This window comes from Tetrao urogallus (assembly GCF_951394365.1).
Source record: "Tetrao urogallus genome assembly, chromosome: 15".
Taxonomy (NCBI): Eukaryota; Metazoa; Chordata; class Aves; order Galliformes; family Phasianidae; genus Tetrao; species Tetrao urogallus.
Genome location: NC_136828.1, coordinates 1,235,417 through 1,374,894, shown reverse-complemented (window position 1 = coordinate 1,374,894; position 139,478 = coordinate 1,235,417). Strand labels below are relative to the sequence as shown.

Here is a 139,478-nt window from a genome sequence, read left to right as displayed (position 1 = left end):
GTCCTGTGACATAGCACGCACGCTAAATGGCATTGAAACAGGTGCTAAGTACCACTTCAAGATTTATTTCCAAAAGGCAAGTGGGTATAAAGATAAGATAAAATACCTGTATAATGGAGAAGTGGCAGTTGCTCATAGGCACAGCTCTGCCAGCTGTCACGAAGGCTGCTCTGAAAGTAATGCCTCCTATTCCATTCCATTGGCCCCCAGTGTCAGAGGCAGATGGTGGTGGGATGGCAGTAGGGGCTGAACGTTCCCACCAACATCCTGTCACATTTTGTTGCTATGTGACAGACAGCAGCAATGGGGCACTCTGACAGAGCGACGTCTGACATGAAGCAAAGGTGTAGGATTGAATTCTTTCATGCAGAAAACGTGGCACTTATTGGCATTCATCAGTGCTTCTGAATGCTGATGGAGGCTGAGCAGTGGCTGTCAGCACAGCGAGGCTGTTGGTGGTGCATCTCAGTGGTGACAGTGATGTGAAAGACATCAGTGTTCCACAAGGCCATGCAGATCTGTATTCTTGGTTCACGGCTGGTGAAAAAGCACAGCTAATGGCAGTGACTGTGTTGGAAAATAGTGTTTGGTAGCTGAGGATTGCCTCTGTCAAATGGTGTCACTGTGCTCTGTTTATCAGCCATAGTTTCCATGAAAATAAATAGGAGGCGTTACTTTTGGAGCAACCGATGTATTTTCAGGACCTGCGATGATGATGTATTTTGCAGGTGAAATGTGGAGCTACAGTGTCAGCATTCGTTGCTTATGGTTGACAGGTGCCCGGTGATGTCCTGTGATCTGTCTTCCCTCATTACTGACAGCCCGGCTGTCAGACGCCCAGCAGCTCATCAGTAGAGCTGTCCCGAGCCTCGGGTCTCCTGCTGAGTGCCTGAAGCTCTTTGAAAACCCAACCCAGAGCCCATCATGGTCAGATTCCTTAGGGCAGAATTCAAGCAGGCACCACGCTTGGATGAACGGGGGGAAGGGGGAGAAAGTAGGAGACAGAAGCAGAGCAGAGTCCCTCAAAGCAAACTGATTCTTCACCCAGTGCTGGGAAGCCTTAATCCTGGTAGACAGAATGATGGTGCAATTCGTCACCATTAAACCTACCCAGTCTTTATTGTGTGACACCAGCTGTGCTCCTCCTGTGTGCTGCCCATAGAGATCACAGCTGTCTGTTGAGCTGACACAGGAAAATCCTCCCTGTGTGTAGGAGGGTAATGTCCTGGATAAACCCATCAGCCAGTGGGGAGATGCCTGAAGGACTGAGGTAACCCAGAGGCACTCTTCTCTGGGTCCCAAACCATTCTTAAGTTTGCTTAGGGAAGGAGAAATCCTCAAAGCAATTCCAGCATAAGCCTGTGGATGTTGCTGTGTGGCTGCAGAAATGCATAGCCATCCAGAGATCCTGTTCAGCCCTCGTCATCTCTTTGGAGCAAATACTCCAGGAAATTGATTCCCAGAGCCTGCACTTTGCTGCAGCCAAAATCCCTGCGGAATTCTCCTGGCTATCAGCAAGAGGCGGTGGGAAGGGGATGCAAAATGTCCTGGGAAGGCACTGTCTGCAGCTGGAGGGGGAGGACGGCTGCATGCAGCGGGCTCACGGCTCTCTCTCTGCTGTGCATTCCTGTGCAGTTTGGCTCTGGCTCTCAGAAGAGCTGCTTGGCCCTGTGGGTGGAAGGAAGCGAGGCACGGCCTTGTGTTGTGCTGCTGACAGGTTTTGTGGTGCGCTGCAGCATCGTTCCTCTGTCTGGTAGGCACACTTAGTGCTAGCAGTCCCATCAAACCAGGCAGGTAACGGCTGTACCTGTGGGAAGCGGAGGATCGATCCCCTGCCTGGGGAGCAGATGTGGTAAGGACAATCACATTAGCATGTATTCAAAATCCTGGAGCTGAGCTGAGCTCCTGGCTCACACTGAGCAGTCACAGCATCCCTCACAGCTGTTGGAATGTGGAGGCTTCTGGTCCCGTTGTGCACTGAGGGACCTGCATACTAAGGGATCTGTGGGGCCGTTTTACCCTTAAGGCTTCTTGCTTGCTGGTTTACAGCCTGGGAAAGCACAGCCAAATGGAAAACTAAGGGCTGCTTCCTTTTGGTCCTCCTGCACGGGGGAATATGGGGCTGTGGGGCAGGGAGCACCAGCCCGTGGGCCTGAGCTTCTGACACTGAGATGGTAGTGAGCTGCATGGGTCTGAGCCCCATGGGGGATGGAGGGCAGCAAGGGCCATGGAAAATCTTCTCTTGTTTCTCTCAGACCCACTGGTAAAGCGTAAAACAAATTTATGTTCTCATCTACTGCTGTAGCACTGGTGGGTAAAGGCTAAAACCTTGCTGGCTCTCTGCTTATTAGAAGAAGTTCAAACATGGGATCTATGTACCTTGGGGGTGAGGCTTGCAGGCAAACACATTTGTTCCCAAATGTTTTCCTTCCAGTTAGAGGAACACCAAGCCTTTCACTTTGGTGAGGTCTGTCTTTTCTCACCTGCAGGTATTTCTGCTGGGATGTGAGTGATGTTCTGCTGTTGTGCTGTGCAGTGCGATGGGGGAACCACAGCTGGGCTCAGCCTGCATGCCCCACAGCCCTAAACAGGGGTACAGAGAAGGAAGAACCCCCAGGCACCCTTACAGCACAACTAACAGAGGCCAATCCAGCAGTGTTTGTGCTGTTCTAGTAGCAAATCCAAGACAACGAAGCGAGGGTGTTATAAAATGCTTTTCCTAACTGCTCTTTTATTGTTCTCCCTCTTTAGCTAATCTGGACTTAGAGGAGAAGGGAAATGTTGGCTCTGAGCACTTCCCCTGTCTGTTCTGCACTGTATTGACTGACAGTAGAAGGGGCTGCAGTAATATATTTAGGTTTTAATGAAGCATTCGACATTGTTTCACAATGCAAAGCTGATGAAGACAGGCTATACGTGAAAGCTAATGACAGAGAAGGTCATCTCAGGTGGGGGGAAGGCATCTTCAGTTTCTCCAAACACTACTGTCAGATTCAGATGTGATTAATCAGATCAGATTAACATCATCTTTGCTGCCAGTCTCAGACAGGAGCGATCAGCTGCAGGCCATCAGCTGCATAGGTGAGAGCGTTTGATGAGCTGCATCCTGCTCCCCTGGGCTGCAATCACGCTCAAACCGAGCTCTCATTGATTTGCTTTATTCAGTCTCATCTTCCTCATCTGGCATTCAGAAACTACCACCAGTGGAGACTGGAAATCTTCTTTTCATTACTCCCAAACTTGGTTTAGTACACAGGACAGAGCTTTTCAGCTAGGAAGATGTCCGAGTTCAACTGCCCGTGTTTCATCCCTGGTGCATTCAGCCCAGACTTTCCCATCAGTTGATTTTGAGCTGCTCCAGACACGCAGGCACACACACATCATCCTAGGAGAGATCTCTGCTCGTTCCTCACACTCGGGTTCTCACTCCATCTGCCAGAATGCATCCTTGCATTCACTGACAGCTCCTCACCCTGTTGGCGAGGCCAGGGTTATCAGGCAGCTCCAGCTCTCACATTCCCCCTCAAAAGCTCCATCTGCTCTTTCTGAATGGCAAAAGAATGTACATCATTTCCTGAAGAATCTCTGGAAGAAAATACCATTGGTGAGGCCTTGGGTCGTCCTGGGAGGGCCAATGCTTCCATCTCATGCCATCCTCCCATTCTCCACCATTCTCAACCATTGTCACACTCCTTTCACATCCATCCCCGCACGCCCCGAGACACAAAGGCTCCAATCACCAGTGGAAGCAGTTCTTAGTTCTTAACAGGAGGTCGTATCAGCCTGCAGGTGAAGTTGCTTCAATTTCCCTTTGTACTTGGAAGCAAGCACTGATTAAGAGCCACTAGAGGTGCTGCCTCCCAATCAATGGCTATAGCTTTTGCCAGTAAGCTATTGAAAGTTGGGCCAGCCACCCTTTTGGTCAGCCTTCTGATTTCCTCAGGTAATTTGATTGTGCCCAACTCTCTGTGAGACCACAGCAACTTTGAACTGCCGTAGTTTTGATCACATCTAACGAGACGCGCCGCTCCAGCAGGCGCTGCCAGCTCAGCATGGCACCTGGCTCACAACACACAAACAGGGGCTCCTGGAGCAGAGGGGGCCCTGCATTCAGGTGCAGAAGGCTCAGGGAAAGGCCTTCTGCCTGTCGGGCAGGTGGGGTGCCAGCACAGCATTCCCTTTGCTTGGCCTTTGGTGAAAGGCTCTCCTGAGTTTGTGACCCTGGGTGGCGTTAAACAGCTCTGCTCCGTGTTTGAGATAAGGACCAAAGCTGAGCAGCTGCACAGCGATGGCCCCACCAGCCCTGAGCCCATATGCCAGGCTTGGCTGGGCTGTAGGGATGGGAGAGCTACTGTTGGGCTCTGTGCTGGGTTTAAGCCATGTTTGTACTGCAGTCCCTGAGACAGCTTAACACTCATAAGCTGTCAGACCTTGCGTTTTTCATCAAACCTGAAACTGGTTATTTTAGAAATTACTGTTAATTGCTCTCCCTGACCAAGAAGCACAGCTCTTAGATCAGCTCTTCATGAAGCGGGTGCCATCCATCACTGCATCTTATGTCTGCTCATTAGGAGCTGCCTTCGTTACTGACCCTGCATGTCAGCTGTGCCTGAAGGCCTGGAGCTGGAGCCTCAGCAGCGAGAGGAGGTATGAGACCAGGGTTTTGTAGCAGGGTGTAAAACCCTACGCTGCCAGTTTGTGCAAAGGATGCTTTGTAATGAAGGTGCAGTCTGGTGAGCAGAAGGTACAGCCCAGAAGTGAAGTGAGCGCATCAAATGGGCTGAGCCTCTGTCAGCATCTCACCTGCAGACCCCGATGGGGGCTGATGTTAGCTGTGGTTCTGGATGGTCTGCCCTGGAGGTGCTGTCCCCTCAGAGCCCATGTCCATGCAAGGGAAGCTGCTTCCCATCCCCAGCTCAGCTGTACAGGCAGGGCAGGGCTTGGCTTCACACATGTCAGAATTTCCACCAGCGTTGTTATCCTCGCTCCCACATTAGGCAATGATTTATGGCACAGAGAGTGTGTAGACTCTAAGAAAGCAATGTGCTCTGCAGGACTGGTGGCCACAACGCTGCTTTTCTGTTGCAGGGCAATTGCTCTTTATGAGGACCGGGAAACGAGAGACTTTGAGCATTAATACAGATCATTAATTACAGCCTACTGTTTCACAGCTGATTTGGAGCTGCCCGAACAGAGGTCGAGTCGTTTTGTCCTGCTGTGCACAGAAGTGATGTAAAGCAGTAGGAGCGGAATGGGGGGCGCGGGTTCTCAGATGCCAGGAACGGCGCGCTGATGGTCCGTCCCTGCTCAGCTCTGCAGCGGTGTGGAGCTGAACTGTGGATAAAAGCACAGGCAGTGACCCCAGCTGTGCAGCTGTCCTCATGGGAAGCGCGGTGTGAGGAGCAGGTGCCCTGTGGGCTGCAGGCAGTGCAGTGCCAGCCTTGGCACGCTGTGACTGTAGCTCTGCAGGCACCGCAGGGTTGGGATGCACGCTCTGTGCTGTGTTTGCAGGCTCAGCCCTCCGCTGGCTTGCATACTTTGTGTCAAGAGTAGAAAATGCTTTCCTTCCTTATTCAGTGCGAGCCTCAGGCGTTTTGGCCTGGGAGCTCAGCTCGTCCCACAGCTTCTCTGCCAGATGTGGGCCTGTCGGGACTTTTTTCTATTTAATCATACGAAGAAAAATGTTATTTGTGTTTCCCAGCAAATGTTTTCACTGTGCTATATCTCCTTAGTCCTAGAATGTATCGTTTTTCCCCTTGCTGAATGATATGGCTTGCTATTTTCCAGCCTCTTTTTCCAGCTCTTTTCCAAGTGAATGCTAACACAGCTCCTGGGGCTGCACATGAGTGCGCTTACCTCTGCCTGCTTGTGCAGATCACCAGGCAGAGCCTGTGCAGGGGCATCGCTGCTGAAATGCAGCTGCAGGGCTGGCAATACAGGCTGTTCGCTCAAATCATCACTGTTGGAACGTTCTCAGGATTTTTTAACTCAGTGGAAGTGTTCTGCAGCCGCACAGCGCGGCAGGTGGATGTGCACAAACCAACTGCAGGGCCATGGTGCTCCCCATCGCCTGCCTGCACGTAACACTATTGCATGCAGCACATTCTGGACTGCCTTGAGCACAGAGGTGTGGTGCACGTATCCTCCCACAGCTGTCACCCCTTTCACTTTAAAATACATTTAAACAATAATTTGGAACCATTCAAACATATCCAAAGCATTTTGCAAGGCCCAGTGCCCTGCTGCCTGCTGGGGACCCTACACAAGGTTTGGGGGCAGGCTGCAGGTGAGGGTGGCAGCTTGGATGCGCTATCAACTGCAGCTTCGCAGCAGTGAAATGGATAGGGAGGGCAAGGGAAGGGGCCGGCACGGGCTGGGGAGTGGAAAACGCGGGGAAAAGCAAGAGCCCTCAGCCAGGAGTTTGCTCTGCAGCTTCTCCTAGAGTGGCAAGTTTTGCTATCCCACCGGGACCTTGGGGCCGGCACGTTGCTGCAATGCACGCAAGACCTCAAAATTGCAAAACAACTGCGCGTCCTACACGGAGCCCGCAGCGTACATCGGCACAGCGGTTCTGCAAATCTTAAAAAGAAAACGTCTGCCTGGGGACTTTGTTTCGTTCTTTGCAGACGTCTCACCGCAGAGGACTTGGGGGTGAGCGCTCAGAGCAGCCTGCAGCCGGGACCGCCTGCAGCTCGGGCCGCACCTGCCCGCTGCCACCGGCACTGCACGGCGGCTGCCGCATTGTGAGCTCTGCTCGGGGCTGCGCGCTCCGCTCGTCCGCCGGCACCTCCAACGCTGGGATGGAAGGAGGGCTTCCAAACGGCTTTCATTGAGCCGAGCCGGGGAGGAAGGGGGGGGAGCTGAGAAAAGGAGGGGCAGCGGAGCAGCGCAATCCCGAAGCACGGTAAGCGCGGCCGCTCCGGCCCCATCCCGTGCCGTCCTCCGGCCGAGCATCCCGGGGCGGGGCTACGGGGTGACTCCGGAGCTGCCCCCGCCCCGCTTCCTGCCCCGCGCCCACCGGGGCTCCGGCAGCAGCGGCGGCGTGCGGGGTCGGCCGAGCCGCGGGAGGGCGGAGGGACGGCGGAGCAAAGTGAGCGGGGTGGGCGCTGCGGGTCCTGCTGCTCCCGGCCGGCTGTTGCTGCTCCGCCGCTTCTGCTGCTCCCCCGCTCCTTACGCCGTCCCGCCGCCCCCGGCTCCGCCGCTTCTGCACCCCGCCATGGCTTTGGCTGCTCAGGCCCTGCGCTCCAGCGGTCCGCGGTTGCAAAACATCTCCTGGCTTTCCATCACGCTTTTCTCTTCACTCCCTCCCCCCTCCGCCTTTTTTTTTTTTCCCCGGTCGTCCTACACTTGGAGCGGCTAATTGGATGGCAGAGCAGTGAGTGCAGGATCACGATTACTTCATGCTCTTGCAATGCGGCGTTGCTGCCGTCCCTCGTGGAAGGGCTGAGCCGTGTGCCGCCCGCTCCGAGCCTGCAAGAAAGGTTTCGTTCTTTGTGCGGCTTCGGAGGGGATCTGTGCTTCTGAATGGGGCTCAGCGGATCCTGCGGTGCTTTAGGTTGTGCTCGGGGGCCTCCCTGCCCGGCAGGTTCATTTCACTGCCGGGGCTTTCTGGTTTGGTTTTCAGCAGACTTCCGTAGAAAATGCAAAGTCTGGGGACAGAGTGGGGATGGAGCCCTGGCTCTGCCTCGTCCCAGTGGAGGTTCTGCTCCTGTCTCTTTTTTTCCTGCTGGGATTTGGGGTGCTCTGCTTTGCTCTGCTCTGCGTGCCCGGAGTTAATCGCACCACGGCGCCCGGAGCTGCAATACGGCCCCTGAAGCCATTCTGCACCTGAAAGGCTGAAGCCCAGGGCTTTGGAGCTGCCAGGGAGCTTCATTCTGCCCTGCACGGATAGTGCTGTGCAGTGGGAGCTTCCTTTCACTCCATATCAACCCAAACTACCTTTGATGTTGTGTGTGTATGTGCACATATGTGTGTGTGTATGTATATATAGTTTAAGTTGCGTGTCTCATTTAAAATTACAAGGGCATCTGTCCCCTAATAGTTGCACAACTTTGCTTACATCCCTCCTCCTCCCTCTCTGCAAAGTGATGATCCAGATGTATTTTGTTACTAGCAGAACCCATTCAGTTGCTTCCCAGGGTCAGGGCACCTGCAGTCGTCCTTTACAGCACCAGAGCTGTGACCATCTCAGGTGGAACCTCAGCAAGGAAAGTGCTGCATTCTGTGTCTCCTGGGGCTGGCTCCTGGAGCATGGCTTCTTTGGGGGGGATGGGGGGAGCATTGCACAGCACAGAGGGGTCGTGTGCTTCTCACTTGCTGTGATGTCAGCAGGGAGCGAGTTTTGCTTCTGGCATCTGAACTCGCAGGGCAACGTTGTGCGTGTTCCTACGGGATAACGAAATGGGGATAATTAAATTAAGAGTCAGAAAAATGTGGCAGCCGTTATGCCAGTGGGTCTTTTAATTATCAGCCCTTTACCTCCAGCTCGAGAGCAAACACTCTTCTCGTTAGCTCAGAGGATTTAATTTTCTAAGAGGGCAACCCGTTGCCATTTGCACAGTGCTCAGCTGCTGTAATTCTTGTTTCCAGCCCTCTGCTTGGCAGCAGTGCTCTGCTGGGAGCAGAGCTGGGGCTGGCAGTGTGCTCTGTGCAGTGCATGGGGGAATCTGGACCCTTCCCCGCCTCCTCAGCCCTCCTCTGGGTGCTCTCTGATAGCTGTATGTCCTGCTATCATAGAAGCACAGGATGGCCTGGGTTGCAAAGGAGCACAATGCTCATCCAGTTCCAACCCCTGCTGTGTGCAGGTCACCAACCAGCAGCCCAGGCTGCCCAGAGCCACATCCAGCCTGGCCTCGAATGCCTGCAGGGCTGGGGCATCCACAGCCTCCTTGGGCAACCTGTTCCAGTGCCTCACCACCCTCTGGGGGAAAAACTTCCTCCCTCCTCATATCCAACCTAAACCTCCCCTGTTTCAGTTTAAAATTCCCCTTGTCCTAATACTATCAACCCATGCAAACAGTCATTTTCCCTGCTGTTTGTGTGCTCCCTTCAAGTCCTGGAAGGCACTCAGACCAGCACTCGGTGCTTGAGGTGCTGCATCAGTGTGTGGATGCAGCAGTGCCCTCATGAGAGCCAGAGTGCTGCTTTTGGGGGGTGCCCAGAGATAAGCAGAAGGGCCGTGAGTTTGGGGAAGAGAGATTGGTGCAGTGTTGTTTTTGGATGTGTGGCAGAACTCGTGGTGTGAGATGAGCTTTGGGTCCCACTTCAGAGTATCTGTGTGTGGGGCTGCAGAGCTGAGAAGGGGAACTGGGAGAGCTCTGCAGCACCCGTGGGTGGGTTTGGGGTCTGGGGAGCTTATGGAGAGCCAGCAAAGCACTGAGGCTTCCAGACATGGAGGAGGGTTTTCCCTGTAGAAGAAGCAGTAGCCTGAGGGGACCAATGAAATGGCAGAGGGCTGAGGACTGCTTGGTCCTGGGGTGGGGTGAAACTTGTGCACAGCCTGAAATGTTTCCCTGGTCCTGCTGGGTTCCTCTGGCACCATCCTGCCAGCTGCTGGGTCCTGCTGTGCAGAGCAGTGTGCTGGCAGACATGGTGTTGCTCTGTGTGCATTGCTTGAGCTGCTGCCAAGCTGTCATCTCTTCCTTTAGCTTCCTGGGACTTCAGTGTCTGTGCTGTCCCTGTTCTGAGCGCCTGATGTTTGTAAGCCCTCTCCCCAAATGAAAGGCAGCAATCTTGCTCTCCTCCCAGGGCCTTGTTTTACCTGCAGCTAAAATGCTTCAGAGCCCCCAGATTAACACCCTGTGAGCCTGCAGGTTGCTGCCATGCTGGGATCTGATCTGGGGCACGTGTGTGATGGATGTACGTGGTATAAAACCTTGCTCTCTTATTTGCAGACTGCACCCAGTGCCAGCAGCACCGCCCAGTACCTGTGCTGAGAGAGCCTCCCGTGTGCAGGTAGGTGTAGGGCAGCTCTCTGTCCTCATCTCGTTCTTTGCTGTGTGTAAATATGGGTCAGAGTCCATGAATCCCTCTGAGATCTTTGTTCTGCTGCTTCCCCTTGTGAGCTCTCCTTGCTGTGTTTCGGAGTGTCATGAAAATGGGAAGTCCTTTGGCTGTGCTCAGCTGCCTTGGATGCTCTTCTCTCCTATTTCTTGCTGCAAAAAGCATCCCTTCAGCTCAGTATGGTTAGGGAAACTGGAGTTAGGTCTTCCTTAAATGCTTTTTTGGGGTAGTAAGCTGAGCCTGTGAGATGGGGAAAACCATTGTTCCCAGGAGCACAGTGGTAAGACCTTTGTCTTTAGCAACCAGCGAGTGCTGGGAGTGCAAGTGAGCGGTGGGGGCAGGGTGCAGGTGATCTGAGGACAGCTGTGGCTTTATTTTGTGACTGATGGCCATGAGAAGAGGAGAGGGGTCTGAGAGCTCTGGGTTGGTGGCTCGGTGGGATGTTTCGTGGGGTTGGGAAACATCACAGGGCTCTGAGTGGCAAAGTCTGTGTAACTGCTGTGGGGTTTTACTGTGAGTCTGGATGTCCAAAGTTGTTCTCTTCATTCAAGAAGAGGTGGTGCTTGGATTTGTGGAGAGGGAGGAGATGATGGGCAGCACTGGTCTGGGTGCTCTGAGTGCCAGTGCTGTGGTTGCTGCTCTGGCTGGGCCAGAAGGGGCTTCCCAGCTCAGTGCTGTGCTCTGTGATTCCCAGGGAGCAGTGCTGTGGGTGTATGGGTGCCCACATGGGTTCCCTCCTGGGCAAAATAGGTTTGTGGGAATGTGCTGGGCTCCTTTATAAAGCATCTTGGGATCTAGAGAAAGGCACCACTGCGTAAGAGCAAAACGTTGTCAGCAAGCTGCACACGTCCTTAACAAGGTCAGATCATTACCCTGCAACCAAATTAGTTTGTTTTGCTCTAATCAGGTTTAGTAGCTAGAGTGCTCCATAATTACTTGTGTCCTTAGGAAAGAGCTGGGGCAGCGTGAGCATCGCTGCAGGCTGGCTGCTGCAGCACTGCGGGAGGAGGGCTTCCTTCCAGGTGTGCGATGCACCCAGAGCCAACTGCCAGCCTAGGTGTATTTTCCCTTTGCTTTGGGGGGATGAGATGTTGTACCTGGTTTTGGTTGTACAGCTTGCAATTGCTGCTGTGAGAGATGAAGGGTGATGGTGGAGGGGTGGTTGCGAGCCGAGCAGGAGCTAGCAGGGCAGCGATTGCTCGTGGGCACCTCTTTGGCTTGGCACAGGAACCAATGCATCGCTGCACCATGCAGGCCTTAGTGACGTTGCATCTGTGATGTAAACCCGAAGCAGAGTTGAACCCACGTGTGGGTGCTCTCGATGAGGTGCCCCGTGACTGCAGGACGGCTCTTGCTCATGTAGTAAGGTGATGTTCCTGGGAGGCTGGGAGGTCTCAGCTGCTCCTTCCTGACCAGAAGGTCTGCGGCTGCCCCAAGGCTGAGCTGCTCTTGGGGGCCCCTCCTGAAGTGTCTTTTGAATTTCCCTCATTTTAATGCTGGTGTGGTGGAACGAGGAGAGCTGTGTGTGGCACGGCCCCGCTTGTTGGAGATGTGCATTTGGGCAATTCTAAAAATACCTCCTGCTCGCTGAGGCTTGTGTAGGTAACCATGGCAATGCAGCTCCGGCAGCAGGGTTAAAAACAGTGGCGCCAATTAAGGAGGAAAACGGAGCAGCAAAAGCTCGTAAAACCTCCAAGTTTAATAATAATAAAAAAGAGAGCAGCAAACACTACGAGCGGTGCTGCGGGCTGTGTGGTTTAAACAATTCCCTTCTGCTCTGAGAGCAGCACAAGTGCATGCACGGCCCTGCTGAGCGCTGCCTGCTCCTCGGGCACAGCAGGTTGTGCACACGTGGGGTCCTAATGCTGGGGGGATTGGCAATGGCACTGCTTGTCCTGGAGCTCCTGGTTCCAGGTTAAGCTTTCAGAGCTGCTTCATGTGTGCATGCAGGCAGCAAGAAGGCAGCTCCTGCTCTGGGCAGCGTGCACATGGGAGGGGTGCAGCGTTTCCAGGTGCGGTGCTGCCAGGCAGCTTTGTTTAGGGCGCAGGGAAGGAGGTGTTTAAGGAGGCAGGATGAAATGAAAGCTTTTTTCTTCCTTTTTAATTTCAGGAAATGCAACCTTGCTTCTGTGCTACTGTCACTCTGAAGCGATGCTGTGCATTTTGTCCCAACGTGTTTGGAAGGATGCTGCTGCTCTTTGGTGGGTGCCTGCTGCTCGGGTTGGAGCGAAGCAAAAGGTGGCTGTGTGTGACATCGCCTTATGTCAGCAGCTCCTCCTGGCACGCCGGTTATTTATCTCCTAGAGCAGTATTTCCTCCCAAACTGTACCATCCCCACATGCCTTACTGGTCTGGGGGGTGCAGGCTGCTGCTTGCTGCCTTTGCTCGTCCCCACGGGGCAGCACGGGAGGGAAAGGAGGAGGAGAGGCTGAGGTCAAATGGCGTTGGGCGCGAGTTCTGGGCCTGCGGGGAGGAAGGAAGCGGGGGCTGTGCAGCTGTGTGCGGAGGATGCTGAGTGCTGGAAAGCAGCAGCGGGGTCTCCCAGGGCGAGTTAGGTGAAGGAAGCAGCGATGAAGTCACTGATTTGTTTGGCTTGGTGCTGGCGGGATGGGGCTACAGGGTCGGAGTGAAGGCAGTGAGAAGGTAAACACGCAGTTCTGTCCTTTGTGTGTAGGTCGCTGCCGCTGTCCCCAGGCTGGCAGCATGCAGGGTGGTCAGTGCTCAGTGCTGCGGTCCCTGCAGAGGGCTCTCTCTGTCCCCAAGAACGGCCCCAATCCCCATCCCTGGCTGTGAGCAGCATCTTGACTGTGCCCTGCAGAGCAGGCTGAGCTGGCTGTTGGGCACCAGGGGTAGGTGTTCCCACTGATGTGTTCCTGGCTTTGGGATCCAGGGGTTGCAGAGGGTGGCAGTGGGCGTGCAGCCCACCCCAAGCTGCAGCAAAGCCTTGCGCTCGCAGGGGACCCCAGCCAAGTTGGGGGTTTGGGATTTTAAACTGGGTTAGGCACATTTTTAAAAGATTCCAGCGTGGATGTCTTTAATTCCCTTTGAATTCTGCTTTGCATCAATTTGGGTTAATCAGGCTGGAGGCCTCTCCCCGCAGTGCTTCTGTGCATGGCTCAAACAGAAGCGTGAATGAAGCCAGGCTGGGGGGTGCAGAGCTGAGGGTGGGAAGGGCTGTGGGGGGGCTCAGCCTGGCCTGGGACACAGCTGCCAGGAGCCTTCCCAGGCTGCCACTTGGGTCCTAGGTTCTGGTGAGGCCAGTTTGCCAGGTGAGAGCAGCAGGGAGCAGGAGCTCCCCTCACTCAGGTGTAACATCAAGGGGATTTCTTACAAGGTGTGCCTGCCCTGTTCCTGCAGAATTAAAATTAGCTCTAATTAAGTGGAGGTTAACCTTTGTGCATGCCGCAAATTAATGGGATGTGTGATTAACTTATCTTGCAGCGCTGCAGGTTCTTGAAAATGACTTGGAAATGAACGAAGCTGCACATGTGGCTTGAATTTTTAATTTACGTTAATAGTTTAGGTTTGAGTTAATTAATTTCAAATGACAGACCTTTGATCTATTCTTTTTCAACAGCTGCTCTTCCTGCAGCTCAAAGCGTACCTTTCCGATCCCTCTCCCTTTTGTAGCAAAATGAGTTGGGCAGAAATACGCGACGTGATGAAAGCACACTGAGCGCTGCCCTCACTGCAGCTTGTCTTGTCCCTGTGGTGTGGCTGTGTGCTGCTGGGCGCCCTTCTGCTCTGCAGTCTCAGGTCTGTGCTGGTGTCCCTGCTGCTGCTGCCCCCCATGCCTGAGCTGTGCTGCTCCCACTGCTCCTTACTGCAGCGTGGGAGCTGCCTGGGGCTTGGCTGATGGAGCCAGCTCAGGCATTTCCCATCCCAGCCTGGGCCCTGCTGCATGGGTTTGCTGCTCCTGGAGATGCTGTGGCATCTCCAGTGTGGGCAGGAGACTGTTCCTCCTGCAGCTCAGCATGTCCCAATGCGCTCTGCAACTCCTGACTCTGAACACGAGCCCTGTGCTGTTGTGTTTGCTGGGGCTGTTTGCTTTGGCTTGAGGTCTTTGCTGTGTTTCTCTCTCAGTTGGGTTACCCAGAGCAGTGTGGGAAGAACTAATTCCAAGCACAGAGGGCGAGCTCGTAGCTCTCTCAGACAGGATTTGGTGGAGGAAGCAGCAGGGACAGAGGCAGCGAGCTTGGTTAGTTGGTGCTACTGAGCTGAGGCTGCCCATGTGGTGGGGGGAGCACAGGGAGATCGTGCAGCAAGAGAGGAGGTGCTGGCGGAGCTGCTGTGACCGTGCATCCGAGGTGGGTTGGAGTGTTGTCTCCTGGGGCTGGCTGTGATGCTCTTGGACAGTCTGAGAGGCTCTGGTGTGCCCAGGGAGCAGTAGGAGGTGGGACCCAGCATGTGTGGCTTAGGACAGAGCTATGGGGGGTGGCACGTGGCTCCCAGCTGGCACTGACCCTGCCTGCCCCATGCAGGAGATGAAGCTGTGGCAGTGCTGCCCAGAGCTGTGGGAGGATGCTCATGGCCACAGATGGACCCTGGGCAGTCTGAGCCGGGGGGGGGGCAGCCAGCCCACAGGCATGGAACCAGATGGGCTGTAGGGTCCTTTCCCACCCAGGCCGTGCTCTGCTGACTCTTTGGCTGCATGAAGCCCTGGGTGGCAGCCCTGGATGGGCACAGCAGTGTGCCCGGAGCCGCAGGATGGCCGCCCTGTGCTGAGCTCTGCCAGCAGCCAGCAGGGCCTTCCTTCCGCTGCGTGGGGTGGGGAAGCTCCCCGACCTTTAGTGCGGGTTTGTTTCTGTTGCCCTTTTAACACATGATTGAAAACAGGCTGTGGGAACAGAGCCAGAGCCCGGCCGTCCAACTGCCGGCATCGGTCAGGAGCTTCTTGAGGAAACAGAGCAGAGAGGATGGTTTGGAAGGGCTGCTTTGGGTGTTGCTGATGGATTCCCCCCCGCCTGCAGGTAAAGCCCGGCTGTGCGGTGCTGCTGTGCTGGTGTAACGTGGGCTGTGCCACCATGCTGCAGGGATGGAGGTCATCAATGCAGAGGAAAGGCAAAAACTAAAGAAATCTTTATATCCGAGGTGCACGTGACCCCTTCATCCATCTTTAGACGTTGGGCAAATATGGAGGAATATTGGATAAAGCTCTGCAAATATTTGTAGTTCCCAGAGAGAAGAGAGCTGAGAAACTTGAGATTTTCCTTTTCGTGTCACGTGTGGTCCCTTTTTTTTTTTTAATTTTTTTGCTCTGCTTTTCAGGTACAGAAGCGCCCTGCAGAGGGGGTGAGCTGTTTCGTATGGGGCTCTTCCACTGCCTGCAGCTCACAGCCTGGTGATACTGCTGTCCCATGCAGGTGGCTGCTGAGCCCCTCATCCATGTGCTGATGCTACAGCCCCGTGCACAGAGCATCATAAAGCTGCCGAGCAGCTCGTCCAGGTGCTGTAGGAGCTGGTGGAGGGATGTTTGTGCTCCAGCAGCACCCCTCGGCAGGATGCTTGGTGGCAGTGGTGCATTAATGGGGGTTGGGATGCCTGGGAGCTGGCTGTGCTCGGTGCACACTGTGTGTGCTGAAGTGTGTGGCCAGGGCTCAGTGGGATCATCTCCTGCTGGATGCTTCAGAGCAGGGAAATGTGCAGCTGAAGGACACCGTAAATCTTAGCTCTGCCTGCGCCACAAACACAACGAGTGTGTCTTGTACACACGGTGCAGGGAAGATTACAGCTTTAAGGGACCATCAATTCCCTCTTTTATTGGGGCATTTTCTGTTTCTCTTGAAACAACAGCCACGTTTCCAAAGGCGCAGGGAGCGGTGGTGAACCTCTGGGTTCTGTTCTGCCCATTAATACGTCTCATAATCCAAACGGAGGAAGGACGCTTCAGGAGAAGCAACGTCAGAGTCTGCAGGTGGGTTTGGGAAAGAAGCAGGTTGGCTTCGCACATCTCCCAGGGTCTGCTTATCCTGTCTGGTCTCTGCTTTTCAAACGTCTGTCAGCAGGCTTATGGTAAGCTCAGACCTTTGGTCCTTATGGTGTATATCTGCCCACAGCTCCCTGCAGGTGCTGACCGTTGTGATGCTATTGATGTGCAGATCTCAGATCTAAGCTCGGTCTCAGCCACGTGTTTAAAAAGCACCGTGTGCTTCATGTGGAGGCCTCTGTAAAAGTGCAAGGTCTCAGGAGCTCTCAGCAATCATCTCTGAAAAACGCGCGTCTCCTTTTTTTCGCTTTGGGCTCCTTCCAAGCTGAGTGCTTTGGGGTTTTGTAAATGTCAGGAAGCAAAGCTGTAGCTTACACTGGGATCACAGTGTTTAAGCAAAGCTCTCTGGCGCAGCGCTGCCATTGCTCCCGTGGCAGAAGTGTGGTTGGTTTTCCTGCACTGGTTGGACGTTGGGGTGGTTGACAGCAATTTAAGCCATTCATGTGCTGTCGGTCAGAGCAGAGGGGACCCACAGAGAGGTGCTGGTGCTGGATGAGTCCATGGGAACTGATGACAGAGCACCCAGGCAGCTGGAATCCACACGCTTGTCCTCCAGTTCTGCCCAAGCAGACGGTGTCTGTGTTCCAGGAATAGGGTTTGGGTTTGGTTGACCACGTGTGGGGTTGTGCTCTGATCCTTGGAGGTCTTTTGTGACTCGGGTTCAAGTTCCTCTACTCAGACTGGGTTTTGCCTCCTGCAGGAGCCCTCAGCTGGAGGCTGGGTGTGCTCTGTGCTCCTTAAATAAACTGGTGTCACCAACCAGGTGGCCTCACAGAGGAGCTCACCGAGATGTTCTTCCTCCCTTCAACCTGAAAGTGAAATGATCTGTGAGAAGGAGAAGTCATCCCTGCTCATTTCAATGGTTTCTCCCTGGGATAACACCTGCTCTGTTGTCCCTGTCACTTTTGCACGGCTTGAGGTCCATTGCTGTTTGTGCTGTATTGTGCAGCAGGGCAGTACGTTTGTAAACAGCAGTGTGAAAAGGAAGGAATGCAACACGCTTGGCTCAAGTGACCAGATCATGTTTCTTGCAGTGGGAAGAAATCCAAGAACATGGACTCGTTCCTGTTGTTTGTTTCTGTGTGACAGTGGGGCAAGCAACAGAGCGGGCTGCAGCAGAGGGGCATTGTGGTGTTGCACATGGAGAAGTGTTTTCCCTTCCCGTGGGGAAGCAGCATTCTTCTCGTATCCATCCCTGATCCCAGCAGCTGCCTGTCCAGCCCCAGCTTCCCTTAAGGTGAACAGAGGCACTTGGAGAGCCCCTATGCTGTGGGACACGCTGCCTCTCTTCCCCTGGTTGAGGAGAGCTGGGCAGAGGCTGTTGGGGACAGGGTTGGCCAAGCATCTGTGAAGGAGATCTGGCCTGGAGAACTGCTGCTGTTTATGCTGTTTTTGTTGCAAGTCAATGATTTGTTACTGGCTGTAATAGCAGAAAAAAGCGTATTTACTCGACTTGTTTGGGCAGATGGTAATTACTGGGTAAGAAACTGTCGGATGGGAATCAATTAGAGGCTTCCACTCTGGAGTGAGGGATCGTAGCTGACATCTGATGTCCTGCGATACCAAGGACAATGCTGCTATTTATACAGCTTCCCTCTGGCTCCTTCCCTACTTCCCCGTCATCTCCTTGGCTCTGATAGCAGGGCTGTGACCCTCTGTCTGTTGCTCCCAAAGCAAAGTGCTCCTGTGCTCCTTCCTGTGCAGAGCTCTTTGTTTGCATGGCGTGTGTGTGGGTGGGATGGGAAGGGTCCTCTCCCTTTCCTCCCCAGGATGTGCAGCACTCACAGAGGGCTGGGTTTGTGCCAGGGCAGCTTGGAGCAGGTACAACTGCATGCCTTGCAGATGGGGCTCGGTGTGTGGCTGGGGACACTGGCGCTGCCCGTGCTCTGGGTTTGCTCCTTTTTTGGTGGCATCGTCACCTCCTGCTGCTCTCCGTTTTGATCCCGGCATGCTGGGCGGCGGCGGCACTGCTCTGCTTGGTTCTGCTGGGAGCAGAGGAGGCTCAGCAAGGTGGGGGTGACGGCTGTGACCAACAGCCCTTGCTGTGCTGGAGGCTCCTGTTGGGGCAGTCACGCTCAGCCGGTGTCACCATGGCATCTCCTTGCCTACAGCCCAGCTCAGTGAGTCAGCGGGCGGCGACTGAATGCAGCCACCATCCTTCAGGTGCCCTATGGCAGAGGGGCTGGAGCTGTGCCACGCAGTGTGCTCGGCAGCCTCCTGGTGAAGGGTGATGCTCTCACCCCACCTGCGGCTTCTCCCTGTGGGATCGGCGGGGCTGCAGGCACTGCTGCAAGGACTGCAGCACTCTGGAGCACTGGTGGCTGTCTGTCCTGAGGCACAATTCATCCTGGCCTGAGAGCAGCCATACAGAACCGCAGTGCTGTGCAGGAGGGGTTTGAACTGGGCTTGCTTCTTTATTTTTATGGTGCCACGTTAACTGCTCTGAAGAGCTTGGACACAGTGAGTCCTGAACACGAACGCTCTTGTGGAGGAAGCTTTTTAGCAAGGTAGCAATTCATTTGGTATTCTTACCTAGGGACCTAATTTTGAGAGTGGCTTGAGGCTCTGAGGATGTGCACTTGATCTTATCTTGGCTGCTTTCTCTCGTGTTGTTTCTTTTCCTCCCTTTTAATGATGCATAAAATAATTTCAACCCCTTCTGACTGATGACTTTCCAAGTACTCTCCGCTGGAGGTGCACAATCCTGCCGCAGCCTCAGCTGTGTGGCACGTTCTGTGCCGTGTGTGGTGGGGCTGGACTTTGCCATATGGGGCATTGAGGGTGGCATGTTCCTGCTGGGCTGGGTTGTCCCATCACCCTCTGTGCCCGCAGCAAGGCTCTGCCCTCGCATGGGGATGTGTGGGCTCTCTGGGTATGGCAGTGTGCACTGCTTCCAACACTGCTCCTGCTCCAACGCTTGCATCCTGGAGTCAGGTCCTGTCAGGGAGAAGGCTGCAGGGTGTGACCTGTCCTGCTGTGCCCATCTCTGCCCGGAGCCACAGTGCTGATGGCTTTGGCAAGTGTTCTGCTGTTGGTTTTGCATGTGATGCCAGTGTTAGGAGGCGCACTGGTGTAAAGTAAGGTGAAGATTGGAGAGAAGCCAAAGCTTTCCCATGCCTCTGCCTGGAGAGGAGAACGAGCAAAGCGCCTCTCTGCCTCGGCTGTTCTGGGCTGCCAGGTGGGCCAAGGAGCAGCCAATGTGCCGTGGGTGCACAGCAGTAAATGGTAGCTGCACAGCCTGAGAATAAATTGTGGCTTATCCCAGTAGGACTGGGAGATAAGGGCATCATAAATTTTACAGCCACGATAAATGAGCCCTCCTGTATGGATGGCACTGTTCTTTCATGCTGATGCTGAGGTGCTGCTTGGGGGAAACCAGGCAGCTGAGCTCATCTCACGTGGCAGCACTCCCAGCAGCGTGGGCACGGCCACATCCCCGTGTCCGTGCCTTGTGCCATGGCTGCTGTTGGGCTCCATGCATTGCATCCCAGGTTCTAGGATTTTTGTTCTGATTGTGTCCTGTAGGTGAACTGCAGGCCTGCCTTGGTGCCCCCAGCATGGGGGTTGGTGCATGCGTGGAGCTCTCAGTACTTCTGGGCCTCTATCCTTGCTCCTGGGAGGGGGACTACAGAACAAATGTGTATTTCTCATGCTTAGTAGCTAGGAGGGGGCTGTTTAGGAGTTAATGGTGGTTTTTCTTGTTTTTTTTTTTTTTTTTTTTGTTGTTGTTGTTGGGTTTTGCTCTGTGCATTTGCGGGCTGCTGTGTGGATTTGTTGCCTGCTGCCAGGAGAGGGAGATGATGGGGGTCCACCCCATCATCTATCCCAAATTAGTGCCCTGCTGTCCCTGCAAGCTGTCTTTGGTAGGATGGATGGCTGCTCTCAGCTCCTGCTCCTCACACCTGTCCTTCCCAAGGCTGGGATCTCCTTCCCAGGCCAAAGGCATGTCCCACGGTGCAAGCAGCCAGAGCAGTGAGATGGGCAGAATACACACCTCCTCTGTATTTTAGTTCTTATGGGCTGGTTCTTGGCGCTGGTGGATTTAAGTGGCGTTAATGAGGGTGTGGGGGAAGCGCTTTGCTGTGGGTAGCCAGGCTCATTGCTGCGGGGTTTTGCTTAGACAAGCAACTTTGTGAAATCTGGGAGGACAGCTGAAGCTCTGGGCTGTAATTGATGCTGGGATTACTCTGTATGCAGGTCAACAAAAAGGAAATAATTGTGTTTGTGTCTCGTTGCCCTGCAGTTCTGCACGGCAGCTCAGTGGTGAAGGAAGAGCCTGAACAAACAAGTGGTGGAGCAGTGAGGTGCTCTGATCTCAGCAGCTGCCTGCTGAGGAAGTTTGTGCTCGTGGGTCAGCAGTGATGTTGGCTGCATGGGGCCGTCAGGCTCAGCCTGGCACTGTCAGCCAGCACAGCCTGCCGTGGGCTATGTGATATGTGTGGGGAAGAGGGAAAGGAAAGAAAAGCTGCTTTGCTGGCTATCCTTACACTCTAAGGCATGTTATGGGGAGCATAGAGGCTCAGACTGAGCTCTCCCACACTGTGGGCGAGGAGAGGAGGTGAGCATGGTGCAGGTGGGAGGCCCTATCCCAGCACCCCGCAACTGCTGCTGTTGCAGGGGCTGCTCTGCGCTCTCGGGCCTTGAGGAAGGGCCGCTCCAAGGACCCCTTCCTACCAGCAAACCGACACAGCAGAACTAGAAAACCAAAAGGGCTCTTCTTCAGTGTTTACTTTTATTTTTAGAAGCCAAAGAATGAGAGGAGCTGCGGGAGGAAACAATGCCTGAAGTTCAGTCCTTCCTCCCCCCCACCCCCCGCAGCCCCGGTCAGGAAGCGCGCGCTGCACGTGCAGCAGCCGGGATGCTCTCAGACAAAGCCCTTCTTGATGCTCGTGGCTTCCCTGCCCATGGGCGGAGGAGTTGTGGCTGACACTGCTGGGGGGAGCACAGCTGTGCCGGGCTGCTTTGGTGGCGGCCCTTTGTCCTGGAGAGGGGAGAGCTGCTGATCTGTGGCTCTGCCAGATCACAGAAGGAGATCGTGGCTGATGTGGTGCCGCTGAGCGTAGGGCTGCCGTCCTTCTTCCATGCGCCCTCATCACAGCGCGGTGCAGAGCAGCTTTGCCATTGCTCCTCTGCCCCAGGGGCCGCAGTGCGCTGCGGGGCTCTGCTGCAGCCCCAGGCCTCGTGCTGGAAGGGATGAGAGCAGCTCTGATTGCTGGTGCAGGAGCAGAGAGCGTGCGTTTCCAACGAAGGTGCTTGATTGGTGAGCAGTGGGCACAAACCTCTTTTAGTGACTGCGGATTGAAAACGAGAACAAACAACCCGAGTCCCCAGGAGTTCTCAAATAGGACTGTATTTCTTCGTGGCAAAAGGGAATTTTCCTTCCTTTTCTTCTCCTGAAGTGGTTCATTTCTGTGCTGCCATTGGCTGTGACCACTCCATGAAAGAAGTGAAGTCAAGTCATCAAGGCACAAACCAGCACCCCTCACTGTGAGCGGCACACGAGATTGAGCCATAAAGGCAACAGGCTGATGGACGACCCGAAGGTGTATGAGCCCAGCGCTGCAGAAGGCAAGCGTGACCATTTCCATAGGGGTCCTGCATGGGCTGCTGGGGGGTGTGTTGGTCCTAATGCCCTGGGATGGGGGTGGATCCCCTCTGGGAAGCAGAGCGTTGAGGCTGTGGGACCAGACTTGCCCCAGACTCCTCTTTTGGCTGCTGAGCTTGTATACCTGCTCCAGTCGAAGCGTTCCCTGGGCTGCAGGGAGCAGCTGTGTCGTGAGGTCCTCAAACTCCTTTCTTGTTCTGGATGTTAATAATAGTGCTGTGGTGAGGATGGCTGGTAAAGGTGTGCACCACGTGGTGTCTCCTTCCTTTTGTAGGTCGTTTTAAGGTAAATGAAAGGACTGTTCTGCTGATACGACTTTCCAATCCCTAATTTGTCTGAGGGATGCCTGCGCTGGCTAATGAGCTGGAAGCCTTTCCCAATGCTTAAGGGCATTGGCTGCATCATAAATAACATTTCCCTGGCACCTTCCTGCATGCCAGACACACTGATTAGCTCTCTAACCACTTCCTTGGCTGCAGTCTCCAATTCACAACCAGGAAAGCTTCCACCTGACAGTCGTTGTGGATTTTTCTGCATGACTTTGAGGAAGGCGATTTCTGACCAGATGCTTTCTGCTCCTTCAGCGCCGCAGCAACCACGGGAGCAAAGGAGAGCGGTTCCCTTGGTTGCGTGCATTCATACAAATGCAGCGGTGCAGGCCTGGCTCAGTGGCTGCAGATTGCTTTATCAGCAGGTGTGGCTTTGTCGTGGGGTGAATCCACGGCAGGCAGCTCAGTGATACACACACTGAGGGTTGGAGGCTGAAAGCAAAGGAGCTTTGAGCAGAAAGACATGCACATGGTGTTGTCATATGCAGGAAAAGCCCCAAAAGGCCTCTTTTTAGTGGTTTTTTTTTTTCCCCTTTATGATCTGTCATGGAGGAAGGCTTTATGCTGAGCTCCCCTTGCTCTGGCGTTGTGTATTTCCCTGCCCTGCCTGTTTGCTTTGCTGTAGGTGGCTGCTGCTCCTGCCTGCTGCGCCTGGCGTCTCATCTCTCGCCGTTCCGGGTTTCAGGCTAATGAGAATACGTCCCTGTAATAATAAATGAATGTCAGCATGCAGTAAGTAAACGTGTGGGGTGTTCTTGCCAAGCCATGCATATTTATTGAGGTCAGCAGGAAGCCCTAATATATCTGTCTGCGAGTGCCAGGGAAGGAAGATGTATGGAAGTACGAGCATGTAGCTGTTGCTCACGCATCTTGTTCTTGTTAAGTAAAGAACTGATATAATCATTTAATGAATATAATCCATTATCAATCCAGTGACTGGTAGTCACCCAGAAGGAGGGCAGCACGCACCAGTTGTTTCTCAGCTGGATGTTGGAAGCACCCAGCAAGCTTGGGGGGAGAGGGGTTGTGTCCTCACTGTAGTGCACCTGTATGGGGGGAGCAAGCTTGGGGCTGGGCAGCCCATAGACCTTGGGCACTGCTGAATGTTTCCCCTGGTAAAAGTCTGTGCTGGGATCCCCTGGGAGCAGCGCATGGGTGAAGGCACGCAGATGGGCTGTGCTTGTCCTGGTGGCTCCAGCAACAACAGGGAGAGGGGAAATGGGAGGAAGCTTGTTGTCCTTAGGGGGGGGTGGTTGTGGTTTTGCATCTGGAAGCCATTGCTGGAGTGGATGTGAAGTCCAAGTGCTAGAAGAGGTAGGGCGGGTTGGGTCTGAGAGCGGAGCGTGGGGCTCTGCTGAGCTTGTTCCCAAGGAGCTGCTGCTCCCAGCTTGGGGTGAGCGTGGGTGATGAATGGCATAGGGTGAGGTGTGCCTAACCCCGTGCCTCTGTGCTGAAGGACCTCATGTTTGTGTCAGAGCTGGCGGGACCCCTGGCTCTTCCCATGCATGGGCAGAGTGAGGAAGGCAGTGCTGGTGACTTCTGCTGTCATCCGCACGTGAACTGCTGCCCTCCACGTGGGAAGCAGCCCCGAGCGCAGGTTCCAGTGCCTGAGCGATCCAGCCTGTCCCCCAAAGCTAACTTTGCCTCAGCACACACAAAGGCTGATCTGTCCCCGCCTTGGCAAGGCTCACCATGGGTCGATTTGGCTTTGTGTGCTGCTGGCCCGTGGAGCCGCAGATGGGGCGGGTGGGATCTCAATGCTGGGATTGTTTGCAGCCACCCCCGCCTCAGTGGGGCTCTGGGCAGAGTGCGGGTGGTGTGAGGGGCTCCAGCATCCCTCTGTGGCTGTGCTGTGCTGCTTTGCCTTGCGGTGGTGATGGAGGGGGGGGGAGGCGGGTGGGATGCAGCCTGCTAAATGCAGGGACCAACCCTTGCTCCACTCTTCCCTAGCACCCCCCAAGCCTTTCTCTGGGCTGGTTGCCCGCGGTTGTCTCAACATGAGGTTGGAAGATGATCTGTGAGCAGCAGCAGAGGGATGATGTGCTGGAGCTGATGGTGAGTGTGGTGATCATGTGCGCATAGTCTGCGCTCCTTGTGCAAGTAGGGACTTCGGGGTGCATAGCAAGCTGGACTGGAGGAAGAAGTAAAGTGGTGGTGCGCTAGAGAGAGCTCACCTGAAGGCTGCCTGCACAGGGTGTGCACAGGGTGTACCAACAGGGCACGCACAGCAGTGGGAGAGGAGGTGGCTGCAGCGTGGGCCGCTTCTCCTCCCCTGGTCTCTACCACCCTCCCATCTATGGATCTGCTTGTGGCAGCTCCTTGAGTTTGAGGACCTTTGCCTGGGGGTTGTAGTGATGGGGATCAGGGCTGTGGTTTTAGCTTGTGTGAACAAAGGTAGAAGGGATTTTGCAGAGTCCCCCCTTCCCATGTCTCAGCAGGAGTCTGGCCCGTTCAGGTTTCCTTGTGCACATCCCGCTGGGCACTCAGCCCTGCCTGGAGCTGTGCCCCCCTCCCATGCATCCCCATAGGGCAGGGTGAACACCCACCAGGGCGAGGAGCACAAGCTGACAGTGTGGCTCTGTGGTATGGTGTGCAGCTGGCTGTGCTCTGCTCCGTGTGCCCCTCAACAGCTCGGTGTGCTGCCTGCTAACAGCAGCTTTCATAGCCCCAGGTCCTTTGGGTATCCCAAAACCAAGCTGTCTGTCTCAGGGATGAGCTGTCTTCAGCAAATAATCAGTTGCTTGTACAAGAATCCTCTGGGAAGACAGCCCTTTTTGCAAAGGGGGCCAGCTGTTACCCAGAGCCCCGCATCACTGCGCTCCCTGCACATCCACCCCTGCTGTGCTGGGCAGGTGATGGGTCTCACAACGATCTTGTTTTCCTGTGCTGGGAAATGCAACTGTGATGTCCTGGGGCTTTTCCTGCACGATCCATCCCTAGGGTTTATGACAGAGAGGGGAAAAAAAGGCCCTTTCCTCACCCCCCCTCCATGTAGTTCTGACCTAGAAATTCCTCACTGGGTTTGCTGAGCTGGCTTAGCTGAGAGCCTGATGAATTTCTGGGGGATTAATTATTCAGTGACTGTGGGAAGAGGGGACGATGGCTGCGCTGGGTGCGTGCAGAGCTCCCGATCCCATGGCATGGGGCACCCGGCCGGAGGGACACTGCCTGCTGCCATCCCACAAGTGGGACACCGCCGTCCCCTGCAGCCCCAGCCAGAGCACATGGCGAGCGATCTGCCCTCCTGGAGCCCTTGTCTGTTCCCTTAAAGCTGCACTGCTGCGCTTGGGAAAATTCCTCCTCTATACAGCGACAGCAGCTATTTTTCAGGTTGCAAATAGCTGCGTGCCCTAGAGAGCGTATAAAGGAATATATTTCCTTGATCTCCACAGGTCCTTGATGTGCTACTGAAATCAGATCTGCTATTTAGCAGGTTGGCTGTTATCCCTTTCTACACTGCTCTGCTTCCCTCGGCTGTTTTGGGAGGAAGGATCGCCGTCAGCAGCAGCTGTGCTGTGTAGGGCCGTGCACTCTGTGCACCCTTTGCACTTTTTGGGGTTGGAGCTGCGTCCCCATTCATCAGTGGGGTTTCGCTGTGAGCACAGGGCTGTGTGCACCATAGCCCTGTGCTTGTGCAGTGCGGCTCTGCTGCTGCGTCCTCCCTTGCACAGAGGCCTGTTGGTCACTGTCATCTCTATGCACGTGTCACTGCTGTGCTGGGAGCAGTCCGGGCCGTGCACAGGGTCACTGCACACCGTGTTTTCAGAAGGCATTGCAGAAGGCATAGCTGGCCCGCAGCGCAACAGGGGATTTTGCTGGCAGTAAGAGTTGTGCTTTTTTTGTAGCTTTTTTTTTCTTTTTTTTCTTCCCTGTGTTTTGGCAGAATCCTAGCAATAAGCAGTAAATGATTTCATTAATAACCTGCAAAGAGCTGCTCACCAGCTGAGCTGTGGGATCTGTCTGTGCATTCGCTCCTGGACTGAAGGGAGCTGCCAGTGCAGGAGCTGATGTGTTTTGCTGCTCAGCGCCATGGGCAGAGCTGCAGCACGTGGCTGTTGGTGCCGGCTGCGGTGAGCAGAGCCAGCTGTGGTGCTGAGGAGGGGGAGCTGAGGTGTAGGTGAGCAACTGCTGTCCCCCCCCCAACCCCGACATCCTGCTATACTGCTGCCTGTGGGCTGCCCTGTCACTGCACAGGGACTGGTGTGCCCGTGGGTATCCCCAACCCTTCTGCCTTTTCTTGCTGTGGGAGGTCAGAGGAGTGCCAGTGGAGCAGGGCTGAGACTCTTCAGTAACTTTCCAGGGTGCCAAGCATCATGGCCCCAGAGATGTGGGCGTCTCAGCTTGAGTTTTGGGGGAAAATAGCTCCAGGTGAGCCAAGCATGGATGGTTTTGCCACACCATGAGCTCTGCAGATATAAGCGTAAGCTTTACTGCCAGCTTTTCGGTCAAGTCGGATGTTTTACAGATCGGGTTCAGCTGCAGTGAATGCTCTCCGGGGATGTTGGAGCAGGATTTAATGCAGGCAGTGTGTTGCTGCAGTGCACAGAGCAACACAGAGCTCGCCAGAAAGAGGCACCCTAAAGAAGGCTATTAAACTGCGGGTATCCACAACATGTAATAGGATGCTTGAGCACAGGAGGTCCCATTGGCCCTGGGTGAGCGTTTTGGGATTAATTCCTCCTTGTCAGGAGAAGTGCTAGCTCATGCCTTGGCTTCCTGAGCTCCCCAAGCACTCGCACCCCCCTATGCTCTTTTCTGCCAGCCAGGGCCCTATGAGGTGTTGGAGGTTGGGGCCCCTGGGTGCTCTGCCCCTTCTGTGGGAGCAGGGCCATCTTGCTCTCTGCCAACACGGCTGTGTCTGCACATACATATTCCTGCTAATGGAGCTGCTGCTTTACCCATTGGTTCCTCTCCCTGGAAAGGGCTCACGAGAGCAACTGCAGCTTTCCCTTTGCTCTACAGAGCCTATTTAGTTTGCACATATTGCCGCAATGATTGCGAGATTTCATCAGATGAGCGGCGCATCTTTCTTGATAGCCTATATAATTTCTTCCAGAGGGATGCATTGCATTAAATCTTTAATGCAGCAAGCTGCTAGGGGAGCGCGCCGAGCCGCCCCGCGTTGCTACTGATCTCATACGTGGCCCTGGTGCCGTTTCGGAGGCTTTGCCTTGCACAGCAGTTGGAGCTGGTGCTGTGAGAGCATTGGTGGCAAAGGGCTGCGTTGCTCTTGTGCTGGCAATCGGCTTTGATGTCTCTTTATGGGGACGTGGCTGCAGAGCCTTGTGTGGGCCCCCTGTAACTGTTGGACTGTGAGGTGGCTCCATAGCAGGGAAGGAGCCCACAGAGATGCTTGTGGGTGGGAGAGCAGTCAGTACCTGTAGTGTATCCAGCCCCAACTGGAGATTGCATAACCAAGCACGTGCTGAGCTCTGCTTGCCCGGCTGTGACGTCCAGGGCCACCCCTGGGGCTCGAGCTCTGCCCCATATGGGGTCAGGAAGCACAGAGCTCAGCAGCGAGCTGTGCTTGCAGCTGTTCTCAGCCATGATGCTCCCCACTTTCTGCCTCCACAAGGATGACAAGGGACCACCACATCCTGCTCAGGGCAAGGCAGGCACGTGACTGGGAGCTCTTGGTGCTTGGGATGCCATGCTGCTGCTCGGGGACCCTCCGGCTGTGCCAGCTGCTGCCCACGGTGTCGGTGAGCTGCTGCCCCACAGGTACTGGTGCTCTTTGGGCTGCTGGCTTCTAGCTCCTCAGGGCATAGAGCTGTGTCATGCAGCATCTTGGTGCCCTTGTGCATCCTCCGGTCACCCTCGAGGCATCCCTTTGTCTGGTCTGTGCCCGGTGGTGACTTTAATTCTTCCTTGTGCTGGGGGGGGTTTGTATTGAAAGAGCCAGAGTGTTTCTTTTCCCTTGGATGTTATTTAGGTTCTGTGCTCTGCTTAGCAGTCCTGGAGGTTTTAATTGCACGGCGAGCATTTGGAAGTTTGAAAGGCTTGTTTTTACTTTATTTTAATTAAATTGCTAGAACCTGGGGGGAAATCTCCCAGCTTGATTTAAACAAGCTGTGTAAATCCAACACCCGTCCGATGATTGCACCGCTCTGAGTTCTGACGTGAGAGGTTAAAATTTGACCCTGGGCTTGAGAGTTTGCAGTCCTCATCTGCATTGTGAGAGGGCTGCGTCCATCCACCGTTTGGGAAGGGAGCTGAGGTTTTCACAGTTTGGACACAGAATTATTGGATGGAAGGGAAAAGGCAGCCAGGGGCTGAGAGTGCTGGGTGATGCAGCTGCAGTCCCTGCTGGGCTCAGCGCTCCGACGCCGCCCAGCCAAAAGCAGAGGCTCAGCCCTGCTCTGAGCAGTGCTTGTCCGTGCCCAGACGTGGCCCAGAGGTGCTGGCAGGGAGGGGATGGGCTGTGGGGAGCTGCTCCTCACCAGGTGGCACAGAGGTTGTCCCTGGGCACAGCTGGCCCCACGGATTGCAGCCCTGCTGCTCTCCAGAGCTTTCTTGCTCGACACAGATTGTTATTCTAAAGAGAGTTGGTGTTTGCTGGGAGGTAATTACAAGAAATATCCTCCATTTGCTGCAATCTTTGATCATGCTAATAGGTTTTCTGATTTTTGCTTAGGCTTTTGCTAGGGCTTTTTTCTTGAGAGGGTGGGTGGGAGGGAAAGAGTAACAGTTTGGGGCACGCTGAGCTGTCTGCTTCCCAGCTGGCTCTGGGGAGATGATCTGTCACCAGTTGCCCCAGTTGGGCAGGGCCTGGGGGTTTGCATGAGGGCGAGGGGCAGAGCTGTGGTGCCCACATGTGCCCCTGCCAGCTCCATCCTCCTCTCATTGTTCTGCCTCTGCTTTTCCTTTTGCGGCTTCCTCCCATCACATCACTCAAGGCCAGGTTGGTTGGGGCCCTGGGCAGCCTGGTCCAGCATTAGATATGGAGGTTGGCAGCCCTGCCTGCAGCAGGGAGGTTGAAGCTTGATGATCCCTGAGGTCCATTCCAACCCAAGCCATTCTACGACTCTATGATCGCTGCCTGTGTTTGATGCTTTCTCTCATCCTTTTGAACTCAGCAAACCATCTTGCTGGGGAAAGACTGGCTAATTTTCTCTTTTTTCCTTAGCAACCCCCCACCGCTCCTCCTGCTGTGTCCTGCCCTTATCTCTCCCTGCAAGCTCCAGCACGGTGTCTGTGCCATGTCCAAGGAGCAGGCACTGGGGCAGGGCTTCGGCAGCTGCAAGCAGAGCAGCTTCAGCTGCAGGGTGCTGCATTGCATCTGGATTCCCTAATGTTGCTCATGCCATCTCTTCCGAGCTTCACGCGCAGGAAAGTGGGCCAGATTACAGGGAGAGTGTGTCTGTGAAGCCTCTCTCTACGTGATTCGGTGCTGTTCCCAGGAAGGAGGATGTTTTGTGCAGCACATCTGGATTTGCTACTGGAACTGGAGGGCTGGTGCAAGCTGAGTTCTGATGCGGCCATGCGCCAGGCAGACTCCACGCACTGACGCCAGGTATCGGCGCTGAGATTTGTGTGCAGTGCCATAGGAGTGACAATTAGAGTGAATTGCCTGCTTAGTCTGAAATGATAGTGCCTCTTACACTCTGCTTTTTATTACAACTATATTAAAATGCAGCACTGCCATAGGGCTGTGTCTGCGCCGTATGCGTGCCGGGCCTGGGGCTGTGGCACTTGGCTGGGAGCAGCTGTCCCCATGTCACAGCCCAGTCCTGCTGCACACATCCCTATTCGGGGACGGTGCCTGGCACAGAGGGGTGCTGGGGGGCCCTGGGCCACTGCTTGGCCCCTTGGGATGGAGGTTCCTCTTGGGGTTTTGTGTCTTCATTGTCGTTGTCTGTATGACGCACCGTGGTGTGCTGATGCTGCTGGTCCAGCTGCACGTCGGATGCTCACAGAGTTATTTTGACCCCTCCCTAAAGACCAAAATGACTTTGGGACCTTGGAGCTGTTGGACGACTTTGCAATATGATGTTTTAACAGGGATATGAGTGTGTGTGTGTGTATGTTCAGTACGGAGACGTTTAGTAGCTGCCAGAAGTCTCCTGTGTGCTCCTTAGCAACCTCAGGAGCAACCTTCATACTTGTGCTTCTTGTGCACTTGTGCTGCTTGGTTTTGTTCATCCCATGGATTTGTGTTCTGCCCTTTTCTCTGACTGTTCTGCAGTGTCTGATGGTGCTTTTGCACCCGGGGCTGATGGGGTGAGGGAAGTGGTGCCCCATCACTGCGCGTCGTTAAGTGCAGAGTGGAGAAGAAAAAAAAAGGATGCTTATAAAAATTATTCACTGTTGGCTTACCTTGTTCCAGTGAGGTTTCATAGAATTGTTTGAGTTGGAAGGGACCTTTAAAGGGCAGCTGGTCCAATCCTCCTCCAGTGAACTGGGACACCCAGAGCTCCATCAGTGCTCAGAGCCCACCTGGCCTGACCTCGGGGGTCTGCAGGGTCACAGCGCGGCCGCCTCTCTGGGCAACCTGTGCTGGTGCCTCACTGCCCTTGTTGTAACAAACTTATTCCTTACATGCCATTTAAATCCTCCCTTCTTTAGTTGGAAACCTGTTGTCTTGTCACAACAAAGTCTGGCCCTTCCCTCACCCTGCTGGCCACGCGGCGTTGGGTGCAGCCCCCGATCCCATTGGTTTTAGGGCTGTAAGAGCACACTGCTGGCTCATGTCCAGCTGACACCCAGTCCTTCCCAGCAGGGCTGTGCCCCATCCTTACATCCTCCAGCTTGCACTGATAGCAGGGGTTGCCATCACCCGGCTGCACACCTCGCGCTTTGCAGAACCTCACGCAGTTCCCCTGGGCGCTCAGCCTGCCCTGGTCTCTCCGGATGGCATCCCACCCCTCAGCTGTACTGAGCGCCCCACACAGCCTGCTGCCACCTGCAAACTGCTGAGGGTGCACTCAATCTCAGTGTCCGTGTCACTGGTGAAGGTGTTAAAGAGCACCAGCTCTTTAACAGGGACGCCACTCATCACTGATCTCCATCCGGACATTGAGCCATTGACCACCACTCTCTGGGTGTGATCTCATAACCAGTTCCTTATCCATCAAACAGCCGACCCATCAAATCCAGCAGCAGTCATTGAGCTCTGGGAGCTGTGGCTCCAGGAGAGAGGGGGGGTTGTGTAGCTCAGTTCTTGGCATGGGGATCTGAAAGCAAAGCCCTGCAGGAATGATGCTGGCGTCCTCTGGCACTGTGGGAGCAGATGAAGCCGTCAGCTCCATCTGACCAATGCCCTTTCCCTTTTTCCCTAGCTGCTGTGGAGGAGAGCTGGTGGAATAAAAGTTGCCCAGGGAAACAACAGAGCATCCAGCTGGAGGTTGCTCGGCAGCACGGCAGTGGGGCTGCGAGGACACCCCTGGGCTTGGGGCCGGAGCCACCTGCAGCAGCAGGGATGGTTTCCAAGCCCTGCACCTGGGCACCAAGCGTGGGGCTGTTTCAGGCTGCTGGGAGGGAGCTGGTAGCATTTCTGCCTGGAAAATGGGCTGTTGTTGGTTGCAAGCTGAGATTTGTGTCGTTTCCTGGGTCTGCGCAGCCTTCACCTTGTTGGAAGCGAGGGCTTTGAAATGGGAAGTGCTGATCTGTTGCCCTGGTGGGCACGTGCACAGGAATGTGATGGGCTCAGACACCGTGGCACGCTCATGGCTTTATTTCCCCTCCAGAACAGGTGTGAGATGCTTGTGCAGTGTTCTGGCAGGTGTTGGGGTGTGTGTGTGGCTGCACAGAGTCCCAGCCCCTATGGATCCTCATTTCTGTTTTACCCCCCGTCTTCTCTGCAGCTCTTCTTTAAAAAGAATCACAAAACAGAATGAAAACAAAACGACACACGAACTTAACTACAATTTCATTTAAAGTTTTTCATTCTGCTGCTAAATGGCAGTGGGAAGCTGCCTTTCGCATCACTGAGTACACGGCTGCACCCCCAGCACAGCAGATTGCTAATGTGAAATGAGAGAAATTCCAGCAGCATCTCAGCAGATTGTCTCTGCTTAATGACAGGAGCAGCACTCGGCTGGAAGCTGGTGGCTGTGACAGCACTGTCCCCAAGGGCTGACCTCAGGGCCTGGGGTTCTCCTCTGCCTCGGAGGAAGGGAACAGCCTTCCTTTGGCCTAAGGGCACCCGGGGAGGGGGCTTGAAAGGTGGAGGAGAGATGGGGCTGCAGCTGGTCCCTCCTGGGCAGGGAGGTGGGATGTGGCAGCAGGGGCTGCAGAGTGGCAAACCCCTCAGGAATCGGTTGTCCATCACACCTGGAGAAGTCCATAGAGCTGTCCTGCTCTGAACTTTCCAACATCAGCCCTCTGCCCTTGCTGGGCCGCGGGGTGCTGGGGCTGTCAGCCTCGCTCCTGGGAGCTTGGGTCTGGTGCATGCACCCTTCTGCTTTCTCCACATTTCTCCACGTCGCCCTGTTGTCCCCCTCAGAACGACGCTGCTTTTGGCCTTTGCAAATCGAACGCGATGCCATTTGCAAAGCAAGGCTGAGCACGGCGGCTGGCGGAGAGGCTCCGCGGCAGCATCGCTCCGTTCGGAGGGGAAGGGACGGCATCGCGCCGGACCTCGCTCCGCATTTTTCCTCCCCCCGCTCTCCGCTGCGGCCCCGGCTGACCGCTCCTCCGGCACCGGCGTCGGGCGTTCGGTTCGCTCGCAGCGCGCTCTGCCCGCTCCGTCCCGCACCGCTCCCCGCTGCCCTCCCCCCCCCCCCCCACCCCGCTGCCCTCCTTCGGCGTCTCGCCTTTCGCCTCGAATAGTAACGGGGAGCCGGGATGTGCGCGGCGGCACGGCCAGCCCGTGCCGTGCCTTCGCCCCTCTCTTCGCCGACGCGCTGATTTTGGGGAGCCTCCGGCAGCGCTGGAGCCCCTCGGGGCGGGCAGGTGGGCGGCGCGGGGGGGGCGGGCAGGAGATTCTCCCCCCACCCCGGCGGGGCGTACCCCGCTGCTGCTGGAAGGCGTCGGACTCGGAGCGGGGAGCCGAGGGAGAGGAGGAGAAACAGGGAGGAAAGCGGCGGGGCGGGGAAGCGGACTGCCGGCAGCGGATGGCTCTGAGCGGGGAGGAAGCAATGAATGATTTGCGTTGTTTATTTATTTATCTATTTTAACATGGCATCCACAACGCGGGGATCGAGAGGATGCGAAAGCGGCTCGCGGATCTGCCGCCTCGGTTAGCGCCGCTCGTCTTGGCCGCTTCCCCGAGGGTCTGCGCCGGCACGGCCGGGGGTTTCCGTCCGCCGCCCCTGGATGCACCTCGCTGACTCGACCGGGTTTTGCTCTGCAGGGCTGGAGTGGCGTTTTGAAGCCTTTTTTCCTTTCCCTCTGCCCAGGCGGCGCCCGGCACTGAGGATGCAGAGCTCCCAACGGGGGAGCTTTGGGAGCAGGATTTCCCTCCAAGTCTGCGGTATCCCTCTGCCTGCTGCCAGCGGGAGAGATGCTTTGTGCTGGAGCTCGGGGAGCAGAGCCCAGAGGTGACCTCTGGTTGGATCAGAGCTGCTCGTTTTAAATGCCTGTGCCTCTCCTCGTGCTCAGGTGTTTGGTGAGCTGGAAAATCGTGTTGGGTAGGTGCTGCTGGAGGCAAAGGGTTGGCTTCTGCATTGGAAAACAGGGAGGGAGGAGAACTGGAAAACTCCAAACAGCCACAAGAAGAGCAAGCGGGGATGCTCTCCACCTCCTGTGCTGATCCCTGTGCCATAAGAACAAACCCTCTGGAAATCCATCTGCCCAGCTGATGTCCCAGGCATTCACGTTGCTGCTGCTGACCTGGCCAGCATCCGTCCCCCACCTGGCTGAGGACCGGCTCCCTCGTCTTGGGCGCGTGCTGAACATCCACTTGCCGCGGGGCCATGCAGGCTCGTGCCACCTCTACCGAGGGATCCTTTCCACAGGGCATTATTATTTTTTCCCCTCCTTCTTAACTCAGCTCTGCAGCAGCTGCCACGTTACAGTAGAGAAGCACGCGGCCTCGAGCTCCCGCCGCGCAGCCTGGTGCCTGTGGACGGCTCAGGCGGGCAGAGCCTCCCATCTCCAGGGCTCACCGTGACTCCTGCCTTGAGCTCACCTTTGGACCTGCAGCGCTCTTTTCCTGGTCCCACACCTGATGGAGCGTGCAGGGCCACGAGTTGGGACATAGCATGCGGGAGCGTGGCGGTGCCCACGGCTGCAGGCGGGCGTGCGTTGGGAGCTGGCGGGGGCCATGGCTTCATTTGGGAAGCTGACGGAGTACTTCAGCCTGAGGAAGTCGAGGACGGAGCTGCGCACAGAGCGACGGGGCCGGCGCAGCGGGAGCTGCTGCTGTAGTGTCACCGAGTGCAGGTATGGGGTGGCAGCCCCTTCCGTCCTGGAGTGGCTGCAGGGTGGGACTCGTGGTCCTTGGTGCGCTGCTTCCCCGTGCCCTCTGCTATCACTGTGGGCTGGGGATGAGTCGGGAGCTTTGCAAGCAGCATTTCGGTGCTGCCTGGGATGCCGGAGCTTCGGGATGTCTGGTGTCCTGTGTCTCTGCCCAGGGCACGTCTGAGGTGTCGGCGGTGCATCTCGGGTGTCTGCCATGTGACTGCCTGCACGTATACCTGCCTGCTTCTGTCTCCTGCTTTGTGCTGTGCCTCCTCACCCAGCCCCTTGTTACAGTGGCGGGGCTACGCACCGCAATTGTCCTTCTCTCCGTCCTCCTCTCACGCTGTTGCGTATAAAACCCACAGCTACAGAGCCAGCAACAGGTTGCTCCATGGGTGGAGATGGAAGCCTGTGTGCTGGGTGCCCTCCCTGCCTAAGCCTCTGCCTTCTGCAGGGAGAGGTGTGTGATGCTGGGAGCTCACACCCCATGGTGCATGGGAACACATCAATGTTGTTGTGGTTGTTTGTGGGGAAGGGCTATTGCCAGAGCTGACGCACAGCTGCTGTCCCTGCTGTCCCTGTGTGCCAGCCCAGGCAGAGCTGAGCCTGTGCCAGGTGGGGCTGACATGGAAAAACAGCATTGAGATATCCGCTCACCTTCTTCCCTGGTGTCTGAGCTTCTCAGGCTCTGCTAATGGTATTAAGGAGTTGGTGATCTGTTGTTTGGGGCCCTCCTGCTGCTCTCCGCATCACACCAAGCTGGTGAGACACACAGTGCTAGTGCTGCTCCCTTCTTCACTCTGCAATTCCAGAGATATCACCTCTTCCCTGCTCACTCAGAGCATGGCATGTTCTGTCCAGAAGCCTGAAGGTGCTCACGGCTGAGCTGAGAGCACCAGGCAGTGACAAACATGGAAGCCATGAACCCTGGGTTTGGCTGTGCCTGCATGTGGGGATGGTGCTGGCACTGCTGAGCACAAGCATCCCTGGGGTTTGCTCTGTGCACTTTGTAGACGGGGAGCATTTGCCATATAGCTGTTGTGCCAGCAAGAGGGCAGCAAGGTGATGCTGCTGGGGCCCTGCACAATGCCACCGCCCATGCACAGGGTGCTGTGTTCCCAGACCTGGTTACCCGTGTGAAGGGAGATGCTGTGTTGCGTTGCTCTCTCTGGAGCACTAACCATAAAGCAGCACTGCTGGTGTGTGACTCATGTACCAAACTTCCTGGGGTGTTGCTGGGCACAGAAGCGCCAACACTTCCCCAGAACATGAGTGTGGGGCTTCCTGGCGGAGCTCTGCCCCATGGTTCCTGAGAGCAGAAGTTTCCCCACGCAGCCCAGCAGCCCCAGGGCTGACTCCAAGCAAGGGCTGCTCCTGCTGTTGCTGTGTCTGTGCCCTGATGCCATACATCTGCTGATGGGAGTCAAAATAAGCGTTGATCAGACCACGGGATGCTCTCGAAATCAGTGTCTCTGTTCACCGAAGCTCCTTCTTCACTTCTACAAGTCAATGTGGGTGAATGAAACGTGGTGCTCCTGCATCCTAGGCAGTGCCACACCAGGGTGGCCGGACCCCCCAGGGTTGGTGTGGCTCAGGGCGATCGGCTCCAGGTGCTGCTGGGGCTCAGCAAGCAACACCAGCACGCAGGGTGCTGCTTGGTGTTATTAAATTCTAAATATAGTGATCCCACTCATTCTCAGAGGACCTAAAAGATATTAGCAGCGTGTAGTTGTGGTATTAAGTAATAAGCCTGCATTTTTAAATGACACCCACAGAAAAAGCAGGGTTGAGTAAGTCTGCTGGGTCTGGGAATTTGTGCCGTGAGCCAGCAGGGCTCCAACTTGTGCACAGACAGCTAACATAGCAATAGCACCTTCTTGCTCCGTGCTATTGGCCAAACCCTCAAGTGCTCACAGGTGCTGCTCAGCCTCCTCTTTTTATATACCCCAAAGCAACCGAGCACAATCCTGCCAGGAGAACACTGCCTACTGCCCTCGCTGCCTGCCAGCACTGCTCTCAGGTCAGACCAACCTCAGCAGTCGCTGAGAAACCCATTATCTCCATGAAATGCTGCTGGATCCGTTCCCTGCCAGGAGAGCCAGAAGCACCCAGGATCTCCAGCCAGGACATGTCCTATTTCTCTGCTGTGAGCTGCAATGCAGAGCCATGCCGTGGTTCACATCTCCTGTGTTATGTCAGCAGGTGCTCCTCCGCCTTGAGAGGTGCTCCGCTGTGGCACAGCTGCCCACTTCATGAAGCTGAAGGGCTGGCAGGTCTCTGGGCTGGTGCACCTAGCAGGTAGCACCTCCCGGTGCTTGTGATGGACTGGAAAAGTCCACCAGAGCCTCTTAAACAAGCAGTTTATTCTCAGTGACTTTTTGCAGCCTTGTAGGAGTTTTATGGCAGAGCTGAATGTCTGAGCTGCGTGGCTGTGGAGCTGTGCTGGTTTCTGCAGTGTGAGAATCTGCATCATCATAGAGGTGCATTTCTGGAGGCTGCAGTGCTGGGCAAAGGGGCCATGAGCCTGGGCAGGAATGCAGCAGGGGCTGCGTGCAGCCATGTAGGGCTACATTCTCTGCTTTGTTTCCTGGTGCCAGCATCGGTGTGCTCACCTGGTGTTCTGCATGCCTGGCATGGAGGAACAACGTAAGGAAAAGACACGTGCAGTACAGAATAGCTAACTTTCACTTTGTTATTTTTGAACTGAAAGGACTGGACAGCCCCTGGCAAGTTCGTGCTGCTTCCAGAAGTGGATCAGGAAGGAGGAAGGCACAACCACGACTGGCACTTACTGTGTGTGTGTGGTGGAGGCCAGGCTGGATGGGGCCTTGGGCAACCTATCCTAGTATTAAATGTGGAGGTCGGTGGCCCTGCCTGTGGCAGAGGGGTTGGAGATTCATGATCCTTGAGGTCCCTTCCAACCCAGGTCATTCCATGATTTTGTGAGGTACCTCCCAGGCTTTGTCCTGGCTGGAGATCCTGGGTGCTTCTGGCTCTCCTGGCAGGGAACGGATCCAGCAGCATTTCATGGAGATAATGGGTTTCTCAGCGACTGCTGAGGTTGGTCTGACCTGAGAGCAGTGCTGGCAGGCAGCGAGGGCAGTAGGCAGTGTTCTCCTGGCAGGATTGTGCTCGGTTGCTTTGGGGTGTGTAAAAATATCTCTCCAGCTCTGGCAGCAGTTCTGTGCTCAGGCATGTGGTTGTGATGGGGAAGAGGAAGAACTGGCACGTTTTGGGGCTGGAAACTGCACTGAAGGCACAAACCCTGCGTGAGCAGCAGGCAACGGGAGGCGGCTGGGTAAAAATGAAAGCGGGTCTCCCATCTCTGGTTTACAGCCCTGAGAATCCCCATGGCTGCCCAGGGACGTCACGACTGAGCCCTGCCAAATTCCAGTCCCGTGCCCTTCGGTCAGTGCTGGCTGGCGGGGCTGGATTTTAAAAGAGAATGTAAGTGAGGCACTGGGAAATGCTTGAATGTGAGTGAGAAGTTTCCACCTCGCACTGCTCGGAGGTGTTTGTGGCAGCTGTATGTGAGATGTGGTTGCTCCCCAGCTCTGACACCCGCTTCGCTGAGCAGCCAGCAGGACAGCGTGTGGGTGTGTGTGCATCTGCATTATTGCCACGACAGATCAGTGGCACCTATGTAAGAAATAAATAGTAAGACAAAAAGTGATGGACGTGTCCACTGCTGATGCGTGGAAGCGCTCCGTGCTGATGCTGAACCAAGCCAAGCTGGAAATAGCCCTAAATCCCATGTCAGTGACTCAGCCACAGCCTGCTGGGCAGAAGTTAATCCTGCTGAAGTTCCCCGAAGCAGACATTGGTGTCTTTTGGACTCAGCCCCTCTCCCTCGTGCCGGTGGATGGTGTGGGTGCTGGCTGTGGTGGCAGCTCGCAGGGTGCTGTGGGGCTGCACTCTGTGGCCGTCCTGTGCTTGTTCTGCCTGCAGCGGGTGAGCAGAGCCTTGCTGCCTCCATGGCTGTGCTGTATGGCTCTGGGGGTGGTTCTCTGCCCCTCCTGTCCCCGGGCACTGTGTGTGTCCCCAGGGCACTGGGAAGGCTTGCTGCTTCAGAAGGGCTGCAAAAGAGCCCAGGTGCTCTTAGCATCATCCTTTAGGGTCTGGAGGAGTGTTACATCTGAACCCAAGTGATGATGGGCGTGCGCTGGCTTTCTTCTTCTCTGCCCAGCTCCTGAGCTCCTTTTGAAGCTAATTGTTAGGGTGGGGACGGGGTTGGGAGCTGGCTGTGTTCTGCAGAAGCTGAAGCTCATCTTTACTCGGATTAGGCAAAAACCCAACAGTCATCCTTTCGTTTGGTGTGACAGCTGGATGGGCTAGCAGGAAGGGGAAGTTACGCTGGCATTAAGGAGAATTACATATGTAGCATGACTGCAGCAAACTTCTCCGGCAGCGAGCCTTGGCCCTGTGAGTCACGCTTGCTAGAAAGACTGCTTGGTGCCTCATTCACCCACTGTGTTGGCACTGAGTCACAGCTGGGTGGGTGGGCAGGTAGGAAACAGAGGCCCCGGCCGCACACACCGGGGGAAGCGGCTCAATGAGGCTCTGTGAACGCCAACAGCTTCTAATTAAAGCGGCGGGCGGCGAGGGGGAGGCTTGTGAATGGAGCAGGGTGCTGGGCTGCGTCCCCGGCTCACCCCCTGGCTGTGCTGACGCGGCAGGGGGCTGGAGGGCTCGCGGTTGGTTCAGTTTGCTTGTAGTTCTCACTGCTCTGATCCGTCAGCGATAGGTGATAAAGTACATTAATTACATTAATTACTCTGCTGAGTCTGCTCGGCCCGGGTCGGTAATTGGCGAGCGATATCCCTGTCCTTACCTTAACCCTGGAGCCTTTTCCATTCTATTTCCTCCCTCTTTTCCTTCGAGGAGGAGCTCTGTGGTGGGGTCAGGCTGCCCACAGGGAGCTGCTGGTGGTGGCACAGATATTTGTGTCTCACTTTCCAATGGGGCAGAACCTGAGCGCGCTGTTTTGCTCAAGGTACTGCTGACCCAGAGAAGAGCTCTGCGATTGTGTACGAATGTTTACACGGGGGAGAAAAGGCAGGAAGGTCTCAGTGGGTTTCCTTTCACGTTGTTCTGCACTCTGCTCATGCTTTCTTTGCATCTGTTTGGTGGGAACCTCACAACCCAGTGCTGCCGGCCCCTTGGGATGGGGGCAATGCCATTTGGGCAGCCCTGCCCTCACCCTGCATCCACCCCCCTTCATTACAGAGCACTTCTCAGGGATGTTACTGCAGCATTTTGGGAGCATGAATCCGTCCCATTGATCGGGCTTGTGTCCACCTGGCCGCAGTGGGTGCTATTGGTGCTCTGGGGTTCTGGTGCTTCAGATCAAAACCCAGCCTATCTCAGAAGGGGAGGAGGGTTTGAAACAACAACACGCTGTCCAAAACTGTGCTTAGGGATATTTTTTTGGCTAAAATATGAAATGATGACTTTTTGCCGGGGCTCAGCAGACTTAGGGCAGCCTTGCCAATGCTGACCTCAAGGGGTGGAACGCTTGCTCACGCTGCAGAAATGATGGGATTTAAAGCAAACCAGGCTTTCTGCACCGGAGCGTTCAGAGTTTGTGCCCAGCGCGTCTCACCCATGCCTGCAATGTGCTGTATGAGGTGAGCTCAGCTCCATTCTCCTCCTTTGCCCAGGACAAAGCACAGCTCTGCTCTGGCTCTGCCCCATGGCTTCATGGCCACGACTGGGGTGAGACCACCGGGTACCGGGCCAATGGCCACGAGGGTCTGCCCTGTGTGTGGGGGCAGGGGCCAACCTGCCCTGCCGCAGGGTTTGGATGCTCATTGGTTCTCATCTCGGCTCTCCCTGCCTCTCAGCATAAGCTGTTATGTGTCTGACTGAGAGGTTCATGGCTTAAAACAAAGAGCTGCGTGCCATTTTCCGGTTTGCTCCCCCCCTTGAAGCTTTCCCGTTCCCCTGCCGAGCATCCCAGCCGCCTTCAGTATCCTCACTGCTGCACGGGCACCGGGGGGAGCAGCAGCTCCGTGTCCCGTCGTGGTTTGCTGCCGTTGGCCCCGGCTGCCTCCTGTCATTGCCCGGCCGATGGCCCCTGCTGTGCAAAGCTCGTCAGCCCGGAGCGATGGCAGGAGAGGAGCTCTGCAAACCAGCTGGTGGAAATCATGATATTTACCAGCACACAGCTGAGCTTTGGGGGAGGTATTTTTTATAGCTTCACATGTTGGTTGTGGTTTTATTTGTTGGCTGTTTTGTTTTGTTTTTCCTCCCTGAACTTGTGAGCTGAATGCTGTTTTGTTGTGGGGGTTTTTTGTTTGTGTTTTTTTGGTGTTTTGTTTTGCTTTGAATCCGTTATGCAGCCAGCTCAAGGCTGCTGTTGTGTTTTCAGCTCTCCCCTTCGCTCCTCAGCCCCTGGTAGCACCTAGCAGCACAAAGGCAGTTTGGTGGAGGCTCTGCTGGCAGCAGTGTGGGGCTCGGACTGAGCTGCGGTGGTGTCAGAACATCCCCACAGCCTACAGGGGCTGAGCTATCCCTGCTTCATTGGGGCACCACCCGGGTGCTCTGTGGGTCACCCAGATTCATGAGCTCCTGGTTCATGGCAGATTTAGGGGGCGGATGGATGGATTGAGGGCGAGATGGCTGATGGACAGAGGAGGAAGTGCAGCTGTGAGCCCTGTGCTGTCCCATAGGAGGGTTAGTTAGCCTGGGGTCATTCCATCCGTGCCGTGGGGGAGGCAGAGGCTCTGTGTTGCCTCTGAGAACAAGGACAAACCAGCCTGGGCCGTGCTGAGGAGGGGCTTTTGGAGGGTGGTTTCTCCCACATTGAAATAAAAGGGGAGGAAAGGTTTGTGGAGACAGTGCTTGAGTGCTGTCTTTCCCTGGCTGACTTGCATTGGCCTTCTCTCTGCCTCCTTCCCTTTTCTCTCTGCTCAGCCCTTCCCCTCATTCCCTGCAGCAATGAAGCTGTGCGGTGCGGACCTCTCCAGCCAGGACGTGGCTGTGGGGCAGGCACCGGCTTTTCCTTGCTCCAGTGGCTGCTTTGACTGGATGGTTTGCTTTCAATAAATGCCTGAGGAAGCAGCACCTGTGCCCTGGGTGCTGCAGAATGGGTGATGCCGGAGCGGTCTGTGCTGTGCCATCAGCTTGGTGCCACCCGCCCTCACCCTGTGACATTCCCAGAGCTGGAGGCAGAGAACCTGGCAGCGATGGAGCCGGCAAGACTTGCGTATGCACTCTCCTTTCCACCAAGCACTGAACAGCTGCTGTTGATGGGCTGTAGCTGTGCTGATGATGGCTTTTCTAATTGAGCTGTACACTCCCATCAAGGCTCTTTACTAATGGCATGTGGCAGCCTTGGTAACGCACGGCGCTGGGGCCGGCTCACGAAGCGCACGGTGCTGCACGATGTCCCAGCAGCAGCACTGGCTGCTGGCCGTGGCACAATGCACGGTGCATCTCCAGCACTGCCTTTGCTTGGGGATTCAAGTCAGATTCCAGATGGAAACAGGTTAGGGGTTGAAATAGAAATCATTGCAGCAGCAAAGGTCTCCTCCAACAGCACGAGTTCACCCCTTTGACCCTCATGTAGTCCATGTGAGCAGCACAGTAGGTACAAAGCAGCGTTAATGTCCCGCATGCTGATGGTGCTCTGCAGCAAACAGAGCTGCGTGCAGGCACATTTGGAGGAGCACTGAGACTTACGTGCAAGAAAGAAGGAAATATTTGAGGTCTGACAGAATGGCGTGGTGGCAGTGGGATGAGGCACAGAGCTGGAGCGGAGGGCTGGCAGAGCTTTCATTCTCTTGTTCACAATTTGTATCATTTCAGTCCTGGTGCCTCTGGTTTATTTGCTCATTTCTGATTATCCATGTGTCTTAAGATGGACTGGCTGGGAGGTGCTGAGTGCTCGATGTGCTGTTGGTGCTGACTGTGGCTTGCAGCTCAAGAAGCAAATCCCAATCAGAATGCAAAAGGAGAAGGTTTGCCCAAACGGCTGCAGCCTCGCAAGCCGGAGTTGCACTTCGGTGTTGTGCCCCATCCAGGGGCAGCACATGGCAAAGCATCCTGCAGGGAAGGACGTGACTCAAAGCAGCCATCCCTGGACCTGCAGTGAGCCCTGTGTTCTCTCCTTGCAGATCCCTGGACAGAAAGTTGCAGAGGCCGCTCCTGGGGAAGTCCCGGACGCTGCCCAGCATCCCGCAGTCCCCAGTGCTGAGCAGGATTCCCCTCCTCGACTCTGCAGCATTCCGGGAGGCGATGCCGGAGCAGAAGCCCTACCAGAAGCACTCAGCCCCTGATGGCCAGAAGGGCTGCACGGTCCCATCTGCTGGTGAGTGCACGGGGGTCTGCAAACCTCTGTCGAATGCGGCCTGGTTCTCCAGAGGCACTGCCAACCAGGCAAATCCCAGCGCTGCTCCCTATGGAATTGTCCTGCTCCCAGATCTGCCATTCTCGATGATTTTTTTTACCTGCCCATCTCTGAGCCTTTCCTTGGGGCCGTCGTTTAAACTCTTCCATCTTTCGTTACACTGGTGACAAAGCTGAGGGGGGCTCAGGAGGGCACCCCCACTTGGAGATGGTGCTCAGCTCCAGCCCAGCGAGCTGCTGCTCCTCACTCCTTTGAGCTCTGCAGTGGGCCGAGGTGCCTCTGTGCTCTGGCATGCAGTGGTTTCAGGGCACAGCTGGCTGCCTTCCTTGGGGAGCAGGGGCACAGTGGCTGCTCCACCTTCCCGTGCTCCTGCCCTGGGGATGCACTGTGATGGATGCTCCCCACCCGGGGGTTGGGGTTGGCCTTCTTGGCAACTGAGGCTTTTGTCGTGTTCTGCTCTTGCGCTGATCCTGATGAAATACTAATACGGCTGGCCCAGCTGCTCTGAGCAATTTTATTGGCAAAAGCACTGATGGGCAAAGTGTTTCACGCTTCTGGTGCCAGCAGAGTCACGCTGGGGCCATAGGAGTGATGGGGAAGGTGATTAGCACTGAAACAGAGATAAAGCTCGTGAGCCAGGGCTGGCAATCCAGTACAAAATAAAACCCCTACAAAGCAGCTGCCTCTGCCCAACACCCTTTGACTTTTTAAAGATTTTTATTATTTTTTTAATCTAACGCCCTCACTGTCAGACTGCTGCAAGCTACCCAGCAGCTGGCCGAGCCCTGGATTAATTTTAATGCTCTGCAGACTGTGCTTTGTTTCCTGATGCTCCTAATTCTGACGCAGCAGGTCTGGGCGTGGGATGGAGGGCTGTGGATGGTTGCTGTGCCCATGGGGACACGAGGGATGGGATGGCAGTGGCTGTGCGGGGTCAGGGCTGCTCCCTCAGGAGCTTCAGGGCCATTGAGGCAGGGTGGGCAAGGACAGACCTGGATGCACGGTGGAGATCTGAATCCTGGTACAGAGCAAAGCCCCTGGCATTCCTCGGGCAGCCCATACCAGTGCATCAAGGTTGTTTCAGAGAAGAAATGTTTCCTAATATCCAACCCTGTCGCAACTTCAGGTTATTCCCTCTTGTCCTTGTTTTGGAGGAGGTAAGGTCCTGACTTCCTGTGTGTTGCCTCCCTACACCCACTGTACCCGAGCAGGTGACAATTCCAGGGCAGCTCAGCGTGCTCCCAGCCGTCCCACTGTGGGATGTCATGGGGTGGGGGGTGAATGGGGCCGTGGGACGCACGGTGCCCTGCCACTGGGAGCTGCCCCAGCCTTGCAGCCCGATCTGCGTGGGGCTGCTGTGTGGTGGCAGCCAGGGCTGGTCCCGATTGACGTGTTTGTGCCTGGAGTAATCACAGCTTTCAAACAGCCGCTCCTGTGTTGTACGAGCTGACATTTGGAGAGGAGCGGCGCAGCTGATTAAATTCAGAGCAGGGCTAAAAAGAATAATAAAAATAGCTCCTAGGTATTGCACTGCTCTGGGTCGCCTTTGTTGGCAGCTGTAGCCTCTTCCTTTCTCTTCTTCACTCGCCTTCACTCTGGCTGTTTTTCTCCTTAAGGCCTTTATCTGCTTTCAGCTCTGAAGGACTTTGCTCCCCAGCCCTGGTTGCCGTATTGTGCCCCCCAACGCCGGGCTGCTCAGAAAGCCAACAAAGCGGTGCAGCCGCAGGAGCAGGCAGCAGCACCAGCCCTCACCACTGCCTTTGTGCTGCTGGCCTGGGTTTTGCAGGGTTGAGCACGGGGTTGCTTTGTTCATTTGTTCTTGCTTTTGAGAAGCAGTTTGGGCTGCGGGGGGGGGGGGGGGGGGGGGGTGGAAGAGGAAAGTTCACTGTCTGTCAGGCAGCAAGAAGCACGCAGTATCCGTACCTGGGCTGCTTGGGAAGTAGTGATGCTATGGAGATGTCACCTGCGTGCTTTGCCTGTTTTCCCTTTTAGTGCAGCGAGGAGTGCTCGGCACTGTCCCAGCCTTGCGTGCTGCAGTGCTCTGTGCTCTGGGAACGGTGGCCCCAGACCCCAAAGAGCAGTGGATGGGTGGAAACAGTTGAGAGGAGTTTGCCTCGTTGGGCTCTGATGGGCTGGAAGCTGCTGAATGAGGTGGGAACACCTGGGACTTGTGGCAGGGACGTGAACTCCCATGGGGCAGCACCCAGCCCTCGTGCCCTGCGGTGAGATGCATGGAGGAGGTCTGGGTGGGCATCTCCACCCTCATCCTGGGCACGCAACCAGGGGTGAGCACGGCTCTGACGGGGCGGCTGTCCCTCTGTCCCTCTGTCCTCAGGGGACGCCTGGCGGCTGGAGGACGATGGCATGGACCCCCCCGGCGATGCCCCGCTGCAGCCGCAGCTCCGCACGGCGGTGGAGGACGCCCCGTTCAGCCACTTTCGGATGCGTTCCTTCTACATGCGGAAGAGCCTCTCTGTTGACAACCACTTGGGCTCGCTGGGCTACGCCGTGCATCCCGCTGAGACCAAGGCTGAGCGTGTCCGGACCCGGCTGCGGCGGCAGTTTGTGAGTACTTGGGGTGATGCAACCCACCCACGTGGCTTTGCAAAACACTGGCGTGGCAGAGGGTTGGCTGTATGCGTGGATGACAAAACAAAAGACACGTCTCTCTCCGGCCTGATGCTGCTCAGTTTGCCCACACCTGCTATGCTGGGCAGGCTCTGTGGCTCCTAGTCGCAGCACTGCCATAGGGTTGGGTGGCTGCTGCTCACCAGGCAGTGCACAGTGTGGGTATCCCCATCGCCTCACCTGTGGTCGCAACAAAAAGGGGCTCAAGGCAAAAAGGAGTGGGCACTGCTCTGCCTCAACACGCAGCACTTGGGCCTTTCCAAGGGCTCGGGGCTGCAGGGTGTGCAGGGAGCAGCCCTCAGCCCCTGGGGCAGCCCTCCTCCCACTGCTCTGCGGGTGCTGCGCGCTCCCCATCAATGTTTAATGGGCTCTGCATCTTCCCTTTCCCACAGACACCTGATATAGAGCTTTGTGTGGCCTTCCTCCCGCCTCGTTACTGGCTTGGGGTTGTAATGAGGGCTTGGGTGTCCTTGCACTGAAAGGCAGCCGGCGTTGGTTGGAAGTGGATGAGGGCTTTGCTACAATGGGAGCAGAACAGGCGCTGTGCGCCAGTGTAACCTGAAGTGCTGTCAGGCGATCAGCCCAGGCTGGCAGGGCTCACCTGCTGCGAGGCATGGGCAGCTGCAATGCATCTTCATAAACCTGCTGCTCCTGGGTCTGTTTGCTTCCCCCCTTCCCCGAGGAAGGGCTGATCCACCTGCTGGCACAGGCTGGGTCTGGAGGCTGCCCCCTGCAATGTGTGGGGTGCTGCATAGGGCTCATTCCTGCCCCTTGCACTGCATGGACCGCACCACTGAAGGTAGTGGCTTGTGTGCTCCCTGGTGCTGATCCTTCCTGTGGCAAGGACTTTGCAGGAGCTGGTTGGGATCCAGCACTTGGGATCCAGTGAGAGGGAACCCAGAGCTGCTGCCCTATGCTGGGGAAGGCAGTGGCAGTATCGGGAATGGCTATGAGCAGCAGCAGCAGCAATAGCAGCAGCAGGATGTGGGGTCTGAGGGACTGCAGGGTACAGCTGGGGCGGTCCTGCTGTGGGGTAAGTAGTGGGCACTGTGCTCTCTTCCAGCTCTCCGTGCTCTGTGTGTGGTTCTTTTTGGCCTCTGCCTCCATGAGGGCTTTTGCTCGTCGGTTTTGGGGACTTTCAGCTCTCCAGGGTGCATCCACAGGGCTGATAGGAACGCGGCAGGGTTTGTGTATGACTTTTATTTCCTTGTGTCCTTGTTCCTCCGTCCTTGTGGCTGAAAGGTGTTGATGCTGTGGCCGGGTGCAGATGAAGCAGGGTCCCCATTTTGGGGGCTCTACCCAATGGAGGCTTCATATTTGCAGCACTCATCCATGCTTCTCCGCGAGAGGACTTCCTGCAGCTGGCATGGGAGCCCCTGGGGCCTGCACCCTGTGCCCGTGGGGGTATGGGAGCTTTTCCCTTTGGTGCCAGTGCTGGGGGACTCTGTGGGTGCTGCCTGCAGCCCTGCACAGTCTGCAGAGCTGGTGATGGATGGATCTCTGCGAGCCGCAGCCAGTGGCGTGTCTGCCGTCCCACTGCTGGCATGTGATGGATCTGCATGTAGGGATTACTGGAATTTGCATAATTTGAATTTTAAATGAATTCCGATTTCTGTGATTGTCAGAATGAATTTTCTTTCTGACGAGCCTTCCCTTTGCACTGCTCTCAGGCTGCTGACGTTGGCACAGTCCCTGTCTTTGAGAGCTGGGAGCGTTTGGTCACTGCTGTGCCGCTGTCACAGCCACACGTGTCCCTTGGCGTGGGGCACGTGTCAGGCTGGGGCTGTGCAGGGACCCACACTGCGAGGGGCACAACGTGGGGTTGTGGTTTCTGAGTGGTGAGAGCCATCCCTTCCCCATCCCTGTGTTACCCCCACCACTGGATCTTGTCTTGAAGCACGCAAGGACCTGCTGGATCTGTCGGATGCCCACGGTCAGCCCTGCCCTGATTCCATCTGCTGCCCAGAGCTGTGAGTGCTCCGTCCCTGAAGGCGTCTGTGGCTACGGATGGGCTCTGGGCAGCCTGAGCTGGGGGGTACAGGCCATGGCAGGGCTGGGGCTGGGAGATCTTTAGTGTCCTTTCCAACCCGACCGTTCTGTGATTCTTGTTTACAACGTATGCTTCAAGCACAGAAGGAAAAAGAAGGGTTGGAGCCGTTCAGCAGGTGGGTCACCATTCACAAAAGGGCTAAAGAAGGCAGCAAGGGTGCTGCAGAGCTCAGTGGCAGCGTGTGTCTAAGGAAGCACGCGTGGAGGTGGATGAGAGCTGCGCTGCATCATCCCTTGTGCCCATCTGCCCTCGGCACAGCGCTCGCTTGCTGACTGTTGTTCGTCGATGAGTATTCCAATAAAAATTACAAACATAATCAATGATGATGGAATGCTTGCGCCGGGCAGCTGCTCATTCAGAGCACATCCGGCTGAGAACAATCCCGGGGAGTGGGCACTGAGGGGGAGAGACCGGGTGTGAATCACTCGGAGTTGCAGATCAGTGGGGAGCCACGAGTCACAGCCAGCAAACAGGAGCGGGGCACAGCTGCTTCCTGCTCAGACTGACGTGGGCTGAGCTGCAGCAGCATCTTGTGGTGCCCCAGTGCCCAAGCAGGTGTGGGGAAGTCCTGGGAAGGGGCATGCAACCTGCTGGGCTTCTCTCTCATCCCAGTCAAAGGGAGGTGTCTCCCAGATCCAAGCAAGGCTCGTGTGGTGCTCCGGGAGGATGGCATTGAAGATGTGGAGCAGATGCAGCCTAACTCAGCACGCGACCACACCACCTTCCTTTGCATTACTTTTTGCATGGAAGGATGGGTCTGGGTGCACTGGGGTGCCTCGCTGTGTGCTGAACACCCACCTCTGAAGCAGAGCAGCACCAAGCACGCATCATCTCCTGGGCACTGAGCAGCAGCACAGGCAGGCCGTGCTGCAGGTGCTTTGGTCTGTGTGTGCAAACACGGCTCAGGGCTTTGCAAGGGGAGTTCTGCTTAGTGGTGCCAGCCAGCACACTGTGCTCATCAGCTGTTTCCACCAGGGTTGGACTTGGTTTCAGTAACATCAATGGAGTTGTATTTTTCTTTTGCTTTAAATGCCACTTGCAGCACCAGTGTTCTGGCCCTGGGGACCTTCGGTCACAGCCAGAGTGCGTTCCTGCTTCAGAAGGAAGGTTTGGGGGTTGGAAATGTCCCAGGATTCCAAAGGGAGAGTGCCTCTGGGACCCACTCACTGATATTCACGCAGCACTTGGTACAGGACAAGAGCACACAGTGTTTGCATATTGCCTGCATATGCTGTTCTGTTGGGTGTGAGAGCCCTGGATGAGCAGCGTATGGGCGTACAGTCTATGGTGGTGCCTGAAACAGTGGGATAAACAGGAGAGTCCCTGGGCTTGAAATGGGAAGGGCTTTATTGCTGACACAGACTTTGGTTTGAGGGCTGCCATTCTGCAGGTGGGGTGTTGGTGGGAGCTTGTGTCAAGGCTCAGGGCTCCCTCCTACAAGGGCAAGTGCGGGTTGGATTTGCTCCTAACTTGCAAAATGCTGGGAAATGGCCTCTAGATCCCACATGTCCCAGCCCCAAGAACAAAGCATTCCATCTCCCATGAATCCACACTGTTTGCTCCCTCTCCTGGCTTGGTGCTGTGCAGGAGCAGTGGGGCTGCGGGTGCAGCAAGGACACCTGGCCCTGTACTGGCAGGGCTGGAGCAGGGGCAGGATCTGGTCATGGTGAGGAGGTCCTGGTGTGCCACCACTGCCTGTCCCCTCCTAGTGGCTGTGTGATGGTGGCAGTGGCCGTGCACCTTCCACCTGGGTCCCTCTGGTGTCCGCATCCTGGCAGCCAGGGCTGCTCCTGGTGGTCCCAAAGGGCACAGCCGGGTGTCTTTTGCCATCCTGATTTCTTCTCATTTCTTTTTTGACAGCAGGAATGGCTCCGTGGTTGCACATCCTTGCATCCCAGCCTGCTCGCTGCTCAGACCAGATGTAATAGGTCACATTTGCTGCTGGTCACAGGGCCTCTTGTTCCTCCTGTGGCACTTTCTCATGTGTGCCTTGGTAGACGTGCTGTCTTATTCTTTTTAAAAACTCTCTCACAGTTTCTCCCCCAGACACCAGACAGCACACCTGGCTGCTGCGCTGTCTTCATGTGCTCAGAGCTCACAGCCTGCAGATGTGGGGCTCTGAGCAGTGCCCCGCATGCCTGATGAAATGGGGCAGCTCTCTGCAAAGCACCTTCCCTGCAAGCAGCTCCCTGCGGTGAGATGCTTGCGAGCCTTTTGCACATCATGGTGGTTTCAAGGATCAGGCCTCAAGGATGTGCCAGCTGGATGGGCAGCAGAGCTAGCAGCCACTGAGGGCAGTGTCCGTCCACAGGTAACACTTTGCACTGGATGAGCTGCGTGTGCAGCAGAGTGCATTGTGCTGCTCTCCCACGCTGGGCTGCAGGCAGGCATGCAGTAGCAGCACTGTGCTGCAAGAGGTCTCTGCAGCACTGCACTTCAGGGTGCTGCCGCACGCCTATCGGCGGCCCTCGCGCTGCTCGCACCCTTCCTTCCCCAGCTCTGCAGGAAGGGAGAGGGTTTGTTTGCCCTATCCCTTCCCTTGTTGAAGAGATCTGAGTTCTCCCCACCTTCACACCCTCGTGTTCTTGTGTCCGAGTGCAGTGAGGGAGGGTAGGAGGGCAACGGTCATGTCTGAACAGCACTAATGAGAGCTGTTGGGCTCTGTGGGGCTGTCTGCTCTTCCCTGCAGCTGTGCCCAGAGCAGAGCTGTGCCCTCCACTGCTGCCTTCCAGCAGAGCCATGAAGGTGGGACTGCAGTAGAATGGCCCCAGTGCCCCTAGGAGCATCCATCTGCTGCTGCCCTTGGCCAGCTCTGATCCCCTGACCTGGAGCTGTCTGCATGCTGGGCTTCACTGAACCCCAGCAAGTGATTTTGGGGATGTTGTAGGCAGAATCTCTAGCTGAATAGAGAGTTGCATTGCAAAATCACCAACTTACTTGTCTGTGCCATCTCTGTTTGCAGCCTCTGCGGGAGTTGAGCAGCATCAGAGCTGATTTCAGCCCCAGCTTCTGGCTGCCCTCCAGCATGATGGCAGCACAGCCATCACCTTGCTGCACCGGCTGCTTGTTCTGCTGGCACCCGCAGGGTGATGGCAGCTCTTATTTGCATTGCTGTGCAGCACTGTGCACCTGTACCCTGGCGGTGGGCACACACTGGGCAACGCAAGGTCTCTCTGGGTGCAGCCTGGGATGGGATCAGCTCCTCAGGCAGAGGTGTTCTGCTGGGGACACCTCCCCAACCTGCTGGAGGGGACAGCTGTGCCTGCACTGGGTGCATGCTGTGCTCTCTGCAGACCCTGCCCTTGCTGGGAGGCTGCTGGTGCCATCCTGAGCTCCTTGGGAGCACAGGGAAGCAGAGTTCTGAGAGTCATAGAGCATCCCAAGGTGGAAGGGACACGTAATGGTCATCGAGTCCTGCAGGTTTCTCCGTGGGGACATCGGAGACTGGAGATTAGCAGAGCGTTTCCGGCGGGCGCAGGACGATGTCTGGGGTCAGGTGTCACCTCGCTCTGACGGCAACGGCAGCCCTGCCCTGTTGGGAAGGGTGGAAAAAGAAAGGATCCTGAAACCTAAGAGCTGTTTTGCTATTTACTTTGGTTCTGTTTTTCCTCCAAGAATAGAAACAAAGACGGTGGATTTGCATCACCAGGAGCAACTTGAGGAGGAAGGAGGAAGCGGCGGGGCCTCATTAGTGGCAGGAATGTGCTGGCGAGGAGGGCTTGGTGACAGGGGAGGCGGTTTGACCCGGGGCTCCCATTAGCATTTCGGTCATCTCACTTCTCCGCTCTCACGTTTTATTTTTTTAATGACCAGTTTGGAGGCTTTGGAAAGAAGAGCCAGTTTCTACAAGGGAATGTTTGCAGAGGCAGAAATAGCTCAGGCTTCTGCAGATGGTGACAATGTTCAGCTTGTAGATCTTCATGCTTCTCGGCACAGGGTGTATCCTGCATGGCGAGGGTTTTCCAAGCTCTTCTGGGCACTTAGAGATGGCAATATGAAAGCCAGTGTCCCGGAGTGACCCTGCATGTGCCCCATTCCGCTGTGTGCTGGTGCTTCTGTTGGAGCTCCTGGAGAGAGGGAGGAATGTTGTGAAGGGGCCACTGTGTGGAGATGTGCATAGGGCACTGTGGGGCTGTGCTGGAGGTGGGACAGCTCATCCCCCATTTGACTGCAGCAGTGATGGCATCGCCAGGGGAGGAGGCACACGTGTGGTCTGCGGGGTGGGAGTGGGCAGAGCACAGCTGAGCCTGGCTTTGGTTCATGCTGCATCCCCTCTGGCAGCAGTCTTTCCCACTTGAGAGCTGGGCTCTCTGTTTCGTGGTTGGATTCTTCTTTCAGAGTCCAGCCCACAGCTCAGCTCTTTCATTTCAGGTTTTTGTTCACGGTGTCATTTACTGTTCCTTGTGGCCACTGAAGGTACTTCCAATGAGCATCTGTGGCATCAATTGCAGAGTTGTAGGTTGTGCAGGGTGCTCAGGTGGTAAGACAGGGACATGGCAGGGAAAAATAGAGCCCAGTGCTGACCTGAGAGGGAGCTCCTTCTGCATGCAGACCTTTGTGCAGGGTAAGAAGGCCCGGCTCTTTGGACCTGGGGTGGAGGCTGTGGATGCTCAGATAGACACAGCCCTTTCTGCTGCCCCCCCACCTCCCTGGGAGCCACTCTGGCACTTTTTCTCCAACACAGAGAGCTGTTGGACACCCTTAAATATTGCCCTGAGGGCTCTGCCCACACCACCAGCCCTGCTGGAAGCAGAACCCCCTGCTGCCAAGCATGCAGCCCTGCGTGGGGCTGTGCTGTGGCTCATGGCGCTGTTCTTCATCACCCCAATGGAACACCACTGTCAGCAGCCCAGCAGCAAGCTGCCTCTTTCTGTTACCACAGTCTGTGCAGACAGCATTTAGATCAGCAGGGAAGGCAAATGATGCTGGATGGTGGACATGAGAGGCTTTATCTGCAGGTTCTGTTGGCGCAGGCTCCATCTTTGTGTATTCTTGGTTTTGTTTGGTGGTTCCCATCACACACATGAGCTCGGGCTCTGTTGGGGTGGAGACGTGGCTCCTTTCTCCGGGAGCATCCAACGCTCATCACTCCCCCCTTCCCTCCCCAAAATAGTGATTGTTCCTCGAAAGCAGAGCAGTGCCACTGGAATGTTAATTGGGGCCCTGAATACCCGCGGTCCCCTTTGCCTCTTAACGAGCAAATTGAATTTATTTGGGCACTGACAGCCCCTCGCCCCCTCCCCCTGGGCAAGACTGAAGCGCCCATTGTGCACTCTGCATCGGGATTTGCTGCCATTTGTTTCAGGGACCCTTTTTTTTAAGAAAGGCGATTTCAGGGGCTGGGGGATGACGGGACCCTTTCTCATACTGTGGGCTGTGCGGGGTGGGGGTGGGCAGGCAGCAGGGCTGTCAGTGCTGCGCTGATGCGGGCATCGCGCTGCGCTGACCCACACAGACGCCGGGGTGACTGTTCTTCTGCCCCTGCATTCCATGTGGTTCCCCATCACGGTGAGCCCCGCTGTGCCCCACAGCCGTCCTGCTGACCTCCTCCTGTTGGCTGACACCCTCCGTGTCCCTCCTGCCCGTCTCTGTGTCGGACCACCGGCAGCGTGAGGGCTGTGTTTGGGTTGGACGCCGTGAGTGTGAGCACGACGAGGGGATCAGCTGGCCGAGCCTCTTTGGAGCTGTTTATTTTGACACTGAATTTGTCATACGCTCTCCAGGCGCTGTTGTGGCCCCACGGTGCCCTGTTCTGGTGCAGGGCCCCACACCCTCAGTGGGTAAACCTGTCGTCTCTCATCATGTGAGGCTGGGAGATGAGGAGCTGCACTGTGACCAGCCCCATGCCCAACCCTGTGCCCAGCTCCTGCTCTTTTCATTGCACGAGTAAAATCATCCCTTCTGCAAGGCAGCCCTTAGGAAGCTCTGCTAGGTCCTGTTGGTGCTTTGCACTGCTCTGCCTCGATTTCTGCTGCATGCCAGCTGCTCAACGTGCCCATTCAGCACTGCAGCAGAGAGCAGAGCTGGTGTGTGCAAAGGGGCACTTGGCAGCAGCCAGCACGGCCCTGCAGGGATGGGGTTTGTGCACGAAGGGGCTGCCCAGACCCTGGCAGCAGCCAGCCCAACAGAATGCTCCCTCTGCCCACCTTGCGTATGGCGACTTGCTGTTGTTTGTTTGTTGCCCATTTGTGTATTCATGAGTGAACCTGCAGCTGTGCGGGATTTGGAGTGGATTAGAATGATGAGAGATATGGTCTTTATAAATAAAGAAATCATTTTGCCCACACTTCGCATTCATGCCCTTTCAAAGGGTCTCAATGCGAGGCAGATTTGGGGCTGGGCCGTGCAGACCCCTTTATTTCCATGGCAGACATGGCTGTGATGACGTGGGAGGAAGGGGCAGTGTGTGAAACGCTCTGAAAGTTTCTGATGGTGTCAAAGCCTGCCATTTAAATTGGGACTTTCATGCTGGAAAAGAATTGAAAAAGGGAAGATGGGCGTGAAAATCGGTGCTGAGGGCCTCTGTCCATCCATGGCGTCCCTGTCAGAGCTTCACCTCCTTCCCCAGCCCTGCTTCTCGTCCTGCCAGCATCTAATCCTCTGCAGTGGCATCCGAGTGTTGCCATGGAAACCACAGTCCCCGCCTGGGTGCTGTGTGCATCCACACTGCCATGCTGGGAACCCGGTCTGGCTCCATGCAGCCTCTGTTCCCCAGGCGAGGCTCTGTGTCTCTAAGGTAGGGTTCTTTTGGCAAATGATCCCACAGCTCATCATGAAGCCCCCAAAGTGTCTCCAGCTGTGCATGAGTTCCAGAGAGAGGTGCCCTGCAGAGCCCCAGGGATGCTTAGGACCTCTCCTTTGGGTACTTTGCCAGCTCCTGGTCCCTTCCCGAGGTGGTGATGGGGATGGCAGTGCAGCTTTGGGTTTTGGGTGGTGCTGTGTGGAGCCATGGGCTGGGCTTGTGGTCCTCGTGGATCCCTTCCCACTCAGGATGCCGTGGTTCTGAAGATGCCGTGTGTCAGTTCCCATGGGGGAAACGATCTGTTCGCCTGATGACAAAGCAAACGACTGGATGGGAACGCAAGTCACAGGGGAGGCAGGGCAATGCAGAACTGGGCCTTGTAGTTGAAAGCCAAGCAGATGATAGCTGTGCATTCATCCACCTGATTTACACGGAACCATAAAACGTCAGCATTTCACAATAAGGACTGTTGACAAAGCATCCGCTAAGCCCTCAGCAGCAAAAACATCCCTTGCATTAGAAGCAGGGCATGCATTGTGGCAAAGGCACGCCGAGTAATCCTCTAAGCTAATTTTTTCTCCCCCTCCTTAAGCAGCACATTTAGAAGATAAAGTGGAAGAGGCAATATTGCTAAGAGGTCTGCTTCCGGAGGGAAGAGCTGTGGGATGCAGTGCACCTCTGTGTGGGACCACAGCATTCCCCACAGCGCAGTGATGGCAGTGCTGTGGGGTTGGGGGGCTCTGCGCCCGCTTTGCTTGGTGAGGATTGCGCACCTCATCTGCACAGGAGCTGCAGGCAGAGCAAAGTGGGCTTAATTGCCAATCCAGATGAGATAAAGTCGTTTTTACAGAGATTTATGGGCATAATAAACTGTTCAGGGAGATTTATGACACATCTAGCTGTGATCAGTGAACCTTTAAAAGGTTTATTGGACACGGATATTGCCTGCCACGGACGAGTCCCGTGTGGTGGTGCAGCAGTTGCATTCATTCTGACACTGGTTTGGGGTATTTCAGTTTGATCCTTTCGTTTGCCAGCTGTGTATCCAACCTAAATTTCCTCTCTTGTGGTTTATGCCATTCTCCCTCCCATAGTCCCTGTCACTATCACACTGTGTAAAGAGTCGGTCCCCCTCCTGTTCATAAGCTCCCTTTAAGCACTGGAAGCCCGCAATGAGGTCTCCCTGCAGCCTTCTCCTCGCCATGCTGCACACCCTGGCACCTCAGCCTGTCTCCATAGCAGAGCTGCTCCAACCTCCAAGCATCTTCATCACCTCCCCTGGCCCCGCTGCAACAGCTCCCACCTTTCCTGTGCTGGGCCCCAGGCCTGGATGCAGCTGGGGGCTCCAAGGGCAGAGCAGAGGGGGGACGTGGCCTACAAGATGTTTCTCTTTGCAATAAGCAACGAGTGTATGAGATGCTGAGTGTCTGCTGTGCTGTGCCGAGGGTTCGGCGCGTGCCTTGTAAGGAAACATTGCGGTGGTTTGCTTTTCTCATGTTGTCACGTCTCCCTTCAGTTAGAGGATAAATGCTAATCCCGCAGGCACCCCGCAGCCAGGCGCTGCCTGCCATGTCTTATCTCCTGTCTCTGCGCCATTGGAACAACTGCACAACACCCTCAAGTTTAAAACAAACATAGGCGGAAAACGGTCCCTCTGGATATATTAGAGCTGACCAGCAAATGTGCATTTCATTACCCAAAGTATGCTGGTAGACCCAGCGGAGCGTGCGAGCCAAGGGAAGCGGACCTGAGCGAAGCTCTGGTACATGATAAAATGGGAAAAGTGTTTTTTTCCAGCCCTCCTCTCACTCTCCAGATTCCTGGGTTAGGATGTGCATAGCTGAGGGAAGCCCAGGTGCCAGGGTAGGGTTGGTTGGCATGCTGCTCCTCTCCGCTCAGTGCTCGGATGCGAGTGGGTGCTGTGTATGGCCACACTGTGTGGTCCGGACCCAGCCAAGGTTCCAGCACAATGGAGACACTGCATTCCTCCCTTGGATCCAGCGGAGAGGAAGAGAAGGAAGAGGAAAGCTCACAGCACAGGGCAGAACTCAGTGGTGCAGAGGGGCTGTGCTGGAGGTGACCCTCTGCCACCCGTGGTCCCCAATGGCAGCACGTACCCCAGTGGGTAAGGCTCCTGGGTTAGCCCATCTGCACGGCCACGTCTCAGAAGAGGGCTGAGGGCAGCCAACACTCCGTTCACGCACTGCTGGGGCTGAGTTACACACAGCAGGGCTCCCTCCCCATCCCTTCCTGGTGGGCTTGGCACCGGCACCGCTCGCCTTTCCCAGTGGGATTTCAGAGGCGTCCGCCAGTGTTGATGCTATCTCCTGGTGCCTGGCAGCGTTTTGCTGGCCGAGTCCAAGCCCTGTGCTGGCCTTTGATGTGCAGAGCTGATCTCTGTGGGCTCCAAAGAGCTGCACAGCAAAGAGGTGTGTGAAGAGTTGTGTTGGTTTTTTTTTTCTTTTAAGAGAAAGTCTTTGGCGCTGGATGCCGGCTCAGCGGTTGGGTTTGGTCATAGGGAAAAACAAAACCAGGGAGCAGGCAGGGGAGCACCGCCTTGCTGTGTTGCCGAGAAGGCAGAGGTAAAGGAAAACTCCAGTGCAGGTGCCTGCACATGGAGGTTGTGTCTCAATCCCTTCCCATGTCAACGCACTGAAGCCCCACTGCTGATGGCAATGCCAGCCTGTATCCGCATGCGCTCCTCTCTCTGCACTGATGTCCCCATGCTGAAGGGCAGTGGGGGACATGGTGCTGCTTCCCTGCCTTCCCAAGAGGTGTTTCCCTCCAGGCAGGGCACAGCATCACCTTGGCATCTGGCCCACCTTCTATGGGGACCCACCGTCCTGGAGCTGTGGGGCAGGAATGCATTGGGCTGTGCTGAAGCTGAGGTCCCACGGGTGCTGCAAATTGTGCACCAGCAGCTGCGTGTGGGGCACACACTGGTGTTGTCAGACAGCGAGTGGGATGGGCTTCATTTGCTCAGCCTTCTCAGTGGGCCCATGGCTTCTCTGTGCTGGGTACCTGCTGCAGGTGGCTGTTAGCTGAGGTCACTGAGAACTGGGTCACTTTTGGCCGCATATAAACCGATTTGCAAATCCTGTGCATCAGCACAAACTCCATTGCTGGGTGGCAGGCAGCGAGCTGTCCCAAACCAGCAGTTGTCACACTGCACATTCGTCACGCAGGGTGCAGAACTGACAAAGCACTTCTCAGTGCTCGCCTGCAGGAAGTGATAAGGCGGCGATCTGCACTCCTTAGCGGTTCTATTCCAAGTGAATTACCGTAAGATTCACTACATACAGATGTATATATCTCAGTGTATCCTTGTACTTACACCCCCAAACTTCCTGGTTCTGTGCCACCCCCACCTGCCTGCACCGGTGCCCGCTGTTGTGCCGTACAGCCCTGCTCTGTGAGCCTGGCAGTGCCAGCAGGAGGTGCTGTGCTCTTGCTTTTGCTTTTGCAAGGAGGTTTCTGGCCCAGGAGTGCCCAGAGTTTCTGGTTACTTTTCTGCTGTCTGTGTGGCAGTCACGCTAAAATGTGTTGGATAGGAACAGGAGGAGGAGGAATGGTGGGTTGCTTTCCCAAATTAATGCTCCAGTGGAGGGCAGAGCTGGAGAAGGGACGTGCCCGGTGCACTGGGAGCTAAACGTGATGGTGGCAGCAGGGAGAAGTAGTGGAGCACTGAGGGTAGCAGAGCAGGCAGATGGCTTGTGGGGTCTGGTGAGGGTCCCACTGGCTTGTGCTGGGGAAGTTTGGCAGCCCCAGCTGCTTCTCAAGGCCTCGCTGTGGCCCTGGACACGTTGTACCTGCTGCTTCTTGTGCTGTTGTGCCAGGATCAACCTGTGCAATATGGGTGCATCCCCAGCAGCCTGTCCATGGCTCTACTCCTGCGTGCTGTGATGGAAAGGGAAAGGTGTAACCACTGAACCGGTCTGGGGATGCAACAATCATCCTTCCTTCTCCCTGTTTCCTCCTTTCCCTTCCTCTGGCCCATCCGTCCCCTCTGCAGCCCATTCCGCTGGGGGACAACACAGATCTTTCACACTGCCGTGGGTCTGCTGAGTTCAGGTCACTGCATGCCAGCATAGATTGCCAGGACTGATGGCAAACCAGGGCTTGTAGTCTGGCTCCTCCTGTCCGCATCCCCCCAATTCTGGGCAGTGCCACCACAGTGCAGAGCTCACCTTTCCCAGAGGTGTGAGATCAGAGTACAGCAGTGGCTGTGGGCTGAACCAGGGTGTCCATGCCTGCATGCAGGGAGGTCCCAGCATCCTCTCCCTGACTGATTCCCAAATGCCCTCATTCCTCATATTTTACTGCTTTTGCTTCCCATCTGCACCTCCTGCCCCTCCTTGCTCTGGGCAGAAAAGTGAACACAGAGCTGCGACCACAGCAGGGAGAGGCAGAGGCCGCTCACCAGCCTGGGGTCCGGTCCATTGCTTAGGGTTTCCCCTCACAAATACACTGCACACAGAACGCCCTGATGCGGCACAAAGCTGGGGCAGGGTAGAAAAGGGATTTCAGCAAGGGACACCGATGGCAAAGGCAGTCCTGGAGGCTCCATGCGCGTTGGCATCTCGTGGGGAAGTGAGCTCAGTGTCCTGCCCAGACCACACGGACAGCACAGGCAGACGCTGAGGCTCCAGGTGCTGCGAGCCCGGCTTTGACTCAGCCGTCTGCGCTGCCGGCGGGGAGCTCCCTCTGCGAGTCTGTGTTGGTTTTAATTCATCATCCTCCCTCCGAAAGTTTGTACATAGCTGCCTGTGCTACAAGGCGGTGTTTGAGCAAGGGAAGCTGCGTCTCGCTGGGTGTGTTATCCTACAGAAATATCTTTCTATAAATAAACAGATAAAGGGATTGCTGCTGCAGGGCGGCCCTGCAAACGAGAGCTCTCGGTGTGTCTGCAAAGCCTCTTGTATAAAGGCACCCATTCAACAAATGAAGTGCCTGTCTGGGCTGTGTGTGCGGTGCCCCGGGGGGGTGGGTGATGGGGGATTTGTCCCCGGTGTTGGGGACAGGGCTGGCACTGGGGGCTCGGGCAGAGCAGAGATGTGGGTGACAGCATCGCATGGGGGAAAGGGCATCTGCTGGCATGCTTTGGTGCACGAGGAGCTGTTCTGTTGGGCTCACTGTTTTCCCCATCCTGGTTTGCAGAGGTGTAATGGTGGCTGTGGTTTAGGGATTTGGACTGCCTGGGCCGTGGCTTGAGTGCAGTCATGTCCCAGATCTACAAAGATGTCGTGTTTGCTTTGCGGTCCAGAGGATGAAGGGGTATGAGTGCGGTGCTCTGTTCTCATCACCGTCGCTGATGGTTCAGAGCACACAGGGAAATCCAGTTCTGCACTGAGAAACAGCAGTCTGGGGGTAGTTCAGAGAGGAAGAATGATGACATTTCTTCTGGAGATGTCCAAGCCAGTTCTGCTTCTCCACTCAGTGCTTCTGCTTCTCCATTCAGTGCTGCTGCTTGTGCTGCTGCAAAATGGAAGTGATGCCCTCACCTCTGCCTGCAGCAGAGCCTGGGCACCAGTTACAGGCCAGCTCTGAACCAGGAGAGCTGATTGCTCCTGGTCTGGCCCTGCTTGTGTGTCTGCCTGTCTGTGTGTCTGCCTGTCTGTCTGTCTACCCACAGAGCAGCATTCTCACATCATGCTGTGGGTGCTCAGAGTCAGCGCTGCGCCATGCTCATCCCACCCAGCATGTTCCGACCTCGTAGGGTCACCTCACCGTGGGGTGACATGAAGGACAGCTTTCCTCCTGCATCCACACACCCTTTTGGAAGCAGCCGTGTGGGCAAACCAGAATATCAGTCTGTAAGCAGCATCTCTCTGTGGCTCCGTGGGTCGGAGTGGCTCTCCCCAGCTGCTCTTCCCCAGCTGAACATCTTTGGTTGCTCTTCCCCAGCTGAACATCTTTGGTTTGGGGCAGGGAGAAGAAGGCACACGGGGAGCTCATTCTGCTCCTTTTTGTGTGTCCCCAAGCGCGCTCTTCAAGCAGTGGGGAGGGAGATATAACGTTTTTTCTTCTACTGGTGCCATGTAGGGCAGGAAGAAACAACTTCTGAGCTCGCTGCTGGTGCCAGCAGTGCAGAGGAGCTGAGCTCACTGCCCTCCAGCTCCCGGAGCATTGGCCGTTCCTAAAGGCAGAAATCCATCCGTGGCAGCATGCAGTGCTGTGGGAGCAGCATGATTTCCAATTGCCTGGTGCAGAGGCAAAGGGTCCGGGGGGCAGCTGAGCCCAACCACCCACCCACAGCTGTGGGATAGGGCAGGGGGAACCTTCTTGTTGGCATCATTGTGTGGGGTAAAGGGAAAGTCAGCGCTCCCCCCCCCCCCCATCCCAAGGATTTAAACCCAGGCTTTAGAAGAGGAATAAAGAATAATGAGGACTTGGGTAGATGGTTTCTTTTTATCTCTACAGCTGAAGAGATAAATGTGACATTAATTATGTGACACGGCTTTGAAAATCATTATATATCTTTGGTGGGTTTTGGTGGTTTGTTTTTTTTTTTTTTAAAGGGGGGTTTCAGATTTCTGTCTGGGATTAATAAAGAGGAGCAACTTAAAACAATAACAACAACAACAACTTGAGAGATGATCTGCAAGGAGGGATCCTGCCCTCTTGATTTGCACCTACCTCCAAGATTGCCCACTAAGCCATCTGTCTCAGTACAGCATCCTCATGTTCCTTGAACCCCTCCAGGGACCGTGACAACCCCTCCCAGTGCAGCCCATTGCAGCACCTGACCACTCTCAGAGAAGCCAGTATTTCCTAATGTCCAATCTGAATCTCTCCAGGCAGAACTTGAGGGTGCACCCAGTGCCCTCATCAGATCATCAATAAAGGTATCAGAAGGACAAGTCCCGGTACCAACACCTGGGGACCAGCACTCATGACCAGTCGCCAGCTGGGTGTAGCTCCATTCACCTCCACTCTCTGGGCCTGCCCATCCAACCAGTTCTTTACCAAGCAAGGAGTTTACCTGTCCAAGATACTGCGTTGGCTGGCAGAGGTGCTGCAGGGCTCTGTGCTGGGAGCTGAGCAGCCCTGCAGCCCTGGGCACATGGGGCACTCCATGGTGGCGGTGGGAGGACCAGAGAGCATGGTGACAGCAGCAGCCATGAGGAATGTCCTTATGGGAAGGGAGGGGAGGGAGGTTCCCACGTGCAGGGTGCCATCCTCCTGAAAGAAATGCTGGCTAGAGGTGCGGAGAGATGCTCTGCTGGTCTGATGGCTGGAGCACATGAGGGCTTTGGGGGTTTTAACATCCATCTGCATGCTCAATGACAAAAGGCTTGATAGCTCCTGCATGGTGCTCCTCGAGGGCTCTGCAGTTTGTCTGCAGAGGTAAGCAGGGTCTGTCCCAGAGCCTGGCACAGCCCTCACCCCTATGAGCTGCAGGATGCCAGCCGTGGCACCGTGGCTTGCAGAGCTGTGTCCCGCTGCAGGGTGGCCCTGCTGGCAGCGCCCGCTGCGGCTCCCGGCGATGTTTGCTTTATGACACACCTTTGATAATGTTTCGTGTGCTCCTGGCCAGGCCCCGTAACTCAGCGGGGCCGTTTCAGCCAGCATAATTCGAGACCAACAATAACAAAAATAAATCCCTCCACACTTTCCATTAAGTATATATTTAGATGTTACTGTACACGAGCCGCCACCAGAAGACAAGGCGTTGACTCGGCCTCCCCAGCCCTGGCTGCAGCCCTGGGTTCACCCCTCAGCACTGGGCTGGGCACACAGCTCCCTGCGCCCTCACTCCACGGTACTCCACAGCCCACCCAGAAGGGTCTGGGCAGCCACAGGGACCACCTTTCAGCTGTAGACTAAATAGGAGCGTGTGAGCGCGTCGACCAGAGCTGGGGTGTGTTCAGGTGGAGGCTGTGCCCCGTGGATGGTGGCTGTGAGGGTCTGGATGTGCTCCTGTGGGCAGTGGGGAGCAGCGGAGCTGGGCTGCCCTGCTGCCTGTGGGCTTTGTCCTGCCCCTGAGGTGAGCAGAGCTGCTGGAAGCCAATGTAAAGATTTCTTTTGGCATCAGGGAATTTCGGATAAGAGCTGTAATTGCTGCTTAGTGCTGTGAGGCCAGTCTCTTTGCTCCTGAGCCTGAACTTGCCTGCCTCACGCTGTCAGTGGTCTGTGGCATAAAGCCCTTGCCCATTGCCATGGCTGCAGGGCTGACCCTGAGCATCTGCAATCAAGTATCGTCAGATCAGGGCAGTTCATAGCCTGCCGTCAGTGGAGCTGTTCAGCTTTGGAAATACACCGTGCCCTGGGGTCTGTGCAACCACTTGTAGTCAGTAAAAGCTCCTCTCAAGTGGCTCTTTGCACCTCAGCATCTCTTGCTGGGCAGAGCCGAAGCCCTGCAGCACGGGTTGAGATGCAAATCCACATCATCCGTGCAGGAGTGCTGAGCTGCTGAGAAGCACTGAGCATTCAGGTCCCCTCCTGGCAGCTGAGCGCAGTGCTGAGGGAGCTGCTCCATCCTCCCCAATCTGCGCTTCTGAAAAGAGCCAATGCTGCACGCAAAGCCCCAGAGGCAGCCCAGTATCTGGGCTCGCTGTAAAAATAACCCCCGGGGAATTCCCTTCCCATATTCTCCTTGGGAGAGGAATTTATTTCTGGTGTGCCTAGGAAATGAGCAGAGGGGCCTTTTTTTCCCTCTCGTTCATATGAACGGGGCAGTGAGGAGTGGGTGGATGATGCTCCTCCGGGGGGGAGAGCTCTCATGGGGATGCACAGCGCCTTTCCCAGGGCACCAGTGCAAGAAAGCAGCAGCTGCAGTTGTGCCTCTCTGGGAGGAAATAAATGCATTTCTGCCTCTGATGTGCAGTGAGGGGCTGTGCTTGGTGGCGTGCAGCAGTGGGCAGTGGGGCAGTGTGTGTGTTGTACGCTTCAGACATGGATTTTAATCCCTTTTGGGGCCTAAGTTTAAGAAACGCGAGGTTTTGAATGTTTTCTTCCTAAGATTGGATCCATCAGGATCAGACCTCTCCTGCCTGCTGGTAGCTGCTGTTCATTCCCATTGCCGTGTTTCGTCCCTGCGTTCTTGGGAAACCTTCTGGTTTCTGAAGTATAGGTCACAGCTGAATCTCTGCTTCAAGAGGAAAGAGAAATGGAAGGAGACATGTTTGAAGAGGAGAAAACAACCCTGTTTCCTGTCCTACAGAAGTGCTAGGGCTGCCCTGGGCTGAGCTGGGAGATGCTTTGAAGGAATCTGTGGCTGCAGTGGTGCTCAGCCCTCTGCTTGCTGTGGCACTTTCCTGCTGGGCTCCATGTCCCAGCTCTGAGCTGCCCTTTTGCTTCTGCTTCTGCTGGATTTGGGTGTGTGGCTCTCTGTGGACGGCCATGAAGTCCTTGGGAGATGGAGATGTTTAAGGAGCTCTGACGTTTGCTTTGTGTCGAGGCACGGCACCATGTGTCCCAGCCAGGCCCAGATCTGCGCCTGTTGTCCAGGTTTATAAATCGTGGTTAATCTGAGAGGTGGCTTTGTACGTTTAATAGGTGTGTGATTGATCCCGGTGCCTAGAAGATTCGCTCTTTTCATCGGATTATTTCTTGTTTACAACTGGAGCAGCTGGACGTCTCCTCCCAGAGGCATCGGCACAGTGATGGAGATGGGCCCCTCCACGCTCCTGGCCCAGCCCCCTCGGGCCAAGTCCTCCCCACCCATCTGTCAGCCCCAAACCAGCTTTCGGGGCCCTCCTGCCAGAGGAGGGCTGTGCTGGCTGTGCTGGAGGCAGGGCAGGAGCGGTTCAATGAGCCGCACGGTTTCGGCCGCGGCCACGCTCATCCAAGCCCTCGTCAGCTATCTCTTTAATGAGCCTGCCTCACGCCTCAGTCAGCTAATTAAGGAGCTCGTGCAGTAAGCTGAGGCACTGGGCTGCCGGTGGGAAGCTTTTCTGAGCAGGATGTGAAGGGAAGAGGGATCACGCTGGCAGCAGCTGCTTGGCCGGGGCCCCGGACATTGAGCTCACCCCATGAGCTACTGGAAATGGAATATCGGGTTTTAGGACCAGTTATAAATACGGGCACAGGAGCTGATGCAACCCTGGCATATGAAGGCGAGGTGTTTGGAAACGGGAGCCTGGGCTGGGCTGCTTCCCTTGTGTAACCCAAGGCGGCCGCAGGGCACTGGGCATGGTGTGGAGCTGTGGTCAGGCACGGTGCTCACTGCTCCCCTCCTGGTGATAAGGTGATAAAGAATATGGCACCATTTCCTTTGTGTTGGTGTGGTTTGGTTTGGTTTGGTTTTCCCTGCTCAGAAGGAAGAGCTGCTCTGCCCATGGGAAGGTTTCCAGGTGGCCATGCAGGAGCAGAGCTGCCCTGTGCACAGCAGCTGCCTGGCACACCAGAACCTATGGCTGCTCCCAGAGTCCCAGTGCATTTCATAGAAATAACATCCCACACAGTGCCACACTCCCCATGGATTTGCATAGGCCGAGGCTCCCGTGCACTAACCTCTCCCACTTGGTTCAAAACCCCCCCCCCATCCCAGCTGTATTACTAATAGATCTTTGTTTGGAGTTCAGTAAAGACATTTGCACCTGCCAAAGGGTATTTCAGGCTGCCGGAGATGAAACACAGAAAAGACCCTCGAGAGAATTAAACTCTGTAGGTTTCAGAGCAATTTATTGAGCAGCCCATTACTTGGACACCTGTGAGGTTCCATGTGGGACTTTCCCACCGAGCACTGAGCAGTGCATAAAGCAGCTCTGCACTAAGGGCCTGAGCAAGGAGTGCAGGCAGCAGACTGCTCCTGCTGCAGTGCCACTGCCCAGTGTGATCCATCTCCCCCACACAGAACCTGCTCATTCCCACTGCAGTGAGGCTGGGCTCTTTACAGCAGATGCCACGAGAAGAGAACATGGCAGCAGCCCCCGGGTTCATGCAGAACAGAATGCAAGCCCTACTGCAGCTCCCAGCTTGTGTGTCGTCTGCGTTGTCACCTGTGTATCAGCACGTGCCGGGGAGACCTTGGCAGTGCTGGGGTGGCTCACAGTGTCACAAGGAGCTCAACTTGGCACCTTGTGGGCAGCCTGAGTGCTGGTAGGGGTCAGTGCTCCATGACCCATCTCACCCTGGTGCTGCAGTGCTCTGGCAGAGCTGCAAAACAATCCAGCCCTGTGCCGATGCAGAGCTGGTGGCAGCATCCCCTGCCTGGATGCACTGCTAGCAGGGCTACAGGTGAGCCAATGAAGGCATTTTAAGCCCGGCATCACCTAAATCTCTTCTGAGCCTTGGTGTGAGCCACAGTGGTTAAGATGCCTTTGCTCCTGTCTCACCCTGCAGGCAGCTGGGGCTGTGCCATGGCCATACGACCTTCCCCATGCAGCCGCAGGATCACTGAGCCCCTCAGGTGGCAGCTGCCCTCCTGCTCCTGGGCCTGCCCAGCCACAGCGTTAGGGACCTGGCCTTGCAGGCACTGGCTGAACCTTTGTCCTGGCTCAGCTCAGAGCTTGCTTTGTTCTGGCATTGCTGGGTGGGGGACATTGGAGGCTCAGCGCTGAGCCTCCCACACTGGAAGGGAGGGGATTTGGTTGTGGGGCTCTTACTGAAAGATCAGGCAGTCAGGAGGTGAGGAGTGCCTCTGCTCTGGAGGCAGCTCAAGAAGTTCAGAGCTGCATCCAAGCCCTGGCTACCTGACTGACCTCTGTCATTAGTGCTGTGCCCCTCTGCAAGGATGCACTGTTCCCTTTTCCATGGGTTCAGCTCTTGGCAGAGAGCTCATCCCCAGGACCCATCCAGTGGCAGGGAAGGCTTTGTTACACTGCTGGGTCTGATTTTGATCACTCTGGCCCTTAATCCTTCCTTGACCCTTGACCCATCCACTGGCACTTCCTGGCTTGCAGCAGCCCAGCACTACGACCCTTTTGCTGCTGGCTCTCCCCAGGTCCTCTCCCACAAGTGTCCCACGTTCCTGGACTCTGTGGGAAGCACCCAGGCTGATGAAGGAGAGCCATGGAGGTGAGAGTGACATGTGCCCCTCTGGGAGGTCCCCCACAACCATGTCCATAGACATGTGATTCCCAGAGGAGATCCCGGCAGGGCTGCCCCCATTGTCTGAAATCCAGTGCCTTGGGCACAGCTCTTCCTCTTGGTTCCCCCAAACCCCGCAGGCAACAAACACCCTACAAACCCCTGTATCCCCACTGCCCCCTGCCCCTCGCCTCCCCTTGGCACCAGCAGCCCCATGTCACCCAAATTTTGGCCCCATGAAGCCCTGCCTTCACTTGTGGTGGATTTGCCAGAAGGCAGATGTTGGACAGCTGCTGCCAAAGGTGGCACATGAGGTGTGCAAGGGACACACAAGTCCGGTTTGACTTTCCTCCTTTGTTCTGTCCCCTCCCGAAAAGAGCTGCCATCAGTAGGACGTGCGGATGTTTGAGAGATGCCCAAAGAGCGTGGCTGGTCCCAATGGCTTCTCTCCACGGGGTTCTCACCACCAGTGGCAGCGAGTCTGGGCCGGTTTAGTTAGGAGGAGGAGGACCGGAATAGGGCAGAAATGCTGCAGGCAGCTCTGTGTATCACCGCCGCACGGGAGAGCGGTGCCGCGGCGTCAGGGAGCAGGCTGGCTTGGGGGGAAGAACCCCGGGGCTTTCAGCCCCTTTCCACAAGGCAGAAAATAAGAAGAGAGGAGGGCGAGGCTGCGTGCGACCTGTGGGAAACGGGGGATGGCGGAGGGATGGAAGGGGACGGGGCAGGTGGGTGTCCCCCCGCGTCCCCCCGGCACCAAGCGCGGCGCATTCCTGCAGGCTGGGCTCATGGAGGGTATTAAGCCCCGCGATGAGCTCATGCCGCAGGCGCGCGGTCAGCGCTGCCGCTCCGGGCGCGGGGGCACCGTTGCAGATTCCCCGGAGTTATGCGCAGTTGTCATTTCCACGCATTCCAGGGTTAACGGCCGATCGGGTTTCGCCGCTCCCAACCCCATGGAGCACTCGGGGCGATGGCAAAGCGGAGCGAAATCCCCTGGCTGTCTGGCTCCCGCTTTCCCAAACTTCTGCTTCGCCCCTCCTCCCCGACCCCTTCCTCCCCTCTCCCACGAAGCCAAACCCATCGCAGGTCTCATTTCCCTTCCTCTCTCCTGGTTGCACGCTGTGAGGCCAATGGAGGCCTGAGGATGGCTGCTGCTGCGTGGTGATGCCTGGAGGAGTGTTCTGAGGGCTGTCCTGTGGGACCTGTGCAGATCAGGATGGAGAGGGGTCGGTGCCACTGCTCTGTTTGTAATTTGGCCTCCAGTGGGTTTCTGGCAGCCCCAGCCCCATGAGCTAAGCAGGTACCCTGTAGGATGTTAGCAAGACACATCTAGAACTTGACAGTAGTTGCTGAGACCATGGGCGTGCAGGGGCTGAGTGATGCTCTTGTTCTTTCACCTGCTCCTTAGGAAGGAGAAGCTGCAGTGATGGAAGCAGAAGTAAAAGCGGTGAAGAGAAATGTCTCAGAGAAAAGCTGAGGTGTGTGAGCAGGGCAGCGTGCTCTGCGCAGGGAGCAGGCAGTGTGCCTTACAGCCATGCTCATATTGTCACACAAACCTTTTTAATTTCCTGCTGCTGTTTTTCCTCGCGAATAAAGTTTCTCATATGTGTACATACACATCTAGATGTGTGCGTGGAGGATGGAGAATGAGAGGCTGCTCGTGATGGCGATGCCAATCAAAGCCCTGTCCTAGGAAGGCCATCACCTCATTGCACAGTGCATTTGTGATGGCAGTGCTACGGCAGGGGAGCCCAAGAGTGGGACAGGGCCTGCGCCAGCTGTCCCACTCCTGGGGCTGCATCTCGCCTCTCTCCCAGCCCCATGTGCCATGTGTTGGTTTGGAGGCATCAGGCACTGGTTTGGGGCTCTTGCTCTCTTCTTGTGGTGCGTTTTCAGTTGTTGGCAAAATGGTTAGAAAATTGGCTTAGAAATAATACATATATGTATATACAGAAATGAAGTCATGTCATTAGGAGGAGTGCAGGAAACAGAGTGGGAGCTGTGGGGAAAACACCCAGTGATGTAAGGGCTGTGCCAGCACTGTGCTGCTCTTTGACTGATCTGCACCGCGTGAGACGTGCGCTGAATGGGACGGAAGCGAAGGAGAACGCTTTGGCATTTCTGTTCCCACACCACAAGAGCTGGGGGCTCTGATCCACAGTTCCTCACTCACAGTTCCTCAATCAGAAGTGCATTACTGCATGGGGAGTGCTCAGGGGTCAGCAGAGACATCCAGCCATGCTGTGCTTTGTGTTTAGCTGAATTTGTGGCCCCAAGACCTGAACACCAGGAAGAACACCTGAACAACAGGAACCTGAACATCCACGAGTCTCTGAATCCCCATGAGATGCATCCCAGAGTCCTGAGGGAATTGGCTGATGCTCTCGGTGATGCTTGGTCAGCTGCAGACCCTGGTGGCTGAATAAGAGGCCATGTCACACCCATTTGTAGGAAGGGGAGAAAGGATGAACCTGGGAAATGCTGACCTGTCAGCCTCACCTCTATGCCAGGGAAGATCATGGAGCAGATCATCCTGCTGAGACACATAGGACAGAGGAAGGTGATGGGACAAGCAGCATGGCTGCACCAAAGGCAGGTCCTGCCTGACCAACTGTGTGCCTTTGTTGGTGTAACTGAATCAGTGAGGGGAAAAGCCACGGCTGTCATCTGTCTGCACATCAGTACGGCCTTTGAGAAGTCCTCCATAGCATCATTCTCACCAAACTGAAAAGATCTGACGGATAAGGAACTGGTTATGAGATCACACCCAGAGAGTGGTGGTCAATGGCTCAATGTCCGGATGGAGATCAGTGATGAGTGGTGTCCCTGTTAAAGAGCTGGTGCTCTTTAACACCTTCACCAGTGACACGGACACTGAGATTGAGTGCACCCTCAGCAGTTTGCAGGTGGCAGCAGGCTGTGTGGGGCGCTCAGTACAGCTGAGGGGTGGGATGCCATCCGGAGAGACCAGGGCAGGCTGAGCGCCCAGGGGAACTGCGTGAGGTTCTGCAAAGCGCGAGGTGTGCAGCCGGGTGATGGCAACCCCTGCTATCAGTGCAAGCTGGAGGATGTAAGGATGGAGCACAGCCCTGCTGGGAAGGACTGGGTGTCAGCTGGACATGAGCCAGCAGTGTGCTCTTACAGCCCTAAAACCGATGGGATCGGGGGCTGGATCAGAAGGGGTTGTGTCCCCCAGTGCAGGACAGTGGCTGTTTGCTGTTTGCTGGCTGTGTTGTGCCCATGGATGCAGTGACACAGCTCACGGTTGCTGCACAAGAAGGTCCTTGTGTGGGACGGGGTGAGTTGTGAGCTCAGCGCCGTGCCGTGGCGTCACAGCGAGCCAGGAGGAGGAGGGGGCTGCAGGGGGAACCCACTGAACTGGGTCATCGTGGAGCGACGTCAAAACCTTAGGCGGCGTTCAAGATAAACTGCTGTAAAATGTAATGGTTTTAAGTGTTTGCTTTTATGTGACAGCTGCTGTCAGAGGCTGGCGGGCGGCCAGGCGGTGCGGGCGGCAGAGCTCCCCAGCAGCACAGCGTGCCCTTCGCAGGGAGGCTCTGCAGCACGGGGATGCATTTCTGTGGTTCTTGCGGTTCTTGGGGCTTTCTGGGGGAGGGGAAGGGGAGCAGGAGAGCCCACGCTGCTGTGCTGCGGCCACAGGTGCTGGCCGGAGCCCGGCAAGCGCTGCCCGTGCCGCGTTGCTCGGTGTCTGCTCATCGCGAGCACCGCCGCGCTCTGCCCCGTGTGGCCAAGGTGTGCCAGCGGGGCACTGGAGGTCTGCCGCAGCCACAGGTTTGAATGCTTGCCGCTTTGGCAAGGGGCTGCATAAAGGCATCCTTCACCCTGCCAGCAAACTCATGGTGACAGCTACTGCGAGGGGCCGGATTGAAACCAGATGAACCCCTGTTTCTGTGTGAGAGGAGCCAGAACTGCCCTCTGGGGACAGATCGGTGGGGAGGGCCCGGCTGGGCACAGAGGGACACGAGGGGCAGCGGCGTGGGGCCTGGTGTGCAGCCCCCCCACCCTGCTTGCTGGGAAAAGCATCGCTAATTAGAAAAAGGAGCGCGTCGTATTTGTGGCGCCGGCTTCTAAAGGGCTTTGCGTGTTGTCTTCATTCTGGATGTGAGAATGCAGCTCGCCCTCTTTTTCTTTCAGGACAAATTAAGGACACATTTCTCCCATCAGGGGATGAAATAAAATACAAGCGGGGAGTGCGGTGGCTGGCGAGCAGCGGCCCCAGCAGCCCGGCCCCAGCCCTTACACTGGGCAGGTGTCGCCTTCACCTCCTGCCCTGCTGCCACCCCGGCACGGCCACGGGATCCCACACAGGAGCCCTCCCTGCAAGGTTTGGCCCCGAGCACCAATGTCAGCCACCGAGCATCAGAGCCGCTGGAGCCTGAGAACAGCCCCCGGCTGCCTTTCCCCCCCGGGTAATCCCTCCTGTGAGCAGGATTTGGGGATTCACAGCGGCATTAAGCGAGCGGGTGGGTTTTGCACCAAATGGGAGAGGTGGGGGAGGAAACCAAGTCTGGGAAAGGAGTTTGTGTGCAGCAACGTAACCGCAGCGCGGAGGGGCCCACTGCTCGCGGTGTGTGTCTCGCTCTGCATGCCTCTGTTTTCCTCTTAATACTCGTGGACTGCTGGATTGTAACATGACGACTTTTCAACGTCAATAATGTATTGAATAACAGTGTACGAGCTGAGCTGGGGGAAGCGTTAACTCTTTCCCGTGTCTGCAGCTTGCTGCCATGAGCCCACCGGGGCCCCTTGGCCCGTGGCTGGGGCTGGGAGGTGAATGGCAGCGTGTGCCCAAATGTGAGCTCTAACCCCGTGCAGTGGGGCAGCCTGGAGGGGTCGGATGCTGAATGCACACACACGAGCACACGGGGACTTCTTGGTGCTTCACACCTGGATGTTAGCACCCAGTCTTGCTGTACGGCCAAGCCAAGGCTGACCCAGTGCGTCTGCTGCTTGAGGATGGGGTGGGCAGCAGTTTGGAGAGCGAGCTCCTGCTGGCAGGTGGGATGGGATGGTGCAGGATGGAACATCAGGGGCTCGGTGCCCTCCTCCTGGCTCCCTGCCCCATGGCTCCCTGTGGGCACTACGGGTAGCAGGAGACTTCCCATAAACACGCCAAAGATTTTAGGAGGTGATAGGGGAGCGGGGGTATCCTCAGGGCTGTGGTGTGGAGGTGTCACTGCAGGAGGACTCTGGGTCTGGTCTGCTTGCTGCTGGGAGAATTTTTGGGAGCTGGCGGAGCTGAGCTGGGTCCCAGCCAGCGGGACTTGGGCTGAGTGCTGTGGGGGTGCCCCCTCCTCCTATTTGGCCTCAAGGAAAGGGGAAAAAAAAGAAGAAAAAAAAAGGAAAATGTTGGTTTTGTTTTGGCTGGGGAGCTGGAGCCACAAGGAATGTAGGGTAGACCACAGCTCGAGTTACCCTCTTCCATCGCACGGCGTGACGCTCCTCTCATCTCTCCTCTGTGCTCTCCTCTCTATGCAGAGCACAAAGCAAACTCTGGGCCGTGCTGCTGGAGCACTGTTGGAAGGGGAAATCCTGCCCTGGGCATGTCGGGGCTGCCTGCTGCAGGTGGCACACGGGGCTCCTGGGAGCTGGGTCTGGCACAGGAGGCACCAGGACGCTGCTGCGCTCACCCTCAGGCTGTACATCTCTAAAAGTGTCCCTGGTTCAGCTTTGCTTTCCACTTTGACAGATCTGCTTGAAGGTGGAACCCCATATGAGCAGAGCTATGGGGTGTGGGAAGGAGGCAGTGGGTGCAGCGCATGGCCCTGCTGGTCCCTACAGTCCCTGTTGGTGGCAGCAGGTGACAGCTGCCTGGTGACAGCTTTCCTGTTCCCTGCTGTGAGTTCCTATCCCTCCTCCCCCCAGCCTCTATCCCCAGCTCAGAAGGGGGCTGAGGACTGGCACCTCAGAGCTCCCATGTTTGTGGCGCAGAGACTTCAGTTTAGGGACCAGTGGCGCAAAAGGATTTGATGCTGCATACTATTGAGTTTTTCCACTGTGGGTACCTAATCCACACCTGCAGCACCTTACTGGTGTGGGCACGATGATGAGGCCACAGTGGCTGTGCCAGCAGGAGAAGTACCAGGTCATCCTCTGATGGTTCTGTGATTCTGTGAATGGGACCTCACCAACTGCTGCCCCTCCTGCCACACAGGAAGGTGCGAGCTGGGTTCTGGCTTGCTTGCTCCCATCCATGGTGGGGAGGAGGATGCTTGGCACCGTCCCACAGTGCAGACAGGGCTGAGGGAAGTGTCCTGAGCCAAGGGATGTGGCACTTGGGCACACCTGTCCCTGACCATTGAGTGGCATGGAACACTGAGCTCTGTCTGTTGGAGAGCGACAGCAGGGAATCGTGTTATTCCTTGGTCTCCAAAACCACTGACTTGAGATGGACAGCTAAGAGGAAGGAAGGAAGATCTGAAACTGGAGCAGGAAGTTCCTGAAACGTGAGAGCAGCCCTCATCCCAGTGTGCTGCCCCTCTCCTCTCGTAACACTTTTGGCTGAGCTCTGTGTAGTATTAAATCCAACTCCAAACTGCCCCAGGGAGTTTGGAGTTCACATCCTCCTGTATCTGATAATTACCCTGACAATAAATCCAACCGCAGCAGTTCTTGTGCTCCTGGTGGGCAGCACATGGACTTTCTGAGTTTTCCACATTGTCTTGTATTTAATTTTGGTTCTGTTCTGACTCTACATCACTCCAGAGCTCCGCCAGGCACCAGGAAAAACAGGGGACAAGTCCCGAAGCCACAAGTTCCTGGTTCCTGGGGAGCAGCTGATGCAGGGCACAGGCACTGCCCCACGGATGGGACAGGGTCTGGAGGTGCCATGGCTGAGCAGAGACGTGGGATCTGGACGTAAGCACTTGGAGCGAGCACTGGGTGGGCACGACTTGCCCACGTTGGGAGTGTTGCTCCATATATCCCAGTTCCAACCCGTTGGGTTCTGCTGGCTGTGCTCTGTGCGGGCGCTCCCAGCCGTGCGCCTACCCCAGTATTTCCCATGGCCGGAGCTACTGGCGGTGAGTGACTGTGGAATTAAAGTATCATTTGCAATTTTCTACATTCCGGCGCGGTGTCGGGTTCTGGCAGAGGGCAGGCTCAGTGCGTGCTCCCCGGATGTCTCGGGGGCCACACGGTGCTGCTGTTCCTGCGGATTCGTGCTGCATAGAGCTGCAGGGAGCAGAAGGCAGGGGCTGGCGGACATCGCATCACCCCCAGACTGAAGCCCGTTTGCAAAACAAAAAGCTTCACCCCAGCAACGCAGCTTCATTTTCCCAGGGTTGTGAATGATTGGAAGATTGGAACCCAAATAAACACAACTGCTCGTGGTCTCAGACATCTCGCTCTCACCCAGCATCAGGCGGGTGGTTGTCTCCAGAAAGGCGGGCCGCAAAACGTAACCGAAATCTCAGCCTAAACCCCAGCTAACTCGAGCAAAAAAGAAAGAAGGAAGTTGTTTTTCGCAGCAGCCAATGCATCTGCTGCTGGAGCTCCGTGGGGCCGGCTGGAGCAGCCAGTGCTGCTGCGGCTTTGGGTGCCTGCCCCGTCTGCTTGGCGGGGTTAAGCAAATAGCAGCCCTGGGGTTGTAGAGCACGGGAGAATCTCAAGGCGGTTTGCAGGCTGTAATGAATTAAGCCGTGCTATGCTGCTGTGGTTGGGGCAGGATGGAGTTCTCAGTGTGCACTGGTGTCTGGGCTGCGTGTCCAGGCTTTCTACATGGGGGATGGAGAGAAATGGGCATCTCCAGTGTGCCATAGGCTGCGTAAAACAGCAGAGGAACGGTGGCTGCAGAGATGGCTGGAGCCGATGTCTGCATTGCAGGCAGCTAATGGAGGAAGATGTGAAACTTGTGACTCGAGGGATGAAAGAAACCTGAAAGAGGCGTGGAGGTGGGGTTTGGCTCTGCCATGACCCCCCTGCTGCTGTCTGTCTGACCCCCAAGGCCTTGGCTGGCCTGCCCTCAGCCTTGGCTGAGTCGCTGTCATGCTGCTATGGGAGCAGAGGGGCTGCTTCAGCCCTGCTTCCTCATCCCACACATCCATGGTGCCCCTGCAGCCCTTTATGGAACGTGGCCTGGAGCCTCAGCTGAAGACATCCATGCAATCCTATTTCTGTTGGTGGAAGAGGTACTCCTTAGTCATCTTTCATGGGAATCTTAGTGTGGCAAGGATACCAAGAAGGGAACTGAAACAAGCAAACCCTTGTGCTTGTGCAAGTGCAGCTCTTGAGGTTTCCCATGCCCAGTAGGAGTCATTCACAGATAACAATGTTCAGTGTTGGCTTGTTGACTTCAGCTGGGCTCTTGGGTCCTTACCGAATTGATTGACCAATAGAGTAAATCAAACAGAGATGAACTCACTAGAAGACAAACAGAGAGCCTTGACTGGACAGAAGGGAACAGGTAGGATGAACATGTCTGTAGTGGGTGTCTCCTTCCTCTGCTGGACCAGGGAGGCATCTCTGGAGCTGTTCCTGATTCTTCCCATCCATTGACTTTTCCTGAATAAGACGGGACAGATTGGGTGCTACATTCCTTGCCCTGCATCGTGGGGCAGCACTCCATGTCACAGCAGGTCCCCAAGGCTGATCTGGAGATGGAGACGTCCTTCATCACCATATTCCTCAGACAGACACCTCTGCTATTTGCTTAATGTGTTGCGTGGCTTTGAAGTAACACAGATGGTATCTGCCGTGGATTGCTTACTGTTGTGGTACGGCTAGTTCATGGGAGGGCTGTTGTGAAGAGCAAATAGGCACTTTGTGCATTTATGTATGCATATAAATCAGTGCTTGGAGCAGGAAGTAAAGAGACCAAGTGGACTTTCCTCCGGGTGCTGAGATCTGGGAGGTGAGTGACTTTGGTGACATGGTTATTCTACCAGCATCCTCCCACGGGATCCTTCTCGTTCCCATCCTGTCCCTCGAGCACCTGGAGAGGCGGCTGCCAGCCTGGCAGCCGTGAGGCAGAGGCAAGCGTCCAGCTCTCTTTGTGATACATCCCTGGGGGTACGCTGCTGGGACTCCCAGGATCCCTTCAGGTGTCAGAAGCACTTAATTATCTCAACATTTCCCTCCAGAGGTGCCTGCTCAATATGGATATTAGCACCCGCCTCGTCTCGGTGCACAGCATGATGCCTTGTCAGACGCCAGCGATGGCTTCTTATTCCTTTGGAATGACATTCGTGGCAGGATGATGAATTTGCTCTTGGGATATGATTTGGGGCAGAGCTTTTCTTGTCTCAGCCCCATCCAGCTGCCCAGGACTGACATTTGCTTGAGACATCTCACTAAATCCCTGCAGCGTGGTCCAATTCCTTTAGCAATGCTATGAGCTCACAGCATGTTTGCAGTTGGGTTTGCCCAAAGCTGAGCTGAACTTCTGGGCTCTTAACTCATGTCCCACGATCACAGCATGCAGTCTGCTGCCTAACCCTGATGCCACAGCATACCTGAGGTTAGGAGGGAACTACAGAATGAGAGGACCCTCGGGATTTCCACTCTTGAACTTTTCTTCTGCGTTCATTTTTGTTCTGGCTGTTTCTATTTTTAATTTTGTTTTCTTGTGCAATCTGTGTGGGTATGCACTGCTCTATTTAATTCTTTGCTAGTATCAGATTTTGCTTTGAAGGGCTTTCAGAATGAAAACAACAAGAATCAAATCCTCTTGCAGGAGGTCATTGAGGTGGAATGGCTTTATCCCAAGTGCTGACATGCTTTGAACTTCTCTCTGCTCCCTGTTCAAGCCTCTTTCCCCCAACTGAGAGGCCCCTGTCCCCACAGCTGTCGCTGTGCCCAGTGACACTGATGACGAATGGAGCGGAGAGGGCAGAGCTTATGCCATCGTAGCAAATCCAGCTCCAACTCCTTCCTGGCACCACTGGTTCCTGCTGGAGGAGCTGCTGTGGATGACAAGCCACAGAGCCAGCCCACTGACAATCCTAAGCCATTGGCCATCCCAACCACTGACAATCCCAAGCCATTGGCCATCCCAACCATTGGCCATCCCAACCATTGGCCATCCCAAGCCATTGGCCATCCCAAGCCATTGGCCATCCCAACCACTGACCATCCCAAACACTGACAATCCCAAGCCATTGGCCATCCCAACCATTGGCCATCCCAACCACTGACAATCCCAAGCCATTGGCCATCCCAACCATTGGCAATCCAACCCGTTGGCAATCTCAACCACTGGCAGTTCCAACTGGACGTGTCCCATCGAGATGCTCCCAGAAGAGCTGGGACAGGGCTGAGCAGGATGGGTCCTGCAAGTGTCCCACGCCGTGGGGTTCCCTGCATTTGGGGCACTGTGTCCCAGCTCCCCGCTCGGCTGTGCAGGTGTTGTGCACATGGATGTGCTTTATGTTGAATTTTCCAAACTTTGGGTTACACTGGGCTGAGGCTCCCACTGCCCTGCTACGTTTCTATTAGCCAAACTATTCAACCAGCAGAATTGTTTGCAGAAGCAAAGCACTTTTGTCCTTGAATCTTGGAGCTTCTGGCTTCCACGCGCTCTCAGTCGGACAGCAATCGTGCTAAATCCCAATTAATCATTAAGGAGATATTTGAGGTTTAGCAGCTGTGTTATAAGATACAGTTTTTACTGGTTTTGACCTCAGTTAAATATGTTTTTAATAGTGGACGGTATTTAATTAAACATAAAATAACAGAGGCTTATTAAATCTAGAGAGACCTTCCCTAGCAATGGATATTGAATGTTAAGTAAATAGCAGTTGGTCATTAGGAGCGCATTCAGTGTGGTTTCACAGCTATGTAATAGGTGGGTATCTTCTTACACATTTACCCAGCCCCGATGAATGCACTCTTAATAATCGATTGCCATTCATTTAATGCATAATAACTGTCCTCTTAGAGCTGAATTGGATCCTTGTCGGAGAAAATGGGTCCTCTGGTGCTCGCTGGTTTGCTGAGCAGATTTTGTTTTGTTTTCAGTTGATGGCTCCTTCAGATTAGCTTTCTCTGGGGCTGCTGGGTGGGATGGAGCAGCGTGCGTCACGTTGTGTTCATTGCCCCCAGCCCTGCAGTGACAAAGGAGAGGTGCTGGTGGTGGGTGGGATCTGCCCTGGGGTCCTAGCATGGTGTGGGATGGCATCATGAGTCACAGCATCCTTGGAGACGTTTTGGTCTTAAGTCCATTAGCCAGAGCTGCAAGGAAGCGAGTGAAGCGCTGCCGTGGGGCAGTGCTTTCTTGTACCAGAGGATGTAACCTGCAGAACTTGCTGCTGCACAGTATCTTCAAAGCTGATCCATCAGCTGGTGTTGGAGAGGGATGAGAGTTGTTGGTGGCTGATATGATCAGAAGGGAGCACTTAAAGCACAGCGCATGTTTCCTGGGTGTGCTCATGCTCATGTACCGGGGCAGCCCAGCAGCTGACCCCATTTCCCAAACTGCGTGTCTCCTCTCTTTCTCTCTCTGCTCCACAAAGTTGGGTTCTGCTCCCATGTATCTCTGAGTGCAGTACAGCCCGTGTTGGTGCACTCGCTCAGTACCTACAAGCTCACAGAACACGAGGGCTGTTGGGGGTGCTTCACAGCAGCCATTCCACAGCAACATCCAGGACTCTGACTGCAGGAGCCTCTTGTTCTACGCTGAGGTTACAATGTACTTTCTAAACATCATTGCTACTTGCAGTGGTGATGCACCACTGTGTTGCAGAAGCTGTTTTGGGTGGGAAATAGTGACAAGGGCTTTTGTTCTGAGGATGGCCCCCAGCCCTGAGACACATGTTGCTCAGTTAGGGCTCTCCCCCCAGCCAGGGCTGCACATGTGAGGCACCCAGTGGGAGGCAGAGGAGGTGGATGCACAGCGCTGCCTCTCGCTGTGGGGCTCTGGGGAGCACTGGGGCACTGGGGGGGGCTTGTCTGCAAAGAAGCAGCTGGTGAGAAGCTGAAGCACAGAGCATGTCTTTTCTGGGGCTCTGTGGGCAGTCCCGTCAGCTTTCTTACAGTAGCACTGCTTTATAATTTCTCAGCGCTGTTGCATTTCGTAGGCCATCACTTTTAATTTCTGCCCTTGTTAACCTGCGCAGCAGTACTGACTCAGTGCTGAACAATGCGTTGGACAGGCAAGCAGAGCCGTGATTCATGCTGCTGCTGGAGGGATGAGCCTTCTCCTGTGCTTGCTTATTAATTTCTCCCAGCGCGTGAGTCAGCCCCCCCAGGCAGGGAGGCAGCCCCAGGGCTTGGGAGCGAGGAGCTGGGGGTGCGGACGGCTCCAGGGCCAACAGAGGCTCCACGATGGGTTTCTCCTACCTGCCCAGCCCTGTGGTGGGCAGATCTCCTGCAGAAGATGCTGGGAGAGCAGCTGCTGGGTGCCCTCGGCGTGGGTGTCCCATGCGGACCCCGGGGAGATGCAGAGCCCGTGCAGGACGGGGAGATGCATGGCACTGCTGCCTGCACAGTCCGGAGATCCTCCCCAGTGCCCTGCTGCCCTCTGGGTCTCTGTATCTGCCGTTTCTCACTGCTTGGCTCTGTTTGTTGGGAGCACTCACCTTTTTGCACAGCAGGGACATCACATCTCACTGTGTGTGTATCAATTGGAGAAAACCTTTGGCAATGCCCCTTCCCACGGACCCAGCCCCTCACCACCGCTGTCCCCTCCCTGCCAACCCCAGGGCCGTGCTGGCCCAGGGCAGCTCCCAGCACATCTCCCAGCACATCTCCCAGCACACTGCCTGCGCCCCGCGCTGCAGCTCGGAGCTGTTTTGGAAAGGGCTGCGGCGCGGCATGATGTCAGCAGCACGGTAGTATCTCTGTCTCCAGCCTCGTTAGGCGCTTCCTGTGCTCTGGCTCTGGCTCTGGCGTGCCTGCCGTGTCTGTGCGCTTTCTTCTCTTCCACAACTCCCCAAGGATTTCAACTGGTGTTTTTTTTTTCCTTCCCTTTTATTTTTTCCCTTCCTGCATCCCTTACCCAGCGGCTTTTTCGTCTCTTTTCCCTGTTTCTCCTTTCCTGAGCTTCTCCTTACTCCCCCCTGCTCCTCAGAGAACTCCCGGTGCGTCCTCTCCCCATTGAACCACTCTCCTCCCAGCTGCCTTCTCTCTCCACATCTCCACCAAAGCCTTCTCACTGCTGACGTGCGGCTGTGCCATCCACCCTTGTGTCCCCATCCCCATTCCTTGCTTCTGTCTCTGTCCCCATCCCTGTCCTCATGCCAGCCCCGGGCTCCCCGTGCCCTGCAGCCACCACAGTAACCAGCACCGTGGCTTCCTGCTGGGGAGAAGCAGATGCAAGGCTGAATCACGGCTCTCCAGCGAGTGTTTACTGAGCACAAACAAAATATGATTTATTTCTTTAATTTCTTCCCTCGCAGCAGCCCAAATGCTGCCTGAATGCGGATGGGCTTCCCCGGGGCCTGGGCGCGAGGGGCTGTGCTTCCCCTGGAAGCTGCTGTGCTTCCAGAGCACAGACAGCCACAACCCACTGCAGCTCTGTGCATCGTTCTTGGGGTGCTTTGGATGAGCACTTCTCACAGCCCTCCTAGGGCTGGGTACTGCTATGTCTGCAGGGATACTGCAGGGTGCCATGGTGAGACACAGACTGCTGGTTTTCCATCCTTGGCCATGCTTGTGACTTGCCAGGTCATTTGTGACTTGCCTTGGCACATTTGTTTTTCTGTGCTGTTGCCACGAATCCTGCCACAACGCCCCATGGAGGCTGCCGTGCTGGAGCCCACAGGGATGGGGTTGTGTGGGGCTGGGATGGCTCACAGGGCTGGGCTCTGGGGTCTGAGCTTGCCTTCATCTTCATCCCAGCTTTGATAAATGCCCATCACATCTCTTTCTCCCAGCGAAGTCAGGTCTTTGCCCTTATAACCCCACACGGAGACAGACGTGTGCTTTTCTCTTGAAGCAGCTCTGCCCATTGATGGCTTGGGGCTGGTTCTGGGGCTTGGAGACCCTGTGGGAGCCCAGTGCCATGGGGCTGGTGCTACTGGTCAGGACTGGGAGGAGGTGAGTTCGTGGGCTGCCATGGGATGGAGGGAAGAAAGCAGTGAATGGGCGGTTTGTTGCTTGTGGAGCATTGCTGCATCTTGGGATGGCAAGGCACAGGTCAGGCACTGTGGAGTGCTGGCGTGGGATGCTCCTCCCAGGCAGATAAACCCACGTCTGAGCTGGGAGGGGACATTTCCATGGAAATTGCCTCCAGGTCTGTGATTGCCAGCTCACCTGGGGTGGTTGTGCTGCCCTGTAATCGTGGGGAGAGACCGTGGAATGGAGCCGGAACGGGTGGCAGCTGTGCAGCCAGGGAGGGGACAAGGAGGAGGAGGAGGAGGAAGAAGCCAGAGCCCTTGTGAAGACCAGAGCATAGCAGAGATGGTGAGCAGTGCGCCTTGCAGAGCTGGGGTACCCCGGGATATTATTTGGGAAAAGCCTAATGTGAACCCAAGCATCTTGCTGCGGTGGAGGCTGGGTGGGTAAAGGGCCTCGGGAAGGCATGAGGTGAAAGGCTGGGCTGGAGCTGCTGCCAGGTGGGGTGGGGGCACTGGGTGCTGCCCTGCACTTGGGGGGGTCAGTGCCTCTTTGGGACATGGGATGGAGCGAGCTCCAGGACACAGTGAGCTGGGCTGGCGGCTGTGCTGCATTTGTTGTCTCACCATACAGCGATGTGTGGGGTCCATTTGGGGGACACCCACAGGGATCCTGGTGGTTTGGCTCTGAGGCTTTGGGCACTCACATCCCCAAGGCCCTGAGGAGGTCCTGTAGGCTTGTTTGGTGATGTGCTGAGAGTGGTCTGCAGGCTGAGAGCTGCAGGAGCAGGGCTTGAGGAGGGTGGTTTGTGCTGTGGGGTGGTTTGCAGCTCTGCTCTGTGCCCTGTGGCACTGCACCTGGTGTTGCGGGGATGCTGGAGCTGTGGGCTTTGCAGGGCTGTACGTTTACCAACCAAGAGAAAGTACTGGGTTTTTGTAAGAAATCTGTTTTTTTTATCCTCTGTGTTCTGTGCAAGGATTTACTGGACTGATATCTTGTCACAAATGTATGTTTTATTCTATTTTGGCTTCCTGAGGCCTGCCTGAAGCTTGCTTCTCAGCTGAATCTCAATGCAGTCTCATGGGCAGCAGGTCCATTTTGAGCAGGTGGGAACGGGGGGAGCAACACCCTGCAGAGCACTGAGCAGAGCCCTGATGTGCCCCAGGCTGGGGGGCAGCCAGCAGGGGAACGCAGGGCTACCCACGTACAGCTGGGATGTGCTGGTGTGTGGTGCAGGCTCTTGGCACGTGTCTTCTGAAGGCACAAATAAAAAGGCCGTGGCCATGAATCCCGTAATGTCACCAATCCCAGCGCTGAGCTGAGCTCCGTGTGCCGGACCTCCAGGGAGCTCAGAAGGGCCTCCAAGCTCTGCCGGGTGTAGCTGGTGCATGCAGTGACGTTGGATGCAGAAGGGGTGGAAGGTGGATGCTCTGCAGACCACACTCTTTCCTTCCCTGTGCTGACAGCCGTAACGCCAATAAAACAAATGTTTGTTTTCTCATTTGTTTGATGTGCAGCAGTGGCAGCACGAGGAGCTCGCTCAGCCCCCACCTCCCGCAGCGCAGCAGGAGCATGACGCGAGCTGTAGCCACCAGTAAATGGCATCTGGGGAGGAAAAGGGATAAAGGAAAGGTTACTGTGTTGTTCTTCGTGATGGATGAATGAGCTGTCAGCTCTGTCCTGCAGTGATGGATCCCCGGGTATTCCTGGGACAGCAGGAAGGAATGCGTCTTGCAGGATTTCTTCGCTCGGAGCAACCATTTGGCTCTTGTGGGGCTGAAAAATTTAACTGAGTAACAAATTAATGGAGTTATTAGTCACTGTCTGGCTTGAATGGAAACACTTAGCTGACACGGCCAGTCCATGCCTCCATCCCTGGGCTGGGGAGTCTCCCCGTGGGGGCTGTGTGCCATCCCGTGCTGCCACTTGCCATGCCCTGCATTGCAGCACAGCTCTCGCAGGAGCACCCCATGGGGCAGGCAGTGCTGGAGCAAAAAGCAGGATCCTGCTGCGGGCCGGTGGGGGGGGCCCTGTGCAGGATGGGGCTCATTGCAGCCACACTGCACCTGTGGAAAGACGGGAAAATGGGGTGTTTTGGCCCCCTGGGACGTAGCACAGTGTGTGCAGGGGGCGAGGGGCAGAGCAGTGCAGAGCTGTCCATGCACGCTGCGTCCCTGCAGCTGTGTGTGCCCCCTCTGCCTGCATCGGTGTCACAGAGGCACCCGGAGCCCCAGCAGCCCAGAACAGCACCTCTGGAGCTCTGATCCCCACCATGCTGGTATGGGGCAGCCCGAGTGGGACGGGCTGGGAGGCTGCACACAGGCATGGTGAGATGGGAAACTCCCGACCCTGAGCCGCTTTCTTCCCATCGCCGGCCAAGAAACGTGACGCTGAGCAAAGGGGAGAAAAGAAAGGGAAAAACAAAACTCACGCTGGATTCAGAGATGGCCTTTTCACTGGCAGAATCGACGCTGTCTGCGTGCAGAAATCTTAATTTCAGATCCGGTCTTTAAATGCAAATGTGGCTTTAAATAGCTGTTCCTGCGCACACGTTCTGGTGCCTTCTGCCACGGAGCTAATGGATTGTGCTCTCTGTCAGTACATTCTTGTCTCATTTTGTATCCCCATACATTAAATTGATAGTTTGGGGGATTACAGCTCGTTCCAAGATTACATGGGTGGAGTCCCCTTTATATGGCCATGCTGGTATGTAGTGAATTTGAATTGGCACAGCAGAAAACTCGAAAATTTGGAACAGATAACTGTCTCCTATCTTTATATGGGAACACCAGAGTTCTTTGCTTTATTCTGGGGTTCCTGCCATTCCAAATATAATTTATTCTTTTATATAACTGTTTTCATATGATACACTCTTCAGAGAGGATAATGATTTGGGGAGGAATATAATCTTTTTTTTTTTTCTTTCCCCTCCAAGGCTGTCTTCCCAATTAATGAGATTGAGAACACGTTCCAAAAAGCTTTTTTCCCCCTCTGGGCTTTTTAAAATGCTCTCAAATTATTCTGCAGTGTGTCTCGCACTTCCTTGATGGGGTTTGGTGCCTCAGCACTTAGTGGTGGTCAGGCAGTGCGGTGTGAAGCCGTGCGTGGGGCAGCAGCAGAGCGGCACAGGGAGGCCCATGGGGCACCGTGCGTCCTTCTCTGCAGGGCTGCTGGGGGAGGGATGATGCTGGAGAAGTGTGTGACACCTGGGGGGATTTCCCACAGACTTACAAGCTCACACGCAGCAATGATGGTTTGGGACAGCCTTCTCTATGCTGCGCAACCCCAGCTCTCTCAGCTTGGCCCATAGGAGAGGTGTTCCATCCCTTGGAACATTTGTTGTAGCCCTCCTCTGGATGCACTCCAACAGCTCCATGTCTCTCCTGTACTGAGGACTCCACATCTGGACGCAGTGCTCCAGGTGAGGTCTCACAGCTCAGAGCAGAGAGGCAGATCTCCTTCCTTGCCCTGCTGGCCACGCTGCTTTGCTGCACCCGGGATCCATTGACTTTAGGGCTATGAGGGCACAGTGCTGGCTCTTACCCCGCTGCCACCCCCAGTCCTTCGCAGGGCTCTTCTCCACCCTTCCATCCACCAGCATGGTTTGCCATGACCCAGGTGCCATCGTGTCCCAGCAGCTGCAGCCAGCAGAGGGGAGCAGCAGGGAGGAGCTGCCGTGTGTCTTGAGTGCCAGGCTGAGCACCAGGGGCTGGGCAGCTGCCCCCCATCCCCAACGGGGCAGAGAGGAACATGGGCTCCACTGGCACCTGCACGCTGGGCTCCCTGGTGCATACAGTGCTGTGTGAGGCTGCACAGCACAACCTCAGCTCTGCCATCACCTTGGCCCAAGTGCTTGGGTACGGGTTTGGGGGGTGGGCTTTGATCAGCATTAACCCACCCGTTTGTTTTGCAGAGTTTTTCTTCCAACATGGAAAAAAAAATAACCTCCCTCGGTTTTGGTCTCTCCTTTTGTTTGTGTGGGCATTGGTTATTCTGGGAGCGCTGAGCCAGATTTTATTGGGATGACTGAGAAAGCTGCCACCTGCGAGCAGCTGCTCGTCTTTGGGCATCGTTTTGGTGTCATTTCTGAACAATTGCATGAGGCTTCTTCAGCCCTTGCTCATAATGTGGTTCTCCCAGGGACACTGCCCAGAAAAAAAAAGATGAGCTCAGATCATGCTTGGCAACATTTCAGGGAGTAAAAAGTGCAGCGGGATTGATGTGTGTCGATGGGAATAAATGGGTCATGCAGAACTGCATCGGCCCCTCCATGCCACCTGGTTCCCAGCCCCGTGGCTGCTATTTCCCAGTGAGGCTCAACAGAGCTCATCACTGTCCTTTACAATGGTCTCATGTTTGACGCTTGCATAAGCCCTCTCATTGAGCACCTCTTTCCCTCTTGGTGTTTTTGGTGACGCTGCACTTTCAGGCAGGCTCTGAGCATCACGTGGAGCACTGTTGTTCTCACAGCAAGGGCAGCAGCGGCAGCACTGGCCCAATTCTGCGATGCTGGTGTAGGGAAAGGAAGAGGGCCCTGGTGGTAATGGCTTTGGCCCTGCTTGGGACAGCACTTTCTTAGTCACATTGGCCAACAGTCCAAAAATGGGGGAGATTTAGGTGAGATGTTAGGGGGAAATCCTTCAGAGGGCGGTGAGGCGCTGGCACTGCTGCCCAGAGCTGTGGGTGCCCAACCTTGGAGATGCCCATGGCCACGGATGGGCCTTGGGCAGCCTGAGCTGTTGGGCACAGCCCACGGCAGGGCTGGGGCTGGGGGCAGGGAGGGCCCTTCTGATCCAATCGTGCTGGGATTCAGCCCTCCCATCTCAGCCAGGCAGTGTCCTTGCTCCCAGCCACCATCTCCATTGGGATGTGCCACGTGCAGGGGCTGCTCCTGCCCCACCAGTGCACTGGGCTCCGTCCAAGAGCTGTTCACCTCCATCTCTGGAGCGGAACGGCAGAGCTAGGAGCAAGCCTCACTCAAGGATTTGTTTTAAAAATACATGCCGATAAAAATGACTCTCTCCATTATTTCATTAAGGGATTTCAAACGTGCTTCCTAAGCCCTGAGTCATCAATGAAATGAGCAAGTGGCAGCAGCGCGGCGGCCCCGTGGAACGTGACTCACGCTGCGGTGTGGGATATGCACTGAGCACAGGGATGCTTGCACATCAACCCCCCCCCACCCTATGGCATCAGCAGAGCCCTCTGTGGCTCTGGGTTTGTTTTGCCTGTGGATCTGCAGCTTCCAGAGCCCCCCTCCTTGGTGTATGGCTCTCCTGGCAGCCAGCAGATCCCCATCTAGTTGCGTGTGAGACGGCCGACGTTCAATGTTGTGTTGTATAACTGCAGAGATAAAAACTTCCATAGGCTGTATCAATGCAGGAGAGATTGATCTTTCCACCCAGAATGCAGAGGAGTGTGCCAGGCCATCTTCTGCTCTGCTTCGGGAACTCTCTGTCTCTCTCAGTCCCCTGGCACAGGTGGGGGAAGCGGAGCTCATCCCAGCTCCCTGCATGCCAGCAGCTCTGCCCAGCTCTGCGTGACCTATCTGGTTGGTGTCCTTGCAGCCCCCATAAATGCTGATCCTCTCCTCTCTCTGGAGATGGCTTCAGCTCTGCTGTGTGCCAGCACATTTCTCTGAAGATTCAGGCTTTGTGTTCCCATCCTGCTTCATCCCTCTCTGCTTCATTATGGTGATCCATCCACCCAGTGTTGCTTCCATCAGCCACTTGTCCTAAATTCCCCACCTGTCACCATCAGCTGAGATCACCCCACGTTCTGCAGCGGGGCCAGGGCAGTTGGTGCAATGGGACTGGGGCCATTGGTAAAATGGGGCTGGGGCTGTTAGTACAGCGGGATCGGAGCTGTTGGAGCAGAGGGACTGGGGCTGTCACTGCCCTGGGTGACGCTGCTCCTCACCAAAGGGCTTCCAATTACATCCCGCATAGATGGGATGCCAAGAGCACATCCTCACCCCCTGCGCACGCTGAGGAGAAAGAAATGAAATGTGGGGGGAGTTTTGGCTGTGTGCTGCGCACAGATCCTCTCTTTTCTGGGAAGAGGGCAGGGAGGGCTGTGTGGGGGCTGTGGGGAGGCACGGGGCGGGTGGGGGTCAGCCAGTGGGGTGCAGGGCAGCCAGGAGCTGAGCCTGGGCTGCTGGCCCCGCTCCAGGCCCGACTCCTTGGACATGGTGCTGGAATTCTGCTGTCCCTCCTCGACTGCTATTTTCTCTTAATAAGGCTCCAAATGAGATGTTTTGGCTAGCCATCATTACAGAGCTCCCCGCTTTCTTGTTTTGTTTTTCCTCTCTCCAAAGCTAGTGCCTCGTTGTTCTATTCCAGCTATCCAATACCCCCTGAGTTTTCCATGACTCTTAAAAACCAGCTGCTCAGTGTGCTTGCATTAACCCATTCCTTGCCCCCTGGGGTTGCTGCTGCCAGCTGTGGGGCTCCCAGTGCCAGCCGTGGGGCTCTCAGTGTCAGCTATGGAGCACCCAGTGATAGCCATGGGGCCATTGGTGTCACTTTTCAGGCTCTCAGTGCCAGCTGTGAGACCCGTGGTGCCGGCTTTGCCTTTGCCAACTTTGTGCTGGGCCACCCCAGGCTCTGAGCTGCCTTGGGACAGTGGCAGCCATCCTGCAGAGCTCTGCTGGTGCCAGGCTCTGGCTGTGGGTGCGGATTCCTCATGCATCAGGTAGTGGTGCTGCCACCAGTTCTCCACCATCCTTGCTGGATAGCGGATGAAACTGAATTTTTCATGGCTTGGGAACTGATTTTAGCCATAGTTCAGGATCCAGCACCCTGGGGTTTAGGTGGCAAGTCTAAGGAAGTAATGCCATACCCAGGGGGAGTGCTGTGCCCGATGTACAGGTGCTGTTCCCAGGATGGGGACTTGCTTTTGCCACGTCGACGAGTTTGTGTGCTTTGAATGAATGGACTGAGAACGAGACGTGCTGGTTGGGGATGGTCCAAGGATGTTTTCCTGGGGAAGACCATGAGGACGGTTCACACAGAGGCTGCAGAGGGGCCTCTGCTTGTGGGAGGCAGGAGGAAGGCTCAGTGAGGAGGAGGAGGAGCATTGCAACCTATAGAAGAGACCTCAGTGAAAGCCACCTCGTCTTGGAGACCTGCTTGGTGTGAGGTGCAGCTGCCGGCTGCAGCACAGCTCCCATCGCATTGCCCTGCGCTGTTCCTGCCCCGTTCGCATCCCATCATCCCATCATGTGGGGCTCCGCTGTTGCTCACTGAGCTCTGCCCGGGCCAGGGCTCGGCCACATCCCAGTCTGTAGGACAGAGCGAGAGCAGCGCAGCCCCTGCTCCGCGCTCCCTGTGCCGTAGGTTTGGCTGCAGCCTCGGGGCTGGGGGCGGGTGGGTGCCTTCAGCCCCAGGGAAATGTGCCGGAGCCCGGCCGCTGCCCACGGCCGCTGCGGGACTGCGCTGCGCTGAGCGCCCGGAGCTTTCCTCGGGGCTGGGCAGGGAGCGCTCCCAGTCCCCATTAGCATTCGGCCCCGCTTCTGCTTCGGCGCTCGCCTTCGCGATTGCCTGGCAACCACGGAGCAAAACTACAACAGCTGCCGGGCCCGGCGTGCCTCCTTCCAGCCGACACACGGCCGTGGTGACGGGGACAGGGAGAGGACGGTGGCACGGCCACCCTGTGCCGCTGCCCGGGACCCCGCGCTGGTGGGCTGCGAGGGCTGGGCCGTCCCTGGGAGCAGGAGCAGGAGGAGGTGCGGTGGCTGTGCTGCCGCCCTGGCTTGGTGGGTCTGTTTGTCTGTCTGTCTGTCTGTCCAAATACCTATCTGTCTGCCTGCCCACCCATCGATCCATCCGTCTGTCTGTCTGTCTGTCTCAGCGTGTCTGAGTGTCATGCTGCACCCAGTGCATCCCTCTGTCAGTGGGGGCCTTCCTGTGCTCACCCCATCCCCTCATCCCTCGGGGCTGGGATGGCACTGGGCTTCCAATGGCACAAGCTGGTGAAGTCGTGGCATTCGTGAAGGGTGTGTGGTAACACGCGAGCATCGGGCTGTGCTCACTTTGTATGTTGTTGGGGTTTTTCTGGACAGAAGAATATCATCAACCTGTCCCCATGCCTGTGGGTCTTCCCGCTGACCCCACACCCTGTCCTGCTTCCAGCCTGCCCTGATTCATGGTGCCACACTGCTGCAAGCGGTGACAGATGTGGATGTGCTAGACTCAGAGCCAATGCATCCTCGTGCTGCTGCCATGACCCTTTCTCAGCACAGCCCTGGTGGCTGCAGGCTGTGCCTGCACTGTTTTAGGGGATGGAGGCTCTGAGCTGGCAGCCCAGGGTTCCCCCAGCCTGCCCACCATACACACAGCCCAGGCACAGCTCTTCCTCCTCACACATCTTCATCAGTGGCATTGCTCGGCCATGGGTTAAAGGGACATAACTGTTTTGTCTTCTGTCTTGCAGAGTCTGGGGTCAGCAGACAAGAAGGACTTCTACCAGTCCAAGTAAGTGCCAGTGGTGTTGGTGAGTAATTGCGTGGAAATGCCTGGTTTGTCCGTATTGCCAGGCAGCTCCGGCTTGCTAAGATTAGACATCTCGGTGTACAGGAATAGCTGCAGCAATTACATGAGCAGGGATGAGAGTGAAGGGCTGTCAGTCACCTTGACTTCGGGGCATCTGCAGATTGTTAAATGAGATCAGGAGGAGATGCCAGCATGGGGCCAGAGCTGGGACCCCATGGGGCTGTGCGGTGGGGCTGGGAGTGACCTGTCCACTGCTCTGCTCTGAGTGTGCACAGCACGCAGCTGCTGCTGCACCCTGCATTCCCACAGCCTCACTGCAGCACGGCACCCTCCAGGCAGGCAGGTGGTTTCTTTGCTGGAGGGATGCCTGGCAGCATGATGAGCTGCATGGGGGCAAACTCTATTCAAACTAATGGTGAGAGCTTCAGTGCTGGCCCCGAGCGCGGAGCAGCTGTGCGTTGTGCTGCTGAGTGTGTTTGCTGTAGGACCCTGCACTGCTCCTGTGCCGTCTGGGAGAAGTGGAACATCCTTCTGTTGTCATCTTTTTTGTACTGGGAAAAAGATGCCATTGGTGTTTTTGAAACTGTGGAACAGTGCTCTGCCATGCGGGGTTGTCACTGGGAGGGGTTTTTTGGAAGGTGTAGAAGGGATTGGGCTGAGAACATCTTTTGTCCTCCATAATTTGGTGTATTTCTTTCCTTGATGCTTTCCAATGCGTTCCTGCAGTGCTGCTCCCAGCAGTGCTGAGCCCACAGGGAGCACAAGGCAGCAGCATCCTTTGCTTCCTGGTCCCATTTATGCTTAACGTCACAGAGGCACCCCTTGGTGCCCAGGATGGCAGGGTGTTCTCAAACCCTGACAGAGCTGCTAGGATGTGGAGTGCCAGCACTGGTGCACATGTCTGGGGGTATCTATGGGCTCCTTTCTCCGTATGTCACCAGAGGCTTTTGACATCCCAACATGAGTCTCATGGGTTCCAGCTGAAAGGTCTGATTCAGAGCTGCTCTGTCCACTCACCTGATTTTGGCTACCAGCTTCCCAATACCACTGGCAGCAAGAGCCTGCTGAAAACCCAGCCAGAATCATTTCCTAGGCTGCTGGATCCCACCGAGCCTTTTGGGAGACCACAGGAGCTTCCTGGGGGGGGGGTCATCATGGATGCAGCACCAAAATCAACACACATTTGGCAAAGGATTTGAGAGATGTGTTTGTGACCTCTGCTGACCAAGGTCTGAGATTTCCATGCTGCTCACTGCAGTGCTGCTGTGTGCTTTGACCACCACACTCAACAGAGCCCAGAGCAGCTCTGGTGTCCAGGGATTGCTGAGGATGGTGATGGCTATTCCAGCTCCTGGCCCACGTCAGGAGCGGTGAATCCTGGCTTCTTTTGTGTCCAGGAGGCAGAGTTCCCTGTTCTGCATTATGTGCAGGAATCCTGTTTGGATTGGGAAGGCTTAACCTCAAATAATTACATCACCTGAGAACTGATGGAGGTAGAGAACACCTCGGAGAGAGCAGCACATAGGCAGCTGCCAGAGCTGACATTCCCAAGAGAGGAGCTGTGGCCATGAGCCCAGCACTGAGCCAGCAGCTGCACGAGTTTTACCACCTGTGTTGGCTGTGCCAGCCTCGCGCTGAGAGCAGCACTGGCACCTCCATGCTGCTCTTCCCAACGGGCTGTCAAGGCGTCAAGACGTGCAGGACACATCCTGGGCAAATCCCATCTGATCCTGTTTGGGGAGCAGCTCCCACCCGCTCTGCCCACAGCTCCAAAGCCTGGTGCCACTGCATGCCTTGGCACAGGGAGCTGCTGAGCAGGCTGCGGCGTTGGGTGCGTGCTGGGACATCCAGAGCCCCTTCCATGTTCCTGGTAGAGGCCCCTTGCGAGTGTTGTGGAGCAGAGCATGGGACCGTGGCGGCAGAACGCTCAGTGTGCAGAGCACTGCGGGTGAGTGAGTCCCCCCCAGAGGGGCCGGGGAAGGCTGCTGCTTCCTGGAGGCGTTTGCTCTTCGGTGTCAGGCGTGGACTGGTTTCTTTGAACCAAGAGAGAAATGTTGGTTGTAATAACGATCATAAAGCCCCATGTGAGCGCAGACCGAAATACCTGGATTTAATTAAAGCGCTGCTGATTTGCTGCAGGAGCTGCTTGCGCTCGCTGCCCTCCTCTGCTGAGAGCAACGCTCAGCTGTCAGGAGCCGCTGCGCTGCTCATGTTTGCAGGCACTTGAGGTGTCAGCACTGGCACTGCCCTCATCCCTGTGTGCAGACGTGGCCGTGCTCAGCCCTCTGCGCCCCTGGAGATCCCGCAGCCCTCCTGTGGGCACTTTTCAGGGCTCTGTCCCCGTTCCACATTCAAGGCTGCCGCCCACCTCCCGTGTGAAGCCTCAGAGGTGTAAACACACCACCAACCTCTGAAACCTCCTTATGTAACTGCAGCATCTCGTGTTTGTTTTGTCTTGCAGCGTTCATTAAGCCAAGAGTGTCTGCGGCTAATTTGTTATCACCCTGCTCTTAAGGTGGATGTCTTACACTGAGACCTCTCTGTGCCAGCACAGGGATGAAAGTGAATGTTTCATCTCTGAGTCATCCCCTCGTAACTCCTTGGCATCTTGAAGGATCTAGAAGCCCATATTTACACCTTGGAAGCATTAAGAGCCATCACAATAATCTAGATGTGTTCCAAAGCAGGGTGTTCATTTCACTGCCTCCTTAACTCGGGCACTATCATTACAACAGTAATAGCAGTGTACCTGTGTGCTGGGTTTGACTTCTTTGCAGTGCCCAAGAGCCAGAGAGCCGCTCAGCTGGGATGCTGCAAGGAGTAGCCGTGCTGCCAAGTGCCAGGCAGTGAGAGGAGGAAGCCCAGGGGAAGGGAGAGGTGATGGATGGTGCCGATGCTGCAAGAGGGTAGGGAAAGCAATGCCCAGCCCATCTCTGAAGCCACGAGGTTCTCAACACTGCAAGAAATTGCCCCAGAATGCCTTCACTGAGCTGGAGGATGCGTTGCCCAGCCTTAGGAAGGGCTCTGAAGGCATGAGTGGCAGCTGAGAGGCAGCAGAGCCCTAACTCTGGCTTTAGAGTCAGGGAATTAGCTCGTCCACATGCAGTGTAATAAAGCAAAGAAGATTCCATTGCTGGGCAGGGTATTGTAGTGGCAGGGGCTGAGCCACTGGAACTTTAAATATATATTTTCCCCATGGGTTTGGATGGTGGATACAGAGCCTATGTTATGGGCAGGTGGAGAGCTTTGAGCCTCTCCAAGTGCTGGGAAAGGAAGGGAATCCTTCCAGGGTGCTTCTGAGAAATGTCGTGGTTCAACAAATGTCACTCTGGCGATGGAGAGCAGGGCAAGACTGAAGCTGATGGAAGAGGAAGGCTAGCAAGGGTGGGTGTGAATGGCAGGAGATAGGGATTGCCTTGGACGTCTGCAGAGAGCAAAGATGGCCCTGCAGGGGAGAGGATGGGACACAGCCTGGAGCTGTGGGGTGGGAGGGCCATGGCAGGTTCCATGGGCAGAGGCCCCTTCTCTCACTGTGCCTGGGTGGCACCAGCATCAGTGGTACCCGGCCTGGGACCAGGGATGAGGACCCGCTCCCAAATGTCCCAGCGCAGGGGATGAGGAGCTGCTCAGCTCCACCCCACACAGGACGGGAGGAGCAGTGCTCCATTCCGGCTCAGTGCTGCTGCCAGCTCTGGCAGAACAAAGTTTGGGGTTTAGTTATTTCTGTACAGCTTTCAATGTGTTAAGCGAGCTTTCGATGCAGGCTCTCGCTGTGCCGGTTGTCATAGAAACTTGAAGGGCTTTTTTTCTCCTATCCCCCCAGCCCCTTTCTTTAAACCAAAGCTGTTTTTTTTTCCTTCATAATTTCACTTCCAATGCAATTAAACCTGCTCGGCCCCTGCCACACCAGGAGTTGGTGCCTTTGCACTGTGTCTCCTTCTGTCCTCACCTAGGGGTGGCACACCTTGGCAGCCCTGGGTCCCAACCCATGGGGACTCCAATGTGTTGGGGGTCCCACGCTGTGCCCGAGGCCACACATGGGAACCCATGCCCTGAGGGCAGCAGCAGGGCTCACTGGGCCATGCTGGGGCCAGCTGGGAGCCCACTGCACCCTCTGCAGCCCTCCCACATCCACCATGCCTGCCATTAATCACGGCTGAGGAAGCAGGCGCAGGGGGGTTGGGTTTGTGGGTTTGGTGGAATGGGGCTGTCACACTGCACTGTGCAGGCTGTGGATGCTCTCCGAGCAGCATCCCTTCCTCCCAGCTGCTCCAAGGGACCTAGTGAGGACCTGTCCCTGTGCCAGCCCGCTGGCTCTGCCCCTCTCCATGGAGTGGGGCATGTGCTGCTTCCTCCTTGACCCATGCTCTGGTCTGGGGGAACAGGAGCAGAATTTCCGTCAATAAATTGAATGCAGCTCAAGCTTTTAGAAGCAGGGCATTTTCCCAGCCCTCGGATCCATTTTGTGGCCCGTCCCCCTGCGGCCCCTCTGGTTTCAGCGTCCCACTTTAAGCACAGCATCTTGATGGCAGGAGTGCTGCCCTGAGTACAGAGGTACCTCCCCTCTCCCACAAGAGCCACATCAGCCCTTTTTGCCACAGCACCACATTGGGGCCTTGTGCCGGGCTGTTCACCCGTGGTGACCCCCAGAGTCCCTCCCTCACCGGGACAAGTCTCTGCCCCTGAGCGTGGCAGGGATCCATTCCACAGTGCTGGGCGGCCTCAGCTCGCGCAGCTCAGCACTACTAGGCAGCCCACATTTCTCTCTTTGCCCCTCAATATTTCCTGTTGCATCCATCTTTCTGTCATCCGCTCATCTTCCCAGTGAGGATTCTGTTTTCTCCCCAATCACCGATGGAACCACCACCAAGCACGCTCCCCCGGATCTCACTGAGAACACATCTCTGCACTTCCCTGCTCTGTTTGGGATCTGCCAGCCAGCTCCCAGCCTGTTCAGTGTGCTTCATTGGCTCTGTGTAGTACTAGCTTTTAAAATCAGAGAGTCATGAAGCACTGAGCACTCCGCTTGCACGGGCTGCGTGTGCACGCAGTGCTTTTACAACTCAGCCTGCTAAACTACTGCCCACTAAAGAGCAAAATCAGGTTCATTTGACGAGATCTCTTTCCCATGAAGACCTGCTGGCGGGTTTTAATTACAGCCTGCAACCTTTAATCATTTCTTAATTTCACTCAGATGAGCCCAGGCTCTGGGTCTCAGCCCTGGCCGCTCTGCAGCCAACTGGGTCCCCCTCCCCCAGGCTCTGCACAGCACAGTGGGGCTGCCTGCCCCCCAGCCCCACAGCCTGAGCCCTCCCCAAGGCACCATGGAACCCAATGATAGCTGTGCTGTTCTGCCTGTCCCAGCTGTGCATTTTCCTCATCAAGTTTCTACACATTTTAACTCTTCGTTTTGATTGGCCTCTCTTTGTTGCATATTCCATTTCCACACTGAGCCCTCACTTGGCAAACAGGGCTTTCAGCCAGTTGCTCATTTTCCTACCTGTGAAACTGGACTTTGCAGACATCTGACAAACTCCCCATGAGAAACTCTGTATTTTTCCCCTCACTTTTTCAAAGCCTTTCCTTGCAGTGGATTTATCCCATTTCCCAGGCATAAGAACAGCCATTCTGCAGCCTCATGCATGCCCAGCTGGCTGCCACCATCCCTTGTTGGTCTGCAAGGATTGCAAGCAGCCTTGTGTGTGCCTGACTCCAGCCTTGAATGATGAGGAGTTGGCCCCAGGAGTGCTTGGAGATACACATGCTGTGGTGCTGCTCACCCCTGCTGCGCAGAGGCTTCAATCTCCTGACCATGGGAATCATTGCAGCAGGTTTCAGTGGTGCCAACTGCGTGAAATCTCGGCCCATGAGTGAAGATTTCCAGTGCCTCACTCCTTACTCAGCCTGACTGCTCCAAAGGGCCATGTGCTGCAGCACAGCAGTTTGCTGCTGCAAAGGCAAAAGCTGCCCGTGCTGGTGGAAATGACAGCATTGGCTTTGAAAGCAGCGAGCCTCCGGGTTTCTGTCCTTGTGCAGTGCTTCTGGTGGGGCCATTTGCTGTGGGAAAATGAGGGACCATCATGTGAAATGGGCTGTTTACCTGGCTGTGCCACACAGATGTGGAGATAGTGCTGATTTGCTCTGGGACCAGTGTGTCTGAGGACATGAAAGGAGGAAAGTACATTGGTTTTGCTGCACCCTAACAGCAGCATAGGGGAGATCTGACATCTAAGCTTGCCCTCAGGTTTTGGCCATCAGCAAAGGCAGAAGTCAGAGCAACACGCCGACTGCCTGGAATGTGGGGCAGAGGGGAGGGCACAACTGCTTGACTGTCCCTGCAGGTTCAAGACACTGTGTAAGGCTGCAGCACCTCCAGCATTGCTGAGAGGCTCTTGGGGACATGGATCCCACCCCATGAGGGCTCCTTCTCTGCCCAGGCTGCACATGGAGCCTGGCTGCTGGCCCAGGACATGTCTCTGCCACATCCAGAAAGGGCTCTTGGAGAGAGGGTGAGCCTTTAAGAATAACTAAAGGGTCACTGGGCAGTGATATTTTCTCCTAACTGAAGACCTGATGGAGTCAAGCTGTGGCCAGCACTGGCAGATTGATTCTGAGGAGCTCCATGTATGAGTGACAGGTGATTGCTCACTAAAAAAGGGCCATTTCACTGTGGGTATGCAGGAGGTGTGCTGAGCTCCAGTACTGCAAATTCAGTCCCTCCCAAACTGAAGGTGTTCCAGCCCAGGGCTGTCACACAGCAGAGGATGTGGGAAGGGGACACAGAACCCCCTGGGACACTTCTGTATGGGCTGGGCACCACATTGTGCTCTGATCTCACTGCCCTTGGTTTCACTTCTCACCCCACACCAATGCACAGACCCATAGAACACCTGTGGTGTGCTCAGGGGAGTGACATGGAGAGAGTGACATGGCAAAGGAACCCGAGGGTCTCCCCCCCCCCCCCCCCCCCCCCCACTAGGGTAGTGTACTGTTCCACATTTCAAAATAGGAAAGGCAAGCTTTCAAGAAGCTCAAATCCCTCAAAAGAAGCACTGGACATGGCAGTGATCGAGTAGGGGCCATTTGTAGGTTTTCCTTTGCAGTGGGAGGTAGGAAAGATAAAGCACCCAGGGAGGGAAGGCTCAGACGTGTTCATTCTTCCCTCATATCAGGGATGCTTTGTTTGCCAGAAGGGCAATTATTTGGGCTGCTGTCTCATTAGACAGACGAAGTGCAGATCAGGGCTTGCTGAGGCCCAGGCTTGGATGGGCTTTGCACACAGAGCCAGGCTGCACCACCTGGCTGTGGTGCTGGTGTCACCTCCTGCTTGGTTCCTCCCCTTGTGACAGCAGGTTCAGTGCAGGGGCTGAGGCCATCAGTCGTGGGTTTGGCACCGCTCGTCCCGAGGCTCCTTGTTCCCTTAGCTGCCTTCTTGCAGAAGTGCAGCTCATGTGCTGCCATTCCGGATGTTTCACCCCCTTCCAGGCAGCCTCCTGCCCACCCCTGGCATCCCAACATCTGCAGATTGGACTCACCAGCCCAGCACTGGGAGAGCCCTGCCGATGTGGTTGTCCCCACTCCCCCACCTGTCCCCACTCAGTGCCACGAGTGCTGCTGTCACCTCAAGGCACGGCTGTGTCCCTGTGCCTCACTGCATCCAGCAAAACCTCTGCAGCAGCCCACAGGGATCCCCAAAGGAAAGTGGAGCCCTTATATGCAAAGGCTACACCAAAATTCGCACCCCAGACGCTGAGGGTGTCAGCTAAGATTTCCCAACACAGAGAGAGCCCTTTCAGGTTGGCCTGCTCAGACACTGCAGCTTTAATGCCTGGGCACCCAGCGTGTTTCCACTCCCCTCGCACGCATCAATCAGGTCTCGGTGAGGCTCTGAAAGAGCCAGTTTGTTAAACAAACACACTTAGTGTAAAAAGTTTATTCCAGTTAATTAGGACTTCATTGCAATGGAAACAAATTACCCAGCTGTCATCTGCCAAGCCAAACAGTGCCAGGGCAAAGGGGGTCCCGGCCAGGCGGGAGACAAACAGCCATCTCAGGCAACCTTATTTATGTCCTTTTTATACATTTTGGTATTTATTTGGACATTCCAGAGCAGGAGAGCTGGGTTAACGCCGAGCTGCACGTCCCGGCGTTGCGCGGTGTCGGCTGGTAATGGCTGCAGGTTCTCTGCGCAGCGCGGTGCCGGTGTCCGTGGGCACAGCCCTGTGGCTCCGCAGCAGGCAGGGGGTGCTCAGCAGTGCCAGGTGCTGCTCCCAACACTCGGAAGTGACAGATAAACCCATCGGATTAGCAGCGGGTGTCAGGAGCCCGGCGTCCCCTTCCTGCAGCGTTAGTCACCCGAGCCTGGCGGTGGGGCAGGGGGGGGTGAAAGTCATCGAGTTACCTCCCCCAGCTCAGTGCCTCGCTCCCATGGGATGCCCTTGCTCCGTCCCTCTGGTCACGGCTGAGGGCTGCGTGGCATGTAAAGGGTGTGCGTGGTGAGGGGGGTTGGGCTCATTGGGCTGCGGCGTGGTGGGTTGAGGCGACAGCATGGGGACATGCGAGGTGACAGCGGGATCCTGCCTTGGCACCAGGATGGGTGCCTGGGTTCCTGTGTGCACCCAATGGGTGAGCCTGCAGAGGGACTTGGAGAGGTTCGAGAAGTGAGAGCATAATGAGGTTCAGCAAGGCCCAGTGCAGGGAGTTGTGCTTGGGTCGGGGTAACCCCAGGTGTGTGTACAGACTGGGAGCGCAGCACTGTGAGCTCGCAGCCCCGAAGGCCGACTGCATCCTGGGCTGCAGCAGCAGAGGGGGGCGGCGGGCAGCGAGGGGATTGTCCCCCTCTGCTTTGCCCTTGGAGCCCCCAGCTGCAGTGCTGCGTCCAGGCCTGGGGCCTGGCACAGCAAGGGGGGGAGCTGTTGCAGCGGGGCCAGGGCAGGCGATGAAGATGCTCGGAGCTTGGAGCAGCTCTGCTATGGAGACAGGCTGAGGTGCCAGGGTGTGCAGCATGGAGAGGAGAAGGCTGCAGGGAGACCTCATTGCGGGCTTCCAGTGCTTGAAGGGAGCTTATGAACAGGGAGGGGGCCAAATTTTCTAATACTGTCTGATAGTGATAGGACAAGGAGGAATGGCTTCAAACTAAAAGAGGAGTTGGATGTTAGGGGGAAATTATTTACCCAGAGGCGGTGAGGCACTGGCACTGCTGCCCAGAGCTGTGGGTGCCCCATCCCTGGAGGTGCCCATGGACACGGATTGGTCCTGGGCAGCTGAGCTGGGAGGCACAGCCCACGGTAGGGCAGGAGCTGGGGGCTGTGAAGGCTCTTCCAACCCAACTGTGCTGTGATTCTGTGTGGGAAAGACAGTGGCTGGCACTGTCAGGTCAGGTTAGGCTTTGACTCTGGAGCTGGGAAGGGAGCCTAGGAGGAATCAGGGCTCCTTTTTGGCATCTTGGTTCCAAGAATCAGCTGGTCCATCTTGAGAGACACCTGGAAACTACACGGATGAAATGACCAAGAGACCTGTGCTCTTCACAGAAGTGTGCTGCTGGTCATTGCTGCCATGTGGGCAATGGGCTCTGTCTCTGCCACATGTGCATGCACTGCTCGAGTCCTGCTGTCCCCTCCTGATGCCCAGTGTGCAGGGTGCCACGTAGCCCCTCCACTGATTGGCAGTCCTCTATTCTTGGGGGTCCTGATTTGCTTTTCCTCCATCGATTTGTTGTCAGTGCTTATTTTCAGCTCCTCCAGTGCCGTATCCCTCGAGGGATTCTTCCTTTCCGTCTCCCTCCTGCAGGTTTCTGTACAGCAATGTCAATCCCATGGGCAGGAGCACTGGGCACCACACCACCTCGCATGGCCCCACCAGGGCGCTGTGCAGGGCCACCGCAGCCACCCCATGCTGTGGGGACGGTGGCCATGGACACAGCCGCAGCGCATTGGGTGGCCGTGGGCACCATCCCACTCAGCGCTGCCCTCCCTGAGGTTTCTCTCTTTCCAGCTGCGTGGAAACAAAACCGAATGTGACCCACAGCTCAGGGTCCCCCCGCAGCTCCACAGCCGAGTCAGATGGAAATTTTTAAGCATTTAAAAGCTGCGCATAGAGTAATTCAAAACAAGCCTCGAGTGTGTTTTGGACTCCATCGAGCTGTCGTCGTCGCCCGGCTTCGGCCGCTGTCTGTCCAGGACAAGGGCTCACTTTGAGCCTCCCCTTCTGCTGCTGAAGGGGGAATGTTTTCGTTCCTAATTTAGCGCATCCGTTCCGCCGGGGTCCGACCCGACTCCCGCAGAGCCGCGTGGCGCTGGGAGCTCCCGCAGCGCCTCTCCCTGTCACCGCTCACAAACCTGGCTGCCCTCACACTCAGCCTCCTTTCTCTGGTCCCAGGCTTGTGCTCGGCGGGGGATGTGTGAAGGCACAGTTTGTGCTCGGTTTTTTTCCAGAATTTTTTTTTTGTTGTTTTGCAGAGAAGGCCGAGTTTGTTTATTTTTGAACACCTAAAATAAAGGTTGACGCGGTGTGGGCTCGCTGCTTGTCCAGGGCAGAGGCAGCACCAGGAGGTCCCACTCAGGTGTTGGCTCCCAGGCTGAGGTGCACTTTGTGAAGCATCGCTCTGCTGGGCCGCTCTCACCCTGGCAGATTCCCACATGCTTTGGGTTGGTCCCTCCAGCAGCTGCTCCCAGCTGAGAGCCCCTCACGAGGCCATGGCAACGCGGTCCCCCCGGGATGCTGAGCACCTGGGATCCAGCGCACCTTTCCTCTCTTCTCTCATCCGGTTTGCTGTAGGTCTGACCGCAGCAGTTCTAGGGTTGAAGTTGTCACTGAGGTCTTCTGTTCTTTACGATGTTCATTAGCACAGTTCTGATCAAAGAACAGCACGTTCCCTCCCTGTCCTCGTTTTCCCCTTGGTTAATAACCCATTGCTGCTTCGGCTCATTTTGAAAAAGAGACAGTAGCTTTGGGAACAGCTCCGGATATAATAGATGGACGTCAGCAATTCCAACCTGGTCTTTAAAGCGGTGTTAATTCAAAGAGAGGCGCAGTTCAACAACTGTGTTTTAGACTGCAGAAGGCTCGTTCTGTGTCCGGGGAGCACTGAGGCAGTCTGCCTCAATCCCTGGCGGTGTGGGTTGCTCTGAGCTGGGGCTGTGCTGGAGCATCCTATAGGGCTGTGCAGCGGTACCCTATAGGGCTTTAGCAGTTGAAAACACCGGGCTGGGGCTTGGGGTGCCCAGCAGTGGGGCTGTGCTCAGACCTTACACTGGGGCCAAGTCACCTCAAAGCAGGACGAGAGGCTGCGCCCATGGGGTGCTTTTGGTAACACCTGGGGTTTGGCTCCACGTGTGGTTGGGACGGCTGCGTGCCTTTGGCAGCCATGGGTAAGAAAGCACTGGATGCCCGTGAGATGCCCAAAATCTTGTTGACTCATCCTATCCATTCCTTGCTCAATTCTCAGCACCTCCAAGTCACCTTTTCTGCCGTCTGTGGAAACACAGCCAGCACAGACACACCTCAAGGTGCTGTTCCAGCATCCAAACCCAACGCTGCCAACATGGGCTTTTTGCAAACCCTCCGGCAGCTCACGTCTGCAGCATTGCATGGATCTGCTGCTGGGACCCCGGGGGGCTGCGTACTCCATGACAGCCCTGAGGAAGCTGCAGGGCAGTGTGAGGGTGCTGTGTGTGGGGGGGGAGCTGCTTCCCATCATGTCCCACCTGTGTGTGTCACGTGCTGAGATGTGTTTTTGGCAGTGACCTGCAGTGTGTTCTGTGCCGGAGGATGGAGCGTGGTGCAAAGCATTTGTGGTGCTATTGCCAGCGCAAATAATGCAGCTCTTCTTGGTTCTTCAGGGCACCAGATTTTCTTTACGGCAGAACCCTCCTGTGGTTTGTCTATCATTGCTGGCTGTTTGCTTTCAGAGTGTCTGAAGCAGCCTGCTCAGGCTCCCTGCAGCAGCCCTGCCAGCAGCACCGTGTCACACATTGCGTGTCTGTGCTCTGCTGTGTGAGGTGGGCAGGTGCTGCCCCGTGTCCCCGTGGGTCCCCCCCACAGAGAGGTGTGGGCCAGGCAGTGCGGGCACACTGCATTCCGATTCTTCACCCCTTGGGATGGAACTGCCTTGCACAAAGAGGCTTCTGTGTCCGAATGAAGTGCCTTTCAGCAGCCTGTCTGGCACGGCTGTTCTTCGTGGGGTCTGAAGAAATGGGCCTGATGGGGATTTAAGGGATTTAAGGATGGTGGGCACAGTGTGATGCGCACAGCTGGTGGCCCACGAGCTCACTTCCAATGGATGTTGAGTTTGTGATGCCAGTTTGCACAGCCCTGGGCAGGACGAGCTAATAGGGAAACTGAGGCACCAAGCTGTTGGCTCGCAAGGGCCTGACTTACTCAGCCTGGACTGCACCCTTAGCTTCTGCAGGAGCCAGGGAAAGCCACTGTGCTGTGTCCTCAGGGTCCCACAGCTCCCATGGCCCTGCAGTGCCCTCAGGAACCAGCTTTCAGCTCTCGTAGTGCTTGCCTGGAGCTGTGCTGTTGGTTCCTTTGGCCCTGGGTCCCTCCCCGCCGCCGCAGAGCTGCTCTGCTTGGCTGCAGAAATGCGCTCAGCATCCCAGAAATGCGGCTTTCATCCGGGAGCCAATAGTCACACAGCCTCCGTCCAGAAACTATCATTATCGGCCGCTTTCTTGTTCTTGGTTTCTTTGAACTACAGCTCCCAGGATGCCTGAAGATATGCAGACATCCGAAGACAGTGGTTTCCCATAAACTTTTGGGGTTTCATGCTTTGTAGGCAGGAATGTTTTTATTGCATCGCAAAGCTCTTCAAGTCCCTCAAACCTCCGCGGCGGTTCCATGCTATGGGGAGGAGCAGGGGCTGCCCGGGGCTTTTCTCCGGTGCCTTTTTCCTCTTGGTCCCTTCTCCAAGGGGAACCTTTGCACGTCCCTGGGAGCAACGAGCGAGGCACAGTGCTGTGGGGGATGTACCAGCAGCAGGGAGCCTGGCAGGTTGCGTTTCCAATAGTGACACGCTCACGAGAGCTACTAAAAAACTGGAGAGGGAAATTTTCCTTTAGCTCGGAGATGCTGTAACTGTGACCGAGTGGATCTGGTGCTTGCTGCATTCCGACAGTGTCTCTGTGGATCTGCCCACAGACCAGGCTGTGTGTGAGCCCCACGGCTCCGCAGCCTCCTGCTACCCAACCTGGGGCTGGGCACTGTGGTGTGGGGCTGGGCTGGCTTGGGTGACTCCTTACCTTCCGTGGCTGGGTAGGTGCTGAGGGGAGGGCACAGCCCAGGCCATGCTGTGCCTCTTGCCTTGCCCCACAGCACCCTGCACACATGCTGTGTGAACACAGCATTCCCCACGTGTATTGCACGCCTGTGTGCACCGGCGTGTCCGTTTTCACCGCTGTGCCATGTGCACCAACACGTCCACGTGAACGCGTGGCTGCTGGCACCTGCCTGCCCTCTGGGAGCTGCCCGATGGCGTCAGCCGGTGTGGTCCTCTGCAGGTTGATGCCCGTCCAAAAAGGAAAACCATGGAGGCTCTGCGGCCGGCTCGTGTTAACCACATCACTCCTCTCCTGCACTTGGAAAACCCGGCCGGCTGGGCAGCCCAGAATAACAAGTCTTTCCATTCCTGTGCGCAGCGTTGGACGCGGGGCCATCGAAAACAAGGGTTGGCTCCGGTGCGAGTGCCGCCGTCAGACTAAACAACAGCAGGTCCATAGGCTGCCCGTGCCCCACAGCGGGCTGCTGGGCAGAGAGGGGCCAGGCAGGGCTGGCAGCAGCGTGGGGCTGACACTGAGCATCCGCATCTCGCGGGGCTTCTCTGCTCCCCGGTGTGGGGGATGTGCAGGGGAGCCCCACAGCCAGAGGTGCCTTTGACTGCCGCCACAGAGGTTCTGTGGGGAGAGAATGCTGAGCCCTGGGGAACTCATCCTTGTTCTGAGCAGATTGATGGGAGGAAAGGGAGTTATCAGGGTTTGCTTTGCAATTCATTCTCGATTTTCCCAGGCTCTCGGCTAGTTATGTTAGTTATCCTGTTAGTTATGATAAAAGCTTGAATTGCTACAGGGAACATTCTGAAGAGCGAGTGCTGGAGCTGTGTGTGCCAGCCTCCTGTCCCCCAGCAGGAAGGGATGCACGCACATGGCTCCGTGTGGCATGAGGACACTTGAGGCTCATGCAGCCACCGTGGGACAGCCCAGGTCCTGTCCTGCTGCCTTACACAGCCCAGCATTTCTTCACAGAGAGGGAGATGGCAGAATCCTTAAAAACAAGCCAAATGGCAAGGATTTGACCCGAGGAAAGCAGTTTCTACCTGTCTTATGTTCCTTGCAGTTGACTGGAGCTTCATTTTGATGTGGCCGATTTTGAGGGTGAAGCACACTGATGCACTCCCATGAGATGGTGCTGCCAGCGGTGTGTTACACGGCAGGATCAGATCTCTGCTCCCATTTTCTTTTGGCTGCTTCACATCACAAAGAAGGGTCTCAGTGGGACTGGGAGGCCCCAGGCCAAGCCAACAGCCTGTAAGGAAGATCCAGGCAGTGCAAGACCAGCTGAAGAGAGCCCTACCTCACCAACATGTTGGGCTTGGGTCTCTCTGTACTCAGCATCCCAACGTGCCCATCTCTGCTGCTCTGCAGGCAGGCAGCTGCTGCTCCGAGGGCAGAGCTGCTGTCGCCGGGGAATACAAATGAACAAAATCACTGCTTTGGCAAAGGATTCGTAGGGGAACGACATGCAAATTTACCTTCCATTCCGAGTGTGGATGGGCATTAAAATACAGTGTTTGAAAGCCAAAACAAAGGAACATTTTAATTTAGGACTCATGAGGCGGTCCCTTCTGCTTGGATTTGCACCAAATCCTTTGCAGCAAAAGCTGTAAGTTTAACAAAACTCAAAGAAAATGAGGAGAAGTTCTAAAAATGCCATCCAGTCCCAAGGATTGGCACTTCTTTTGTGCAGCAACCGGCTGGGTGCTGGATCCCATAGAGGCCAACAGGTGTTGTGAAAGGCAAAGGATGGGTGTTGGGTTTCTTGTCTTTAACGTGGCTCCAGCAGAGTCAGCCTGGGGGACAGCTGGGTCAGGCGACCTCGGGGTGCACCCAAAGGACCATAACACCGAGTGGGGAGTGAGCAGGCAATGGGGGGCTGCACTGTGGGATGTGTCAAGCCGCTTCCCAGCCTTTGCTATCAACACCTCGCATCTCAAACCCGCGCTCGGAAGCAGCTGCTCTGCTCATCTGACCACACACAGAAGGTATCTCCGTCCTTCTCCCCACGCTTCCCTTCTCCTCTCACCCTTGGGGCCGCCCGCCCTCCTGGTGTTGTGGGTCAGAAATAGACAGCATCCCCCGACTCGCTACTTGTCATACATCCCAATAATGCCAGCTATAATTAGCTGCAAGTATCAAAGCTGTGCTGCTGGAGGAACTTTTTGCAGCCCCATTATCATCCATTAAACAGAGGATCTCACACGGGGCCTCCTCCATCCGTGGTCCGGCTGCCCCTCCCCATGTGCCTGGGGGTGAGCTGCCCACAGGCGGCCCCGGGGCTGCAGTGCCATCAGGCCTCATACTAATCGCATTAATCACACTAATCATGTTAATCATGGCTGAATGAGCACCACCACGGGGGCATGGGGGGACCAGGAGAGATGTGGGGCTGGAAGGAGCTATGGAGCAGTGAGCATCTATCCCTGAGGCTCTGAGCATCCCACCCAGCTGCCCGCCTGCACCATGTGTGTGCAGCACTGGGGGCTCAGGAGGTCCCGTGGGCATTTGTCACCTGTGAGGCCATCACCATTGGGGACTGCTGACCAAAGCCATTCCCTGAGCCACCAGAACAGCCCAGCAGTGTGAGGGGCTCTTGGGTCACCTGCCCCAAACTGTGCGTGGGGTTTGGTGAGAGCTGGGGCCGCTCTCAGCGCCGTTGCCCCTTCTGCTGCTGATGGAAGAGGGTGGCAAAGCAGGGCATGCAGGGAACAGGGCCTCTGGGGGCACGAGCGGGCTCAGGGCACGTCGTGGCATTGGAGTGTGTGTGGTTAGCCCTGGGCCCCCTCCCCATGCCCAGTCCCCATGCCCAGCCGCGCAGGCTCCCTGTTATGTAAAGCACCGACAGGCGCGACCAGGAGATTCTTCAGTGTCGGAATCTGAGTCACATGGGGCTGTTTTATTTCCCCCTCTGCTAATCTCGTTTCTATAGAAACACGATTGAGAAAAAAAAAAAGAAAAAAAAAAAAAAGAAAGAAAGAAAGAAAGAAAGAACGAAAGAAAGGGAAAAAAAGAAAGAAAGAAAGAGAGAAAAGAAAAAAAAAAAAAAAAGAGCGGAGCGCAGAGCCAGCAGGATCCTGTGAGAGGTGATGGGTGAGGGAGGCGGAGGTGGCAGCTGGGAGCGGGGCAGCGGGGCTGCGCTCCCGGCCGGGATGGGAGCGTGCGTGCGGCTGTGTGCGGAGAGGGGATGGGGATGGGGATGGGCATGGGGATGGGGATGCTGCCGGGGAGCTGTGCGCGGCTGAGCGCTGCTGGCTGCTGGCTGAGCGCGAGGGGAAGGCGGAGGAGCGGTGCAGGTGAGTGCGCATCCCGCGGGCATCGCATCCCTCCCGGCGCGGCACCGTGCGCGGCCCACCGCTCCTATCCGTGGCTGCTGCTCTGGGGACGCGCCCCGTCGTGCCCAGGGAGTGCGGGGCTGACGGCGGGATGGGGTCTGTTTGTTCGGTGCTCGTGTTTGACGCTCGCCGGGGGCTGCGTGTGTGCAGCCGTGGGTCCGTGCGTGCTGCCTCTTTGAAAACTTCTGCCTGCTCGGGAGGTGGTTCTTTTTTCTCCTTTTTTATTCTGACTGCACCTGTGCAAATAAAGCGCTTCCAGGAGCCCAGCTGCTCTGCTGAGAGGGATGCGGGAGCTGTGCCGGCTCCTGCCCTCTGTCCCTTCCCCAGCACGGGGGATGAGCCCAGCTCGGATGCCGGTTGTGCAGGGACCGTTCCAGGGGGAGGCACTGCGAAAAGCGCTGCGGAGTGCCTGCAGCCACCTCGTGCCCCACCCTGGCGCTTGCATCGCCCGTGCCTGCTCCGGGGGATGCTGGCTGCCTTGCAGGAGCGGGGTCAGTTGGTCGCCACGTCCAAGCACGTGCTGTGTCTCGGACCAGCGAGTGCAACAGGTGGGAGCTGCTCCTGCCACGGCTAAGATGTCTCCCTCGCTGCTGCATGGCTGCTCCGAGCCCTTATGCAAGGTGCTGGTGAGGGGCTGGGCTGTGGGCAGGGGGTGCTGCTGGTGCCACCTGTGTTGCCTGCTCCTAATGGGTTCAGGTGCCCTGAGTGCCTTGTTGCCTTTCTGCAAAGGCCCTGCAGGCTGGGGACAGAGCAGGCACAGAAGCTGCTGCAGAGAGGTGCTGACCGTGCATGGCCCTCACATGCACCAAGCTGTGATTTCATGGGGAGGGGGATAGCTGCATTTCTCCCCCACCTTCTCCTCCCCCCACATCCCATTGCCTTCACTGCCAGCCTGCTCCACTGCAATATTCTAAGGGAAGGGACGAGCCACAGCTCGGTTGTGCTGCTGCAGGAATCTCCAGGGCTGATAATTATTTCTGGGAAAAAGATGCTGTGTTCGGACTTAAACACTGACATGGGACTCTGAACATGTGTAATCTGGCTGACAGATGGCAAGTCAGAGAGGTGTGATTTATGATACAGCACAGTAGCTGAACAACCTCCTCTGGTTGTCAGGAGACGGCTCTCCCCATCGCTGCGGTTGATGTTTCAATTGATGGCTCTCCCTGCACGTCCCTGGCTGGTGACAGGTTTGGCAGGAGCTGGGGCCAGGATGGTACCGGTGCTGCTGGCAGGAGACACACACACCTTTGCTGGCCGGTGCAGCCTGTAATGGGATGGGGCTGACAGCCAACGGTGAGCTGTCCTCACTGCGTGGCCTCTGTTCCTCGGTTTCCCTGTCATTATTGTAATATGAATTAAGGGACAAGGGTCAGCTGCTTTTGGAAAGCACCTGGGGAGTGGATGTGTGTGACAGCAGCATCCCTGCTGTGCCAGTATCCTCCCAGAGCTGGGCACGGACCCAGCAGCGTCCCAGAACCAGAGCTCAGGGGGCTGAGGGTGCACCCAGCATGGAGCCTGGGGGCGAGGGGAGAGGGCAGAGGGCATGGTGTGGGTTTGGGCACGGCGTGTGTGCAGCCAGGGCAGAGCAGGTATGATTCATTCTCTCTTCTGCAGCACCGTTTATGTAAAGCAGTGCTGTATAAATAGCCAGATGATACTGTAATGTGCTCCTGGATTTCTAAATAGAAAAGGAAATGAAGTCTCTGTTGGAGCTCTGTTGGGTCTGGTGGCCTCAGCACGCGTGGTCACCCAGCTCCAGCACAGCCCCTTTCGCCCCCCATGGGCACCGTGCCCCCAGTGCCAGCAGCATCTCTGCATGCCCACATCTTGCTTCCTGCAGTGCCCTTGGTCTCCTCCTCCCAGGCTGCCCCGTGCCTCTGCACAGAGCCCTGTGGGCACCTCTCCCTGTTCTCCCTATGCCCCCCCCCACCTCTCGGCTGCACTGAGTCTGGGAGAGGATGCAGGCCGAAGTACCGACTGCTCATGGCCAATGGGAATGCATTCCAGGCAGGTCCCACAGCCCCCAGACCCCTCAAGAGCAGTGATGGGCACAGAGCATTGCTCCTCCCAGCCGTGACACGGCCCCAGAGAGGCTGCATCTGCAGCAGCTCTGCTCCCAGTGCTCCCATGGGCTCTCCTCACCCCGTGCTTCCCTGCAGCGCTCTGAGGGGGAACGCTGGGGTTTGCATTTCTGCTTGGTTTCTTTAAAGGCAAACCTCATCCTTTACATCAAAGTAGTGTTTCTTCCCAAGAATGTGAGGAATGACCCTGGAAGGGCTGACCAGCTCTTTCCCGGCGGTGATGGCGGAGACGAGCGCCTGCTCCAGAAAGCTGTCTCCACCCCGTCCCAAGCAACAGCAATTCATAAGCTGAAAAATAAATCAATAACCAGAGTTAATGAATTGAAGATGTCTGTGTTTAAAATGTATCAGGAAAAAAACTGTTAGCTGCTCGTGGTTTATTTAATTATCGTAAGGAAAGAGCGAGAGCTCTTATTTCTGAGAAGTCCCTTCCCTTTATGTTATTGTGTTTTAAGAGGCATTTGGTCGGCGAGACAGCTCAGGACCCCAGAGAACAGCAGCGTCGGCCCTGGCAGAGTGTGGCAGCGCCGGTGCCGGGCAGGGGCTCAGCTTTGTGCCACTGCTGCAGCCCTGTGGGGCTGACGCTGGAGCCAAAGCACCGCTCAGCCTCTGCTGCTGTGCTGCGGTGCTGCTGTGCTGCCCGCTCTGGTGCCCCTTGCAGCCCCCTGCCCCTTGCAGCCCCCAGCACAAGGTACCTTCAGTGACATTAACTCCTTTCCTCTCCCCTTCCCCAGGTCGGAAAGCAGCCTCTCTAGGTTTGCCCACCGCTTGTCGGTGAAGCAGAAGCAGGAGAAGAGAAGGAAAGCTGAGTATGGCTCGGCCGAGCTGTCTGCCTTCCGGCCCAGGTCTCTGAGCATTGAATGGTAAGAGCTGCAAGAAGGGGCTGGGGGCAAGCAGCCTCCCAGCCCCCTCCTGCCCCCCTGTCCCCACTCTGTCCGTGCGTTGCCCCATGGGAGAACACCCTTCAAACCATCACCCCATTGCAGGAGTGACGGGCAGCCCCAGATGGGCTCCTGCTGTGTGGGGTGAAAGGAGAGCAGCGAGGCGGGCATCCGTCGGGGCTGGGCAGCTGTGAGCCCGCTGTGTTGGGTCCCAGCCCTGGGGCTGTGGGGCTGCCCCTTCCCCACGCTCAGCCCAGCTCCACCCCAGCTTGCTGAGCTCTCATTCAGCAGCCTTGGAAGCAGATCACAGCTGGCCCTCCCTGTGCTGGAGGTGACCTGCTAAGGATATTTTAGAGAACTGGAAATTGCATTGCTCTCTGCTTCCTTAGATGGAGAAAGGAGGGTAAAGCTTAAAAAAAAAAAAAAAAAAAAAAAAAAAAAAGTGAAAAGAAGAAGAAAGAGAAAAAGAAATGCTCAGAAATTTTAAGAATGTCAAGTTTGGTTTTTGCTTTCCCTGCTTTCTTTGGAGAACTGTCTGGCATTCGTTGTATGTTCTCACACTTCTGTGTGAGGCGGTGGGTCCTTCTCCAGGCTGCTCCATCTGTGAGGTTGTTGGGCACTGAAGCTGTGCAGGTACCAAGGAGGCCAGGCACAGAATGTCAGCTCTGTGGGATCAGATCGTTTTCCTCTCCGTTACACAACCTTCTTTTTTGCTGAACCGATGTCATCAGAAAGCTGTACCTCAATTGCTCTCAATCTTCCAAACACGAGAATTTGTAACATGGCAAACAGGAAAACAAGCAAAGTGCTCCTTAAAACCCATCGGCTTGTAGTTCTCCTCTTTTCTCATCATGCATACATGAGAGAAGTCAGCATTTCTCTTCTCCCTCTAATGCCTCTGTCAGCCCCGGGGGCTGCAAGATGGGAGCCCATTGCTCTGCAGCAGTTTGCACAGCTGTGGCACCACGACAGCAGGAAAAGGTGCTGCTCTGTGGGACGGTAGGGCAGCCTGCACACGGCTCTGGGGGAGGACAGGCTGGCTTTCAGCTCAGCTTGCTCTGTTGTGGTGCTGCACTGAGTGAGCAGGGTCTGATCCCGAGCTCAGCAGTGACCGAGCAGAGCCCTGTTAGTTCTGCTTATTACTGGGAGTGGAGGGAGAGGTGGCAGGGAAAAAGTGAAGTCTTGAGAAAACACTTCTTTCATTCATGGGTTGTTTACCCAAATAAATACTTCATTATTAGGATTTTTTTTTTTAGGGTATTTTTTTAAAGGCAGCACCACAAAGTGCCCACTGTTGGGGCCCTGCAGCACACTGGGCAGTGCAGCACGAGCTGGGCAGGGGGCCTGGAGTGCTTATGGCCACAGCCCTGGGGGGGTTCTGCTGCTCCATGATACCCATCTAACTCTGAACCCTCAATGAGATGAAGGCTGAGAGACAAAAGCATTTGCAGCTCAACACCTTCTGCTGTCTGAGTTCCAAATCAGAACCCTGATGGCCCTCACAGGGACATCCTGGTGTGTGCAGAGCCCCTCTGGGAAATGTGAGCATCCCTCTCTCCCTTGGGGTGAGCTGAGGTGAGTGGGATCCTCCTCTGCCTGTGTGCCACCTCAGGAGTGATCCTCTCTCCCCTTACATGAGCTTGAAGCAGATAGGAGGGCTGCACCCCTCCTTTCCTCCTGGCTCTGTGCAGGGCCTGGGGTGCTCTGTGCCCTGTCACTCCTGTGCCGTGCAGCAGTGTGCGCTCCTGGCACCAAGTTGTGCTGCTCTTCTGCCACTGATTTGTGCCTTCCTGGCATCAGGCTGTGCTCTCCTTTCCCTACCCACCTCTCATTCCAGTTTTCCTTCTTCTACTTGCCCTCTGCTCTCTCATTTTCCCCTGCTTTCCTCCTGTTTCAGGGATAGGGGCTCGGGGCTGCTCAGCACTCTCTGGTTCCATGTGGGCTCCCCACATTTTCAGCTCCTCTGTGTCTGTGGTCAGAGCAGTGCACTCCCATGACAACTGAGGAAAAGCACGGTGCATTCCTCCTGTCCCCATCCCCTATCCCCTCTCCTTGGCTGCCCATCGCAAGCAGTGCTGGCAGGAGCCCTGCTGGCCAGGAGCATGGGGGTTGAACGTCTCCTAATGCAATAAAATTCCCCCTTTTTGGGGGATGGAGACTCTCCCCATACTGCTGCTGGTGTGGGGGCACAGTAGCCATGCGTGGGAGGTGCCTCACTTCCAACTCGCAGTGCAGAGCCCTGCAGGTGCTGTGCTGCTTTGGGTCTGGTGGACCATGTCTGTGGGTGGTTTGCAAGGCTCTTTCCTTGGTGATTGTGTTTTTGCCGAGGGAGTTAGCAGTGACTTTTTGGGAGCCAGGGAGCAGCAGCACCATGGAGGGCTCTGTGCTCCTCTGGGTTGCGTGGCCATACCTGAGCGATCCTACACCTTACATTACATGCCCAATAGGAGATCCGCTTCTCCCAAGCCCAGTGCCTCTTGGTCTGGTTAAGGAGCAACCAGAGGGAGCATCAGACCCTGATGCACCCAGTGAAAGCATTGCTGGGTTCTGTAGGGTCATGGGACGCTGGGAGCTCAGGGATGCTCTTGGCAGGCAGGGAGATATGGGTCCCACTGGTGCCATGAGGCACGTTGCCATGCTGGAGTTACTTGCACCCATCGTGGATCCTGACTCCCAGCTCAGTGCTGCTCCTGGCCAGGCAGCACAGCAGTGGGACGAAGGAGCGGTGTTTTGTCTCTGCTGAGAGAGCTTTGAGCCATCACTCAGGAACAATGGCCAAGCTATGGGGTCATTTGTTCTGGTATTTCAGCAGCTCCTCATGATTTATGGGATGTTTTGTTCTGCTGCTTGTCTTAGCTTCCCCCTCTCCACCCTCCCCGTCTCTCTCCTTCTCCATTTCAGCTCCTCCTCCCCCCCCCCGTTCCCAATTCCCCTAATAGCTGTGGAGCCTCTCTGCCGTATGAAGTAATGGTATCTGGGACTTATTGAATTAGCTGTGTGGAACCGGACTTCAGCACAGCGCTCCGCTCATGATGGCACGACCCCACACCTGGGGGTGGCAGCAGGGTGCCCCCAGGATATGGCCAGCAGGGCCAGAGCTCACCGATGGCTGGGGGACTCGCTGGTGGGGACAAGTGCACCCTCAAAGTCTGAGATCCACAGAATAATGCGGGTTGGAAGGGACCTTAAAGTCAGTGTCATTGTGATCTCTGCCTGTATCTCCCTGAATGCTCGGGTTGCCCTTAGGAAACCATTCGGAAGGAAGCATCACCAGCAGGGAGCCACAGAGGGAGCAGCTGGTCCCGGGGTCTGTGAGGACAGGAGAAGGCAGCTGGCACTTGTTTCTCATGTGGCTTCGGTGGGAAAGAGGCAGCCTCTAGGAAAGGGACAGAGAAAAATGGTCAGAGAAGATCAACGTGCACATTTGGAGCCCTTGGGCTGGACCCTGCCTTGCTGAGAGCACAGGGAGCAGATGTCATTTATTGAAAAGACTAATTTGAACCGTGGCACCAGCGTGTGGTTCTGGGCACTTCCTTCTGCTGGTGGTTGGCACATCTAAGCCTGATCAGTTTATTTCTCAGTTGCAGCATATCCATTATCCTCAGTGCACATTGACTCCAGGCCATTTGCCTTCTCATTTCTTTCTCATCCCCCGTGGCCTGGCTCTGTACAGTAGGATGAATGCCTCAGGTCCCTGGATGCCAGGAGCATAGAAGGTGCTCTCCATCGTGCAGTATCTTCAGTGCTCCTTCTCCATGGATGCACCCATGCCTGGAAGGTGCCTGCTGCTGCGTTTGTATAGCAGCACCCAATGCCCATGGCTATGCTGGAGGAAGGTGCAGAGATACCACAGTCCTTGGTATGAAGAAAAACCTGGTGGATGTCTGGGTCTTACTGTGAGCCAAGCCCTTCCCGTGTGCTTTGCAGTATCCTCTGCACTAGGTGCTGGCTAGTGTCTGTGTACTGCACTTTGAGGGGGGTCTCAGCTCTCCCAGCCCTCAGCCTGCACACAAGATAGATCTCAATGCAATTCTGCAGTGGGAATATCAAGAGAAGTCCTGGCTTCCCGACAACAGGGCTCTGGAGCCGTGGGCTCTGCCCAGCACTCTGTGGGGCAGGCGGAAGGGACCAGGCTGATGTCTGGGGCAGACAGGGTCCCACATCACTGCTGATCTGCTGGAGGCATTGAGGTGTGGGAGCAGCACTCCTCACCTGCACCACCTCCCCAGCCCCATCTCCCAGCTGCTTCAGGGCAGTGTGTGCCTGTAGTCCTCCCTCATCCTACAAACAACAGCAGTCCGTGTTGCGTGGTTTTCTCTGCTCTTTGATAGTTTCCTCCTGGCTGAAGCACTGCTGCCCGCCAGGGTTCCAGGAACCTTCTGTTTGCCTTCCTGGACAGCATGTGCAGGCGCCAGCTCAGTGCTGGACCTCCTGGCTTGGCTGCTGTGAGATGGCCGAGCAGTGCCCCGGATGTGCTGGGATCTCCCTCACCTCTTCCCCACGCTCTCCCCTGGCTGCATGCTCACTCTCCAGCACTGTTTTGCTTCTCATGCACTCTCTTTACCCAACTTTCTTCCACCACTTTGGGGAGCCAATCCTGCCCACTTTGGGGAATCCATCCTGCTGAGCATTGTGCCTGGGGGATGTCAGGAAGAAGCAGTTTCATTCCCATCTGCTGCTCACTTCCAAGTTCCCTTGTCTTCCTTTTTGGCATCTCCGTTCTCCCCAGCACAGAAGTACTTGTCCATCTCCCCTGGTGTGCCCTGCGGTTGCTCACTGGGGCCTTTCCTTTCTCAACCCTGACCTAGTGGCTGGCAGGGATTGGAACTGGATGATCTTGAAGTCCCTTCCAACCTGAGCTGTTCTATGATCCTATGATCCCACTTTTGTCTGTTCCTTTATTCCCAGTGTCAGTGGGGAGGGTCAGGCAGGGATGAAGGTCTTTGGCCACAAAAAGCTGCTTGGCAGTGTGGAGGAGGTTTTGCCATATGGGCAGCGCAGAGTAGTGCAGATCTGATAGAAGCTGCAGTTTCATTCAGAAATGACCCAGATGAGAAAATCCCAACACAAACTGACTCATGGGGGTTTCTGAACTTCACCCATCACCAAGGAGTGAGGCCCAGGCTGGAGCTCGGGGCTGAATTGCTGAACTGCTGGGGTGTCAGGACGTGGCTTCTCCCAGTGGAGGCAGAGGCAGCCCTTGCTCATGCCTCGGCTGCATTGTTAGTGTGCTTTCCCCTCCTGCAAAGAGCACCAAGGTCAGGGTTTGTGCACTGGGTCCCACATAGCAGAAGCCTGTGGTGGCCGAGCGGCAGGTGCTATAAAAAGCAAGGCTTATTTTTCTCCTGAGTGGTGTTCTCACTCATCCGTGTCTTTGCGGAGAGGAGGAGGCAGTTATTCTGGTCAGAGGCAGTGACAGAGCGGAGGTGGGTGGATGGCTCTTCCCAAGTCAAAGGAGATCCGGCCAGGTATAGCCTTCAGTTATTTCCTGGCTCAGTTTTGGATGTCTGTGCACTGGGGGATGGCTCCTGCCGGATCCCAGGAAGCAAGGAGGATGACTCTGGGTGCTGCTAAGCTGCTGTGGCACTCAGCTGATGCTTCTGCTCTGTCTGGGTTGTACGAGAGAGCTTCAGCCATGTGTATACGCTTGGAGCCCCGGGTTCTGAGCAGGAGGAGGCAGATGCTGTCAGGAGCTCCTGTCCTCTTGTCCTAGCCCTGCTCTGCCCTGGTCGCACTATCCCAAAGTCTCATAGCAAGCAGACAAGCAACACCGCTTGTGCAGCAGAGCTCCAGTGGTGTGAACCTCATGTGAACTCGTGTGAGATCTGGGGCTGATCTTAGGCCGTTTCCCATACCCACAATGCAGGAGGATGCTCCCGAGGTTGCTGCGCTCACCTCGCGCTCCCGCTGTACCGGGGGGTGGGGATGTGCCAGCCGAGCAGCCAGGCACCAGGAGGAGGGACGCCCGCAGCCAGGCAGAGCCACCCCCGGGCAGCACGGGGGGACCGTGCAGCCACAACCACAGCGCCCCGGTCTCAGGATCAGCTCCGTGCCTGCGGTGTCTGTGCCGCAGCAGCGCCGTCCTCGTGTGCCCTGCAGTGCAGGGGAAGGGGCGCGGGGGGCAGGGGGGCACGTTGTGCGCCGCGCTGATTGCGGCCGGAGCCAGCAGACGCTGTTGTTGAAGCTATACAATGCTTTCCAGTGGAAGTTTGTTTGCTTATACCTTTGCCAGACCTTAACTGTTGGGGCTGAATTTTTCCATGCTCACTCTGCCTCGGGCTGAACTTTCTCTCTCCCTTTTTTTTTTTTTTTTTTTTTCTTTCAAGTTTCAGCAGAAGGTTGGGGAAAATCGGTAGCTTTGCCAATGCTTTTTTTTTTTTTCCGTCTCTTTGTTTAAGGACTTCTGGTGCCTCCATGCTTTGGAAAAGAGACTTGAAATTTGGCAGGGCTGGGACATTCCTGATGGAAATCAACCCAGATTTGGTCAAATTGTTAGCCTCTGGGAAGCATGACCGTGCATGCCAGGATTGCTCCTCAGAGTCCCCAGTGGAGGCAGGGAGGCTCCTGGCCACAGTACCAAGCACTGAGCACTGAGCCACCTCCAGGCCATGTAGGTCCAAGTCAGTGACTACGTGGACCCATGCAGGGTCACTGGGAAGCTGCAAAGCACTCCACAAACGATGGCATTGGCTTGGTCCCCGTGTGGCCATGGGTTGAGAGCCTGGCTGCTGGCAGGAGCTGCCCTGTGGGTCTCCTTGTGAAGCCCGGAAGGCACAGTGAGCCCCCTGGGGTGCTGTGCCCAGGCCTCCAGCTGCTGGGAGAAGCGGAGGTGATGTGTGATGGAGGAGAACATCTCTATGTGCTCCTGCATCCTGCGAATCCTTGGAGAAGGGCATTTGCCTCTGTGTCTCCAATGGGTGTGCTTTGCAGTGCTTGCCACATCCATTGCAACGCGTGGGCAGATGAGCGTGTCCCATCACCTGGAGGTGCAACCTGGTGGTTGCTGAGGCTTTTGGCATCTTCTTTAATATTAGAGTGGAAGGCAGACCTTTGCTGAGAGCTTCAGAAATTCCTCCGTACACTCGACTGTCCTTGTGCTCCTCACCCAATGATGGGAAGGATGGAGGGAGGCTACGGGAAAGCCTCAAGCTTCACTGCAGGGCACATGGGAGCACTGGGAACACTTGTGCTGTAATGGAGCGCTTCCTGGCCAGGCCAGCTTGGCTTCAGACCCCTGTGTACGCAGGGCAGGGAGGGGTCCTGCAGGCCAGGGATGTCCCCGAGGGATGGATGGTGGCTGCTCTTGGTCGCAGTGCCAGGACTGCCATGTGGGTCAAGGCCAGTGTGCCCGGTGGTGCCGGCTGCGCCTTGCTGGTTGCCTTCCAGCAAGAAAGGGGTTTTCTGACTGCAGTAACATTTACCAGCTGGGCAGCAGCTCTGGAGCCGGGTGTGTGCGCTTGTCTGTTCTTCCATTGTGCCTTGGCCGTCGTCTCCTCCTCCCCACCGAGATCAATGTCTGTGGCCTGCCTTTTTATAACCCCTTTGGGTGCAGCTCTGGAAGTCTTCAGCCAGTGCTGGTTTTCATCGTGCAGCCTTGGCATGAGCAAGCAGCTTGGTCCCCATCTCGCTGCATGACTTGGGTAGGGCGAGGGACTGGAGGTGGCCTTCCACCAGCAGGGAAACCACCGGGAGGGCTGGGGAGGTCGCGTGGGGGGCCGTGGAGGGGTGCAGATTTGGCGGACTGGACTGGGTCTGGAGTCCAGCTCCAGGCGTGGAGCAGAGGGCATCCCCACATCCTCCTCGGGCCGGTTTTCTGCAGTTTCATGGTTTGGGAGAAGAGGTGGTTTCCAATGGGAGCCAGCGCTCATCCGCGTATTCGTCCTGGTGGCACCAGGTGGCGCAGGAGGTTAAAGGATTTGCTGTGCATCCCACAGGCCTGGGTTCAAATGGGTGCCTGGCACTGCTGTGACAATTCTGCAGGTCTCAGCCCAGCGTGCAGGTTGGCCTGGGAGGAGCTGGGGGGCCTGCCTGCTGCGTGGCCCCATGGCCCTATATCTCAGTGATACAGTGTTGTGATGGAGCCGCTGGCCCCACAGCTCCTCTGGCCCCACTGAGAGCTAAGCATGGGATGGCATTAGCTGTGGGTGCACATGGCTTAGCGCCCTTCTCACCCCTCCCAGCACAGCAGCCATATGTCCTCAGCTCGGCATCCCAGCCCTTCCCTTGGGGGGGCCCAGCGGGGACCCGGTGACCCCGCAGAGAGAATTTTTCCCCTCCTTTTGCCTTCAGTGATCTTTGAGCCCAGGCGTCGTATGACTCAGCTCCTGCATTTGATACCCCCGAGAAGAGTTTGCACACATGCATCTGTGGCACAGAGCGCTGCCTGTTCCTGGCAGGCCATGAGGGGATTGGGTTTCTTCCTGAAACAGGCACTAAGTCCCCGCTCCTCATCCGCTTTTGATATGCGGAAGTCGGACTGAGCCGGGATGGTGCCAGCGGGTCGGGGCGTCCCCCCAGCACCTCCACCCACCCCAGCATGCCAGCACCCATGGGAGCACAGGGAGCACACTGCGGTGCGAGGCCGGTGTTCAGATGGACGCCTGCACCGTGGGAATCCCTCTGTTTCCCGTCCCTACCTGTGCCAGAAGCTCTGTGTACGTGGAGTGCTGGGGCCTGGCAGTCGGCGCTGGGCAGTCAGCAGAAGTTGACACCGATGCCGATCCCATGAAGGGCAGCTTGGGCGCTGACCTTTAGGTCCCGCCTGCTGCCTGTGAGCAGCTCGGCTCTGCTGCTGCTCCTGGAGCAGCTGGGAGCACTGTGGGGTGTGCGGGGTGGCTGCGAGCTGCCCCATGCATGTCTGGGCAGTGCTGTGGGTTCAGGTGGCTGCGGGGCTGCTGTTCCCAGTTGGGTTTCCCAACATGCGTCGGCCACGGCCCGCGGAGCCCTGTCGCGCTCAGCCCCATCCCCATCAGGTTCCAGTTAAAACCAAATGCATTCTCCAGCCTAAGCTGTGCTGCAGCTTAAGCCCTTCCAAAAATGAAACAAATACCCACGGACTGCAATTCGAATTGCAGCTCAATTAGGGCTCGTTCCCAATGTGATCATAAAACCTCCAGTACGAAAACAAACAACCCAACCAAACCACATCGAAGCCCGACAGCATCCTCCGGAATGCCTTTAAAATAACAAGGAGGGGGGGGGAAGAGGGGGAAAGGGGGAGATGAAAGCGCCGTGCCCGGTGGGCAGCGTGAGGGCAGCAGGTGTGTGGCAGCAGTGCCGGCAGCGGTGGGCACGGGTTGGGGGGATGCTGCGGAGGGGAAGGAGGGCTGCGGGTGCAGAACGTGGGGTGAAGGATGGGAGGGCACGGGACGCATTGCACGGCGGTGGAGGTGCCCGGAGCGGCGCGGGTCGGAGCCGGCCACGGCCGCTGGAATGCGTCCCCCCCGTCCCCCTGTCCGGCCGCATCCAGCCAGGCTGGTGCCGCGCTTCGGGTTTCAGCGCGGCCGCTAAGCCCGGCCATATTTAGCGTGAGCTGCTCGGCCCGTCGGGGAGGGGAAGCCGCAGAGCAACTAATAAAAAAAGCCAAACAAAAACAATGTAATTAAAGAGACTCAGCACTGTGTGTTCCCATAGCAAGAACATTTACCCAAGACTTCCTCGCTCAGATACTTCATGTCAAGCAGCAATTAAGGGCTGCACTGCAGAAGCACAGAGCATTTGCCCTCAATGGAGGCAGGACGGGGCCGAGCTGCCCCCCACGGCCCCTCAGGGCAATCTGCAGCACCCACACCTCGGCACCTTGGATGTGCCAAGGCAGAAACGCAGCATTTCCAGGCACTGGAAGAGAAGGGAGCAGATCCTGCCCTGTGGTGCCCAGTGCGGAGGGGCCGCATGTTGGCACGCAGAGCAGCAGCACCCACTGCCCTCACGGCTGCAGTGGAAGCTCATGGGTGAGCGAGGAGCTGGAAGTCTAATTGCAGTCATCCATTACTGGGAGTTAAGCCACAGGCTCCTTCTGGGCTCGTTAAAAAACCCTGATCAGAATGTTTAATTAAAACAAATAAATAAATAAACAATGCAGGGGAAAAATAAAATAAAATAAAAACCCCTAAAGAAACGTCGGCAGCGCGATTGTGTTGCAACAGAATTTGCTTGAGTGTCTCAGCTCCCTTCCTGCCCCAAATTTACTGCTCGGCTGGCGGGAGCGGTGTGTTTTATGGGAGGCCTCCTGTGGCTGCCAGCAAGTGATCTTCTTGGTTGGCTCCAGACCCTTCTCAGAGTCCCGGCGTTTTTGCTGACCTGCAGGCTCCATCTCTCCCGGCCTCAGAGCGCGTGCCGTGGGAGGTCCCAGCATCCTCACTGCGCTGTGCTCTGCCTGACGGAACACGGGAGCTCCCAGGGCTCGTCCTTGTGCCTGGCTCTATGGCTGAGCAGGGACACCCTGCTCCTCCCGGCGCTGGGCTGACAGCGTCGGGCTTCTGGAGCCCAAGCAAAAATGTCCTGGTGGGAATGGGATCTGTATAAGTTGGTTGTTATTGCTAAACAAAAGAGGCATGCTCGTTTCGGCTCCATTCAAAACAAAACCCGGTGCGTTTGCCAAGTGGGAAAAAGAGAAAATCTGTAGGACACAAACAAGCAAAGCCCTATTGCTTGTTTGCTGCCTTTCCCTGGACCCAGGTTTCAGTAAGCAAGTGCATTTTCCAGGCATGCAGATGTTTCCATCGCACACAGCAGTGTTTGGCCCAGCAGTGCAGGCAGAGGCAGCCCAGCCGTTGGGGGTTCTCCATCCTTGCAGGCCTGGTCACCACCCAATTCTGCGCAATACTTAAATACCTTTGGGGTGCGTGCACGTGGGAAACAGGGCTCTGATGTGGCGAGCAACCTCTGTACTTCCCTGGGGTTGGGCAGCAATGGCAGTGCTTGCGACTCGCCTGGCCAGCAGCAGAGCAGCACGTTGGCTCTAGGCTGGAGCCCAGCGGCGCTCCAGGTGCCTGGTTGTGAAATCCTCCATGTGCAGGTGGCTGGGGCACGCCATTCCCAGCAGCACTGCCGCCAAGCAGGGATGCCAAGCGCAGAGCTGTGTCCTAGGTTTGAGGCTGCCTGTGGGTGGGTTATGAAATCCCACTATTTTGGAAGGGAGCTCACGCTCCGGTTTTGATCCATTCTCTGTTTCTCCAGTCCTGAAAAATTGCTTGTGCTCAGGCGATGATAGTGGAAAATGCAGGTGCTCTCTGAGCCCTTTGGCAGTGGTCTGCACGCCTGCCCTTGGGCAATATTCTGGCTGATACTTTGGTGCCAGCTCCCATTCTGGATGCTGGCTGATCCTTTGGTTCCAATCTCCCAGTTCAGGGTGAGGTTGGCCACATAGGGTTGGCAATTCTCTGACAGCTGCTCATCGGTCTTCTCCCCCACTTTGCTTGCTCCTTTGCTGGGTAACCTCGAGCTGGGTTTGATGGTGGTTCAGGAAAGCAGCCCTGGCACTCAGTGCAGGCATCCCAATAGTGCCCTCTGCACCAAAACCTCCCCCATGCCACGCAGCCACAAGAAGCCCTGCAGGACCCCAGCCCCTGTCTCTTTGCCACCCCAAACCACAGCATCCCTTAAAAGAGTTAACTCCTCCCCACCTCTGTCTTTTGAGCTCCTTCTTCTCAGGATGGAGCAGCCCCATCCGACATGGACTGGTTCTCTGCTGGAGCCCGGGCAGCCCACACCCTTCAACAAAGTGTGCTTAAAATTGTATAATTACAGTAATTATTAACACTATTTTCTGGGCTGAGATCTGCAGCACTGCAAACAGGAAAACCCAGAACATGCAGAGACTATGGCACTGTAAACCACCCAGTGGAAGAGAGTGATAAAAATGAAGCCATACTGAGCACAACCATCCTCACACGCTGTGAAAACCGTTGTGACTGCACCCGCGACCTGCCGACCCCGGGGCAACCCTCAGCTGAGCAGCAAGGCCTGATTGCAGCGGGGATAAATGCAGCTGAGCTGCAGCAAGGAGCTCATTGCTGCGGCCCTGACCCGGTGCTGCATGCCCACAGCACGCAGCCTGGCTGCTGAGCACGCTGCTGCGGCCGGTTGTAACTCGTGGGCGTTGTTTGCAGCTATCAGTTGCTCCACCGCAGAGTTTAGCTCTAGATAAATCAAGGCCCTTTCACTGAGTCCTGATGACTCACAGCCACAGGGCACGGAACCCTTTTATCTGCGCCGCCGCCAGTTTAATATAGACAGAAGTTCACTCCGGAGCTCAGAATCATTTCCGTCTCTTTACTTCTCATTAGAAGCAAATCAGATGAAGGAAAACAGTGAGAAATGTCCCTGTATCTCCTCTGTTTCTAGTGTCTCGGAGATAATTGCCTCCAAACTGTGCATTCTGCCTGCGCTGGGTCGTTTGCCTTCTGTTTTAGTTGGCAGAGGAATGTGCTTTTGCTCTCAAGTGCCATTCACTTTAAGCCGCGGTTCTGTGGGCACGGCTGCCTGCTCCATCCATGGAGACCTCTCAATCCGTGGGCTGAAGCCGATGAGATGAGAGGTGGGCTGGAGCCAGCCTCCTCATCACACTGCTTTTAGACGCCACGGTCATAAAAGGTGAAATGAGAGGACTTTGGCAGCCTACTGAGGAAATAGGATGGCAGAGGGCATGTAGCAATGTCAGTGCTGATATCCTGCCTTCTCGGTGATGGCTTTGTAAACACCATCGCCTCAAGTGCAGCTCTGCAGTACCACTGTGCCACAACCTGCCAGACTGCTGCAGGGCTTTTGCTGTGCTTGTTCCTTGCTTGGTGCTTAAAATCAGAGTGAAGTTAGGTTCAGAAGCAGAGGAATGGCTGTTGAGCGCTGGAGACAGGTTGGGGCTCCGGCTCTCCTGGGTCACGGCTGGTGCGGGTCCCGGTGCCCGCTGCCATGTCCTGCTGGCTGGGTGCTCACTGCCTTCTGTCCCCCGGCCCCAGGTCATCGTCCCCTAAAATGACGCAGCAGATGCGGGACCTGCAGCTGGCACAGGCCAGGAAGCCGCCGGGCCCATCCTCCCCAAATGCGGCCAAAAGGCTGTACCGAAACCTCTCGGGGAAGTTCCGTGTCAACTACACATCCTTCGATGAGGGCAGCCTGGCGGGACGGGGCGAGAAGGAGAAGCCCCGCAAGTCCTACCTGGTAAGAGTCACTGTCCCTCGGAGGAGGGGAGAAGGGGATGGGAGCACTACGGGGGCCATGAAACCCACGGGTGCATGGAGTGGAGCTGTCAAGGAGTGGTACGATCACTCAGCACTGTCAGCTGTGTCTCCAAAGGCCTCCTGTTGGCATTAGGGGTGTTGGGGTGCAGAGGCTGCTCCGTGCCCAGCCGAACCACGCATATTCCTCCATCCAGTTTCAGAGCAATGCTGCTCTCTTTGAGGCCGTGGAGCTTCAGGACCTGGACAGGGTGCAGGAGCTGCTGAAGCAGTACAGCCCTGAGGAGCTGGATCTCAACACCCCCAACAGCGAGGGGCTGCTGCCCCTGGACATCGCCATCATGACCAACAACGCGCCCATCGCCAGGGCTCTGCTGCAGGCGGGAGCGAAGGAGAGCCCGCACTGTGAGTTGCCTGGGGACAAGCAGAGGCAGTGGGGACAGCGTGAGGCTTTGGGTGGCCTGGTGGACTTCCTCCCATTCCTGGGGGGATGTGTGTGTGGTGGGTGGGAGCAGGCTGTGCTGCACCCCAGTGCTCCAGCTTGGGCAGCAGAGCCCATTTTTCATGCTGTGCACGCCATGGAGCAGTTGGGGATGGTGCTGGCCCCACATTTCAGAGCAGGGAACCAAATGGTAATGGTGCTGTGGGGGCAAGGAGCCCAAGTGCATGCCGGGGAGATGCTGCCTCAGGGCTGGGCTTTGTTGCCAGCATAGAGGTGCTGCTCCCAGAGGTGCTGCTCCTCACCACCCTCCCTTCACCTCTTTCCCATCCCTCCTGCTCTCCCCTCGGCCCCTATGCAGTCGTCAGCCTGGAGAGCCGCTCGCTGCACCTCTCCACACTGGTGCGGGAAGCGGAGCAGCGCGTCAATGAGCTGACAGCTCAGGTGGTGAACGAGGCCCCCAACGCCGACTGCTCGGAGAAGGAGAAGCAGCTGAAGGCCTGGGAGTGGCGGTTCCGGCTGTACAAGCGCATGAAGGCAGGGTTTGAGCACGCCCGTGAGTCCTGCTGAGAGCTGAGGAGGGAGTGGGGCCCTATGGGGGCCGGAGAGGAGGTGTGGGCTGCACCGGCTTGCTATGGAGGTGCCCCTGGGTGGATGGTGGGGTTTGAAGTGGCCGCTCTCACTGTAGTCATCCCTTGCATTCTCTTTCCCCAGGAGTGCCAGACCCTCCTGCTAACGTCCACCTTTCGGTGGCCAGCAGCTCCTCGGTGCAGGTGACCTTCTGTGAGCCCCTCAGCGTCAACTCGGCCGTCGTCACCAAGTACAAGGGTAAGGACCTGGTCCCCGTGTCATTGCTGAGCACGTGGCGACAGCAAGCATCCTGGGTGTGCAAATGGGATGTGATGGGGGCTCACTCTGCGCACGCCGTGCTGCCTTGCAGGGGGCTGCTGAGCCCCCACTGAGCTGTGGCACAGCCCTGGCACTCTGTGGCATGGCATGTTCTCTAGCCAAACAGCCCAAGCTGGATTAAATCACCCACCTAAACCAAAGCAAACTTCAAGGTGCTGCTTGTTTTCTACCCTCCTGTCCTGCAGGCACATGGCTTTGCCATGCTTGTGCTCCTCTGAGCATAAAACCACAGTATCACAGCACAGTTGGGTTGGAAGGAGACTTGCAACCCCCCCCAGCCCGACCCCTGCCATGGACTGGCTGTCCCCCCCCCCCCCCCCAGCTCAGGCTGCCCAGGGCACACCCGTGGCCATTGGCACCTGCAGGGATGGGGCACCCACAGACCCACAGCTCTGGGCAGCAGTGCCAATGTCTCACTACCCTCTCGGTAAAAAATTTCCTCCTCGCATCCAAACTACATCTCCCCTCTTTTAGTTTAAAACTGTTCCCCCTTGTCCTATCGCCATCAGTCTGGGTCCTGCCAGAGCAGTGCCCAGGTCAGGTTTGCATCTGCTCCTGTGCCCCTCACCCATTTAAAAAGATACTTTGGCTTTTGGGAAAATCCCTCCCATCAGCATCGCAGGCTTGTGGCCCACCACTCACTTATCAGGCTGTGTTCCCTGGCTTTGGCTGGTCACCCCCCTGTCCCCTCCTCTCCTCTGGTGCTCCACGGATGCAGCACCTCGAGGTCTCTCGTTGCAGTGGAGTGGAGCTGCTCCCCCTCCTTCTCACCGCTGGCTGGGGAGGCTGTGGTGGACAAGCTGAAGAGCCTGCACTACACTATCCGTGGGCTGACCTCGGTGAGTTGGGGGCTGGGCTGTGGGGGCAGCAGAGTGCAGACAGACTTGGAACCGGGCTCTGTGTGCGGGGCAGATGGACATGATGGCAGCTTGTTGGGCAGGGGGACGGTGGCAGAATGAAGGCTTGGGGGGGGGGATGGGAGAAGTGGAGATGAGGGGGAGCATAGGAAGGGAGTTTAGCACGTCCTGCTCTGGGGTAGAGAGGCACTGGTGGGTTCAAAGAGTGGGGTGAAGCCTTCTATGAGGTATGGGGTACTGGGACAAGCCAGCAGTGCCGCGGTCTGGGAGCTGCTGTCCTGTTCCACTGAAGGACAGCACGGGGCAGAGCCCTGGGCAGGGAGCATGCCCCAGCCCATCCATCACATGTGCAGTGATGCTGGGGGTAGTCAGACTGGGTACCAGGTTGTGAGGTCCAGTTTTGTGTTCCTTGCCGTGTTCTGAGGTTCCTCCCCACCTACCTGCCCCATATGCTGAGTACCACCATCCTGAGCACTGTTTTCCCCCACAGGGCACAGCCTACTATGTCCAGGTGTCTGCCTACAACATGAAGGGCTGGGGACCCCCACAAGCCTCAGTGCCCCCATTTGCCATCCCTTCCAGTAAGTACAGCACCGGGCTGTGGGATGGGGCAGGAGGGGAGCTTTGGGGATGAGGTATTAGGTCTCGTGGAGCAGGGGTGGATTCAGAGCTGGACTCAACATTTGGAGTTTGCTGATTGGCCCTGGAGTGGGCAGAGTGGCTGTGGGGCTCAGCCATAGAGCCATCAGCGCTGCCTTTTGGGGGATGCTGCCTCCAGCCTGTGGCATCTCTTATACATTTGCACACACATTGATGCATAAATGGGTTGCCCAGCTCTTGCAGCATGCTGGCTGTGCCCTGCCCTGGCAGCAGGCATTGTTGATGTTTGCTCCCTTGCAGTCCCTTTGCTGTCCAGCACAGGTCATATCTGCATGGTGCAGATACAGAGTGCAGCTGAAATGAATCAGACATAACTGATTTTTCTTGCTTTTATCTCCATTAATATTTCTCCCCTCACCAAGGATCCCTCCCCAGCCCAGCAGAATATAGTCAGGCACCTCCCTGGGTGTTTTTAAAGCTCCTAAAAATAGTGGCCAACCTCAACTGAAGTTAACAGAGCTGAACTTTCCATGGAAAACAGCAGCAGGCAGGATAGGGGGTGTGCAAAGCAATTAGTGTACAAGTGTCATTGCCCCGTCCTGGTCCCATGGAGCTCAGCCGTGTTACCTTGGAACCCCATGCTCAGCTGCAGCTCCAGGGAAGACTTGGAGAAAGGCACTGGAAAGAGTTTGATTTTTTAAGCCCTGTGAAGAGTGGCAGCAACAGACAGGACCTTGTCTCTGACCTCTGCCATCCCCCCTCTGCAGGACAGTTGGTGGCCCTGGGGTTCTGCTGGTTTAGCTTCCTCTGCCCCATTTGTGGCAGCACTGCCCCCAGGGTGGCTCTTGGTCCCCAGATGTGCTGCATGTCCTGGTCCTGCTGCCTGGGGGAGGACGGTGGATCCTCAACATATGGCATGGTTTGGGCTGGGGGGACCTTACCCATCTGGTTCCAACCCTGTGGGCTCCCATAGAGCAGACTGATCAGGGCCCATCCATGGCCATTGGCACCTCCAGGGATGGGCACACATAGCTCTGGGCAGCAGTGCCAGCACATCACCACCCTCTGAGAGAAGAATTTCCTTCTTACATCTCGCCTAAATCTCCCATCTCTTAGTTTAAAGCTATTCCCCCTTGTCCTGTCACCACACCCCTGATAAAAGAGTCCCTCCCAACTTTCCTGTAACCTCTTTTAGGCGCTGGAAGGCCACTGTAAAGTCTTCCCAGAGCTTCCCCTTCCTCAGGCTAAACCCCCATCCCTCACCTGTCCCCATAGCAGAGGTGCTCCATCTTCTGACATCCCCACGTCCTCCTCCATCCCCTTTCCAACAGCCCCACATCCCTGTGCTGGGGCCAGAGCTGGACGCAGTACTGCAGATGGGGCCTCAGAGAATGTAGCAGGGGGGACTCCCTGTCCTGTTGGGGTACCAGGGATGGGGCATCCCCACAGCGAGGGTTGCATGGGGGTAACACTGACCCTGTCCCTGCAGACTGGCGGGAGTATGATGGCCGGGCTCCACGACGGAGAGGCCAGGCTGAAGCTCTGGACCATCTGCTGGGCCAGGTGAAGACCGTCCACCAGCACTGCATTTGCCACGGTGAGCCTGCAGCACGGCGTGGCCCCCCAGGGCGTCAGTCAATATGGCACAAAGGGTTGGGATGGCACATAGGAATGGGGTGGGTGCAGCAGGGAAGCATCTCAGGCAGGGGAAGCACAAGAAGAGCCCACAGATCCTTCGCCTGGGCTTCCGGAGCTGCTCTTGTTCTCATGCCCCTGCTTCCTGCCTCGCAGAGCCCTGCAAGAACCAGCCCCAGAGCAGGAAGCACTCGGTCTCCAGGAGCCTCAAGCACCTCTTCCACCCCGGCAGCAAGTTCCTCAAGACACTGAAGCGGTGAGAGGCTCATGTGCAGGGATGTCACAGCCCTTCACCCCACAGGGACATGGGACTACCCAGCCAGGGCTCGGGATGGGGACCAATCCCATCTCTTGGAAATCAAATGTTTCCGCTTGGACTGGTCAAGCTGTGCCTCTATTCAAATCTCTATAACATCTCCATGCATTGCCCAACACCTCACTGTCCTCCAAACCCTGCCACCCTCCCACCTTCATGCTTCAAGCCTGTCCGCACCTCCCTTGCTCGCATCAGACATGGTGTTAGCCAGGCTGACCTTGCTGCCCATGCAGGTTCCTGGTCCTGCTGCCACTCTCCCATGAGTGCCTTTTCTGCTGCACTGCCTACGGGGTGCTGGAGAGGAGCTCAGACCCATGGACACCTCCTCTGCCCTCCGGGGAGACACTTTGGGAAGCAGTGCCATGGGTGACCCCACAGCTTGTCTGTCCTCCTATGCAGGGGCCTCTACCTAACAGCCATCTTCTACAAGGACGACAACATCCTGGTGACCCACGAAGACCAGATACCGGTGGTGGAGATCGATGACACCTACTCCTGCCTGCTCATGCAGGACTTTCTGTGGTTCACCAAGGTAAATGGCCCCATGGTCCCGTGCTCTGCGTTGTGGTGTGGCAGCTGTGCTTGCAGCCTGTGTCTCCTCCCTCAACTGCCACCAGCCCAGGCACTGGTTGGATGGTGGCAGCCACCACACTGGATGCTCTCCAGGGGTGTCTTGAACTGCAGGGCGCCTTCCTTGAAGCTTCATCCTTGGTTCTGCCTCTCCCATGCAGAGTAGGATGCTGCTGCCTGAGCCTCTGCTCTCACTGAAAAGGCGGGTGGGCAGCTCAAGCACAAAATCTCTTGCTTGAGGATCTTAATCTACCAAGAGAGAAAGAGGGAGCACACCCTCTTGGCAGAAACCTCTTTAGGAGGGGTGCCTTCGGTGTAAGAAAATGCACCCCTGCTGCTGAAAGTGATCCGTGCACGTGCACCTTCCCATCCCAGCGTGAATCGCGAGGAGGTTTTCCTCAAAGCACTTTTGTGGGAGGTGGCTCAGCTGGCTTGCTGGCAGTGATGGCTGCTGCCTGTGCTGCAGGTATCGTGCATGTGGGACGAGATCCTGTGGCTGCGGCAGTGCGTCACCGTCTCCCAGTCATCCTGCTCCTGCATCCTACAGACGCGCTTCAAGATGCTGCTGGCCATCTCGCAAATGCAGGTGAAGGTGGGGGGGTGGGAGTGAGCGCAGCACTCTGTCCCTGCTGCCTTGCAGGGTGCTTTTTGGGGGTGCTGGGAGCTGGCTCCTTTGGAGCAGCATGTGGGAAAGTCCCCAGTGCAACCAGGTTGCAGCTGGGCCAGCAGGAGCAGGTGATGCTATCACCTTGTCATCACCAGTGGGTCCCCTCACGGGGACAATAATGTGCTAGCTCCATGGCAGAGGGAGGGACCAAGGACTGTTCTAGGACTGGTTTCCAGCAGCAGAGCACTGTCCCCTGACCTGTTGCTTTCTCTTGTCTTTCACTGCTATGTGCAGGGGCTGCTGGGCATCCAGGATCTGGGGCAAGTCTTCTTTGAGCCCATCAAAGACAAGCAGGGCAACATCCTCATCGTCACCCTGAAGGAGGTGAAGACCAACCAGACCTTTGAGAGCGTGCGCTGGGTGCCCATCTGCAAGCTGCAGACGAGCCGCAAGTCTGTGTCCTCCCCAGAGGAGCCCACTGCCCTGGACTCACTGCTCATCTCCGTGCAGGTGCTGCTCCACAATCAGATAACAGGCTGGGGGCACAGCCGCTGGTCCTGACCGGCGCACCGAGGCTGTCCTGGCCTGTCCCACAAGGGCTGGAGAGAACCCTGCCACGAAGGCTGGCTCTCTCCAGCGGTTCCTGTCTCCCCAGGACAAGCTGGCTTACCACCAGCGGAGCAGCCATGCCCTCCCTCCGGGCCTCTACTTGGGCTACCTGAAGCTCTGCAGTGCTGTGGACCAGATCCGGGTGCTTGTGCCTGAGCAGCTCCCCAACATCCTGTGCCATGTGAAGATCCGCTCCAACCCCAACATCTCCAGGTGGGGCTTTGGGGGCAGCCAGGTCTCACTGCCTCATCCAGCCCTAAAGCATCCTTGGCTTCTGCCTCCTGCTCATGAGCTCCAGGAAGCAGCATCACCTCTCAGCTCCATCCCTGCCATGTGGGCATGAAGCAAACCAAGGTCTCCTGCTGCCATTGCAGCTCCCGTGTCCCTTGGAGTAGAGTGCCATGCAGGGTGGAACAGTTGAGCCAGGATGGCTCTCATCGGGATTGCTTGTTTGAGCCACCTGAGTTGCTCCATCCAGCATGTGTCTGCGTGCTGTCTTTCAGGGAGGAGTGGGAATGGCTGCAGAAGATGGCCAGCATGGAAGAACCCGTTTCTGTGGAGTCCGAGAATGAGACATCACCAAACCACTTGTTTCAGGAGCTCCAGGTGGCCATCAAGGAGCTGATGGCTCTGGTCAACATCCCATTGCAAGAGGTGCGGGTGGGAGCCGAGGTCCAGGGTCATGGGAGGTGACATTTGCAGCCATTACTTGAGGTGTCTTTTGGACGGACTCTTGCAGGCGAAAGATTTCCGTCTGTACAGCCAAGAGGTGCTAGACTTTGGGGGTCAGGTCTCCTTCTTGCTGCTGCTGCCTCCCTCAGACGACGTCTGCACGGCGCCAGGCCAGAACAACCCCTATACTCCACAGTCTGGCTTCCTCACACTGCCACTGCAGATATTCGAGCTGGGTGAGAAGAGCGGTGACCCGCACTGCCCACACCTGTCCATGGTGCTCTCCCCTTGGGATGGGCTGTCTGTGTTCCCCAGGACAGAGGGGGGGATGCTGGCGGCTCCTCGCTGCTCCAGGCCAGCTAGAGGAGAGCATTGCCTCCCTTCTGCATTGAGCAGGAGGGGAGGGACCCATAGGGACGTGACATTTTTCATTCCCTTCCTCTCGTTCATCCCTCAGTGCACTTCTTCACGTATGACCGGGAGTTCATCACGCAGTACTGCCAGGTGTCCGCCCTCCTGGAGCTGGAGTCCCTCCTCTCGCAGCAGAGCCTCAGGGAAGCCTTCTCCGACAGCGAGCTTTCCACCGCCAAGCAGCGGCACCAGCAGGTTCAGGAGTACATCCAGGTACCAGAGCATTGAGCCGGGCTGGGTGTGGGATGTGGCTGGGACAGGGATGTGCTGGGAGGGCTGCAGGATCGTCCGTAGGGGACTGCGTGCTGCTTTGCCACAGGGACACTGCAGTGTCAGGACTTGGTCTGGTGAGTTCTTCCTAAGTAGTTGTGTTAAAGTCCTGGTTAGAGAGCTGGATGCTTCCTCTGGGCCTCTCAGGAAAAGTGTGTGGGGATAGGCGGGGGTTCAGCTCGTTTTTTTTTGTGGTGGTGGTTTGTTCCATGAAAGGGATCCTTTCTTTCCTGCTCTGGCAGCAAATGGAGGAGATCTGGCGCGAGATGCGCTGGATGATGGATGCCCTGCAGCATGCCCGCTACAAGCAGCCCTCCTGCGGCCTGTCCCTCAACGGCTTCCTAAGCACCTCCAGCGGAGCCATGAAGGAGAAAACCCACTCCTCCTCATCCCACCTCGACTTCCTTCCCTCCCCAGCACCCTCACCAGACAGCAGCCGTAAGCTCAGCTCCGGTAAGGACCTGGCACCGCACGGCTCCAGCACGCTGCAGACACCCAGCGGCCAACAGCCCCTCTGTGCTTCCCCTGCAGACCTGCACGGGCTCTCGGATGAGGAGGGCTCCTCCGAGGTGTTCCTGGCCACTGACAGCGACTACGACTCCAGCAGGGCGCAGAGCCCCAAGGAGCTGGACCTGGTGTCCTTGGGGCCCGAGTGCTGCGGGCGGCGGGCGGCGCGCAGCCTGCGGGACAGTGCCCCTGACGTCCTGCAGAGCCACGAGCTGCAGCCCGCACCGCTGGCCCCACCAGAGCCCCGGCCGCCCCCAGAGCTCTACGACAGCGACTTCGTGCTGCCCAGCCGGCAGATCGAGCTGCTGCGCGTCACGGAGAAGCGGCAGGCCTACTGCGTGCGGACCAACAGCCTGGACTTCCCCAAGCCGCTCTGCCCGGTGACCAGGAAATCATGTCCCGGTTCCGTCGATAGCTCCCCGACGGAGAGCAGGACCGGCGGTCAGGGCAGGCCAGGGACTGGCTCCACGCACAGCCCCGAGCACGGCCGCACACGCTCGGCCGAGTGGACTCCGAGCTTCCAGGAACCTCCAGAGCAACCCGCTGGGAAGAAGCCGGGCTCTGTCACCTTGCGGGTCTGCCCTCAGTACGAAACCGGACTCTCCAAAGAGACCAGTGTCAAGGTACCGGCGCCCGCTGAGGGCAGCGGTGTGGCTGTACCGTGCCCAGGCAGGATGGGGGAGGATGGCACCATGTGTGGCCCTTGCCTGGCTCTGCCCTCTGCATCCTCTGCCGTGCAGGAGGTGCCCCGGCTGCTGACCCGGCTCCTGTCCACCCCTGCTGCAGGACGGGGTTCCCCGCGGCCCCGGCAGCTCGGCCCACACTGCTGAGAGCCCAGGCTAGGCTGTAAGGGATCCGAGGGGGGATGGCGGCTAGGTGGTGCCACGCAGGGCTCCATGGCCTCTGCTCCTCTGCTCCATCCATGTGTGTGCGCCCTCAGAGGTGCAGGAAGAGCTGTGTCCCAGTGCAGGGCTCTGCCCCGCTCGGTTCCCTGCAGGCAGAGGGGTGGATGGGAGCTCTGGTAGCTGGGTTCTCTTCACCCGGCAGGGATGGTAGAAGCAGAGGGAAAGCTGACTCGCAGAATTTATTTTCCATTTAAGAAAGTCCCATAGATTTCTATGCAACTGAAGCGCAGCCCCGGGTTCCTGGCAGGCTGCCCACGTGGCATTTGAAGTTGCAGAGCTCAGGACACGCCTGCTTGACAGCGTTTTAAGATGTTCTCCTCGAAGAACTGAGTTCAAAGGAGAGGCTCCTGGCTGGCATAAATCAGCAGAGTCCCTCGATGAGCGCTCGGAGCCACAGGGTTCATGTGGGCTGAGGGCCGGGACCACCCGGCCGGGCACAGCGCCGCGGCTGGCAGGGATGAACCGAGGGATCCGCCTCTCCCCGGCGGTCTGCCCCGTGCTTCCCTCACCGCCCATCTCCCACCTCTGTCTCTCTGCAGCTACACGTCACCAGCCAGACGTCGGCCAGCGAGGTGGTGAAGCTGGTGGTGCTGCAGATGAACGACGTCTCCCACGGCGCGCTGGGTGGCTTGGCCGCCTTCTGCTACAGCGAGGAGCAGCTGGAGCACTTCGGACTGGTGTTTGCCTCCGAGGAGGGCGAGCGGTGGCTGCCCGATGAAGCGCGGCCGCTGGCCCTGCAGGCTGCCCGGCCCGAGGGACGCTTCTACGTCCGCATTAAGGAGACGTCGCCGCTGGTGCTGCAGTTCGGGCCGGCGACCACCGTATGAGCACAGCCCACGGCAGACGGCGCGTCTCTGATGCTTCCTTCTTCCACAGACACCCTCCATCAGGCGTCCGCGGGGTGGAATGGGATCATACTGGGCTGTGTGTTTCTTGTTGGTGTTCCTTTTTTCCCTTCTTTTTTTTTTTTTTTTTTTTTAACCAAAGAGACATCGAGACTCGGTTGTTCTGACTGCAGAAGGCAAGGGTGGAGCGCGAAGACCTCAGAGCTTGGGAGGAATCTTTGCAGGAATGGAATATTTGAAAGCAAACATTTTTAAGGGGAAGGCTGGGAGGGGGATGGAAAAAGAGAGGACAAAATATTATGAGAAGAAGCAGCAATACTCTTTTTTAAATTATTTTTCCTCTTCTTTTTCTTCTTTTTTTTTTTTTTTTCCTGGACATCCTTGTCCAGGGTTGGCAGAAGGAAGACCTGCAGGACGCTGCTGGTGGAGGCTGTGGTGTTGGTGCACGGGAACGGCACTGGGATGGGAGTTTATCTCCTACCCATCCTCATTGCACTGCACCCAGAGAACAGCTCTTGCACACCCTTCTCAGAACAAAATGCTTTCGCTTCTTCTTTCTTTTTTTTTTTTTTTTCCTGAAAGAAACAAACAAAAAAAAACCCAACCTGTGCTAGAGACACTGGAGTTGTGTAGGAGGTGTGGACACTTTTATTGTTGTAGAGGCCGAAGGAAGGCACGCCGACAGCCCCACACACGTGTATGGAGCTGTGCCCACACCACCACACCGGGTTTGCTATGGGGCACGGCTGCAGCGCGCCCAGCACCGCCGCGGGACTGCCTTTCCTCCTCGGTTGCCGTTCTGTCCTGGTGATTGTGAGTGGCCTCTTGTATGTCCTACAGCATGACACTTAGCACCTAGGTCTCTTGTTCCCAAGGTTATTTTTCTGATCTCCTGTGGTCCATAGTAAAGGTGACTGCTGCTGACCGTGTATCGCTGTCTCCTTGTGGCCTGATGGGCAGCGCCTGCTCCTTTACCCCATATTAACCCCATATTAACCCCATATTAACCCCCCTTTCAGTGGCTGGGCTAATCCTTCCCAGCAGTGTTTAATGGGATGCTCCCAGCCCGGCAAAGGTTCATGTCGCTCCATGTGCACAGTGTGCATGGGAGCAGCATTAGAGGTATCCTGTCCCAATCTGGTGCTGGAAGCCCAATGGCTGCAGGCCCAAGCCCTGCAGACATGTCACTAAATTCATGGGTACAGTCTTGCAGCCTCCACGGGGTGAGCACACAGAGCAGAGCATGGCCACATGCACCTCAGGGGACACCCCAGATCTGGGCAGCAGTGAGATGGCACAGCTGGTGCCCGGCTCCTGACAGCCCTGGGCTGAGCTCAGCAGGGCAGTGTACATCTCACGTTTTGCTCTTCCTGAATGTCTCGATGGGCACATCACTGTGTTTTCTTCCCAATGGATCCTGAAGCCCTTTAGTGCCCTCCTGGCCTTGCAGGGGCAAACACTGGGTTGGCCCTATGTGGGGCAGGTTCCACGCTAAAACTCAAAGTGCTCAGAGCTGTGGTGCTGTAGGAGCCAGGACCAGCCTGGAGCCAGGCTCTGCATCTGGGACGTTGATGTTACACCTTTTGGGGCTGTTACACACACAGCAGGGTCTTGTGGTTGGAACACAGTACCAGGGCATGGTGGCTTCTGGCACTCAAAGCCACATGGGGGCAGGTGGGGTAGACGTTCTGCCTTCAGTTGATCTAGATAAAAGGTCCCCCTGCTCAGTGCTAATGGCACAGGTGACACCAAATCAGCAAGCCACTTTCCAGTGGGTTCCAATTCCATATTTGTTCTTTCATGTGTGCCATGGAAGCAGGTCCTCAGAGCACCAGTCCTCAGCTCTGCTTCCTCCCACTACTGGGAAGTGCTGGAGCTGGGAGAAGCATCAATTTTTTGTTCATCACAACCCCTTTTTTCTGGTATTTCAACAAAAGAAGGATGCTGAATTGCAGGAGGGACCCAGGGGCCTGTTGTATATCAGTGTCACGAGGTGCAGATGTCCCTGTCCCAACAGTGCCCTTGTCCCCAGCATACCCACCATGGGCTGCATGTGTCCCAGAACAAGTGCTGCACCCAGCAAGGTCAGCACTCACCTACGTGCCCCAAGCCCAGGATTGCTCCATGCACTGTGGCCATCGGCTGCCATCCCTCTGGCATCATGCACATGTACACAGCCCTCACGCAGCCCTGTGTCCCATTGGGGGCCTTAAACATCTTAGACACCCTTAAGCATCTCCTCCAGGTGAGGGCTGATGTGAGCAATACTCCTTGGGGTGAGAAGGGCAGCAAAGTGCTGGGGGGTCACCAGCAGCTCGCCAAGCACCAACCTGGACCCAGGAGAAGTGTTCTGCTGGCTCAGCTGCTGCTGTTCAGCCAGCACATTGTGCGCTCTGAGATTTCCCCGAGAGCAGCTGGGTGCTCCCATCCTGGACACCCCGAGCACCAAAAGGTGATGCTGCAGAACGCTTTGTGCTTGGTGAGGGTGCCTGCATCCCTATCCACTCCTGTCATCAGCAGCAGTTGCAAGCAGATCAGTGCAGGCAGAGGGTTGGCCAGGTTGGCAGCCAGGCTTTCTCTTCTGCTTTGAGGTAGACCCAGGTCCAGGAGCTCAGCAGGAGAAAAATGGCGCCATTCCACAAAGGCAAATGGGGCTGTATTAATTCAGAGTGCCAGGAGAGACATCACTGCACGGTGCCTTGCTTGCATTGCACAGATTCATAGAAGTAAACCTGAAATGTGACAGTCTGAATTTCCGCCCCCCCCCCCCCCAAATCAGGAGCTTGTTGGCACCAGTTCTGAGGCATCTGCGTTTCTTTTCTCCCATCCAAGGGGGAGTTGCTCAAACAAATCCAGCTTTATTTTTCCCAAGGTTTGGCTCTCTGAGGCTGAGACGTGGGTTTTTTGTTGTTGTTTGCTTTGGGTTTCTTTTCCCCGGGACACTTCTCTCTTGTGTTCCCACTGAGGAATTTCTTGCCTTGGTTCTGGTTTCTGGGGAAGGCTGAGGAGTTTCCCTTTCTGTTAAGGCAGCTGCAATGTCCGCAGACAGGAGATGCTCTCAGCCCACCCCAAGACATGCTGCAGCAGAGGAAGACTTCCTTCCAGCTGCCTCAAACAGGAGGCGAGAAAACGAGCAAGAGCCACACCAGCACCTGAAAGGAGTGGGGCAGATCCAGGGCTGGTCTGGCACTGCGCAATGACGAACTTAATTATTGCTCTATCAGCTGCAGGAACTCTGAGCAATTCCTGTTGCAGCCACTGCTTACCCAGGTAATAAATAGAGCCGCTATGTCACGGAACTGTGCGGTGCTCGGATGGGTGCCGGGGAGCCGAGGGCTGCTCAGTGCCCACACTTTCCATCCTGGCACAGATGCTGACAAGGACAGAGCCCGGCGTTCCTGGACAGGCCGGGTTTCTGAGGGAAGCCACACGCCGCCGAGCACTGCACACTGTGGGCAAAGCCACTTCCCATGGGCAGCTGGGCTGGACAACGCCAGTTTTACACCGAGATTGTAATTTCCCAACCACAGAGACGCTTGGGAGGGTGGAGAAAGGAGTCCTGTGGTGGGAAGCCCCGGCTGCTTCGGTGCGTCTGGGATTCCTGGCCTGAGGTTCCCCAACGCCACCCGAGGGCTGGGCAGCATCGGGGCTTTCCAGCTCAGGAAGGATCCTGGGATGCAGGGAAGTGGTCTTTTCCCAAAGTGACCTGGAAACTAAAACATCGTACAAACAGGGGCTGACACAAAAGTGAAAACTGGGGAGGAAACAATTGCTTTTTATATTTTCTATTTCATTTTGTTCTCTTGCGCTTTCTCCTATTATTTTCTGCTTTCAAAGAACAACAACAACTAAATAGACATTAAACAGACTCATTTTCATATTAATGAAAAAAAAAAAACACCAAAAATATACCAAGTGCAGGCACAGGACAGTGTGAATATTGACAAGCTGGTTCTAGCTCATGAACTCTGCAGAATACATTTGTTGAAACCAACAATCCTTTTTGAACATTTATACTATGGCTAAAATGGTGTTTCTACTGGGAAGAAAAAAGAAAGACCCCAGAATTGATGTGTTGGAACAACTTTTTTTGCTATGATTTTCCCTCAAGCCCAAGATTAATCATAGAATCATAGAATGGTTTGTATTGGAAGGGACCTTAAATGGATTTAGTCCCATCCCAGCTGTGGGCTGGCCGCACCGAGGCACCCAAAGCTCTGGGCAGCAATGCCAGCACTTCACCACCCTCTGGGTGAAGGATTTCCTCCTCACATCTCACCTAAACCTCCCCTGGCTTAGTTTAAAGCCATTCCCCCTTGTCCTATCTCTATCAGACTGCATGAAAAGCCACTTCCCCTCCCCTCCTGTTGATAAGCTCATTTCAAGCATTGGAAGGCTCACAATGAGTGAGAGATCCATCTGGGATTCCCCAGTCCCAGTGCAACACCCTGCACTGGGCCTTGCTGAGCATCATGTTCTCGTGTCGCTGCTTCTCGAGCCTGTCCAGGTCCCCCTGGATACCATCCCCAGGTGCACTCAGTCCCACTGCACTGCCTGTGTCATTGATGAAGGTGTTGAAGAGCATCAGTCCCAGGATGGACCCCTGGGGGACACCCTTCCTGACCAACCTCCACTTGGACGTGGAGCCATTGACCACAACGCTCTGGCTGTGACCATCCAACCAATTCCTTATCCACCAAATAGTACACCCTTCAAATCCATCTCTCTCCAGGTTAGAGACAGGGATGTGATGTGGGAACATATCAAAGGCCCCACACAAGTCCAGGCAGATGACATTATTTGTCCCTCTTTTGTCCACCTATGCCATCACCCCATCAAAGAAGGCCACCAGCTGGCTCAGGCATGATCTGCCTTTTGTGAAGCCATGCTGGCTATCTTGGATCACCTCTGCATCTTGCATTTGCCTTGACATCTCTTCCAGGAAGATCTGTTCCACTATCTTCCCAGGCACAGAGATGAGGTTCACCAACTTGTAGTTCCCCAGGTCTTCCTTTCTGCCTTTCCTACAAATGAGAGTGATGTTTCCCTCTTTCCAGTCACTGGGGTCCTCAACTGACAGCCATGACTTTTTGGATTTGATGGAGACCAAACCCCGATCACGTGCTGCTGTGGTTTGCAGCTGAGCATTACGGTGGGAGAACGTGTGGGGAGAAGTTATTTCCCTAAATGTCACAACGTTCCTGGCCCTACACCACCGTCCCTGCTGCTCTATGAGTATTAAGAAAAACTGTGGTCCCATTTCCATCCGTTGGTGCGGACAACAGCTGGAACACCAGCAGGGCAGGGCTCCTGGAAGCCCATGGATGAAATAAAGTAGAGGCAGAAGATGCATTGGAGAGCCTCTAGGAAATATCCATCTGGACAGCGCTGTGGTCTCGTTTCCTTCCAGATGACTTTTCCAGCCTTCATGCTTTGCTAGATTAACTCCAGGTCATGCCTCAGCAGCTCAATGGGGAGATGCTCTGGGCACCTGCAGGACCTGAGGTGGTCCACAGGGACCCTCAGCAAGCACATGTGCAGCACATCCCTCATTGTGTGCCATGGCTTAGGTCCTGTTTTTTTGGCCTGGACTGTGATGGAAGGACACTTGCTCTCTCCTTTTGCAGCCTTCTCCAATTCCATGTGTAGCTGGTAGAGGACAAGCCAAGCCCTTTCTCAGTTTGTCACCAATTGCAGGCAACTTCACAAAGCCCAGCTCTGTTGCGCTGTCATGCTCTGGCTGGAAGCAGCTTTGATCTGGGTGTTTAATGAAGACGTTAATTGATAGCACGTGGGGAGGAATTTGAGCTGCTCAGAGCTGTCTTCCAGCCCCTCAGATCCCAGAGCCATCATCCCCTTCAAAACAAAACAGAAGAGTTATTACAAAACAAATCATGTTTGTATAGACGCTTTAAAAAAGTCCTCTCCAGCTCTGCTAAGCTCATATTCCTGGCAGTGCTGAGCCAAAGACACCATGTGCACCGTTGAAAGCCTTCAGCAAATTAAACCAGCATCCACGTGAGGAGGAACAAGGCGCTGCTGTCCCGGTCCCATCCTGGCCAAGGCGGGATGAGATGCGCCGCAGGGCTGTGGAGTTGCTCCTGGCAATGCGCATCTCCACGGCCAGGATGCAGAGGAGACCACAGCCCCAGCACATTGGGGAGCTGGAGGCGTATCAGCGCTCAGCTCCGCGCATTCTGGCAGCCATGGCTCACTGCAGATGCTGTCCTCCCTACCCAGACGTGTGCAAATCCCAGGCAGCGCCAGGCCCCGCTCAGCTGGAGCGTGCACCCTTCCGGACACGCTGCTTCTCCAAGCGCACAGAGCATCCAGCTCTGGCCGTGGCTGGCAGATGTGCTCCTCGCAGACGGCCTATGGGTTACTTCGTGGCGGCCAAACGTGGCCCCGCTTCCTGACTCTGTGATCTTGCCTGGATTGGAAGATGCTCCAGTTCCCTGCCTCGCAGAGGTACCTGCAGCCCCGCCAGCCGTGGTAGGACACTGCGCTTCGAGACCTCTCCCCCCCGTCAGATCGGGTTGGAATTGGCTTGTGGACTCAGAAGTTATTAGGAACAGACACCCCCAGACAATGTGATTGCACAAGCTTCATTTCCTTAGAAAAGCAGGCCAGCAGCGCAGGAGCCCGTCAGTAAACATGTTGATTCCAGGGGCTCTTCTGCAGCGCGCAGGGAGGAGCAGAGCGCTGGCATCCAGCCCACACCTGTGTGTGTGCTGCTGAGCGTGGGGACGTCAGGGCACAACAGGATGTGCCGTGTTCAAGCCAAAGGTGCCCATGGCTCCTGGCAAATCCCGACAGCCCGCATGCCCCAGCGCAAGCGGAGCAGGTGGCAAAGTGAGCTGATAGCTCCTGTGGCACGTGGTTTGTGAGGAGCACCAGCGGGGTGGGCTTGGCCCCATCCTGCCTCTTGGTCCCTCTCGGGCACTCCACCACGGCCTGGGGTGGCTGAGGCACAGCACCACACTGCAACCCATGCTCACACACCAAGTCCTCCATCCTCCTCCCTCAGCAAGATGCAGGAGCAGCAGATCCCAGCGGCCTTGCAGCCCAGCCCTGCTGTGCAGCCCATTTCCGCCCAGGGCTGGGGTCCATGGGGATTTTCTGCCCACTGGGGCCCCGTGTCTCCCGGCTCGGCACTGTGGCCTCCCCTCCGCTGGGCTGGAGGACAATCTCTTGCAACACTGGAATGCTCTGAAGTCATTACCTCCCTCTCTAGAAATTTTTGGGGTCAGAGGACATGAGTCTCAGTAATCGTCCAACAACGTCAGTGGAGCTCCGTTGATTTACACCAGCTGAGGATCAAACCCCTCCCTTTCCTCTCCCATATTTAAGATATTTTCCAGACTTCAGACACTTTCAGAGGAGGGAGTTGATGACTCTTGGGTTGTTGAAGAGGTTCCAGCTTTGGTCCTGGCCTGGCTTAGCACGATGGTGGCTACCCACACTGCATTGACTGTCGTTTCCCTCACAGCCCCCTTGAGGACATCCCTGTGTGCCCTGGCACTGCTCTGTAGCTCACTCTGGACCCTCCTGGCTTCTCTGCCCCTCCAGCCACGGTGAGATCTGGCTCACCGCAGTCCAGCAGGGACACCCCTCCCCTCCTCGAGCCCTTCCCCAGCAGGATCCTGCTGTCATGGAGCAGTGCCAGGAAGGGTCCCAGCCCCACACCAACCTACACCCGGCATCAGCAGTCCTGCATAGCACCACCAAGCTCAAGATGTGCCCAGAGAAGAAGCCCAAGCTGTGGGCCACCTGGACACGATGAGAGACAAAAGCACTTGAGAGCAGTGCGGCGACCTCAGCTTCAGCACACAGCAGTGAAAGTTTCCTCTGAGCCCAGTGTTTTGGTCCGGGCAGCTGAGCCAACATTAAGGGGAAGCACAGTTAATATTGCTGATAGCTGGATCCAATTTATAAGGCGCTCAGCAGAGACAATCATCAGGGAAGGAGACAAATAATCTTTAGGCAATTAAATTTAATTGTTCCATCTGAAGATTATTTATCTCCTCGCCTGATGAATGTCTCCTCGAAGCGCCTAATAAATTGGATCCAGCTA

The 139,478-nt window shown here is 56.1% G+C and overlaps 1 protein-coding gene across 1 annotated transcript; it reads left to right on the top strand.

The window, feature by feature from the left end:
* Positions 1-34,127: 34,127 nt before the first annotated feature.
* Positions 34,128-131,386, top strand: LOC306952264 (ankyrin repeat and fibronectin type-III domain-containing protein 1-like; the record flags this gene model as incomplete). The annotated part of the gene is made up of 23 exons (XM_079542934.1): positions 34,128-34,246; positions 42,382-42,575; positions 44,950-45,179; positions 88,451-88,491; positions 107,931-108,059; positions 121,034-121,235; positions 121,450-121,657; positions 122,053-122,247; positions 122,406-122,519; positions 123,342-123,439; positions 123,948-124,038; positions 125,547-125,654; positions 125,849-125,948; positions 126,408-126,540; positions 127,045-127,164; positions 127,480-127,695; positions 127,841-128,007; positions 128,298-128,448; positions 128,534-128,702; positions 128,924-129,090; positions 129,390-129,600; positions 129,679-130,277; positions 131,099-131,386. The coding sequence occupies 23 exons, from the start codon at positions 34,128-34,130 to the stop codon at positions 131,384-131,386; spliced, it is 4,050 nt and encodes a 1,349-aa protein (XP_079399060.1).
* Between the last annotated feature and the right edge of the window lie 8,092 nt (positions 131,387-139,478).